The sequence below is a fragment of the Coregonus clupeaformis genome, chromosome 13 (assembly GCF_020615455.1).
Source record: "Coregonus clupeaformis isolate EN_2021a chromosome 13, ASM2061545v1, whole genome shotgun sequence".
NCBI lineage: Eukaryota > Metazoa > Chordata > Actinopteri > Salmoniformes > Salmonidae > Coregonus > Coregonus clupeaformis.
Genome location: NC_059204.1, coordinates 10,951,750 through 11,095,928, shown reverse-complemented (window position 1 = coordinate 11,095,928; position 144,179 = coordinate 10,951,750). Strand labels below are relative to the sequence as shown.

Below are 144,179 nucleotides of genomic sequence, written 5' to 3'. Positions count from 1 at the left end.
CTGTACCCAACCCTCCCATAGCTGTGGTTAACATACACCTCTACTGGGGCCTACTCTGTCCTCTGAGAGAGCAGACAGTTTAGTACTGTACTGACGTTGGGTAGGTGTATGTGAATAAATACCCCGAAACCTGTACAACACAGTAGTGCATTTAACCATTTGCCTCCTGATGCACTGCTGTGTGAGGTGTTATTGCCCTCATAGATCAGAGCACAACACCAGTTAGTCTGATCAGAACACAACACTACGTAGAGTTAGGCTGATCAGAACACAACACTACGTACACAACTGTAGAATTAGGCTGATCAGAACACAACACTACGTAGAGTTAGGCTGACCAGAACACATCACTACGTAACCAACTGTAGAGTTAGGCTGATCAGAACACAACACCACGTAACCAACTGTAGAGTTAGGCTGATCAGAACACAACACTACGTAACCAACTGGAGAGTTAGTCTGATCAGAACACAACACTACGTAACCAACTGTAGAGTTAGGCTGATCAGAAAACAACACTACATAGAGTAAGGCTGATCAGAACACAACACCACGTAACTAACTGTAGAGTTAGTCTTGACAGAACACAACACTACATAGAGTAAGGCTGATCAGAACACAACACTACGTAACCAACTGTAGAGTTAGGCTGATCAGAACACAACACTACGTAGAGTTAGGCTGATCCGAACACAACACTACGTAACCAACTGTAGAGTTAGTCTGATCAGAACACAACACTACGTAGAGTTAGGCAGATCAGAACACAACACTACGTAGAGTTAGGCTGATCAGAACACAACACTATGTAACCAACTTTATAGTTAGGCTGATCAGAACACAACACTACGTAGAGTTAGGCTGATCAGAACACAACACTACGTAGAGTTAGGCTGATCAGAACACAACACCACGTAACCAACTGTAGAGTTAGGTTGATCAGAACACAACACTACGTAACCAACTGTAGAATTAGGTTGATCAGAACACAACACTACGTAACCAACTGTAGAATTAGGTTGATCAGAACACAACACTACGTAACCAACTGTAGAGTTAGGCTGATTAGAACACAACACTACGTAGAGTTAGGCTGATCAGAACACAACACTACATAACCAACTGTAGAGTTAGGCTGATCAGAACACAACACTACGTAACCAACTGTAGAGTTAGGCTGATCAGAACACAACACTATGTAGAGTTAGGCTGATCAGAACACAACACTATGTAACCAACTGTAGAGTTAGGCTGATTAGAACACAACACTACGTAGAGTTAGGCTGATCAGAACACAACACTACATAACCAACTGTAGAGTTAGGCTGATCAGAACACAACACTACGTAACCAACTGTAGAGTTAGTCTGATCAGAAGACAACATTATGTAGAGTTAGGCTGATCAGAACACAACACTACATAACCAAATGTAGAGTTAGGCTGATCAGAACACAACACTACGTAACCAACTGTAGAGTTAGTCTGATCAGAACCCAACACTTTGTAGAGTTAGGCTGATCAGAACACAACACTACGTAACCAACTGTAGAGCTAGGCTGATCAGAACACAACACTACGTATAGTTAGGCTGATCAGAACACAACACTACATAACCAACTGTAGAGTTAGGCTGATCAGAACACAACACTACGTAACCAACTGTAGAGTTAGGCTGATCAGAACACAACACTATGTAGAGTTAGGCTGATCAGAACACAACACTATGTAACCAACTGTAGAGTTAGTCTGATCAGAAGACAACATTATGTAGAGTTAGGCTGATCAGAACACAACACTACATAACCAACTGTAGAGTTAGGCTGATCAGAACACAACACTACGTAACCAACTGTAGAGTTAGTCTGATCAGAACCCAACACTTTGTAGAGTTAGGCTGATCAGAACACAACACTACGTAACCAACTGTAGAGCTAGGCTGATCAGAACACAACACTACGTATAGTTAGGCTGATCAGAACACAACACTACGTAACCAACTGCAGAGTTAGGCTGATCAGAAGACAACACTACGTAACCAACTGTAGAGTTAGTCTGATCAGAACACAACACTTTGTAGAGTTAGGCTGATCAGAACACAACACTACGTAAAAAACTGTAGAGCTAGGCTGATCAGAACACAACACCACGTAACCAACTGTAGAGTTAGGTTGATCAGAACACAACACTACGTAACCAACTGTAGAGTTAGGCTGATCAGAACACAACACCATGTCACCAACTGTAGAACTAGGTTGATCAGAACACAACACTACGTAACCAACTGTAGAGTTAGGCTGATCAGAACCCAACATTATGTAGAGTTAGGCTGATCAGAACACAACACTACATAACCAACTGTAGAGTTAGGCTGATCAGAACACAACACTACGTAACCAACTGTAGAGTTAGTCTGATCAGAACCCAACACTTTGTAGAGTTAGGCTGATCAGAACACAACACTACGTATAGTTAGGCTGATCAGAACACAACACTACGTAACCAACTGCAGAGTTAGGCTGATCAGAAGACAACACTACGTAACCAACTGTAGAGTTAGTCTGATCAGAACATAACACTTTGTAGAGTTAGGCTGATCAGAACACAACACTACGTAAAAAACTGTAGAGCTAGGCTGATCAGAACACAACACCACGTAACCAACTGTAGAGTTAGGTTGATCAGAACACAACACTACGTAACCAACTGTAGAGTTAGGCTGATCAGAACACAACACCACGTAACCAACTGTAGAACTAGGTTGATCAGAACACAACACTACGTAACCAACTGTAGAGTTAGGCTGATCAGAACACAACACCACGTAACCAACTGTAGAGTTAGTATTGACAGAACACAACACTACATAGAGTTAGGCTGATCAGAACACAACACTACGTAACCAACTGTAGAGTTAGTCTGATCAGAACACAACACTTTGTAGAGTTAGGCTGATCAGAACACAACACTACGTAACCAACTGTAGAGCTAGGCTGATCAGAACACAACACTACGTAGAGTTAGGCTGATCAGAACACAACACTACGTAGAGTTAGGCTGATCAGAACACAACACTACTTAACCAACTGTAGAGTTAGTATGATCAGAACACAACACTACGTAACCAACTGTAGAGTTAGTCTGATCAGAACATAACACTACATAACCAACTGTAGAGTTAGGCTGATTAGAACACAACACTACATAACCAACTGTAGAGTTAGTCTGATCAGAACACAACACCCCGTAACCAACTGTAGAATTAGGTTGATCAGAACACAACACTACGTAACCAACTGTAGAATTAGGCTGATCAGAACACAACACCACGCAACCAACTGTAGAAATAGGTTGATCATAACACAACACTACGTAACCAACTGTAGAGTTAGGCTGATCAGAACACAACACCACGTAACCAACTGTAGAATTAGGCTGATCAGAACACAACACCACGTAACCAACTGTAGAAATAGGTTGATCAGAACACAACACTACGTAACCAACTGTAGAATTAGGCTGATCAGAACACAACACTACGTAGAGTTAGTCTGATCAGAACACAACACTACGTAGAGTTAGGCTGATCAGAACACAACACTACATAACCAACTGTAGAGTTAGGCTGATCAGAACACAACACCACGTAACCAACTGTAGAATTAGGCTGATCAGAACACAACACCACGTAACCAACTGTAGAAATAGGTTGATCAGAACACAACACTACGTAACCAACTGTAGAATTAGGCTGATCAGAACACAACACCACGCAACCAACTGTAGAAATAGGTTGATCAGAACACAACACTACGTAACCAACTGTAGAGTTAGGCTGATCAGAACACACAACACTACGTAGAGTTAGGTTGATCGGAACACAACACTACATAACCAACTGTAGAGTTAGTCTGATCAGAACACAACACTACATAGAGTTAGTCTGATCAGAACACAGCACTACGTAGAGTTAGGCTGATCAGAACACAACACTACATAACCAACTGTAGAGTTAGGCTGATCAGAACACAACACCACGTAACCAACTGTAGAATTAGGCTGATCAGAACACAACACCACGTAACCAACTGTAGAAATAGGTTGATCAGAACAAAACACTACGTAAACAACTGTAGAGTTAGGTTGTGTCACGGTTTCAGCCGAGGCTGCTCCTCCTCCTTGCTCGGGCAAGCTTCGGCGTTCGTCGTCCCCGGAGTACTAGCTGCTACCGATCTATGTTTCGGTGGTTGTCTTGTCTGGTCTTTATTGTTTACACCTGTTTCCAATTATGTTGTATTGTGTTCCCTTTATAACCCTCTGTCTCACATTGTGTTTAGTGTGTGATTGTTTTTCGTCATTTTCGGCTGTTGCTATTTTGTGTGCGGGTTAGTTGTTCCTCTCTGTTTGGAGGTTTGTTTTGTTACTTTGTATTTACTGTGTACAGTATAGTACGTGCCAGTAGCTCGGTGTCCTGCTCTTGACTTCACCCACCGCATACACGTCGTATTGACAGAATCACACACCAAGACATGGAGTCAGCAGGAGCGGCGGTGCCAGCTGGATCAATGGAAGAGCGCGTAGCACAACAAGCGGCCATGATCCAGGCTCTCGGCACCGCCATGGAACGGGTGGTGAACACCATGGAGCGATGGGAAAGAGGAGGTTTGCCTTCACCTCCTCCGACGATACAACCACCATCAGCGATGCCCCTCGCTTCACCTCCGGGGTCCAGTGGGATTCGGCTCTCGCTCCCGAGGGCTTATGATGGCACAGCGGCCGGGTGTCAGGGTTTCCTGCTCCAGGTCGAACTCTACCTGGCAACCATCCACCCGGTGCCTTCGGGATACGAGAGCGTGTCCGCCCTCATCTCCTGTCTGTCCGGCAAGGCGCTGGAGTGGGCCAAGGCCGAGTGGGGGGGAATAGACGCCGCTACTGTCAACTATGCAGAGTTCACCCGCCGCTTCAGGGCAGTATTCGATCATCCACCAGAGGGTAAAGCGGCGGGTGAGCGTCTATTCCACCTCAGACAGGGGAGGAGGAGCGCGCAGGAGTTCGCACTGGACTTCCGGACGCTGGCTGCCAACGCGGGATGGAATGAGAGGGCCCTCATCGACCACTACAGATGTAGCCTGAGGGAGGACGTGCATCGGGAATTGGCCTGCAGGGACACCAACCTAAGCTTCGACCAACTGGTGGATATGTCGATTCGCCTGGATACCCTGTTGGCTACCCGCGGACGTCCGGACTCGGGGCCGTCCATTCCATCCCCCAGCACCTCCGAGCCGACCCCTATGGAGCTCGGAGGTGCTGGTACTAGGAGAGAGACCAGGAGAGAGGCCGTCCCCTGCACCAACTGTGGTCGCAGAGGACACACTGCTGGTCGGTGCTGGGGAGGGTCTCCTAGGAATCGAGGCAGTGGGCAGCGCACTGATGAGGGGGACAGACAGGTCACCATCCGACTGGGGAGACAGACAGGTCACCACCCGACTGGGGAGACAGACAGGTCATCATCCGACTGGGGAGGCAGACAGGTCACCACCCGACTGGGGAGACAGACAGGTCACCACCGGACTGGGGAGGCAGACAGGTCACCACCCGACTGGGGAGACAGACAGGTCACCATCCGACTGGGGAGGCAGACAGGTCACCACCCGACTGGGGAGACAGACAGGTCATCACCCGACTGGGGAGACTGACAGGTCATCATCCGACTGGGGAGGCAGACAGGTCACCATCCGACTGGGGAGACAGACAGGTCACCATCCGACTGGGGAGGCAGACAGGTCACCACCGGACTGGGGAGACAGACAGGTCACTACTGGACTACTGGAGAGAGGGGGAATCCATCAGGGTGTGTGAGCACACACACATACACACACACACACACACACACACACATGCATGTACGGACATGCACACACACACACAGCGACATCTCTTCGTATTTGGGAAAATGTACATAAATTAATAAAGTGGAAAGTACCATTATCGGCAGGCACCCCTATTTGGAATAACCCCATCTTACCTCTGGTGTTTAATGACAACACCTTTAAGTCCTGGATCCAAAGTGACATCATGAATTTTGAACATGTGTACTATGATGGACCTCTACTGTCATTCAGGGAATTACAAGAAAAATTTAGATTATTCAAGGCCAATTACTTTAAGTTCTTACGACTCAAAAATTGTATTCAATTGCTTCAACAGAATCTTGATTAACCTAAGGCATCTAGCATAAAACAAATACTGAAAGAAGCTGCTACGCCAAAGAAGTTGATTGCCAGGTTATATCAAGGGTTGATTGAAACTCTACTTGATGGTTCAGAACCTAAGGAAAAGACGGGGAACAGATGTAAAGGATAAATTGAGGAGAACCATTGGTCACAGATATGTGACAATGTTCATACCTGCTCCTACAACCTACAAGTCATAGGACTTACCACCCTACTGCCATAATACATGCAATGCACACAGAAACGTCACATCTCTGTTGGAGATGCAAAAGCAGAAAGGAACCCTATTAAATATGCTGTAGTCCTGTGATAAACGGACACCATTTTGGGATAATGTACGTGCTGTCATTTTATTGTGCCTAGTCACTTTTTTTTTTTTTTTTTTAAACAAGATCAGCTTTAAAAACCATATCTCTCTCTCTCTCTCTGTCTCTGTCTGTCTCTGTATCTGTCTCTGTCTCTGTCTCTCTCTCTCTCTCTCTCTCTCTCTCTCTCTATGTTTCTTTTCTCTTTGACCCCTACCTACATCTACATATTACCTCAATTACCTCGTACCACTGCACATTGACTCGGTACCGGTACTCTTTGTATATAGCCTCGTTATTGTTATTTCATTGTGTTACTATTTCCTTTTTTTATTTTGAAATATTTTCTTACTTTTTGATTCTGCATTGTTGGTTAAGGGCTTGTAAGTAAGCATTTCACCTTAAGGTCTACCTACACCTGTTGTATTTGGCGCCTGTGACAAATAAAATTAGATTAGATTTTGATTTGATTTGAAATGTCATTGGCCTCTTCCCTTGCTTGAGGAGCAATAGAGGAGCAATAGAGGAGCAATAGAGTACAATGGAGACAAGGCCCACCCCCCCCACTTGTACCATGTCATGTCATACCTGGACCACCTATTGAGATGTACCTTTTGTTAAGTAAATCAGGTGTTAAATGAGGTGAAAAGGAGACTGGAGGAGACACCAGAAGGTCCCCCCCAACATCACCAGACAACCTCTATCCTGGAACCAGCCAGGGGGAAAAGAGGGCACCCCATGGAGCACATAGAGGAGCAGACACCAGAAGGTCCGGAATGGGATAGAATGACAGCCCATTGTGATGGAGAGGAGTCGTCCATGGCCTACGGTCCCTGGGGGAGAGACGGGTCCTCCCTGAAGGAGTCAACTCGATTACAGAGTTCACTCATTTGTGAGACGACATGCACCCTAACATAGGTCACTGTGTTAAATCAAGGGTGTACTACTTATCCCTATGTGAAATAACGTGTCCCCTTGATAGGGCACCTAGTTAGACAAGGGTGTAGGATACTTATACACACACCTATTGTGAGATGACGTGGCCCCTTCATAGGGCACTATGATTCCCTCCTATATGAGCCGTGCACTCTTTATAGGGTGTAGTATTCACTCCTAAGTGAGACGTGTCCCCTCTCTAGTTCACTTCATTAGAAGCAGGCTAAGGTTTAATCACCACCTCTGTAAGGCCGCTCCGGTGCAACCTTCTCTAGTCACCAGGGAGCCAATCAAATGCCAAGCTCTGTCGAGTCCTTCTGAGACCGCAGCTATTGGCTGACAGGTCACCTGCTAGGGCGAGAAGCCGAGAACTCAGCCTGCTTTTCTCTGAGCATAAGAGAGGAGGGACACTTCACTTAATTCAGTGAAAGGGGAAAATGGCACACGCTATTCGACTGGTCAAAGGTAAATGGTGCTGTGTGCTGGGAGAGGAGGACGGTGGAGTGGACTTCTTCAGGAGTTCGCTAACCTGTTAAACAGACAGAGTACAATGTAATATGATGGGACATCGCCATTCGATCCCCATGGGGGGGAAAGAAAACATTTTAGGAAGTATTTTAGTTCTGGAAATCATGTCAGTAATTATCGGTATCTGTGAGGAGGTAATGACAAACATAATCTTGCCTAATATGGGCTTGTCACAATATCCTTTCAACATTGGATAAAAATACCTCTCACGATTATATTCTTGGGCACATAATCAGTGATGTAATCAAAAGGTTATTGATCCAATTTTGTTTTTCTAATAAAGCAATTTGCTAAAAAGGTTTGAGGCACATTGTCAATAACAACCCGCCTCCTCAGGTCACTGATTGGACGACAGCTCCAATTACCAATCAGTGACAGCCAGGTTCTGTTATTGTTACACTCTGTGTTTATGTGTGTGTGTGTGTGTGTGTGTTGTTGTTGATGTCAACCAGCATGTTTATTGGATAATTACCACAAAGTCTCCTGGGAAATGAGCGAGTCAACACTTGATCATCTTTAATGGCTGTGTCTGTCATTCACCCCCTCGGCTTGTGTGTGTGTGTGTGTGTTTGTGCGTGTGTGTGTGTGTGTGTGACTCCTCAGGCTTGGAACATGAGAGTGGATTAGTTACAATGGTCCACTGCTAGCCCCTACAGCCTTACAGTATCAACTCCTTATTTGTTTTAATATAACAGGAAGCTATTTCGTTCCATCCCTTTCACCTCTACGCAATCATCTGTACATTTCACTTACCCTTCCACATCCAAGATGCTAGATTACATTACGTTGTAACACATTAATTTCCATGTGAGCTAAGCTCATATATGCGTATCGGCAATCTCTATTAGAATACAAATGAAATCAAGTTTTCTCTGAGAAGCATCGATTTCTGACTGATATCCCTCTAAAATTGATCTTCCACAGAGACAGCGGATGTTGAATATGGATGTTGAATATGGATGTTGAACCAACCCAGTCAAATGATGTAGCAGCAAAGCTGTAATTCCACACCTGCAGTCAGTCAGTCAGTAGGTACACTCTGAGAAAAAAAGGTGCTATCTAGAACCTAAAAGGGTTCTTCGGCTGGAGCCTCTCTCCTGTTTCTGTAGTGTGAGGCAGCTTGATGTACATGTACACCCAATGGAAAGGAAGCTAGTCTATCACAGTCAATAGTGTTATGTTTTATCCCAGAGAAGGCCGCCCATCACGTTGGCAGCTTGTCATCCTCACAGTAACTGGTCTGGAAGAGAAGAGCTGCGGGCTGCCGTGCTCTAGGACTAGGGCTGCCGTGCTCTAGGACTAGTCTGGTCTGGTCCTCTTCAGAGAGGACAGTAATACCCCAATCTGGTCTGGTCCTGCTCAGAGAGGACTGTAATTCCCCTGTCTGGTCTGGTCCTCCTCAGAGAGGACAGTAATATCCCAGTCTAGTCTAGTCCTCCTCAGAGAGGACTGTAATTCCCCTGTCTGGTCTGATCCTCCTCAGAGAGGACTGTAATTCCCCTGTCTGGTCTGGTCCTCCTCATAGAGGACAGTAATACCCCTGGTCTGGTCCTCATCAGAGAGGTCAGTAATATCCCAGTCTGGTCTGGTCCTCCTCATAGAGGACAGTAATACCCCAGTCTAGTCTGGTCCTCCTCAGAGAGGACAGTAATACCCCTGGTCTGGTCCTCATCAGAGAGGACAGTAATATCCCAGTCTGTTCTGGTCCTCCTCATAGAGGACAGTAATACCCCAGTCTGGTCTGGTCCTCATCAGAGAGGACAGTAATATCCCAGTCTGGTCTGGTCCTCCTCATAGAGGACAGTAATACCCCAGTCTAGTCTGGTCCTCCTCAGAGAGGACAGTGATACCCCAGTCTGGTCTGGTCCTCCTCATAGAGGACAGTAATACCCCAGTCTAGTCTGGTCCTCCTCAGAGAGGACAGTAATACCCCTGGTCTGGTCCTCATCAGAGAGGACAGTAATATCCCAGTCTGTTCTGGTCCTCCTCATAGAGGACAGTAATACCCCAGTCTGGTCTGGTCCTCATCAGAGAGGACAGTAATATCCCAGTCTGGTCTGGTCCTCCTCATAGAGGACAGTAATACCCCAGTCTAGTCTGGTCCTCCTCAGAGAGGACAGTGATACCCCAGTCTGGTCTGGTCCTCATCAGAGAGGACAGTAATATCCCAGTCTGGTCTGGTCCTCCTCATAGAGGACAGTAATACCCCAGTCTAGTCTGGTCCTCATCAGAGAGGACAGTGATACCCCAGTCTGGTCTGGTCTGCTGCTCCAGCCCTGTTTTAACACAGCAGAGCACCTGGGTATTTCTGTCAATGACATCACTTTGAAGTGTGTGTCTCTCTCTGACTCTCTCTCTATGTCTCTCTCTAACGCAGCATCATCTGGATATGTGTGCAACAAAAGTTCAACATTCTGCTACCATTTCTGTCAAGCCGTCTACGCATACAGTTTGACGTATACGTTCAATAAATCCAACGTATGCACCACACTGCAACTTTTTCTGCAATGCAATAATGCAAGGCAAACGCAGTGTTCCATTGGAAATGAATGTACTTTTGGTGTAACCAAAACGCAACAATGCTGTCGGTGTGATCAAGACATTAGGCCCTAATCTATGGATTTCACATGACTGGGCAGGGGCTCAGCCATGGGTGGGCCTGGGAGGGCACCGACTTGGGAGCCAGGCCCACCCACTGGGGAGCAAGGCCCAGCCAATCGGAATTTGTTTTTCCCCACCAAAGGGCTTTATTACAGACAGAAATTCTCCTCAGTTTCATCAGTTGTCCGGGTGGCTGGTCTCAGATGATCCCGCAGGTGAAGAAGCATGTGGAGGTCCTGGGCTGGCGTGGTTACACGTGGTCTGCGGTTGTGAGGCCGGTTGAATGTGTTGCCAAATTCTCTTTAAAACGATGTTGGAGGCGACTTATGGTCAAGAAATTAACATTCAATTCTCTGGCAACAGCTCTGATGGACATTCCTGCAGTTAGCATGCCAATTGCACGCTCCCTCAAAACTTGAGACATCTGTGGCATTGTGTTGGTGACAAAACTGCACATTTTAGAGTAGCCTTTTGTTGTCCCCAGCACAAGGTGCACCTGTGTAATGATCATGCTTTTTAATCAGCTTCTTGATATGCCACACCTGTCAGGTGGATGGATTATCTTGGCAAAGGAGAAATGCTCACTAACAGGGATGTAAACACATTTCTGCACAAAATCTGAGAGAAATACAAGTTTTGAGCGTTTGGAAAAATTTCTGGGATCTTTTATTTCAGGACCGACACGTCACATGATGAGTTTGTATTTATGTTCAGTATATATGTGAACTCTATTGAATAGGGAACAGTATGTGAGGTGCATTAGAATGGTGCAGGATGCTGTGTAGGTGCCCACTGATTTGCCTGTGGGGAGATAATAGGACAGATAGTTCTCATCGGGCACTAAGGGACAAACACAGGGGTTTGGTGCAGTGTTTGTGTGTGTGTATGTGTGTGTTTGTGTGTGTGTGTGTGTGTGTGTGTGTGTGTATGTGTGTGTGTATGTGTGTGTTTGTGTGTGTGTGTGTGTGTGTGTGTGTGTGTATGTGTATGTGTGTGTGTATGTGTGTGTGTGTGTGTGTGTGTGTGTGTGTGTGTGTGTGTATGTGTGTGTGTGTGTGTATGTGTGTGTGTATGTGTGTGTATGTGTGTGTGTGTGTGTGTATGTGTGTGTGTATGTGTGTGTATGTGTGTGTATGTGTGTGTGTCTGTTTCTGTCCAAATTTGATTAATGTGTGCTGTTGCAATGGCTTAATAAGGGCAATAAACAATGAACTTTTCTTTATAACGTCTCAAAGACTTTGACGATGAAAACCTACATCAGAATTCTAAACAGATGCAGGGCAGATGGCAACAGTAGGCACATAATGTATGAGCAGGATTCCTCAACTGTTTTTTTTTCAAGATAGCAAAATGTGTAGCCAAAGAGGTCTTTAGTCTCTGACGACTGAGAAGGCCGACATAAGTCCTTCATAATGCCTTCATAAGCACTACATAAATGTGTTACAAAGCATCTATAACCATATGTCATGCTTTATAAAGGGTTAATAAATGTGGCATAACATTGTGGCATAATCACCAATGTCAAATGTGACATACCCACTATGTCGAAATATGATATAAACATGTGTTTTATAAAGGGTGACATGTTGTGCTGAAGGATGGAAGTGAAGTAATTTTAGTCACATTAAACTTAATCTCGTTCGGTTAGTGCTATACGGTATCCTTGGGACATCCATCCCCTAAACGCTAACCCTAACCCCTACCCTAACCATAACCCTTACCTAATCCTAACCTTAACCATTTTAAATGTCAACTTCAATAGGGTTGGGACATCCCAAAAATCCCGAAATAGCATTCTCGTTCCCAGACACTTCCACCTAAATGCTCAGAAGGTCTGGTGGACCAACGCATCAAACTTGGCCTTCGTTAGCCAATAGAATGTCGAGAGATTCATTATTCAATTGGCTTAATCTACCAACCAATCATCTCCCACAACACCTTCCCCGACGTGTCTTGTGCACCTCTGTTGTATCGGTCCGACATCTTGGCAAGAAATAGATTGTGTTTGTAACTCTTACTGGGATATTGTTTTCAGCCTGACACACATCGACCACAGATTTTAAGGTTGTAGTCTTTCTTCTTCTTGGCGGAGCCATTAGCTAGCTAGCTAAGTCCTTTGCTAATTAGCTAGCTGGAAGGTAGAACCTGTTTTTCTTTCTCCCTTGAGGCCAGGGGGTATGGTTTCCACTAGATAGCACAGCCACAAAGTTAATGCTGGCTATATCATAATAATTAAATCATTTTTTTGGGGTGCTTTTTTGTCTTAATTTAAGGTTAGGGTTAGGCAGTTAAGGTTAGGGTTAGGGTTAAAATAACATTTTAAGAAGAAATTGTGGAAATGGGCAGGGTTTAGCCATAATTACTCTGCACACTGCCCTATCCCATCTGGACAAGAGGAATACCTATGTAAGAATGCTGTTCATTGACTATAGCTCAGCATTCAACACCATAGTACCCTCCAAGCTCATCATTAAGCTCGAGGCCCTGGGTCTGAACCCCACCCGGTGCAACTGGGTCCTGGACTTCCTGACTTTGCTGATCCTCAACACTGGGGCCCCACAAGGGTGCGTGCTCAGCCCACTCCTGTACTCCCTGTTCACCCTTGACTGCGTGGCCAAGCACGCCTCCAACTCAATCATCAAGTTTGCAGACGACACAATAGTAGTAGGCTTGATTACCAACAATGACGAGACAGCATACAGGGAGGAGGTGAGGGCTCTGGGAGTGTGGTGCCAGGAAAATAACCTCTCACTCAACATCAACAAAACAAAGGAGATGATCGTGGACTTCAGGAAACAGCAGAGGGTGCACCCCCCTATCCACATCGACGGGACCGCAGTGGAGAAGGTTGAAAGCTTCAAGTTCCTAGGCGTACACATCACTGACAAACTGAAATGGACCACCCACACAGACAGTGTGGTGAAGAAGGCGCAACAGAGCCTCTTCAACCTCAGGAGGCTAAAGAAATTTGGCTTGGCACCTAAAACCCTCGCAAACTTTTACAGATGCACAATGGAGAGCATCCTGTCGGGCTGTATCACCGCATGGTACGGCAACTGCACCGCCCGCAACCGCAAGGCTCTCCAGAGGGTGGTACGGTCTGCACAACGCATTACCGGGGGCAAGCTACCCGCCCTCCAGGACACCTACAGCACCCGATGTCACAGGAAGTCCAAAAAGATCATTAAGGACATCAACCACCCGAGCCACTGCCTGTTCACTCCGCTATCATCCAGAAGGCGAGGTCAGTACAGGTGCATCAAAGCTGGGACCGAGACACTGAAAAACAGCTTCTATCTCAAAGCCATCAGACTGTTAAACAGCCATCACTAGCACATCAGAGGCTGCTGCCTATAGACATAAACTAGAAATCAATGGCCACTTTAATAATGGAACACTAGCCACTTTAATAATGTTTACATATCTGCATTATTCATCTCATATGTATATACTGTATTCTATACTATTCTACTGTATCTTAGTCCATGCCGCTCTGACATCGCTCGTCCATATATGTATATATTCTTAATTAATTCCTTACTTAGATTTGTGTGTATTGGGTATATGTTTTGAAATTGTTAGATATTACCTGTTAGATATTACTGCACTGTCAGAGCTAGAAGCACAAGCATTTCGCTACACCCGCAATAACATCTGCTAAACACGTGTATGTGACCAATAAAATGTGATTTGATTTGATTATGACTTTGTGGCTGTGTTAACAAGTGACGACCAGGTATACTTTTTTTTCTAGCAAAGGACGTAGCCTGATGATAAATACACTATACATACAAAAGTACGTAGACACCCCTTCAAATTAGTGGATTCGGCTATTTCAGTCACACCCGTTGCTACAGGTGTATAAAACCGAGCACACAGTCATGAAATCTCCATAGACAAACATTGGCAGTAAAATGGCCTTACTGAAGAGCTCAGTGACTTTCAACATGGCACCGTCAAATGATGCCACCTTTCCAACAAGTTAGTTTGTCTATTTTTTACCCTGCTAGAGCTGCCTCGGTCAACTGTAAGTGCTGTTATTGTGAAGTGGAAACGTCTAGGAGCAACAACAGCTCAGCCACGAAGTGGTAGGCCACACAAGCTCACAGAACGGGACCTCCGAGTGCTGAAGCGCGTAAAAATCGTCTGTCCTCAGTTGCAACACTCACTACAGAGTTCCAAACTGCCTCTGGAAGCAACGTCAGCACAAGAACTGTTCGTCAGGAGCTTCATGAAATGGGTTTCCATGGCCGAGCAGCCGCACACAAGCCTAAGATCACCATGGGCAATGCCATGCATCGGCTGGAGTGGTGTAAAGCTTCCCACCATTGGACTCTGGAGCAGTGGAAACGCGTTCTCTTGAGTGATGAATCACGCTTTACCATCTGGCAGTCCGACAGACGAATCTGGGTTTGGAGGATGCCAGGAGAACGCTACCTGCCCGAATGCATAGTGCCAACTGTAAAGTTTGGTGGAGGAGGAATAATGGTCTAGGGCTGTTTTACATGGTTCGGGCTAGGCCCCTTAGTTCCAGTGAAGGGAAATCTTAACGCTACAGCATACAATGACATTCAGGACAATTCTGTGCTTTCAACTTTGTGGCAACAGTTTGGGGAAGGCCCTTTCCTGTTTCATCATGACAATGCCCCCGTGCACAAAGCGAGGTCCATTCAGAAATGGTTTGTCGAGATTGGTGAGGAAGAACTTGACTGGCCTGCACAGAGCCCTGACCTCAACCCCATCGAACACCTTTGGCATGAATTGGAACGCCGACTGCGAGCCAGGCCTAATCGCCCAACATCAGTGCCTGATCTCACTAATGCTCTTGTGGCTGAATGGAAGCAAGTCCCCGCAACAATGTTCCAACATCTAGTGGAAAGCCTTCCCAGAAGAGCAGAGTTGTTTCTGGTTTCCCCCCAGTTTTTTCACACTTTTTTGTTGTTGTTGAAAAACAACAGAATTTCATTTTCTGTGTTCACAACAATGCACAATCCACATCAGGGGACCACTTGGAAAAAAACTGAATTTGGGAAAGAAAACTGAATTAAGCAAAAAATAAAAACAGATTTTAACAGGCACTACCAACGTTTTTTTGCTGTGCATGACTGCACTTCAGAGTGTGTCATCCTGCAGCACAGCATTCTGGGGGAAGTTGAGGTCAGGTCCAATATCGACTATGCACCCAAGAGGGAAAGAGATTGGGCCATCCTAGAAATGTTTTAATGTAATATAATATAAAATAATATATGTAATTTAGCAGAATCTTTTATCCAATGTGACTTAAAGTTATGCGCTCATAAATTTTTACGTATGCGTGGTCCCGGTAATCAAACCCACTATCCTGATGTTTCCATGCTCTACCAAGGTTATAAATGCTTTGTGAAGCCTCAATTTAATATGATTTATTAAGCCTTTAATAAGCAGTGCTTATGCCACCCTTTATAAAGCACAGGTTTTTGTCATATTTGACATAGTGAATATTGACCTGTTTAAAGGTCTTACTCACATCGGCTACGGAGAGCGTGGTCAAACAGTCATCCGGAACATCTGATGCTCTTATGCATGTTTCAGTGTTACTTGCCTTGAAGCGAGCATAGAAGTAATTTAGCTCGTCTGGTACGCTCGTGTCACTGGGCAGCTCGCGGCTGTAATCTGTAATAGTTTGCAAGCCCTGCCACATCCAACGAGCATCGGAGTCGGTGTAGTACGATTCGATCTTAGTCCTGTATTGACGCTTTGCCTGTTTGATGGTTCGTCGGAGGGCATAGCGGGATTTCTTATAAGTTTCCGGGTTAGAGTCCCGCTCCTTGAAAGCGGCAGCTCTACCCTTTAGCTCAGTGCGGATGTTGCCTGTAATCCATGGCTTCTGGTTGGGGTATGTACGTACAGTCACTGTGGGGTCTATGTACGACGTCATCGATGCACTTATTGATGAAGCCAGTGACTGACTGATGTGGTACTCCTCAATGCCATCGGAAGAATCCCGGAACATATTCCAGTCTGTGCTAGCAAAACAGTCCTGTAGCTTAGTATCTGCTTCATCTGACCACTTTTTTATTGACAGAGTCACTGGTGCTTCCTGCTTTAGTTTTTGCTTGTAAGCAGGAATCAGGAGGATAGCATTATGGTCAGATTTGCCAAATGGAGGGTGAGGGAGAGCTTTGTACGCGTCTCTGTGTGTGGAGTAAAGGTGGTCTAGTGTTTTTTTCCCTCTGGTTGCACATTTAACATGCTGGTAGAAATGAGGTAAAACAGATTTAAGTTTCCCTGCATTAAAGTTCCCGGCCACTAGGAGCGCCGCATCTGGATGAGCGTTTTCCTGTTCGCTTATGGCCTTATACAGTTTATTAAGTGCGGTCTTAGTGCCAGCATCGGTTTGTGGTGGTAAATAGACAGCTACGAAGAATATAGATGAAAACTCTCTTGGTAGATAGTGTGGTCTACAGCTTATCATGAGATACTCTACCTCAGGCGAGCAAAACCTCGAGACTTGCTTAGATATCGTGCACCAGCTTTTGTTTACAAATATACATAGACCGCCACCACTTGTCTTACCAGAGGCTGCTGTTCTATCCTGCCGATACAGTGTATAACCCGCCAGCTGTATGTTATTCATGTCTTCGTTCAGCCACAACTCGGTGAAACATAAGATATTACAGTTTTGAATGTCCCGTTGGTAGGATATTCGTGCCTGTAGTTCGTCCACTTTATTATCAAGCAATTGTAAATTGGCCAATAGTATCGATGGCAAAGGCAGATTAGCCACTCGTCGCTGGCTCCTTACCAAGATCTCCTTCCGCGATATCTCCTTTTCTTTCTACTGCGAATGACGGGGATGAGGCCCCTGTTGGGTGTCTGGAGCAAATCCCTCTCGTCCGACTCATTAAAGAAAGATTATTCATCCAGTTCAAGGTGAGTAATCGCTGTTCTGATGCCCAGAAGCTCTTTTCGGTCATAAGAGACGGTAGCAGCAACATTATGTACATAATAAGTTACAAACAATGCGAGAAAACACACAAAATAGCACGGTTGGTTAAGAGTCCACAAAACAGCAGCCATACCGTCCGGCGCCATCTTCAATAGACTATATTCCCATGTTAATTTGTCCAGGCTCACCCTTGGAGTTTTACGGTTCCATACAAATTGTCTTATGGTCTTGTTAAGGGACTTAAAGAAACTCTCGGGTAAGGATATGGGTAAATATTGAAATAGGAACATCATCTTAGGCAGAACGTTCATCTTAATACAGCAAATTCTCCCAAATAATGTAAGAGGCAGATCTATCCATCTATTCAAATCCGCCAACACCTTCTGAACCAAGACAGAGTAGTTAAGCTTGTACACATTTCTTAAGTCATTATCAACTGTGATTCTTAGATATTTGAACCACTGCGGCGACCATCTGAAGGGACCTGTTCGTTCACAGATGCTATAGTCAAAGCGAGTCAGTGTGAAGTGAAGTATTTCACTTCTGTCCATTTTGACTTTGTAACCTGATATAGAGCTGTATGTATTTTATGGTATAAAGTCTTAATCCAGTTGACAACTGAAGGACCAAAGTTAAATTTAGCAAGGACCTTGAATAGGTATGGACACTCCAGCCTATCAAAGGCCTTTTCAGCGTCTAGAGATACTGCTATACTAGGATGGCTCCTCACACTGGCCATGTGAATTACGTTTAATAACCTGCACAAATTATTGGTGGAGGATCTTTTCTGTATAAAGCCTGTTTGATCGGTGTTATTCAGGTTTGACAAATATTGTCCTAATCTATTAGCCATTGCCTTGGAAATCAATTTATAGTTGTCACGATCGTTTACAGACGGGACGGACCAAGGCGCAGCGTAATATGCATACATGTTTATTATATTACTGAATAAACACCACGACAAAACAACAAATGAAACGAAACGTGAAGTCCAAGGTAGAACAACAACATACCTCACACGGAACAAGATCCCACAACCCACTAGTGCCAATAGGCTGCCTAAGTATGGTCCCCAATCAGAGACAACGAGCGACAGCTGCCTCTGATTGGGAACCACACAGGCCAACATAGATCTAGACATAATAGAAACTACAACATAGATATACACAACATAGAAACTACACACCCTGACTCAACATATACGAGTCCCCTGAGTCAGGGCGTGACAGTACCCCCCCCCAAAGGTGCGGACTCCGACCGCGCCACATAAACATAACAGGGTAGGGGCCGGGTGGGCATTCCGCCTCGGAGGTGGATCCGGCTCCGGGCGTAACCACCACTTACTCTCCACCTCCCTGTTGTGCCCCTGGTCTGGTCTGGACCTCGGCGCGCTGCTTCCCCTCTCCTTCCTCCCACGATGTACCAAGCCCTGTCTGGACCCTAGTGTGGGAGACCCCGAACCTGGAGAGGGGCTGACGTCTGGGTCTGGACTGGAACCGCTGACTGGAGGTGGACCCGACGACGGTGGATCGAACTGCTCTGGCTCCGGAGTGGAGCCGCTGACCGGAGCTGGATCAGGCACCGGTGGAGCGGACTGCTCTGGCTCCGGAGTGGAGCGGCTGACCGGAGCTGGACTGGACCCCGGTGGAGCGGATTGCTCTGGCTCCGGAGTGGATCCGCTGACCGGAGTTGGACCGGAACCCGGTGGAGCGGATTGCTCTGGCTCCGGAGTGGAGCAGGCACCGGTGGAACAGGCACGAGCCGTGCCGGACTGGACACACGCACCACTGGCTTGGTGCGGGGAGCAGGAACGGGCCGGACCGGGCTGACGACGCGCACCACTGGCTTGGTGCGGGGAGCAGGAACGGGCCGTACCGGACTTGCGACGCGCACCACTGGCCTGGTGCGGGGAAAAGGAACAGGCCAGGCCGGGCTGGTGACGCGCACCACTGGCTTGGTGCGAGGGGCAGGAACAGGCCGGGCCGGGCTGGCGACGCGCATCACTGGCTTGGTGCGAGGGAGAGGAACAGGCCGGACCGGGCTGGCGACGCGCACCACTGGCTTGGTGCGAGGGGCAGGAACAGGCCGGACCGGGCTGGCGACGCGCACCACTGGCTTGGTGCGAGGGACAGGAACAGGCCGGACCGGGCTGGCGACGCGCACCACTGGCTTGGTGCGAGGGACAGGAACAGGCCGGGCTGGCGATGCGCACCACTGGCTTGGTGCGAGGGACAGGAACAGGCCGGGCTGGCGATGCGCACCACTGGTTTGGTGCGAGGGACAGGAACAGGCCGGGCCGGGCTGGCGACGTGCACCACTGGTTTGGTGCGAGGGGCAGGAACAGGCCGGGCCGGGCTGGCGACGTGCACCACTGGTTTGGTGCGAGGAGCAGGAACAGGCCGGGCCGGGCTGGCGACGCGCACCACTGGTTTGGTGCGAGGGACAGGAACAGGCCGGGCCGGGCTGGGCTGGCGACGCACACCACTGGTTTGGTGCGAGGGGCAGGAACAGGCCGGGCCGGGCTGGCGACGCGCACCACTGGCTTGATGCAAGGAGCAGGAAAGGGCCGGACCGTACTGGGAACACACACCACTGGCTTAGTGCGGGGAGCAGGAACGGGTCGGGCCGTACTGGGAACACGCACCACTGGCTTAGTGCGGGGAGCAGGAACGGGCCGGACCGGACTGGCGACACGCACCACTTGCTTGGTGCGAGGAGCGGGAACAGGCCGGGCCGGGCTGGCGACGCGCACCACTGGTTTGGTGCGAGGGACAGGAACAGGCCGGGCTGGGCTGGCGACGCGCACCACTGGTTTGGTGCGAGGGGCAGGAACAGGCCGGGCCGGGCTGGCGACGCGCACCACTGGCTTGATGCGAGGAGCAGGAAAGGGCCGGACCGTACTGGGAACACACAACACTGGCTTAGTGCGTGGAGCAGGAACGGGTCGGGCCGTACTGGGAACACTCACCACTGGCTTAGTGCGGGGAGCAGGAACGGGCCGGACCGGACTGGCGACACGCACCACTTGCTTGGTGCGAGGAGCGGGACTGGGTTCCTTTATAAACCCCCGCTCCTTCTGCTGCTTAACCAGCTCCTCTCGCCGTGCCTCTACACCTTCCTTCCCCCTTTTAGCCTCCTGTAGCTCCTCCCTCTGACCGTATAACTCCTGCTCCCTCTGAACCAATAGCCCCCGTAACCTGGTGGCCTCCTCTGCTAACCTGCAGATCCGCCCTGTCGCTGCCTCCTGCTGCCTCGTCGTCCACACCGTGTGCCCCCCCCAAAAAAATTATTGGGGTTGCCTCCCGGGTGTCCGTCGTCGGCACGGTTGCCGCCGTTTCTCCTCTCCTGCCTGGGCATTAACCTTCGCCCATGGCCCTTTCCCCGCGAATATCTCCTCCCATGACCACAGTTTGCCCACCCGTGACATCGCTACTCGCTCTTCCTGGGCACGCTGCTTGGCCCTCGTTTGGTGGGATCTTCTGTCACGATCGTTTACAGACGGGACGGACCAAGGCGCAGCGTAATATGCATACATGTTTATTATATTACTGAATAAACACCACGACAAAACAACAAATGAAACGAAACGTGAAGTCCAAGGTAGAACAACAACAACATACCTCACACGGAACAAGATCCCACAACCCACTAGTGCCAATAGGCTGCCTAAGTATGGTCCCCAATCAGAGACAACGAGCGACAGCTGCCTCTGATTGGGAACCACACAGGCCAACATAGATCTAGACATAATAGAAACTACAACATAGATATACACAACATAGAAACTACACACCCTGACTCAACACATACGAGTCCCCTGAGTCAGGGCGTGACAATAGTCGTCATTGAGGAGCGAGATCGGCCTATAGGAAGAGCATTGTAGAGGATATTTTACGTATAACTGTTATATTAGCCGTGGAAAAGGAGCACGGTAGGCTCTGCGTCTCAGCAGCTAAATTTAGAACATCCATTAAGAGAGGAATAAGCAAATTCTTAAACTCCTTATAAAACTCTGGGGGAAAGCCATCGTCTCCTGGTGATTTGCCTGATTGTAGAGAGGAAATTGCCTTTTCGATTTCAGTTTTTGTAAAGGGGGGATCTAGTTAGTTTTGGTCTTCCTGTGTGAGGTGCGGTAGTTCAATAGTAGACAGAAATGTGTCTATCATTGCTGGTTCCGTTCCATCAGAAGTGTATAACTTAGAATAGTATTGTTTAAATGAATCATTAAGTGTAACCTGGTAGAGAGGATGCACCCGGTCTCACACTAAGAGAGGAAGAGTGAACGGTGTGTGAAAGCCCGTTAAAGTACTAGGGGTAGAAACACACATACAGTTCAGTGGTTTGAAGTTAAGACAAATGCGAGCAAAGGAAAGATTCATGAGGTGTTCCACACGAAAGAAAAGTGGACATCAGGAAAGATAAGAGAAAAACCGAACATATATTTATGATAACTAGATATTCAGTGGTTGGGAAATAGGAGAAATACGCAAGGGGAAGATTCATGAGGTGTTCCACACGAGAGAAAAGTGGACATCAGGAGATATAAGAAATAACCAAACACACATTTCTGATAAATAAGTTCTGGATAAAATAATCAAAGGCACGAACAGATCAATAATAAGAGAAAAGCTAGTACCAATATAAAAAGGTATCAGGGAACAAAAATAGGACGAATGTTACAATAAATCAAAACTAAATAAATAAATAAATATAATATTAAAAATTATAATACAAATAAAAAAAAGGGGTTGAACTTGGGACATTGGGGAGTTCAAAAATACAGGCCATAAACATGAGTAAAACGGCGGTAGAAATCCTGAGTGCTAGGTATCCCCTAGACAAGGGAGAAATAACAGAAACGTCTACAAAATGGGAACAACGCACCAGGAAGATGGGCACCAAATAGCCAGAAGGAGGAACGTTTGACGTCACAGTGTGTGAGGAAATGAAAACACTAATAAAAAAACTATAAAACAGAAGACACAGGGAAGAAGAGGAAGGCCAAAAGAGAAAGAGAAAAATATTTACTCAACATGTTTAAAATAGAGGGAGAAGGACTGCTAAAGAACATACAAGGATGATGAGAAAACAAACAGAAAGAAAGTGGACTGGTCCACGGGACCTCTGACCTCCGCCATACGCCGGTGGACAACATCCCCTGGTGTCCGGAGTAGTATCAATAAAAGGAGAAATAGAAATGGAAGAAGAAAGAACTCCTTTTACATCTTCCCGAAGGAGAGAAAAGGGCCCGAAAGAAGCAGGAAGAATCAAACAAAGGGCAGAAACAAAGCCAAACAGACTGGACTGCTATGGAGAGCTGAGGGAGGCCTTGGGAAGAATGAAGATGAGAAAATAAGACGATTGTGATGAGTGTGATTAGAAGGAGTCAGGCGCAGGAGGGTAAATCACAGAATACAGAGTTTATTCCGTTGTACACAGTTGCACTGGATAGGGACTAGAAAATACAGGCACAGGGGAATAATCTACCCCGGCAATACAAGGTACGAGTAGCTCCACCGAGCTTCACTCGACTCACATAAAACAATCACCCACAAGGACAAGGGGGGCAGAGGGAACACTTATACACAGACTAATGAGGGGATATGAACCAGGTGTGTGTAATTGACAAGACAAGATAAATGGAATGATGATATATGGAGCGGCAGTGGCTAGTAAGCCGGTGACGACGAACACCGAAGCCTGCCCAAACAAGGAGAGGAGGCAGCCTCGGAGGCAGTCGTGACAACGATGGGGAATCTCTGGATGAAGATATGACAAATATCAAAGCAACAAACTAACTAATAGGAAGAGAAAAAGACAAAATGACGAGAACATTTAGGAAAAAGGAAGAAAGGGAGAGAGAACAGAGCTGGGTTAGACAACAGACTGACAGGGAACTAGGGGAGGAGGAAGAAGGAGCAGCGGCTGAAATATGGGGGGGAGCCTGCGACCAAGAAGTAAGGGAGGAAAGAGTGCAGACTAGGAGAACACTTAAAAAAACTGAAAATTATGAGGGGCAATATCCAATTTTAATAAAAGGTACATTATGTTCCATGGGGATCGCAGGACCTGGAAGGATTGGTTGCCCGTCTGCCAGATTTGCATGATGGGGCAGGAAAATGGATAAGGACCTTTGAGGAACAAACCATGGGGAAACTGCTGGCTGTGGGGGATCTGAAGGCCCTGTTGGCAAGGGTGGTAGGAAAGGCAAAAATGGAGGATATACTGGGGAACAGTGACCTGAGGAAAGAAGTGACAGACCCGCAAGGAGACGGGATGAACTTTGACTCACACCGCCCTGAAGTCTGGCGAGCACCGAGACTGGAATATCCGGTGAGAATTGACCCCAAGGAACTAAAAGGGGGGACACTGGGGGAAACTGAGAATCCAGCTGCCTATCTACACGAACAGATGAAACGATGGAGACTGGAAACATAACGAGACCCAGAAGGGGACCCACTAATGACAACTCTGTTCCGAAACTCAGTGATAGAGTCCATGCCCCAGCCAGTGAAAAGCAGGCTGGAGGAGGTGGTAGGACTAACCTCAAAGTCACACAAAGAATTCTGTGACCATGTGATACATGCAGTAGAAAAACACAGAAAGGATGAACAGAGACTCACAGAACAGGGGAGAGACATTCAGAGAAAGCTGACTCAACTCCAACTGGAAGAACTGACAAACAGAGGGAAGAAGAAAATCCAGGCTCCGGTAACAGCACCTATGACTGAGACAGGAATGGTGGCTGCAGTCTCCTCCGGAGGGCCACATCTGCTTCCCGCGCCACAGGCTCAAATGCAACCCACACCACCAGAAGTGAATGTGTATGCACAACAACCCCAGCAATGGAACAATAGACAACAAAAACCTCTGCAAAACAATCAAAAAGGAGGAAACCGGGGCCCACAAGGGCCACCTGGAACCTGCTGGGGATGCCAACAGCCAGGGCATATCAGACGAAACTGCCCCACAAACCCCTGGCAACAACAGGGGAACAGAAACCAAAGTAATTGGAAACAAACTGGCGGCTGGCAACAAAATCAGAAACAATTCCAAGGTCCTGTGAACCCATGGGCAGGGCCTTATCAGGGGTACTAGGGGTGCCCAGAGAATCCTACAGGGGAGGGTCAGTTTCCAGTGTTAACTACGCGAGCTGATCAAGAACCTATGCTGCAGGTTCAAATAGAAAATCAGCTTAATATTGCAGATACATTGTAACTTCCATCAATGTAATTGTCTGCATCACTTCCAATCCCCCATGTTTTTTATATATGCACTGCCGATTTTGCAGGTTTTCCTACTTACAAAGCATGTAGAGGTCTGTAATTTTTATCATAGGTACACTTCAACTGTGAGAGACGGAATCTAAAACAAAAATCCAGAAAATCACATTGTATGATTTTTAAGTAATTAATTTGCATTTTATTGCATGACATAAGTATTTGATACATCAGAAAAGCAGAACTTTATATTTGGTACAGAAACCTTTGTTTGCAATTACAGAGATCATACGTTTCCTGTAGGTCTTGACCGGGTTTGCACACACTGCAGCAGAGATTTTGGCCCACTCCTCCATACAGACCTTCTCCAGATCCTTCAGGTTTCGGGGCTGTCGCTGGGCAATACGGACTTTCAGCTCCCTCCAAAGATTTTCTATTGGGTTCAGGTCAAGGAGACTGGCTAGGCCACTCCAGGACCTTGAGATGCTTCTTACGGAGCCACTCCTTAGTTGCCCTGGCTGTGTGTTTCGGTTCGTTGTCATGCTGGAAGACCCAGCCACGACCCATCTTCAATGCTCTTACTGAGGGAAGGAGGTTGTTGGCCAAGATCTCGCGATACATGGCCCCATCCATCCTCCCCTCAATATGGTGCAGTCGTCCTGTCCCCTTTGCAGAAAAGCATCCCCAAAGAATGATGTTTCCACCTCCATGCTTCACGGTTGGGATGGTGTTCTTGGGGTTGTACTCATCCTTCTTCTTCCTCCATACACGGCGAGTGGAGTTTAGACCAAAAAGCTCTATTTTTGTCTCATCAGACCACATGACCTTCTCCCATTCCTCCTCTGGATCATCCAGATGGTCATTGGCAAACTTCAGACGGGCCTGGACATGCGCTGGCTTGAGCAGGGGGACCTTGCGTGCGCTGCAGGATTTTAATCCATGACGGCGTAGTGTGTTACTAATGGTTTTCTTTGAGACTGTGGTCCCAGCTCTCTTCAGGTCATTGACCAGGTCCTGCCGTGTAGTTCTGGGGTGATCCCTCACCTTCCTCATGATCATTGATGCCCCACGAGGTGAGATCTTGCATGGAGCCCCAGACCGAGGGTGATTGACCGTCATCTTGAACTTCTTCAATTTTCTAATAATTGCGCCAACAGTTGTTGCCTTCTCACCAAGCTGCTTGCCTATTGTCCTGTAGCCCATCCCAGCCTTGTGCAGGTCTACAATTTTATCCCTGATGTCCTTACACAGCTCTCTGGTCTTGGCCATTGTGGAGAGGTTGGAGTCTGTTTGATTGAGTGTGTGGACAGGTGTCTTTTATACAGGTAACAAGTTCAAACAGGTGCACTTAATACAGGTAATGAGTGGAGAACAGGAGGGCTTCTTAAAGAAAAACTAACAGGTCTGTGAGAGCCGGAATTCTTACTGGTTGGTAGGTGATCAAATACTTATGTCATGCAATAAAATGCAAATTAATTACTTAAAAATCATACAATGTGATTTTCTGGATTTTTGTTTTAGATTCCGTCTCTCACAGTTGAAGTGTACCTATGATCAAAATTACAGACCTCTACATGCTTTGTAAGTAGGAAAACCTGCAAAATCGGCAGTGTATCAAATACTTGTTCTCCCCACTGTACGTCCCTCCACTTCACCCGCCTCCTCAAGTTTCTTCTTTGTGAAGAAGAAAGACGGCGGTCTGCACCCGTGCATTGATTATCGATCACTGAACAAGGAGACGATTAGATTTAGTTATCCTCTCCCCCTCATTCCTTCAGTGATCGAGTCAATGCATGGGGCGCGCTTCTTCACAAAGCTAGATCTCAGGAATGCGTACAACCTGGTGCGTGTTCGGGAGGGGGATGAGTGGAAGACGGCATTCAGCACAACCACGGGGCATTATGAATACCTGTTGATACCCTACGGTTTGATGAATGCTCCATCCGTCTTCCAGTCCTTTGTGAACGAGGTGTTTCGGGACATGCTTGGTCACGGTGTAGTGGTCTACATCGATGACATTCTGGTGTATTCCGCTACTCGCGCCGAGCATGTGTCCTTGGTTCGCAAAGTGCTGGCCAGACTGTTGGAAAATTACCTTTATGCCAAGGCAGAGAAGTGTATGTTTTTCCAGCAGTCCGTCTCCTTCCTCGGATACCGCATTACCACCTCAGGTGTGGAGATGGAGGGAGATCGCATTTCAGCCGTGCGTAATTGGCTGACTCCAACCACGGTTAAGGAGGTGCAGCGATTCCTTGGCTTTGCCAACTACTACCGAATGTTTATCCGGGGCTTTGGCAAGGTCGCAGCTCCCATCACATCCCTGTTGAAGGGTGGGCCGTCCCGGCTCCGCTGGTCTGCTGAGGCGGCTCTGGCCTTTAGGAGACTGCGGGGTCTGTTCACCTCAGCTCCGGTACTGGCCCACCCCGATCCATCGCTACCGTTCATAGTGGAGGTGGATGCGTCCGAGGTAGGGATAGGCGCTGTCCTGTCCCAACGCTCGGGCACACCACCCAAGCTCCGTCCCTGTGCCTTCTTCTCGAAGAAGCTCAGCCCGGCGGAGCAGAACTACGATGTTGGTGATCGGGAGCTGTTGGCTGTTGTCCGAGCTTTGAACGTGTGGAGGCATTGGCTCGAAGGGGTGAAACACCCTTTCCTCGTCTGGACGGACCACCGTAACCTGGAGTACATCCGGGCAGCGAGGAGGCTGAATCCCCGCCAGGCCAGGTGGGCCCTATTCTTCACCTGGTTTGATTTTACACTGTCATACATTCCGGGTATGAAGAACGTGAAGGCAGACGCACTGTCCCGGCTGCATGATACAGAGGAGAGGCCCAGAGACAACACTCCCATACTTCCGGCCTCCTGCATTGTGGCGCCGGTAGTATGGGCGATGGATGCGGATATAGAGCAGGTATTACGCGCAGATCCATCTCCACCGCAGTGTCCAGCTGGGCTGCGGTATGTGCCTGCTCTTATCCGTGATCGTCTGATCTTCTGGGCACACACGTCACCCTCCTCTGGTCACCCAGGTATCGGTCGTACAGTGCACTGCTTGAGCGGAATGTACTGGTGGCCTACCTTGGCTAAGGACGTGAGGGTGTATGTCTCCTCCTGCTCGGTGTGCGCCCAGAGTAAGGCACCTAGGCACCTCCCAGCGGGTAAGCTACAACCGTTACCAGTTCCACAACAACCATGGTCTTACCTTAGCATTGATTTTCTGACTGATCTTCCCCTCTCCCAAGGTAACACCACCATCCTGGTCGTTGTGGACCGCTTCTCCAAGTCCTGCCGCCTCCTTCCTCTGCCCGGTCTCCCCACGGCCCTGCAGACTGCGGAGGCCCTGCTCACTCACGTCTTCCGGCACTACGGGGTGCCAGAGGATATAGTGTCCGACCGAGGTCCCCAGTTCACGTCCAAGGTTTGGAAGGCGTTCATGGAACGTCTGGGGGTCTCGGTCAGCCTGACCTCTGGGTTCCACCCCGAGTCAAATGGGCAGGTGGAATGAGTAAATCAGGATGTGGGTAGGTTCCTGCGGTCCTACTGCCAGGACCGGCCGGGGGAGTGGTCGGTGTTCTTGCCCAGAACTCTCTCCGCCACTCCACTACTAACCTAACACCATTTCAATGTGTTTTAGGTTACCAACCGGTTCTGGCACCGTGGCACCAGAGCCAGACTGAGGCGCCTGCGGTGGATGACTGGTTTCGGCGCGCGGAGGAGATGTGGGACGCTGCCCACGTTCACTTCCAGCGAACCGTGCATCGTCAGAAGGCCAACACTGACCGTCACTGCAGTGAGGCCCCGGTACCGGGGGATCGGGTCTGGCTCTCGACCCGGAATCTGCCCCTCCGCCTGCCCTGCCGGAAGCTGAGCCCGCGGTTTGTGGGGCCATTCAAAGTCCTGAGGAGAATCAACGAGGTTACGTATAGCTTGTTACTCCCCCCTGATTACCGTATTAACCCCTCGTTTCATGTGTCTCTCCTCAGGCCGGTGGTGGTTGGTCCGCTCCAGGAGTCTGAGGTGCGGGAGGTTCCTCCACCTCCTCTGGACATCGAGGGGGCCCCGGCGTACTCTGTCCGCTCCATCCTGGATTCGAGGCGTCGGGTGGGGGGCCTTCAGTACCTCGTGGAGTGGGAGGGGTACGGTCGGGAGGAACGGTGCTGGGTCCCGGTGAGGGATATCCTCGATCCCTCCCTGTTGCGGGATTTCCACCGTCGCCATCCGGCTCGCCCTGCTCCGCGTCCTCCTGGCCGTCCCCGGGTCCGGGGTCGGCGCTTCTGGAGCTGCGCGTCAAGGGGGCTGCCTCCCCTCCTTGTCTGAGGGGAGGGAGAGAGCTGCGCGTCGGCCGAGGCTGCCTCCCCTCCTTGTTCGGGCAGGCTTCGGCGTTCGTCGTCACCGGCTTACTAACCACTGCCGCCCCAATCATCATCACAATTGTCTCGTCTTGTCAATCACACACACCTGGTTCCTATCCCCTATTTAGTCTGTGTATAAGTGTTCCCTCTGCCCCCTTGTCCTTGTGGGTGATTGTTAATTGTGAGAGTATGTAGCTCGGTGGAGCTACTCATAACATTGTGTTGCCAGGGTAGATTTTCCCCCTGTGCCTATGTATTATTGGATTCCGTTACAGTGTAATTGCCAGGGATGTTTGTTTCCCCTGTGCCTGTTTCGTTGATCGCTATTGGAGCGCATTTGTGTGTCAACGAAGGAATAAACTCTGTATTCAGTGATTACCCTCCTGCGCCTGACATCCTTTCACCACACTCACCACACACTTTGTGGGTGGGCTATAATCATCAAACAATGGGAGAAGCAATCTGGGATGAATATGGCTGTAAAATAGAAATTGACAAGGGAAACACTACTTGGGAAATTACCTTAGGAGTTAGGAGGACACAAGAAAATGATGCAAAATATGTTTTGGAAATTGTCAGCACTAAATGGTCAGAAGGGAACAATATAACAACGATTGATATTACTCCTAATTCCACAACTAGAAACAAAAGAATCAACTGGGTTCTTTCAAAATGTATGGGAGTCTTTGACTAATTGGGGAAACCAGGAAAATAAACAATCTAGCTCAGCCCCAGCAGTAATACCGGAAATAATGAAAGCACCAACAAAACTAAGTAGACTAATGGGAGGGAGCATTACAAAATGATTGGTATACATGGGCACAGTATTCAGCTAAAGTAATTAATAAGAAAACGGATTGTCTAGTATGCTCCCCATTTAAGGAACTGATGGTAATACCGAGTCCGCATAGCCACAGGGACTGTGCTGACTTTAAATGAAAATTCTGTCATCTCAAAAGATCAGAGAGACCCTATTGCCCTGCAGAACGCTTTTCCTTCTTAGGAAGTCCTGAGTCCTCCGTAGCTCAGCTGGTAGAGCACGGCGCTTGTAACGCCAAGGTAGTGGGTTCAATCCCTGGGACCACCCATACACAAAAAAAAAATTTATGCACGTGTGACTGTAAGTCAATTTGGATAAAAGCGTCTGCTAAATGGCATGTTATTATTATTATTATCAAACATGATGGGGGGTGTGGTGGTAAAAAAATTTGATGTCAGAATAGAACCAAGAAAAATGGACCAGAACACCAGAGAAATATTGAATAGATTATGAGCAGAAGTATGAATGCTACAACAAAACAAACAGGGAACATGATTTGGGAAAATGTATGGGAAAGTGTGAGACCACATGGCATTTAAATAACGATATGTCTTGGAATGCAGACACTCCTCGAAGAGCAATTATATCAGGCGGCCCTGGGATGATAGTTACTAATGGAGGGCCTGGTGACCCCTGGGGAATGCGAGAAGCAGACACTATCACTGCCACTGATCTCTCCTTATGAGGAGCAATCGGTGGCAGTGGCAGATTTCTTTCGGGTATGTGGAGAACAAAGAATTAGAGCCACTTTGACTAGAGGATGGATGGGAATATGTGCTAGAGTACAAATGCTTCAGGAAGTAGTTATTTCAGAATGGGAGTTAGTAAAAACAACAAATCAGGACGCACAGAATAATGATCAAAGGGTAAAAAGAGCGTATGAACATGACCCCAATGTATATTTGGATTCAATAGGTCAGCCCAGAGGAATTCCAAATCAATATAAGGCAAGAGATGAAATTAAAGCAGGATTTGAATCAATATTTGTCTGGATATCGCCTAACAAAAACCTAGAATGGATCAATTATATTTACTATAATCAACAAAGGTTTATTAATTACACAGACTCTGCGTTAACAGCTCCGGGAGAGCAAGTGCAGGCTACAAGTAGAATGACATGGCAGAATAGGCAGGCTTTAAACTGGCTGTTGGCAGAAAAAGGTGGAGTTTGTGTTATGTTTGGGGATGAATGTTGTACCTTCATCCCCAATAATACTGCTCCGGATGGATCATTCACTGAAGCAACGACTAAGCTCAAAGGACTACGAAAAGACGTTAAGGACAATGCTGGGCATGACGCTCACACTTGGGATTGGATGGACTTAACTTTGGGAAAGTGGGGAGCAATGTTTACAAAAATGGCAATCATGATAGGCATAGCACTTGTAGTAATGGGAACGGTATTTTGTTGTGTACTGCCTTTGTTGAAATCACTCTTGATCCAAACCACAGGAAAGCAAATGACTGTACAGACAATTGTTAATAATTCACCCAAAGAAATACACCCTGTTCAGGGAGCTCCAGGACAGTATGTTCATGAATATGGAAAGCCCTGTAGTATTAAAGGTGGACCAATGGACTGCCCATTTGGGAATCCTGAATGTCTGTATGGTGTTGTCCCTGGGGGTGGATGGGCCTGTCATGGTTACAAAGCTCAACAGCAACAATCGGAGGTTAGCTTAGAGGGAAACCTTCCAGACTTGTACCCAGTACCCGACTGGGCTCCTCGTCCTCATCGTGATGGGTCAGACAATGAGGAAGATACATTGGTCTGAATATATATTCTTATAAACATGTAACCACAGATGGCAAGGCTAAGAATAAGTATATGCACATGCTTACACTAATTTTATGTTAACTTTTGTTTTATTGGTTGGGACTTATTTAAGTCCCAAAGGCGGGATATGTGGGGAATTTTTGGTTAACTACTATATCTCACTTAGGGGCGGACAACATAAAAACCAATTATATTAATTATGCATGTTGTAGAATGAAACGCCTATACGCCTTAAATGCTTATGGATTGAGAAGCAATTGAAGGGTTAAAACAGAGCAGAGACATTTCTTTAGTGCAAACGATGTGCTTCTGATAATGGATGGTTCCCTCTAACTCCCTGCAGCTGGTCTGGGTATGTCAATGACATGTGATGGAGATAAAACTTCTCGTTGTAGCTGTGTGGAGATTGGAGTAACAATGGAACTAGTGTTATCACTTGTTTTTGCTTATGACCTGACACACACATAGTCACATGCACATAGACACAAGGAAAAACCATAGTGGCTCGAGGTCCAGGGAGGATGGCTGTTGGGAAAGGCTTAAAAGTATTAATTGATATGTTTTATAATGTGTTATGAAACGGTAAAACAGAATGAACATGTCCCTCTTGAACTTCTTAATGTTCTGCCCAACAACATCACTCGTTTAGCTTTTTCAAGTACATAAGGACTCATTTTTGTTTAAACAGGTCTTTGTTCAGTCCGTTAACGTTTAATGATGTATGATTTACTATCTTAGCCACATTGTTCACTCAGTACATGAATGCAAAATGTCAGGAGTATGTCCAATAAGGGTGTTGGATGTTCTATTGCCTATTTTCGTTGAGCCTGTAGTCAAACACACATTATAAAGTGAAGATCTCTCACAAAACAGTACTGTAATATAAAGTAAACAAACAATTCCCCTCCTCCCCACCCCACAGTGCTGTTCTTGAACGCGCCCAGCACAAATCCCACCTGTGGTGGAGCTACGCTCCCAGTGTCACTTATTCCTAAATTCAATTTCTAACGTGAAGACAAACGTCAACCTGGAGCTCGAGCCCAGTCAATTAACAAAATAAGAGAATTCTTCAACCCCATCGTTGTATGATGCAAGTCAAAAACAAAACCAATAACGGGTGCCCTGATCCAAAGACACCTACCATAACAGGGAGCAAAATAAAAATATAAGTTGTCATGGTTTAGCCATATAATTTTTTTGTATTTTTTATTGATTTTTATTTATTATTATTTTTTATTTTTTTTGACTTTGTTTTGTTTTACCCCATATGTAACTCTGTGTTGTTGTTTTTATCGCACTGCTTTGCTTTATCTTGGCCAGGTCGCAGTTGTAAATGAGAACTTGTTCTCAACTGGTTTACCTGGTTAAATAAAGGTGAAATAAAAAAATAAATAAAAAAATAAAAAGGTCTAGCAAATCATATTGAAGCCTCTGAGGACCATGCCTGTCCCAAATAACAGCTTAAAAACAATGTTACACTGGTAAAACCAAATAGTTTGTTTACATGGATATTGGGATCTTACCTCATTGATCTGTCAGTAAACTATAGTATAACCCAGCAAAGCAGTCCTACCGGTTATGTAAGTAATATGGCAGCCTAGTGGGACACAGCCCAGCTAGCAGTGAAATTAACTCGGTCCGCTAGCCAATCAATCATGTCCTGGGCCGGTCGCCTGCAGTCCGCAGAGAAAAGTTGCGACTTCTTTGGACGTTTTTGAAGAATGTTCTCTGTCCACCATGGGATGATCGTCATTGCAGGTTGAAGCAGCGCAAAGGGAATGTTCTTGGAGGTAAGTTCTTCTTTTTTCACTTGGTCGAATTCCTTCCTGCGTTTGACCATCCCGGGAAATAATTTAATCGCCTCTCCATTGTGTAGGATCATTCCTTTCTCCTTGAAATGTTTGGCCACGGTTCTGATAACTTTCCCTCTGTCCTGGTACCTCAGGAACCGAATGAGGAAGGGGTTGTGGGTTCTGATCAGGGGATGGGCGAGGGGCAAGTGACCTGTGTTCGATAACCAGGGGTTCAGCAAAATTGTATTTGCCCAGTAGGGAGGGGATAATGGCAGCAGAGAAATCAATGGGGTCCGTCCCCTCGCAGCCCTCGCGGAGGCCGATAATTCTAATGTTGCTTCACCTACTGTAGTTTTCCAAATGGTCGACCTTACTCATCACGTATTCTTTGTTTTGGCGCAGTTTCTGTAGTTCCATCCCCATTCCCTCTAGCTTGTCCTCAGCAGTGCTGATGCGCTCTTCAGCTTCTTCCATTCGCGATCCTAGCGTGTTGATAGTCGTTATCAAACCTGAAATTGAGTTTTTGATTTCAGCCAACTGTGCTGAGATGGAACGGCTGAACTTAACTGAATTTAACTGCTTTTTTCGAGTTAAATTGTGTTGTGAGGGAGTCATTGCCTTCTTTGATCACTTTGAGGATGCAAGCTAGCCTAGCTTCTTCCTGAGGTGTCATGGTGCCATCTTGGGATTCCCAAGGAGGCCATGGTCAGAGGTTCTTTCTTTGTCGTTTCTTGGTCTGTTTCGGTGCTTCCTTATACTTTTGTTTTGTCTCGTAGGCATATCCCCACTCTTGGCTACAGTGTAGCAATAATTATGGGTGAAGTTTTAGGATAAGTTGTTAAAGATTTTTCGGGAGCTCTCGGTCACGCTTCTTCCTAGCTTCGCTGCATCACGTGACCCCGCCTTCGTACAGAGAGATCCTTGATGAAAACCTGCTCCAGAGCGCTCACGACCTCAGACTGAGGCGAAGGTTCACTATCCAACAGGACAATGACCCTAAGCACACAGCCAAGACAACGCAGGAGTGGCTTCGGGACAAGTCTCTGAATGTCCTTGAGTGGCCCAGCCAGAGCCCAGACTTGAACCCGATCGAACATCTCTGGAGAGACCTTAAAATAGCTGTGCAGCAACGCTCCCCATCCAACCTGACAGAGCTTGAGGGGATCTGCAGAGAAGAATGGGAAAAACTCCCCAAATACAGGTGCGCCAAGCTTGTAGCGTCATACCCAAGAAGACTTGATGCTGTAATCACTGCCAAAGGTGCTTCAACAAAGTACTCAGTAAAGGGTCTGAATACTTATGTAAATGTAATTTTTTTATAAATTAGCAAAAAAATCTACAAACCTGTTTTTGCTTTGTCATTATGGGTTATTGTGTGTTTATGTATTTTTAAATGTTTTATTTAACCTTTAGTTAACTAGGCAAGTCAGTTAAGAACAAATTCTTATTTTACAATGACGGCCTACTCCGGCCAAACCTGGACGACGCTGGGCCAATTGTGTGCCGCCCTATGGGACTCCCAATCACGACCGGTTGTGATACAGCCTGGAATCAAACCAGGGTCTGTAGTGATGCCTCTAGCACTGAGATGCAGTGCCCTAGAATGCTACGCCACCCGTAGATTGATAAGGGAAAAAAACGATGTAATCAATTTTAGAACAAAATGTGAAAAAAGTCAAGGGGTCTGAATACTTTCTGAAGGCACTGTATGTAACTTTTTGGGCGACCCTACCAAATTCACATAGAAATGTGATATATAGATCTGTCATTCGCATTGAAAACAAGTCTAAGAAGTGGTATATATGTTCTATGTCCTTTATTTCTATGCTTTTTGTTCTTAAATTTCGTGCATCTTTTACTTTCAGTTTTGTACTGTACACCAGCTTCAAACAGCTGAAAATACAATATTTTTGGTTATGGAAAATACATTTCACATTCCAACACCATCATCAAGTTTGCTGACGACACGACGGTGGTAGGCCTGATCACAGATGGCGATTAGACAGCCTACTGGGAGGAGGTCAGAGACTTGGCGGTGTGGTACCAGGTCAACAACCTCTCCCTCTCAATGTCAGTAAGACCAAGGAGCTGATCGTGGACTACAGGAGAAAGAGGGGTGAGCACGCGCCCATCCACATCGACGGGGCTGTAGTGGAGCAGATTGAGAGCTTCAAGTTCCTTGGCGTCCACATCACTAAGGACTTAACATGGTCCACACACACCCACACAGTCATGAAGAGGGCACGACAGCGCCTCTTCCCCCTCAAGACGCTGACAAGATTTGGCACGGGCCCTCGGATCCTCAAAACGTTATACAGCTGCACCATCGAGAGCATCTTGACTGGCTGTATCACCGCTTGGTATGGCAAATGCACCGCCCTCAACCGCAAGGCGCTACAGAAGGTGGTGCAGACAGCACAGTACGTCACTGGGGCCAAGCTCCCTGCCATCCAGGACCTCTATACCAAGCGGTGTCAGAGGAAGGCCTGAAACATTTCCAAAGATCAGTCACCCAAGCCATAGTTCACTCTGCTACCGTCCGGCAAACGGTACCAGAGCGTCGGCTCTCAGACGAACAGGCTCAGAGACAGCTTTACCGCCAAGCCATAAGACTGCTAAGTAGCCATAAGACTGCTAAATAGTTAAATGGTTACACATACTATCTGCATTGACACAATCTTGCACTGACTCTATGCACACTCACAATACTATATATACACACACTATATACACACACTATATACACACACTACACTGAAACACACACAAAACCCACACACATTCACATACACTACATATGCACACACACACACAACACACACACACTACACTGAAACACACACAAAACCCACACACATTCACATACACTACATATGCACACACACACAACACACACACACACTACACTGAAACACACACAAAACCCACACACATTCACATACAATACATATGCACACACACACACAACACACACACACACTACACTGAAACACACACAAAACCCACACACATTCACATACACTACATATGCACACACACACAACACACACACACACACACACACACACACACACACACACACACACACTTTCCCACTCCTCATATGCTGCTGCTACTCAGTTCTGTACTCTAACTCTTAATATTATCTATCCTGATGCCTAGTCACTTAGAAAAAAGGGTTCCAAAAGGGTTCTAAAGCTGTCCCCATAGGAGAACCCTTTTTGGTTCCAGGTAGAACCCTTCTTGGTTCCAGGTAGAACCCTTTTTGGTTCCAGGTAGAACCCTTTTTGGTTCCAGGTAGAACCCTTTTTGGTTTCAGGTATAACCCTTTTTGGTTTCCTGGTAGAACCCTCTGTGGAAATGGTTCTACATGGAACCAAGAAGTTTTTTTTTAACCTGGAACCAAAACTAGTTTTTCAAACGGTTCTCCTATGGGGAAAGCTAAATAACCATTTTAGGTTCAAGATAGCATCTTTTTTTCTAAGAGTGTATTCACTTTACCATACCTTCATGTACATATCTACGTCAAATACCTCGTACCTCTGCACATTGATCTGGTACTGGTACCATTCTTGTGTATTTTATTTCTCTTGTGTTACTATGTTATTTAATTGTGTATTTTTTATAATTGTTTTACTCTGCATCGTTGGGAAGGGCTCGTAAGTAAGCATTTCATGGTCAAGTCTACACCTGTTGTATTTGGCGAATGTGACAAATACAATTTGATTTGTCTGGGTAGACCAACATTCCATACTTAAAAAAATAATAAAAATAATTAGAGGCCCGGGTGAACGATGTGATCCAGAAATGTGGGGATATTTATTCAACGTTAGCCTGTGTGAATGGCTGTCCATCCGAAGAGATACAACTCTGTCTGTCCATCGCTGTGGTTCATCCATCCTGAGATGATTTATATGGTTTGTTTGCTCCGTCAGGTCCCCCTATCTCCCCTGTTGTCAATTTGTCTGGTACATCACCTCATCACTCACACACACCCCGAGTGCCATTTAACAGACAACATCATCTGAGTGGTGTAAATGTTTTGCCAGCTGTTTTTTCCCCAGCTAGATTGATGGCTAATCTCTCTCTCTCTCTCTGTCTCTCTCTTGCTCTCTCTCTCTCTCTCTCTCTCTGTCTCTCTCTCTCTCTCTCTCTCTCTCTCTCTCTCTCTCTCTCTCTCTCTCTCTCTCTCTCTCTCTCTCTCTCTCTCTCTCTCTCTCTCTCTCTCTCTCTCTCTCTCTCTCTCTCTCTCTCTCTCTCTCTCTCTCTCTCTCTCTCTCTCTCTCTCTCTCCCTCTCTCCATCTTTTCATCTCTGTGTTTCCCCTCAGTGAATAAAGATGATGTAATCTTTGTTCAATCGGAGCACACCGCTATCAATGAGATGCTATTGGACCACACCATTATTGGCATTAGTGAAGGGGGGGGGATATGGGGTTAGTTGTTAATGATCGATAACCTGGTATTAAGATGCAGCAGAAATGAGCCCCCCCTGCTTCTAGATGAAACATTTATCTTCATAGGTCTGTGAGGCAGGGATTCCTCTGTGAATTGACGACTGCGTCACAGACAGTTCCCCAGAGCTTCGTGCAGGGAGGTGGGAGAGTTGGGGGGGTGTCTATTAAGAGGAAAGAGGTCGGTGTTGACTCACTGCTCAGTGTGCTTGTCAGGTTCAGCTGCTGTAGAGGGAAGAGTGTGGTTGAGTCTCACTTCAAGTCTCCCTGATTCAAAGTCAATGGCAGCAGCAGCCGTTAGTCCTCAACGTGGATCTGTCAGGGGAAACACTGTCACGCGGAGCACTGTGGATCTGTCAGGGAAAACACTCACGATCAAAACATTACGGAGGGACTAAGGTTTTAAGAAACTGTAATAGGGGTATCTACTTTATTTGATGTTACCATGAAGTGACTATTCAAGCCATCAAGATCCTATTAAATTACCGTAAATTATTATTCTAGTTATGGTTATAGGACCTGTTATTCTAGTTATGGTAGCCATATTGTATCTAGGAAAACCAACGTTCCAAAGGCAGGACCTTATATAGTGTATAACAGGTCCTACATGAGGTTTTGTAGTGATTCCTATGTTGATGATGTAAATAATATTTGCTGGTCTGTGGTGTGTAATGAGGACTAACCAGACGCTGCACTTGACACATTTATGAAATTGCTTACACCAGTTACTTATAAAAACTATTAAATCTCTGTGGATTGATGAGGAATTGAAAAATGTTATATGGTTGAGAGGAATGAGGCAAAAGGAATGGCAAATAAGTCTGGCTGCACAGCCGATTGGCAAACCTACTGCAAATTGAGAAATCATGTGACAAAACAGAACAAAAAGAAGAAGAAACTATACTATGAAACAAAGATAAATGATATAAAGAATGATAGTAAAAAGATTTGGAGCACCTTAAATGAAATTTAAGGCCCTAGTTTTGTCACACCTGGACTACTGCCCAGTCGTGTGGTCAGGTGCCACAAAGAGGGACTTGGGAAAAATACAACTGGCCCAGAACAGGGCAGCACGGCTGGCCCTTAAATGTACATGGAGAGCTAACATTAATAATATCCATGTCAATCTCTCATGGCTCAAAGTAAAGGAGAGACTGACTTCATCACTACTCGTTTTTATAAGAAGTATTGACATGTTGAATGCACCGAGCTGTCTGTTTAAACTATAGCACACAGCTCGGATATCCATGCATACCCCACAAGACATGCCACCAGAGGTCTCTTCACAGTCCCCAAGTCCAGAACAGACTATGGGAGGCGTACAGTACTACATAGAGCCATGACTACATGGAACTCTATTCCACATCAAGTAACTCACGCAATATTTTTTTTTTAAACAGATAAAAATACACCTTATGGAACAGCGAGGACTGTGAAGAGACACAGGTACAAACACACACATACAAACACAAATAACATACACACTATACACACACGTACACTTGGATTGTGTGTTGTAGTAGAGCAGTGGCCGGTGGGTACACACTTCATGTATTGTGAAATCTGTTGTAAAATGTATTTTAATGTTTAAAAATTGTATTATAATGTATATTACTGCCTTAATTTTTGCTGGACCCCAGGAAGAGTAGCTAACGGGGATCCATAATAAATACAAATACAAAAATTAAAAGCACACAAACATACACTACCTGACCAAAAGTATGTGGACACCTGCTCATCGAACATTTCATTCCAAAGTCAAGGGCATTAATATGGAGTTGGGCCCCCCCTTTGCTGCTATAACAGCCTCCACTCTTCTGGGAAGGCTTTCCACTAGATGTTGGAACATTGCTGCGGGGACTTGCTTCCATTCAGCCACAAGAGCATTAGTGAGGTTGGGCACTGATGTTGGGCGATTAGGCCTGGCTCGCAGTCGGCGTTCAAATTCATCCCAAAGGTGTTCGATGGGGTTGAGATCAGGGCTCTGTGCAGGTCAGTCAAGTTCTTCCACACTGATCTCGACAAATCATTTCTGTATGGACCTCGCTTTGTGCACGGGGGCATTGTCATGCTGAAACAGGAATGGCCTTCCCCAAACTGTTGCCACAAAGTTGGAAGCGCAGAATCGTCTAGAATGTCATTGTATGCTGTAGCGTTAAGATTTCCCTTCACTGGAACTAAGGGGCCTAGCCTGAACCATGAAAAACAGCCCCAGACCATTATTCCTCCTCCACCAAACTTTACAGTTGGCACTATGCATTCGGGCAGGTACCGTTCTCCTGGCATCCGCCAAACCCAGATTTGTCTGTCGGACTGCCAGATGGTGAAGCGTGATTCATCACACCAGAGAACGCGTTTCCACTGCTCCAGAATCCAATGGCGGCGAGCTTTACACCACTCCAGCCGATGCTTGGCATTGCGCATGGGGATCTTAGGCTTGTGTGCGGCTGCTCGGCCATGGAAACCCATTTCATGAAGCTACCGATGAACAGTTATTGTGCTGACGTTGCTTTCAGAGGCAGTTTGGAACTCGGTAGTGAGTGTTGCAACCGAGGACGTTTCCTCGGTTGCAACACTCACTAGACGTTTCCACTTCACAATAATAGCACTTACAGTTGACCGGGGCAGCTCTAGAAGGGCAGAGATTTGACGAACTGACTTATTGGAAAGGTGGCATCCTATGACGGTGCCACGTTGAAAGTCACTGAGCTCTTCAGTACGGGCCATTCTACTGACAATATTTGTCTATGGAGATTGCATGGCTGTGTGCTCGATTTTATACACCTGTCAGCAACTGGTGTGGCTGAAATAGCCAAATCCACTAACTTGAAGGGGTGTCAACATACTTTTGTATAAATAGTATAAATTCCAAAATGAACTGTGGATATTTAAGGCATCTAAATAAATCAGAAAGTATAAGTACAAAGACAACCTGACCTTTACAGACATCCAGACAGCGCAGGAGACTCTCTCTGAACATGGTAATTGTGTGGCATATCACTCAGGCATGTGAGAGGGAGGTAAATATCTCTTCACACATGGAACGCCACGGCTTATTTCCATAATGCAAATGCAGGCTCTGACCAAAAGAGAAGAAGGCAGATGCTGCTGGAGGGCTTATAGACAGACAGACAGACAGACAGACAGACAGACAGACAGACAGACAGACAGACAGACAGACAGACAGACATGCAGACAGACATGCAGACAGACATGCAGACAGACAGACAGACAGACAGACAGACAGACAGGAGTACTGAACAAACCGGCTACAATGTTATAGTATGGTATTGCATATTATAGTTTAAAGGCCCAGTGCAGTCAAAAATGTGATTTTCCTGTATTTTATATCTATTTCCACACTATGAGGTTGGATTAGTACTGTTAAATTGTGAAAATGATGATAATGCCCCTTTTTTCCCCTCCTTTTTTAAAATCCCTTTATTACTTTCCAACCCCACCACCCCTTCCCTAATTTGAGTAAACTAGTGAACGACAACGCTTAATATAATCACTATACTGTCCTAGACACACAATATAATCACAGAGTAGGTCTACTATTACTGTTGATTTGGATGGACTATTACTGTTGATTTGGATGGACTATTACTGTTGATTTGGATGGACTATTACTGTTGATTTGGATGGACTATTACTGTTGATTTGGATGGACTATTACTGTTGATTTGGATGGACTATTACTGTTGATTTGGATGGATTATTACTGTTGATTTGGATGGATTATCATCAGCTTTAATATTGCAGATAGATTGTAACTTCCATCAATGTAATTATCTGCATCACTTCCAATCCCCCATGTTTTTTTTTCTTTCAAATATATATATACACATATACATACATACACATACATATACACATACATACATATAAATACATATATAGACAGACAGACACGGGCCAGTGAAATAGGGTGCAGGCCAGGCAGCAGGCTGTTAGCCAACCTGCCAGCTTAGTGGAGTCTGCCAATAGCATAGTCAGTGTAGTCAGCTCAGCCATACCCATTGAGACTGTGTCTGTGCCTCGACCTAGGTTGGGCAAAACTAAACATGGCGGTGTTCACCCTAGCAATCTTATTAGGATAAAGACCTCCTCCATTCCTGCCATTATTGAAAGAGATCGTGATACCTCACATCTCAAAATAGGGTTACTTAATGTTAGATCCCTCACTTCAAAGGCAGTCATAGTCAATGAACTAATCACTGATCATAATCTTGATGTGATTGGCCTGACTGAAACATGGCTTAAGCCTGATGAATTTGCTGTGTTAAATGAGGCCTCACCTCCTGGTTACACTAGTGACCATATTCCCCGTGCATCCCGCAAAGGCGGAGGTGTTGCTAACATTTACGATAGCAAATATCAATTTACAAAAAAAATAATGGCGTTTTCATCTTTTGAGCTTCTAGTCATGAAATCTATGCAGCCTACTCAATCACTTTTTATAGCTACTGTTTACAGGCCTCCTGGGCCATATACAGCGTTCCTCTCTGAGTTTCCTGAATTCCTATCAGACCTTGTAGTCATAGCAGATCATATTCTAATTTTTGGTGATTTTAATATTCACATGGAGAAGTCCACAGACCCACTCCAAAAGTCTTTCGGAGCCATCATCGACTCAGTGGGTTTTGTCCAACATGTCTCTGGACCTACTCACTGCCACAGTCATACTCTGGACCTAGTTTTGTCCCATGGAATAAATGTTGTAGATCTTAATGTTTTTCCACAAAATCCTGGACTATCGGACCACCATTTTATTACGTTTGCAATCGCAACAAATAATCTGCTCAGACCCCAACCAAGGAGCATCAAAAGTCGTGCTATAAATTCTCAGACAACACAAAAATTCCTTGATGCCCTTCCAGACTCCTTCTGCCTACCCAAGGACGTCAGAGGACAAAAATCAGTTAACCACTTAACTGAGGAACTCAATTTAACCTTGCGCAATACCCTAGATGCAGTTGCACCCCTAAAAACGAAAAACATTTGTCATAAGAAACTAGCTCCCTGGTATACAGAAAATACCCGAGCTTTGAAGCAAGCTTCCAGGAAATTGGAACGGAAATGGCGCCACACCAAACTGGAAGTCTTCCGACTAGCTTGGAAAGACAGTACCGTGCAGTACCGAAGAGCCCTCACTGCTGCTTTCGATCATCCTACTTTTTCCAACTTAATCGAGGAAAATAAGAATAATCCAAAATTTATTTTTGATACTGTTGCAAAGCTAACTAAAAAGCAGCATTCCCCAAGAGAGGATGGCTTTCACTTCAGCAGTAATAAATTCATGAACTTCTTTGAGGAAAAGATCATGACCATTAGAAAGCAAATTACGGACTCCTCTTTGAATCTGCGTATTCCTCCAGGGCTTAGCTGTCCTGGATCTGCACAGATCTGCGAGGGCCTGGGATCGGGAGAGACACTTAAGTGTTTTAGTACTATATCTCTTGACACAATGATGAAAATAATCATGGCCTCTAAACCTTCAAGCTGCATACTGGATCCTATTCCTACTAAACTGCTGAAGGAGCTGCTTCCTGTGCTTGGCCCTCCTATGTTGAACATAATAAACAGCTCTCTATCCACCGGATGTGTACCAAACTCACTAAAAGTGGCAGTGATAAAGCCTCTCTTGAAAAAGCCAAACCTTGACCCGGAAAATATAAAAAACTATCGGCCTATATCGAATCTTCCATTCCTCTCAAAAATTTTAGAAAAAGCTGTTGCGCAGCAACTCACTGCCTTTCTGAAGACAAACAATGTGTACGAAATGCTTCAGTCTGGTTTTAGACCCCATCATAGCACTGAGACTGCACTTGTGAAGGTGGTAAATGACCTTTTAATGGCGTCAGACCGAGGCTCTGCATCTGTCCTCGTGCTACTAGACCTTAGTGCTGCCTTTGACACCATCGATCACCACATTCTTTTGGAGAGACTGGAAACCCAAATTGGTCTACACGGACAAGTTCTGGCCTGGTTTAGATCTTACCTGTCGGAAAGATATCAGTTTGTCTCTGTGAATGGTCTGTCCTCCGACAAATCAACTGTACATTTCGGTGTTCCTCAAGGTTCCGTTTTAGGACCACTATTGTTTTCACTATATATTTTACCTCTTGGGGATGTTATTCGAAAACATAATGTTAACTTTCACTGCTATGCGGATGACACACAGCTGTACATTTCAATGAAACATGGTGAAGCCCCCAAAATTGCCCTCGCTAGAAGCCTGTGTTTCAGACATAAGGAAGTGGATGGCTGAAAACGTTTTACTTTTAAACTCGGACAAAACAGAGATGCTTGTTCTAGGTCCCAAGAAACAAAGAGATCTTCTGTTAAATCTGACAATTCATCTTGATGGTTGTAAAGTCGTCTCAAATAAAACTGTGAAGGACCTCAGCGTTACTCTTGACCCTGATCTCTCTTTGAGAACATATCAAGACTGTTTCAAGGACAGCTTTTTTCCATCTACGTAACATTGCAAAAATCAGAAATTTTCTGTCCAAAAATGATGCAGAAAAATTAATCCATGCATTTGTTACTTCTAGGTTAGACTACTGCAATGCTCTATTTTCCGGCTACCCGGATAAAGCACTAAATAAACTTCAGTTAGTGCTAAATACGGCTGCTAGAATCCTGACTAGAACCAAGAAATTTGATCATATTACTCCAGTGCTAGCTTCCCTACACTGGCTTCCTGTTAAGGCAAGGGCTGATTTCAAGGTTTTACTGTTAACCTATAAAGCGTTACATGGGCTTGCTCCTACCTATCTTTCCGAGTTGGTCCTGCCGTACATACCAATACGTACGCTACGGTCACAAGACGCAGGCCTCCTAATTGTCCCTAGAATTTCTAAGCAAACAGCGGGAGGCAGGGCTTTCTCCTATAGATCTCCATTTTTATGGAACAGTCTGCCTACCCATGTGAGAGACGCAGACTCGGTCTCAACCTTTAAGTCTTTACTGAAGACTTATCTCTTCAGTAGGTCATATGATTGAGTGTAGTCTGGCCCAGGAGTGTGAAGGTGAACGGAAAGGCTCTGGAGCAACGAACAGCCCTTGCTGTCTCTGCCGGGCCGGTTCCCCTCTCCACTGGGGTTCTCTGCCTCTAACCCTGTTGCAGGGGCTGAGTCACTGGCTTGCTGGTGCTCTTTCATGCCGTCCCTGGGAGGGGTGCGTCACTTGAGTGGGTTGAGTTACTGACGTGATCTTCCTGTCTGGGTTGGCGCCCCCTTGGTTTGTGCTGTGGTGGAGACCTCTGTGGGCAATACTCGGCCTTGTCTCAGGATTGTAAGTTGGTGGTTGAGGATATCCCTCTAGTGGTGCGGGGGCTGTGCTTTGGCAGAGTGGGTGGGGTTATATCCTTCCTGTTTGGCCCTGTCCGGGGTTTCTTCGGATGGGGCCACAGTGTCTCCCGGACCGCTCCTGTCTCAGCCTCCAGTATTTATGCTGCAGTAGTTTATGTGTCGGGGGCTGGGGTTAGTTGGTTATACCTGGAGTACTTCTCCTGTCTTATCCAGTGTCCTGTGTGAATTTAAGTATGCTCTCTCTAATTCTCTCGTTCTCTCTTTCTCTCTGAGAACCTGAGCCCTAGGACCATACGTCAGGACTACCGGGCATGATGACACCTTGCTGTCCCCAGTCCGCCTGGCCTTGCTGCTATTCCAGTTTCAACTGTTCTGCCTGCGGTTACGAAACCCCTACCTGTCCCAGACCTGCTGTTTTCAACTCTTAATGATCGGCTATGAAAAGCCAACTGAGAGACCTGAGCACCTAGGACCATACGTCGGGACTACCGGCCGTGGTGACTCCTTGCTGTCCCCAGTCCGCCTGGCCTTGCTGCTATTCCAGTTTCAACTGTTCTGCCTGCGGTTATGGAACCCCTACCTGTCCCAGACCTGCTGTTTTCAACTCTTAATGATCGGCTATGAAAAGCCAACTGAGATTTATTCCCTGATTATTATTTGACCATGCTTGTCACTTATGAACATTTTTGAACATCTTGGCATGGTTCTGTTATAATCTTCACCCGGCACAGCCAGAAGAGGACTGGCCACCCCTCATAGCCTGGTTCCTCTCTAGGTTTCTTCCTAGGTTTTCGCCTTTCTAGGGAGTTTTTCCTAGCCACCGTGCTTCTACACCTGCATTACTAGCTGTTTGGGGTTTTAGGCTGGGTTTCTGTACAGCACTTCGAGATATTAGCTGATGTAAGAAGGGCTATATAAAATAAAATTGATTGATTGAAATTGATATATACACTGTATATCCTTTTTTTTTTTTTTATATTTCCCTTTATTACTTTCCAACCCCACCACCCCTTCCCTAATTGGAGTAAACTAGTGAACAACAGTGCTTAGGCCTCTACTTCCAGCTTATACATACTATATACATTTTATGGACACAGTCAATTTTACAATAATTATATTTTATTTGTTTTTACTCCTGAACTTCCTCTACCCTCAACCTCTCCGATCGTTTTCATGATGTCCATCCGGTTTGCTTCTATATGCCATATCTTTCTAACTGTGCTCCTTCACAAAAGCTCTCAACCTATAACCTATATACTTATTATGGACACAGTATGCTTTACATTAGTTATCTTGTTGTTATTAGTTGTTGTTAGTTGTTATTAGTCCCATCCTTCAGCTCCATTCAACACCTCCCATCTATCTCTTAACACCATCCATATTGGATTTCTATTTGCCATATATTTTTAAACTGTAATGTGATGTTTCACAAAAGTTCTGAACCCTTCTATTCTCATTGTTTCTACAGATTGTAAATTGAAAATAAACATTTTTGCTAAAAGTATTATTATTATATTATTGATCGATTGACTATGACTTTTCAGATCACCCAGTAGTGCTACAGTGGGGAGAACAAGTATTTGATACACTGCCGATTTTGCAGGTTTTCCTACTTACAAAGCATGTAGAGGTCTGTAATTTTTATCATAGGTACCCTTCAACTGTGAGAGACGGAATCTAAAACAAAAATCCAGAAAATCACATTGTATGATTTTTAAGTAATTAATTTGCATTTTATTGCATGACATAAGTATTTGATCACCTACCAACCAGTAAGAATTCCAGCTCTCACAGACCTGTTAGTTTTTCTTTAAGAAGCCCTCCTGTTCTCTACTCATTACCTGTATTAACTGCACCTGTTTGAACTCGTTACCTGTATAAAAGACACCTGTCCACACACTCAATCAAAAAGACTCCAACCTCTCCACAATGGCCAAGACCAGAGAGCTGTGTAAGGACATCAGGGATAAATGGTAGACCTGCACAAGGCTGGGATGGGCTACAGGACAATAGGCAAGCAGCTTGGTGAGAAGGCAACAACTGTTGGCGCAATTATTAGAAAATGGAAGAAGTACAAGATGACGGTCAATCACCCTTGGTCTGGGGCTCCATGCAAGATCTCACCTCGTGGGGCATCAATGATCATGAGGAAGGTGAGGGATCAGCCCAGAACTACACGGCAGGACCTGGTCAATGACCTGAAGAGAGCTGGGACCACAGTCTCAAAGAAAACCATTAGTAACACACTACGCCGTCATGGATTAAAATCCTGCAGCGCACGCAAGGTCCCCCTGCTCAAGCCAGCGCATGTCCAGGCCCGTCTGAAGTTTGCCAATGACCATCTGGATGATCCAGAGGAGGAATGGGAGAAGGTCATGTGGTCTGATGAGACAAAAATAGAGCTTTTTGGTCTAAACCACTCACCGTGTTTGGAGGAAGAAGAAGGATGAGTACAACCCCAAGAACACCATCCCAACCGTGAAGCATGTGATTAGGAGACTAACACTTATGTTGGAATTATTTTGAGTAGAAATAGTGATGTTTTTATTATGAGTATAACCTTGAATGCAAAGATTGTGATTGATAGCATAAACATGATATACTTTTGTAAATTTATGGGATTAGTAATCCCATTAGGAGGGATATGATGTATATTCTTTAATAAATTAGAAGATAGAACTGGGTTAATCACGAACATTGAGTTAGAATTGTTTGTTACTGGGCTAGGAATTTTATTGGGGCATTTCACTGTGTGTGTGGGGGAGTAGAGAGAAACTGCCCTAGGGTCAAGGTGCTTGCTCTTTCTTCAATCCATGGCTGCCTTTTGTCTCTCTCTTCAAACACAGTGAGGGGAGCGGCACCAGGGTTGAATAGAGTTTGGGCTAGACCTTTGTCTCCTTGGTATCTTCTTGATTGATTACAGCTTGAGGGGGTGAGGTACAGGGGAGCGGGTGATTGGTTGGAGTAATAGTTCAGCCGTCCTCAGGGACAAAGGAAGTGGGCGGAGCAATAAAAAGAGCGGGAAAACTGAAGAGGACTATATAAGTTGAAGGGGGACCTTAAGAAGGTGTGCCCCTCTACAGACGGTTATCGGCTTTGTTGAAAACTTTAATAAAGTAATTTCTTGATGCAACAAAAACTCTGTAAGACCTTTTTTTGTAATAAAGTATGGTGGTTATTTTCCACAACATAATTGGTGACCCCGACGTGATTGGTTATAGAGATCCTTGAGTGCTTTGCCATCGGAGGAGGTTTTAAGCGACTCACACAGACTCAGTGGCCGCTGTTTAAAAGGTAAGCTATGTTCTTACTTAAACTGTGTGTTTCGATCAAGCTGAATCTGAGGGTGGGGTACGGAAGGGTTCTCTCCAGAAATTAAAGGACCAGATTTAGAAGAAGAAGCAGAGTTTTTGTTGGAATGAGGAATAAACATACATGCAATGTGATTGTTGAAAAGTGTAAATAAGTTAAATCCTGTGGTACCGCTGTGGAGAGCTAAGTTAGCACTCCAGAGGGCTGGAAGAGCAGGTGGCTAGCCAAGACTGAGAGGGCCTACGGTACCGCTCTAACGTGGAGTTCATCGTTAGAGGACTGCTTGGGTAGGTGTGCATTATCCTGATTGAGGTCATGTACAAATTAGACAGCTAAAATTAAGTAGGTCATCCTGAGAAGGTGACGCCATAAATTGGAAGTAACGCCGGGCATCCTGAGTAGGTACACGGTTGTGAACAGCCACCAGGGCTTCAAAGAATAGAGCAGTAATAAGATAGAGTAGGTCTGCTCATCTTGTGCGGGGGAATAATTTGTTTGAGCGGCTGTGGTTCATTCAATTGTGATTGAGTTGTCATTTTGGTCAGCTTCGTTCAAACGTCTGACACTATTGTTCGTCCTGCTTGTCATTCTGTCTGACTCATTTAAGCACGAGTGGCGGCTTATTTTGTGTGGGTGATCGGAAAACAAAAAGAAATCCTGAAAATAATAGCCTTGACTTTGTGGAGAAAGTGTAAGGAAAGGGACTATATTTTAGGTCGTTTGAAGCTTCTAAGGCTGGTTGAGAAAGGGAAAGCCCAATCTTGCATTAGGGAGAGAGGAATTAATAGTGGGTGGATATTCATTTACTAACGTAAAGGAGAGAGAGAGAAATCCTGTTGGAGGAACAGGTCACGTGTACGGGGGTGATCATATGACGTCGACACATTGAATTTCGGTCAAGCTTTTAGGGGGTAATTAAAAGTTGGGAAATTTAGAAGGGGATATAGGATTATGGTAAAATTGACCCTAGTAAAGGAATATTCCGGTAGGTTGTGCAAATGGTGATGAAGCGTGTTTGAGAACAACGTTGTGTGAATATGATATGATGAAGAGAAAGAGGTGTGTATGATAATGTGATGTGATGCATGTGTCCAAAGGGGGTGGTTTTAATATTTATATAATATTTTTAATGTTTTTGTGGTAATATATGCAAATTGTATTAAGGATATGAGCAGTAGTAATAATGTGTTATGGGTTAGGTTAAATCTTTTTTGTTTTTGTGATAGGAGGCAGGGTGTAGAGGTCTGTCTATGAATTGAGGGGACTACAACGAGCTGGAAGGAGGTGCGCTTCATAATCTCAAGGCTTCTCCTGAAGGATGAGAGGACATAAGTAGCATACTGTGTCTCACCTAACCTAACAATGTTCTTAAGATTTTTTTCCCCATGGGTGAAGGGAACTCTGCCCAACGAAGTAGGAGAATCTGAGTGTTTTCTGCGCCCTGGAGACAATGTGATGGTAAAACACTATGGAAGAAAGAGTTGGAAAGACCCTATGGGGAGGGGCCTGTACCGGGTGTTGTTGGCTACCTCAATGATGGTAAAAGTGGCGGAGACAGATGCTTAGATCCATGTTTCCCACTATAGGAGTGTTCCAACCCCAGCCATTGGGTAGCATTGTTGTCTTTGTGTGTGTCTGTGCTTGTGTGTCCTTGCAGCAGTCCTTATGGGTAGGCTGATAGAAGGACACTCTTCGCAGACCGATGTCGATAGATTGAGAGGGACTCTGGCTGATCCGGAGACCCTAGTGACGGGAGAAGGTTAACAGCTAAAGTGACCATACATCATCGTCCCGGTTACACCAACGGCGGTACGGATAGAGGGGAGCGCGATCGGGTATCATCTAAACCATTGAACCAGAGTGAGGGAACTGATGACTAAGAGACCGCCGAGAGATTCCAGACCTCCAAGAGATTCCAGACCTCCAAGAGATTCCAGACCTCCAAGAGATTCCAGACCACCGAGAGATTTCAGACCTCCAAGACGCACCAGATATCCTCATCATTGATTTCTCTGCACTTGACTAGTTCCCTAAGAATAAGAACTTGCACAATTGGTGGCTGACTAAATAATTTTTTTCCCCACTGTATACCAATCATTGTTTAACGCTTCCTTCCATTCCCTTTCTTCTGCATTTGGTATGGGTCTAACATGTAAAGGGTTTAATGCATTTCCCCAAGGAATAATTACTTCAACAACCCTACCCCCTGGAAATGTAGCACTTACAGTGGGGAAAAAAAGTATTTAGTCAGCCACCAATTGTGCAACTTCTCCCACTTAAAAAGATGAGAGAGGCCTGTAATGTTCATCATAGGTACACGTCAACTATGACAGACAAATTGAGGGAAAAAAATCCAGAAAATCACACTGTAGGATTTTTTATGAATTTATTTGCAAATTATGGTGGAAAATAAGTATTTGGTCAATAACAAAAGTTTCTCAATACTTTGTTATATACCCTTTGTTGGCAATGACACAGGTCAAACGTTTTCTGTAAGTCTTCACAAGGTTTTCACACACTGTTGCTGGTATTTTGGCCCATTCCTCCATGCAGATCTCCTCTAGAGCAGTGATGTTTTGGGGCTGTCGCTGGGCAACACGGACTTTCAACTCCCTCCAAAGATTTTCTATGGGGTTGAGATCTGGAGACTGGCTAGGCCACTATCTACATTGCATTCGGATATTATTCAGACTCCTTCCCTTTTTCCACATTTTGTTAAGTTACAGCATTATTCTAGAATGGATTAAATAAATACAAATCCTCATCAATCTATACACAATACCCCATAATGACAAAGCGAAAACAGGTTTTTAGAAATGTTAGCAAATGTATTAAAAATAAAAAACAGAAATACCTTATTTGCCTAAGTATTCAGACCCTTTGCTATGAGACTCGAAATTGAGCTCAGGTGCATCCTGTTTCCATTGATCATCCTTCAGATGTTTCTGCAACTTGATTGGAGTCCACCTGTGGTAAATTCAATTGATTGGACATGATTTGGAAAGGCACACACCTGTCTATATAAAGGTCCCACAGTTGACAGTGCATGTCAGAGCAAAAACCAAGCCATGAGGTCGAAGGAATTGTCCATAAAGCTCAGAGACAGGATTGTGTCGAGGCACAGGCCTGGGGAAGGGTACCAAAAAATGTCTGCAGCATTGAAGGTCCCCAAGAACACAGTGGCCTCCATCATTCTTAAATGGAAGAAGTTTGGAACCACCAAGACTCTTCCTAGAGCTGGCCGCCCGGCCAAACTGAGCAATCTGGGGAGAAGGGCCTTGGTCCCGATGGTCACTCTGATAGAGCTCCAGAGTTCCTCTGTGGAGATGGGAGAACCTTCCAGAAGGACAACCATCTCTGCAGCACTCCACCAATCAGGCCTTTATGGTAGAGTGGTCAGACAGAAGCCACTCCTCAGTAAAATGTACATGACAGTCTGCTTGGAGTTTGCCAAAAAGCACCTAAAGGACTCTCAGACTATGAGAAACGAAATTCTCTGGTCTGATGAAACCATGATTGAACTCTTTGGCCTGAATACCAAGCGTCACGTCTGGAGGAAACCTGGCACCATCCCTATGGTGAAGCATGGTGGTGGCAGCATCATGCTGTGGGGATGATTTTTCAGCAGAAGGGACTGTTAGACTAGTCAGGATCGAGGGAAAGATGAATGGAGCAAAGTACCGAGAGATCCTTGATGGAAACCTGCTCCAGAGCGCTCAGGACCTCAGACTGGGGGCGAAGGTTCACCTTCCAACAGTCAACGACGCTCCCCATCCACCCTGACAGAGCTTGAGAGGATCTGCAGAGAAGAATGGGAGAAACTCCCCAAATACAGGTGTGCCAAGCTTGTAGCGTCATACCCAAGAAGACTCAAGGCTGTAATCGCTATCAAAGGTTCTTCAACAAGGCCACTGAGTAAAGGGTCTGAATACTTATGTAAATGTGATATTTCAGTTTTTAAAAACCTATTTTTGCTTTGTCATTATGGGGCATTGTGTGTAGATTGATGAGGAGAAACAACTATTTAATCCATTTTAAAACAAGGCTGTAACGTAACAAAATGTGGAAAAAAGTAAAGGGGTCTGAATACTTTCCGAATACTCTGTATAGTATAGTTCTGAAAGTTATGTAAGCGCTTTAAGTTATAAATAAGTTGAGCTGTGAAAGATAGAGGAGCCCAGCTGTGAGATAGGACAGAACTAGAACACCTTGTCTCCTTTCTTCTCAGTCCTTCCAGCCCACCTGCCTGCTGCCTGCACACTACACTACAGTACAGTACTGGGCCTTCTCATCTTCTGCATAGCCATGGAGAAGGATATCTTAATGCAGTAACGTCACATTGATGAGTCTCAGTCTCAGATAAAGATCAAACTTGGACCAACACCTATACCCTTCCTTTTTGTAGGCTACTCCTACTGCAGTTTCACCACAGTTGTGAGTGGTATAATTCAGGCAGGGCTGGCTCCAGGCAAAAGTGACGTAAGCAGTCGCTTAGGGCCCCCCAATGTATATCATTTCTGGGGGGGATTCAGTCGGGATCTCAACTTACTATTGAGAGTAAGAATGGTAGAATACACCACAAGCAATTTTGCAATTTGGTTGTGCATCATTCAGTCACTGAAAGTCACCCAATTAGCCATGTCAGCTAACAGTAATCATGGCTGAATACCGACCGGGCACGCAGGGCACGTGCTCAGGGCCCTGGCCTCAAGGGGGGCCCCCATTGATTTTGTTAGTCATTCTAACTCAGATATCGTATGAACATGGGATAAGTCATGGCAAAAATGGATAGAATTGCAGGAAAATAGCTGTAAAACTGCAAATTTCTTCTCTCTGCACCAAGGCAAAATTAGTAGAATTGCATGAAATTTGTTATAAATTTGCTACATTTTCTCTCCGCCCAATGGCAAAATTTGTAGAAATATTGCTTAGGGACTCCAAAAGGCTATAGCCGGCCCTGGATTCAAGGATGACTCAGGTGCACGCCTTTCAAGGACAGTAACTCACTTACCTAACTAGCTCACAGTGTGAAGTGAAGTGCTGTGTAGGAGTTGCGTGGGGGCATTAGATTAGTCAACATTTGATTACACTCAATTGGCAAACTATTTCCAGAGATGTAGACTACCGCTATTCCGATAAGTACAAAATCAAGAAAATCTCATTTTCTGCAAGTTTGTTTAGGAGTCTTTTAAAGAAGCTGTCCAGTGTTTCCAGAAATATGATATATAATGAATTACAATATGAGTTAAATAGTTTTCCTTCCAAAAAAATTGTAATTAAGTATGTTTCAAAACAGCTTTTCTGTGTTTGAATGGTGTGGGCATATCACAACAACAGAATGGTCTGGGCATATACTGGTCAATAAAAATATGAATAACAAGTAAACAGCTGATTGGCCAGCTCAACCAATGAGACATCTCAACCAAAAACATGACGTCATCCTCTATGAGGAAATAGCAAGCAAGTTTGAGGTTGTTTTTTTTTAAGTGTTATTTTTTCCTCCAATTTATACTTTGGCCACAAATACAAGTATAGGATGAGTCAACAACATTTTTGGGGTATGAGTTAACAGATGATGAGCTTTTAAAAGTGAGATTTTCTCTGTGCACAAGATGATGTGCCAATGGGGAAGAGATCCATAACCCCAAGCATGAACTGATGACATATGAAACATCTGTAACTTGAGAATTACATAGTATTACCTCCTGTGACTTTTCATGTGAGGTGCATAAGAACTATAGGCCTAAACCGAGAAGACACGGGCGTCCGTATTTGGTTTACCAAAAGGATGGGAGTTGAGCAGAGCGTTCCACTCAGGTAATGACAACCAATAGGAACGCAAGGGAGTGCTCGAACACGCTCACTCACGAGACAGGCGATCCCTTCCCAAGTACCAACGTAGAACACCTTCTGATTTTGATGAAGTGCTGACTGCAATATTATCTATTGGGCAATAGAAGCGTCGTGAAACGGAATACGGCGGTACAGCTCAAATCGTCGGCTCGCAGAAGAGGAGGCAGGTGACCGTCTACGCAGGCAGATCCACCTCCGCTTGGCAGTTCGAACGCAAGGCACGTCGGTGGAAAACAACTGTTTATTAGTCCTTTATTGTCGTAATAGATGTTACATATTTAACTACATGACTTTTAATTTAATTGTTTAGTTAGTCAGTTCTCCCTCCGAGATGGATAGCGCGCACACTAAATCCGCATCTGAAGTTTTAGAGAACTTCAGTGTGAACGAAAACACTGGACTCACACTTGAACAAGTGAAATCGAATTTTGAAAAATATGGACCGAACGGTGAGTAACATCGTTGCTGATGTTCTATTTTTACTGTTATTCAGTTTACCTGGTTGAGTGTTAAATGCAATTTTACCACGGTCACGGATATCATTGAGCAGTTTAGGGAAATTGGTTAAATTATTTCCCGCGCCTTATTGAAAAACACGAATATCTGTCGCGTACAGCCTGCAAATGTTCCTTCCATCCTACATCTTTCGACTGATCTTATGCTTGACGCTACTGACCGTTGTTTTGAAGTAATTTCTCACACTTCACCGAGCTACATTGAGTTTCTCGCTTTAAACAAAGTTGTGTGTACGTGGGGAAACGACGCACTGAACCCGAACGCTCCTCATCATGGATAACTATTAAAACCTTAAACCTGATTAATAACAGAATATGCTATTATTGTAACACCTGTATTGAGGCTGGACGTCTATCACATCGGTTTTTTGCAATGCATTTATGCAGTTGTTTTGGGGGGTAGAATAGCCTTATGGCAAGTTCATCAACGACAATATGAATTAAGAATAACTATTGCATAGTGCAATACTGTAACAATTTTAATTTGGGGCTATAGTCAACACTTGGAATAGCGTTACACATTATGGTACCTTCTAGCCCTTAATCATGACTCTGTTCCATTACATTACACATAATAGTAATTGGACTAAGGCATCTTCTGTATGGGGTATTTGTTCGATGCTCGGTCTGAACATTAGCATGTATTGCTTGCAATACGGTTTTGGAAGCATAAGGACCTTATCTTTCATATCAGCGATAAATAATTATCAAAAAAAATAAATGTTAAAGTGATACACACCATTTGTACAGGATCAGGGTCCCACATTGCCATGTTCCCATCTTATAGCGTTTATCTACGGAAGAGAGACAGAAGACAGTGGACTACCTGTGCTAATTAGCTATCGGTGTGTAAACGAAAGATGGACGCCACAAACGTGTTGTCACTGAAAAATACTGTCGGCTGCAACTGTGTTAAAACCGTGTACAGCAAGTGTGTATTTTGCATTTTTTAAATTATTTTCATGTGATATTAAAGTACAGGGATTTATGTGTCTAGAACCGTACCGCATTTGAGAATCGATTCACATTTAGATGGAGTATTTGGCTGTTTTGGCTTCCAGAGCCAATTCGCCCATTAAATAGAACATGTACGGTCCTTGGACTAAGGAGTAACGTTAAGCTTGAGCTAATTGGGGAACAACTATTCCACCTTTCATTAAAGATAAATAAATAACCTATTATTACATGTCATTCCTGCTATAGACAGTCTACCATTCATGGCATCTGTTAAACGTGTGAACGGATATTTCGCCAGAGGCAGTCATGCCGTTGATAAGGAGAAAGTGTTTCTATGGGATATTGTCTAAGATGCACAACTGATAGAGATCACTTGATTGACCCGTTTCCATTTCAACCTCATTAGAGTTGGATTACGCATTGTTAATACTCTAGGTTTGAAGTTACACGCTCATGCCGTGGTAGGCTACTGTATCAAGTGGAAGAGACTGGCATTTAGTGATAATTCTGTATTCCACTATGGCACCACCATTTAATTCTGTATTCCACTATGGCACCACCATTCATTCTGTATTCCACTATGGCACCACCATTCATTCTGTATTCCACTATGGCACCACCATTCATTCTGTATTCCACTATGGCACCACCATTCATTCTGTATTCCACTATGGCACCACCATTCATTCTGTATTCCACTATGGCACCACCATTCATTCTGTATTCCACTATGGCACCACCATTCATTCTGTATTCCACTATGGCACCACCATTCATTCTGTATTCCACTATGGCACCACCATTCATTCTTTATTCCACTATGGCACCACCATTCATTCTGTATTCCACTATGGCACCACCATTCATTCTGTATTCCACTATGGCACCACCATTCATTCTTTATTCCACTATGGCACCACCATTCATTCTGTATTCCACTATGGCACCACCATTCATTCTGTATTCCACTATGGCACCACCATTCATTCTGTATTCCACTATGGCACCACCATTCATTCTGTATTCCACTATGGCACCACCATTCATTCTGTATTCCACTATGGCACCACCATTCATTCTGTATTCCACTATGGCACCACCATTCATTCTGTATTCCACTATGGCACCACCATTCATTCTGTATTCCACTATGGCACCACCATTCATTCTGTATTCCACTATGGCACCACCATTCATTCTGTATTCCACTATGGCACCACCATTCATTCTTTATTCCACTTTGGCACCACCATTCATTCTGTATTCCACTATGGCACGCCCATTCGAGGAACAGAGGGGGCCAAGGCAACATGCTTAACACAGCACACCCACATATTTGGTCTTGGACGTAGTTCCATAATGAAAACATTCATGAGGAAACTCTCTTATTCTACTTCTGGGAGAAAGCGGAACAACAGTGCGGAACAACAGTGCTGACTTGTGTGAAATCTGCACCAAACAAACATCCAGGACCATCCCTCAATGTGCACAAGGGGTTTTTATAGGCTACAACCTGTTGATTCTGCAGTATAATGGTCAACGTCTTTTCTACCGTGGGTTTATTGGATCAAAGCCTTCCGGTAAAGCCTTCATCTCAGATGTAGATATATACTCTGACAGTCCCCTTTAGCTTAGTTGGTAGAGCATGGCGCTTGCAACGCCGGGGTTGTGGGTTCGTTTCCCACGGGGGGCCAGTATGAAAATGTATGCACTCACTAACTGTAAGTCGCTCTGGATAAGAGCGTCTGCTAAATGACTAAAATGTAAATGTAGATGTGGTGCTGTTTAATTGATGTTTTTTTTAACTTGGCACCTTTACAATGGTCCTGAGTCTATGGCCTGTCATTCTTTTGCATGGTGGCTGGTGCCGTTTAGCCATAGAGGAGAGCCACTGCGCTGTATCATTAGAGAGAACCAGCAGCCCTTTGTTGCACAGAGCAAGACCTACCCAGAGATCTGTGTGTGGCTGTGATGACTTCATGGAAGAAGAAAAAAGAAACGTCTTACAGATAGCGTCTCTTTCGTTGCTAGCTGTGAACTGACTTCCTGTGTGTGTGTGTGCAGATATATTTGCTTAAGGGAATAGCTGTGTCTGTGTGTGTGTGTGTGTGTGTGTGTGTGTGTGTGTGGCACATTAAACGGCTCATTCCCTCCGCTGACAAACCCACCACAGCCTGCCTTTGTAGTCGACAGCAACGACTCACGGTACTCGGATTACCAAATTGATTACAACGACTCACGACTATGAGTTTTGTCATTGTTGCAGGGAGGGCGCCACTGTTCAAAGTATGTGTGGGCGAAATGCTTTTCTCTTACAAACCCTCCATGATTACGCCTCGCTCTCTGATACTGAGGTGGGTTGTTTCATAGGGAGAATACAGGAGCTGTGCTGTAGTCTTATTATTATTATTATTACACCTATAGACAACATGACCACAAACAAACATGTCCTGTAATCTAACCTCTTACTGGTATAGGTTATTGCTATATGGTAGTTACCTTGGGGCTTCCTCGTAAGGGCATAGGCCTAATTATCAAAGAGAATATGTTCTCAGTCAGCTTAAATAAAATCAAATCAAATGTTATTTGTCACATACACGTGTTTAGCAGATGTTGTAGCGGGTGTAGCGAAATGCTTGTGCTTCTAGCTCCGACAGTGCAGTAATATCTAACAATTTCACAACATATACCCAGTTACACACACACAACTAGTAAGGAATGGAATTTAAGAAAATATACATACAGTGAGGGAAAAAAGTATTTGATCCCCTGCTGATTTTGTACGTTTTCCCACTGACAAAGAAATGATCAGTCTATAATTTTAATTATAGGTTTATTTGAACAGTGAGAGACAGAATAACAACAAAAAAATCCAGAAAAACGCATGTCAAAAAGGTTATAAATTGATTTGCATTTTAATGAGGGAAATAAGTATTTGACCCCCTCTCAATCAGAAAGATTTCTGGCTCCCAGGTGTCTTTTATACAGGTAACGAGCTGAGATTAGGAGCACACTCTTAAAGGGAGTGCTCCTAATCTCAGTTTGTTACCTGTATAAAAGACACCTGTCCACAGAAGCAATCAATCAGATTCCAAACTCTCCACCATGGCCAAGACCAAAGAGCTCTCCAAGGATGTCAGGGACAAGATTGTAGACCTACACAAGGCTGGAATGGGCTACAAGACCATCGCCAAGCAGCTTGTTGAGAAGGTGACAACAGTTGGTGCGATTATTCGCAAATGGAAGAAACACAAAAGAACTGTCAATCTCCCTCGGCCTGGGGCTCCATGCAAGATCTCACCTCGTGGAGTTGCAATGATCATGAGAACGGTGAGGATTCAGCCCAGAACTACACGGGAGGATCTTGTCAATGATCTCAAGGCAGTTGGGACCATAGTCACCAAGAAAACAATTGGTAACACACTACGCCATGAAGGACCTGCATCACCCGCAAGAAAAAGCTAAAGAAAGCACATATACAGGCGCGTCTGAAGTTTGCCAATGAACATCTGAATGATTCAGAGGAGAACTGGGGGAAAGTGTTGTGGTCAGATAAGACCAAAATCGAGCTCTTTGGCATCAACTCAACTCGCCGTGTTTGGAGGAGGAGGAATGCTGCCTATGACCCCAAGAACACCATCCCCACCGTCAAACATGGAGGTGGAAACATTATGCTTTGGGGGTGTTTTTCTGCTAAGGGGGCAGGACAACTTCACCGCATCAAAGGGACGATGGATGGGGCCATGTACCGTCAAATCTTGGGTGAGAACCTCCTTCCCTCAGCCAGGGCATTGAAAATGGGTCGTGGATGGGTATTCCAGCATGACAATGACCCAAAACACACAGCCAAGACAACAAAGGAGTGGCTCAAGAAAAAGCACATTAAGGTCCTGGAGTGGCCTAGCCAGTCTCCAGAACTTAATCCCATAGAAAATCTGTGGAGGGAGCTGAAGGTTCGAGTTGCCAAACGTCAGCCTCGAAACCTTAATGACTTGGAGAAGATCTGCAAAGAGGAGTGGGACAAAATCCCTCCTGAGATGTGTGCAAACCTGGTGGCCAACTACAAGAAACGTCTGACCTCTGATTGCCAACAAGGGTTTTGCCACCAAGTACTAAGTCATGTTTTGCAGAGGGGTCAAATACTTATTTCCCTCATTAAAATGCAAATCAATTTATAAAAAATTTTACATGCGTTTTTCTGGATTTTTTTGTTGTTATTCTGTCTCTGACTGTTCAAATATCCTACCATTAAAATTATAGACTGATCATGTCTTTGTCAGTGGGCAAACTTACAAAATCAGCAGGGGATCAAATACTTTTTTCCCTCACTGTATATGGACAAGCAATGACATATACTAAGATACAGTAGAATATTATAGAATAGAGTGCAGTATATACATATGAGATGAGTAGTGCAAGATATGTAAACATTATTAAAGTGACTAGTGTTCTATTTCTTAAAGTGGCCAGTTGATTACCTGGTAAAATAAGAGCAAATAAATAATCAGCTGCGCATGAGGGCATATTTCTGAATATTTATAATAATGTATTTAGTGGTAACTAAAAAAAAAAAGGTTATGAACTAGGGAAGCCCCCTCTTGTTCCTTCAAGCGATCTGCTCGGCTGTAGGAGGTACTAGCCAGTTTCTTAGACACAGATATACAGTGGCTGACTAAATACTTTTTTCCCCCACTGTAACATTCCGACGTCAGTACAGGACACCCTGGAACCCTCCTGGATGGAGTGTTCATTAGGCACCAAATGGAAACTAAAATGGACTCTCTGGACTTATACCATAAGAAATGCTCTTTTATTTTATTTTATTGGAAAACATTTTTCTACGGTATTCCCAGATGATCACGACCATGGGCAATGGAGGGGAGACCCCCTTTTTTTTTTTTTTAGATGATGCATTGTCACCGTTGGTACTGTCAGAGGTGGGTTGTGCCTTGTGGTTACTGTTATCCTAGCATAGCACACATACTTAATTAGGATTGTCTCACACCTAGTCAAACCTGTGGTATCATTATGGAAGCCAAATCCCCTTTTTTTATTCTGAAACTGATAGGGGGAAAAAAAACATTTGTTTTATGGCGTCCTGTTCTGAGGTCAGACAACAGAAAAGTTTTAACCCTCGTTTGGTGGGTTGATGACATTAATATGGTCAAAAACGTTGGTTGTCAGTTAATGAGTTGGTTTTAATTGTTACAAACGGTGACACAGAGTATTTCAGTTATTTTCTTCATGTTAAGAGGACTTGAACCTTCTGTCCACACAGACCATTGGGACTCGCTCTTAGTGTCCTCGCTACTTCAGGTCACACTCCCCCCTTGAGCACACGCACACACACACACACGCACACACACACACACACAAACACACACACACACACACAGATACATTCCCTTTCTGGGAATATGGACTGTGTGTGTCATTCACAAGAATATTTACTCGCCGTGTTTGGAGGAGGAGGAATGCTGCCTATGACCCCAAGAACACCATCCCCACCGTCAAACATGGAGGTGGAAACATTATGCTTTGGGGCTGTTTTTCTGCTAAGGGGACAGGACAACTTCACCGCATCAAAGGGACGATGGACGGGGCCATGTACCGTCAAATCTTGGGTGAGAACCTCCTTCCCTCAGCCAGGGCATTGAAAATGGGTCGTGGATGGCTATTCCAGCATGACAATGACCCAAAACACACGGCCAAGGCAACAAAGGAGTGGCTCAAGAAGAAGCACATTAAGGTCCTGGAGTGGCCTAGCCAGTCTCCAGACCTTAATCCCATAGAAAATCTGTGGAGGGAGCTGAAGGTTCGAGTTGCCAAACGTCAGCCTCGAAACCTTAATGACTTGGAGAAGATCTGCAAAGAGGAGTGGGACAAAATCCCTCCTGAGATGTGTGCAAACCTGGTGGCCAACTACAAGAAACGTCTGACCTCTGTGATGGCCAACAAGGGTTTTTTAAGTCATGTTTTGCAGAGGGGTCAAATACTTATTTCCCTCATTAAAATGCAAATCAATTTATAACATTTTTGACATGTGTTTTTCTGGATTTTTTTGTTGTTATTCTGTCTCTCACTGTTCAAATAAACCTACCATTAAAATTATAGACTGATCATTTCTTTGTCAGTGGGCAAACGTGCAAAATCAGCAGGGGATCAAATAATTTTTTCCCTCACTGTATACACCAGTTCTGAAAGGCCCCAGAGTCTGCAACACCACTAAGCAAGGGGCACCAACAAGCAAGCGGCACCATGAAGACCAAGGAGCTCTCCAAACAGGTCAGGGACAAAGTTGTGGAGAAGTACAGGTCAGGGTTGGTTGGTTGGTTATAAAAAAATCTCTGAAACTTTGAACATCCCACGGAGCACCATTTTTAAATCCATTATTAAAAACCACAACAAACCTGCCAAGAGAGGGCCGCCCACCAAAACTCACGGACCAGGCAAGGAGGGTATTAATCAGAGAGGCAACAAAGAGACCAAAGATAACCCTGAAGGAGCTGCAAAAATTTTTTTGCGTTTTTGTCTGGCGCAAACCCAACACCTCTCATCCCCCCGAGAACACCATCCCCACAATGAAGCATGGTGGTGGCAGCATCATGCTGTGGGGATGTTTTTCATCAGCAGGGACTGGGAAACTGGTCAGAATTGAAGGATTGATGGATGGCGCTAAATACAGTGAAATTCTTGAGGGAAACCAGTTTCGGTCTTCCAGAAATTTGAGACTGGGACGGCGGTTCACCTTCCAGCAGGACAATGACCCTAAGCATACTGCTAAAGCAACACTTGAGTGGTTTAAGGGGAAACATTTAAATATATTGGAATGGCCTAGTCAAAGCCCAGACCTCAATCCAATTGAGAATCTGTGGTATGACATAAAGATTGCTGTACACCAGCGGAACCCATCCAACTTGAAGGAGCTGGAGCAGTTTTGCCTTGAAGAATGGGCAAAAATCTCAGTGGCTAGATATGCCAAGCTCATAGAGACATACCCCAAGAGACTTGCAGCTGTAATTGCTGCAAAAGGTGGCTCTACAAAGTATTGACTTTGGGGGGGTGAATAGTTATGCATGCTCAAGTTTTCTGTTCTTCTGTCTTATTTCTCATTAAATGTCTTTTTAATATAGGGCTGAATTTATTTATTTATTTATTTATTTGTAAAATACCAGGAAAATATTCAACCCTGACACAGACCCTAACCCCACCCTGTGTAGAACACACCCTGGTGCACCAGAGAAAATACACTACATTCATCACCAATGTCTTCCTGTCAATTGGAAATGTTTTATCTACTTCCTTTTTGGGAAAGGAGCACAACTCTTCAGCTTGGTAATGTTTCTAACTCTGACTTCCACTATATTATGTGTATTGTGAGAGTTACGCGTTGTCTTACTATTTCCTGTCAAATACTACACTGAACAACATTTTTAACGCAACATGTAAAGTGTTGGTCCCATGTTTCATGAGCTGAAAATAAAAGATCCCAGAAATTTTCCGTACTCACATAAAGCTTATTTCTCTCAGATTTGGTGCACAAATTTGTGTACATCCCTGTTTAGTGAGCATTTCTCATTTTCTAAGATAATCCATCCACTTGACAGGTGTGGCATATCAAGAAGCTGATTTAAACAGCATGATCATTACACAGGTGCACCTTGTGCTGGGGACAATAAAAGGCCACTCTAAAATGTGCAGTTTTGTCACACAACACAATGCCACAGATGGCTCATGTTTTGAGGGAGCGTGCAATTGGCACACTGACTGCAGGAATGTCCACCAGAGCTGTTGCCAGTGAATTTAATGTTAATTTCTCTACTATAAGTCGCCTCCAACATAGTTTTTAGAGAATTTGGCAGTACGTCCAACCGGCCTCAACACCGCAGACCACGTGTAACCACGCCAGCGCAGGATCTCAACATCCAGCTTCTTCACCTGCGGGATCGTCTGAGACCAGCCACCCGGACAGCTGATGAAACTGTGGGTTTGCACAACTGAAGAAGTTCTGCACAAATTGTCAGAAACAGTCTCAGGGAAGCTCATCTGCGTGCTCGTCATCCTCAACAGGGTCTTGACCTGACTGCAGTTTGCCGTCGTAACCGACTTCAGTGGGCAAATGCTCACCTATGGCCACTGGCACACTGGAGAAGTGTGCTCTTCATGTATGAATCCCGGTTTCAACTGTACCGGGCAGATGGGCAGACCGCGTGTATGGCGTCGTGTGGGGGTGAGTGGTTTGCTGATGTCAACATTGTGAACAGAGTGCCCCATGGTGGCGGTGGGGTTATGTTATGGGCAGGCATAGGCTACGGACAACGAACACAATTACATTTTATCGACAGCAATTTTAATGCACAGAGATACCGTGACAAGATCCTGAGGCCCATTGTCGTGCCATTCATCCGCCACCATCACCTCATGTTTCAGCATGATAATGCACGGCCCTATGTCTCAAAGATCTGTACACAATTCCCGGAAGCTGAAAATGTCCCAGTTCTTCCATGGCTTGCATACTCACCAGACATGTCACCCATTGAGCGTGTTTGGGATGCTCTGGATTGACGTGTATGACAGCATATTCCAGTTCCCGCCCAATATCCAGCAACTTCGCACAGCTATTGAAGAGGAGTGGGACAACATTCTTCAGGCCACAATCAACAGCCTGATCAACTCTATGCGAAGGAGAGGTGTCACACTGCTTGAGGCAAATGGTCGCACCAGATACTGACTGGTTTTCTGATCCATGCCCCTACCTTTTTTTAAAGATATCTGTGACCGACATATGCATATCTGTATTCCCAGTCATGTGAAATCCATAGATGAGGGCCAGTGTACTTTCATCCTCTCCAACTGTCTTCTGTCTTCATATCACTGTTTACTTGTTTCATTTCATCGCAGCCAGCATTGCAACTGCAACAGCAAATTAAAATTAAATTATTCCTTCCAGTTCCCTGCAAAAAGTATTCAGACCCCTTGGATTTCTAAACATTTTTTGTTAAAAAGTGGGATTAAAAATTGATTTAATTGTTCAACAAAAATTACAATATTCACAAAATACTCTAATGTCAAAGTAGAAGAGAAAATATATTTTTTAAGATAAATAAATACAAAAATGTAAATTGGCGTAGCAGTGCGGTCGTGTTCTCTTGTGTGTCTATGTAAATAGCCTGTTTTTTAAATTTAATTTTAATTTTACGTATATATTTCCCTATCACACTTTTCATCCTTCTACTAAATATACTTTCCTGCAACCCGCCTGACTCAATGTGGAACGGATTATATTATTTACTCACCTTTATCTAGAATCTCCGGTTGAAACTAGCCAGCCAGCTAACTAGCTACTTGCTATTAGCCACTGTTAGCGGTTTTCACCCAGAACATCGGATTTTCTGCCGGAATAACTGAATCACTGGACCTTAACAATGGATCTAGCTAGCCGCAACCGAATGGATGTTGCTGTAGGCTAATCACCACTGCCCCCGAAGCACCAGTGAGCCTTGAGCTAGCCTCGAGCAGGCCCATATCCCGGCTATCTACCTCTCTGTCTACCGGACGGGAGTAACCAGCTAACTAGTTACTTGCTATTAGCCACCGTTAGCGTTTTTTCACCATTGTCCGTGGCCTGCACTACCTACCAGCCAGCTCTAGCCTGGACTATTATCGGCCAGTCTGCACTGTCTGCACAGTGCGTTATCGACCCAGAACCTATCGGATTTTCTGCCGGAATCACTGGACCTTTAACACTGGATAATCGCAACTAGCTAGCTGCAACCAAATTAACGTTGTTGTTGGCTAATCAGCCTTGAGCTAGCCTTGAGTCAAGCACATCTCCTGGCTATCTACCTCTCTGTCAACCGGACAGGACCTCCTAGAGTCGACACAGAGCCCTTCCGATCCATCACGACTGGTCTGCCGACGTAATCGTCTGTGGTTTCAACAGGCTTCCCGTTGCGACGACCACGAAGATCCACCTGCTAGCCCCGGCCCGCTAGCACACGCAAACAACAACCGTGCTTCCTGCTCGCTGTGCTGTAGCACCAATTCGAACTGCTCTCGGATTCACGTATTGCTGTTCACTGGACCTTATGATTACTCAGCTGCACAGCTGATGCCTGCTGGACTGTTCCTTTACACGGTACCCTGTCCTGTTTATTCTGTTTAGCCTCAGCCCAAACTTTATCGCCATTACCAGTTGTTGTCTTAGCTCTCTCTAATAACAGCTGTGATTGCTTTATGCCTCTCTCCCATGTCAATATACCTTGCCAAGTCCCTCTCAAACTGCCTCAAATAGTTCCTTTGTTCCACCCCCCATACACGCTGAGACCGGCTCAATCGGTGCCTCCAGTGATACTATCTCTTTCATTGTTACCCAACGCTTAGGTTTACCTCCACTGTACTCATATCCTTCCATATCCTTGTCTGTACATAATGCCCTGAATCTTTTCTACAACGCCCGGAAATCTGCCCCCTTTATTCTCTGTACCCAACGCACTAGAAGACCAGTTCTTAAAGCCTTTAGCCGTATCCTTATTCTAGTCCTCCTCTGTTCCTCTGGTGATGTAGAGGCTAACCCAGGCCCTGCAGCCCCCAGTATCACTCCTACTCCCCAGGAGCTATCATTTGTTGACTTCTGTAACCGTAAAAGCCTTGGTTTTCTGCACGTTAACATCAGAAGCCTCCTTCCTAAGTTTGAGTTATTCACTGCGTTAGCACACTCCGCCAACCCTGATGTTCTAGCAGTGTCTGAATCGTGGCTTAGGAAGGCCATAAAAAATTCTGAAAATGTCCATCCCCAACTACAACATTTTCCGTCTAGATAGAACTGCCAAAGGGGGTGGAGTTGCAATCTACTATAGAGATAGAGCAGTCTCTATGGGGGTGCCACAGGGTTCAATTCTTGGGCCGACTCTTTTCTCCGTGTATATCAATGATGTCGCTCTTGCTGCTGGTGACTCTCAGATCCACCTCTACGCAGACGACACCATTTTGTATACATCTGGCCCTTCATTGGACACTGTGTTAACAAACCTCCAAACGAGCTTCAATGCCATACAACAATCCTTCAGTAGCCTCCAACTGCTCTTAAACACTAGTAAAACTAAATGCATGCTCTTCAATCGAACGCTGCTGGCACCCGCCCACCCGACTAGAATCACTACTCTCGACGTGTCTGACCTAGAGTATGTTGACAACTACAAATACCTAGGTGTCTGGTTAGACCGTAAACTCTCCTTCCAGACTCACATTAAGCATCTCCAATCCAAAGTTAAATCTAGAATCGGCTTCCTATTTCGCAACAAAGCCTCCTTCACTCATGCTGCCAAACATGCCCTCGTAAAACTGACTATCCTACCGATCCTTGACTTCGGCGATGTCATTTACAAAATAGCCTCCAACACTCTACTCAGCAAATTGGATGTAGTCTATCACAGTGCCATCCGTTTTGTCACCAAAGCCCCATATACTATCCACCATTGTGACCTGTACGCTCTTGTTGGCTGGTCCTCACTACATATTCGTCGCCAAACCCACTGGCTCCAGGCCATCTATAAATCACTGCTAGGCAAATCCCCGCCTTATCTTAGCTCATTGGTCACCATAGCAACACCCACCCGTAGTATGCGCTCCAGCAGGTATATCACACTGGTCATCCCCAAAGCCAACACCTCCTTTGGCCGCCATTCCTTCCAGTTCTCTGCTGCCAATGACTGGAACGAATTGCAAAAATCTCTGAAGCTGGAGACTCTTATCGCCCTCACTAACTTTAAGCATCAGTTGTCAGAGCACCTTACCGATCACTGCACCTGTACACAGCCCATCTGAAATTAGCCCACCCAACTACCTCATCCCCATATTGTTATTTATTTTGCTAATTTGCACCCCAGTATCTCTATTTGCACATCATCTCTTGCACATCTATCGTTCCAGTTTTAATTGTAATTATTTTGTACTATGACCTATTTATTGCCTTACCTCCATAACTTACTACATTCGCACACCCTGTATATATATTTTCTGTTGTATTTTTGACTTTATGTTTTGTTTTACCCCATATGTAACTCTGTGTTGTTGTTTTTATCGCACTGCTTTGCTTTATCTTGGCCAGGTCGCAGTTGTAAATGAGAACTTGTTCTCAACTGGCTTACCTGGTTAAATAAAGGTGAAATAAAAATAAAATATGAAATATGGTATACCGCCCAGCCCTAGATGAGCCCCACATGCCTGAAGCACTGATGCTTTGTGTTTTGATGGTTCTTAATTTGTTCGGCAGATGTGGGTGGGTATCACTGAAGATGCTATTATATTAGTAGAGAAATACATCTCCATCTTCTAGAGTTTGACAACCCAAACTTGTCAACATCCAAAATGGCCACTTCTCATGCCAAGTGTAGTAGTGAGTAGTGCGAGCCACAGTTGGACCAGGGATATGTGGGCTCTCCCAGTCCCTCTCCACAGGTTAAAGCCACAGTTGGACCAGGGATATGTGGGCTCTCCCAGTATACTCTCCACAACTCTAGTAACGTTACATCGCTCCAGGCCATGGGCGACCTCTCTGCCAAACCCTCTGCTCTGCCTATATCTCTCTCTCTCACTCACACACACAGAGAGAGAGACCCCAAAAGAGAGAGGGAGAGAGAGACCCCGAGAGAGAGAGAGAGACCCCGAGAGAGAGAGAGAGAGACCCCGAGAGAGAGAGAGAGACCCCGAAAGAGAGAGAGAGACCCCGAAAGAGACAGAGAGACGGACCCACCGAGAGAGAGAGAGACGGACGCACAGAGAGAGAGAGACGGACGCACAGAGAGAGAGAGAGACGGACCCAAAGAAAGAGAGAGAGAGAGACGGACCCAAAGAGAGAGAGAGAGAGACGGACCCAAAGAAAGAGAGAGAGAGAGACGGACCCAAAGAGAGAGAGAGAGAGACGGACCCAAAGAGAGAGAGAGAGAGACGGACCCAAAGAGAGAGAGAGAGAGAGACGGACCCAAAGAGAGAGAGAGAGAGACGGACCCAAAGAGAGAGGGAGAGAGACGGACCCAAAGAGAGAGAGAGAGAGACGGACCCAAAGAGAGAGAGAGAGACGGACCCACAGAGAGGGAGATGGACGGACGGAGAGAGGGAGACTGACAGACAGATATTGACTGACAGACAGACAGACCGACCGAGACCCAGACCCAGACAGACAGACCGACCGACCGACCGAGACAGACCGACCGACCGTGACCGAGACAGACCAACCGACCCAGACCGAGACAGACAGACCGAGACAGACCAACCGACCCAGACCGAGACAGACCAACCGAACCAGACCGAGACAGACCGACAGACAGACCGAGACAGACCGACCGACCCAGACCGTGACAGACAGACCGAGACAGACAGACCGACCCAGACCGAGACAGACAGACAGACAGACCGAGACAGACACAAATACCCTTAAACACTTCCAGTCACACTCTAGCCTCTCCTCGGAAGGAAGGTGCACCCTCCATTTATATTAATATTTAATGAGTGACATCCACTGAGTAGACACACCATCATATGCTGAGAGAGCTCTCTAAGGCCTTTTGCCACAGCTACTGACTGGCTGCTATTTATTTTTACTAACGCTGGCTATTTTCCTGAACGCAACAGTAGACCAACGCAGCGCTACGAGCCGACCGACGGCATCTCCTGGCCACCTGCTTATTATCCCACTATAAAGGCCAGGACCAGGTCCCTCTGTTTTAGAGATGAGCTTTAACTATTTAGTCCATGGGGTTAGTATGCTGTGCTTGCTGTTAGAGATGCCCAGAGAGCCAGTGCGCATCCCAAATGGCTTCCCTATTTAGTGCACTACTTTTGATCTATTCCATAAATGGTGCTCTGGTCAAAAGTAGTGCACTATATAGGGAATAGGGTGCGTTTGTAGTGTAGGGATCTATCAAGGTCCTATATGCGTTGCATAACAGTTATTCTGTGTTCTTTTCAACAGGTGTTTTGGCGAGTTTATCCAATGAAACACTGTTTTCCAGTAGTGTCCACAAGCTAAGTAGCCATGGCAACTGTTTTGAAAACTTTCACATATTTACAGTTGAGACTGACAGGGCCTTGATAATCTAGCCCTATTGCTGTGCTTTCCATATTATTATCATGTGTAGTTTATTAGTCTGCCTAATGATTAGAGCTGTGAGGTTTTTAAAGGAGACATTTTAAGAAGTGTGTGTGTGTGTGTGTGTGGTAGGAAACTGTAGTGAAAGCTACTGACTCAGCAGATCCCGTGTCCTAGTGATGATGGATATTACGTTTCCTGCTGCTTCTCCTGGCTGTCTGTTACTGTCCGTCAGACCTGGGTTTAAATACTATTTGAAGTCTTTCAAATACTTTAAGCATTTGCAGGGTTTGCACTTTTGCAACTATTCCATTTGTTCCATTGTGCCAGCCCAGCTAAAGTATTTGAAATGATTTCAAATACTACTTAAACCCAGGTTTGCTGGCCATGGACTTGGACATGGAACACCTCTGTTCTGTTGTTGGCTACTGTAACCAGGAAGCGGTTCCCCTCTGGTTGGACTGCTAGTGTATAAACAGGCTGGCTTTTGTTTTCATTGTCTCGCAGCCAGAGGGAGGGAGGGAGGGAGGGAGAGAGAGGGACAGAGCATGATTGGTTTGTTGGTGGTACAGAAAGAGACAGCAAGAGAGAAACTGAGAGCCAGGGAGAGAGAGAGAGAAATAATAAAGAGGCGTGGTGAAGTCCGTTTTTTTGGAATAGGCTGGGCTGAGGCTGACAACCCAGATGACTATAGTGAGGAGGGAATCCTTGGCAGAGATAGGGCTGGGGAACCCCATTCAACCCCTCCAGCCCTCTCTCCCTCCCTCGCTCCCTCTTTCCCTCCCTCGCTCCCTCTTTCCCTCCCTCGCTCCCTCTCTCCCTCCCTCGCTCCCTTCCAGCAAGCAAGACCCTTCTTTGTGTGTCTTCCCAGCACAGACCAGCAGAACTAGGAGCTGCAGCCAAGCCTGTCTGCCATAAAAAACATTAGATAAGTGGGGAGGCACTCTAATAGGGAAAAGGGCTTATGTCAGACTGGCAGAGCAGGGAAAACAGAGGGACACTTTAGGGCTGATGGCAGAGCAGGGAAAACAGAGGGACACTTTAGGGCTGATGGCAGAGCAGGGAAAACAGAGGGACACTTTAGGGCTGATGGCAGAGCAGGGAAAACAGAGGGACACTTTAGGGCTGATGGCAGAGCAGGGAAAACAGAGGGACACTTTAGGGCTGATGGCAGAGCAGGGAAAACAGAGGGACACTTTAGGGCTGATGGCAGAGCAGGGAAAACAGAGGGACACTTACCTCTAGTTCTCATAGACATTATATAGTACACACAGAGGTTCTCCAAAAGGGTTTCCTATGTTCAGCTCAGAGCTCCTACAGGACCCAGAGTCTCTATATGCATGGAGCTGAAATACTTTAAATACCTTCTCATTTACAATGAGTCATCGTTGCTATACAGATTACTGCGAGTGAGGATGAGGCAAGAATGATGATGATGATGAAAAGATGAACTACAGATGAGATGATTAGTGAAGGACTAAGAAGAAATCCAAGGCTGTAGGACTGTGACTGAAATGCATTAAGGACTAAGAAGAAATCCAAGGCTGTAGGACTGTGACTGAAGCATTAACTAGTTGATATTTACAGGGCAGTTTTATCTCCCTGCTTTATTTTGCCCGCTCCGATGACCTGATCAGTGGAAACAGACCGAAGACTGTTCTTCAAAGCACAATAACCCCTCTTTGTACTGCTACAAGTCATTACATTATTCAGGTACTGGACCGACCCAGTCAATAAAAAGCAATTTCATAAAGGTATATTTTAACCTGAAAGACTTGTCTTTTTTCTTTTTATACTGGTTAATCAGAAAGTTGGAAGAATTCAAAAGCTCCTGATTTAACTCTGGTGTAATTCCAGTGGTCCTGAAATTAAATTACTTTTCTTTCCGTGGTGTGTGTGTGTGTGTGTGTGTGTGTGTGTGTGTGTGTGTGTGTGTGTGTGTGTGTGTGTGTGTGTGTGTGTGTGTGTGTGTCTTGCTTGGGTATGTTTTTGGAAGGGCTCTCCTCTCCTCTCCTCTCCGTCCTGGCTCCTCTATTTTCCATCCCTCTGAGTGGGGTGACGTTTGATGGCCATGTAAAAACCTCCAATGCTAGTTGTACTGTAGTCAAGTCAAAATACGGTTTCAAAACATTTCCATCATGCTTTTAGACTGGCAGGATTTCCATTATTGCTTTAGAGTAAGACTGGAAATTGTAGCTATTGAGAGGTTTCCGTGTTATCAAAAATGAATATGGAGTTTTTCCCTCACATGATCTCCGTAGGGTTAGACAGACCAGTCTTACAGGAGATCCTAGCTTGACGGGAGTGTTTTGCTATGTTCAGCACTTGATAATCTACAATTTAGCAGACGCTTTTATCCAAAGTGACTTAGTCGTGCGTTCATACATTTTACATACGGTTGGTCCTAAGAATCGAACCCACTATCTTGGCGTTGCAAGCGCCATGCTCTACCAACTGAGCTACAGAGGACATCACATGACCTGAGCTGTGAGTTAGTGTTATGCTGACTACAGTATTGATGGACGCATGGTGCTGTAAAGAGGTTGCTCATCACTGTGGTGGGCGTTGTACTATAGCCATAGCTGTGTTCTGTTGCCTGTCCCTCACTCCTCTTCACCCCGCCTCCCACACGCCTCCCACACGCCTCCCACACGCCTCCCCCCTCCCACACGCCTCCCCCCTCCCACACGCCTCCCCCCTCCCACACGCCTCCCCCCTCCCACACGCCTCCCCCCTCCCACACGCCTCCCACACACCCCCTCCCACACGCCTCCCCTCCCACACGCCTCCCACACACCCCCTCCCACCGCCTCCCACACACCCCCTCCCACACGCCTCCCACACACCTCCTCCCCCACACACCTCCTCCCACACGCCTCCCCCCACACGCCTCCCCCTCCCACACGCCTCCCACACGCCTCACCCCTCCCACACGCCTCACCCTCCCACACGCCTCCCCCTCCCACACGCCTCCCCCTCCTCCCACACGCCTCACCCCTCCCACACGCCTCACCCCTCCCACACGCCTCCTCCCCCTCCCCCACACGCCTCACCCCTCCCACACGCCTCACCCCTCCCACACGCCTCCCCCCTCCCACACGAATCTGATAATGCGAGAGCTGAAGAATAACAACATTGTTTTAAATCATCAGAGTTGTGACAACAGACAGTAATCCTCTACCATGAGAATCCTTCCTTTATTTCATATGTAATCATACATTTAAACTCAACTGCTCCAGGATTAAGTGGAATTGTTTACACATGTCAAAAGCATCTCAAAGCCTGTTCTAAATGAATCTGTTAATGATAAACATGTCTTTGTTTGTGATGTTCCCCCTCCCTCCTCTCTCCTCCCTCTCTCTCTGTTCTCTCTCTCTCTCTGTTCCCTCTCTCTCTCTCTCTCGCTGTTCCCTCTCTCTCTCTCTCGCTGTTCCCTCTCTCTCTTGCTCTCTCTGTTCCCGCTCTCTCCCTCTGTTCTCTCTCTGTCTCCCTCTCTCTCTCCTCCCTCTCTCTCTGTTCTCTCTCTCTCTGTTCCCTCTCTCTCTCTCTCGCTGTTCCCTCTCTCTCTTGCTCTCTCTGTTCCTGCTCTCTCCCTCTGTTCTCTCTCTCGCTCTCTTCTCTCTCTCTCTCTCTCTCTGTTCTCTCTCTCGCTCTCTCTGTTACCTCTCTCGTTCCCTCTGTTCTCTCTCTCTCTCTGTTCCCTCTCTCTCGCTCGCTCTCTGTTCCCTCTCTCGCTCTCTCTGTTCCCGCTCTCTGTTCCCGCGCTCTCGCTCTCTGTTCCCGCTCTCGCTCTCTGTTCCCGCTCTCTGTTCCCACTCTCTGTTCCCGCTCTCTCTGTTCCCTCTCTCTCTCTGTTCCCTTGCTCTCTCTTTCTCTGTTCCTTCTCGCTCTCTCTCTCTCCATCTTCTCTCTCCTTCCTTCATCGATCTCCCCCTTCCATTCCTCCACGGATGGCGTGATGGTGATGTGACACTGACAGAGCTTCCAGCTGAAGAAGGTAATATTGATCTTTCCAGTGTGATTCTGGTGCCTCCTCTTTTACAAGCTGATGATTAGCCCTTTTAGCCTAGGATCATCTGTACGAGAGAGCGAGAGAGAGTGTTAGGGTTAATCCTCAGAGTACACACTGACTTGTAGCACAACCCATATAGATACACGGACACTGTCAACAGAAAAGGGATTCATGACCGGCAGAACTGAAGTATAGACCTGTAGAAGTTCCATATCATCAAAGGATGGGTAGTTGTGTTTATTGTGGTTCAGATTGGCATGATGTACTTTATCAGGCCTTGACTAAGAGTCTATAGGTACAGTATGTGTGACAAAGATGATGTGTAGCCGGACAGCCATATGACTGACTATATATACAGTGCCTTTAGAAAGTATTCACACGCCTTGACTTTTTCCACATTTTGTTGTGTTACAGTCTGAATTTTAAATGTATTACAATTAGATTTGTGTCACTGGCCTACACACAATACCCCATAATGTCAAAGTGGAATAATGTTTATTTTTTTATTTTATTTATTTTTTACAAATGAATGAAATGTCTTGAGTCAGTAAGTATTCAACTCCTTTGATATGGCAAGCCTAAATAACATCAGGAGTAAACATTTGCTTAACAAGTCACATAAGTTGCATGTTTTAACATTATTTTTTTTATGACTATCTCATCTCGGTACCCCACACATTCAATGATCTGTAAGGTTACCCAGTCGAGCAGTGAATTTCAAACACAGATTCAACCACAACGACCAGGGAGGTTTTACATTGCCTCCCAAAGAAGGGCGCACCTATTGGTAGATGGTAAAAATAAATAAAAAATCAGACATTAAATATCTGTTTGAGCATGGTGAAGTCATTAATTACTCTTTGGATGGTGTATCAATACACCCAGTCACTACAAAGATACAGGCGTCCTTCCTAACTCAGTTACCGGAAAGGAAGGAAACCGCTCAGGGATTTCACCATGAGGCCAATGATGACTTTAAAACGGTTACAGAGTTGAATGGCTGTGATAGGAGAAAACTGAGGATGGATCAACAACATTGACGTTCCTCCACAATACTAACCTAAATGACAAAGTGAAAAGAAGGAAGCCTGTACAGAATAAAAATATTCCAAAACATGCATCCTGTTTGCAACAAGGCACTAAAGTAATACTGCAAAAAAGGTGGCTAAGCAGTTCACTTTTTGTCCTGGTACAAAGTGTTGTGTTTGGGGAAAATCCAATACAACACATCACTGAGCACCACTCTTCATATTTTTAAGCATGGTGGTGGCTGCATCATGTTATGGGTATGGATGTCATCGGCAAGGACTAGGGAGTTTTTTTAGGATAGAAAGAAACAGAATAGAGCTAAGCACAGTCATAATCCTAGAGGAAAACATTGTTCAGTTTGCTATCCAACAGACACTGAGAGACGAATTCACCTAAAACACAAGGCCAAATTATACACTGGAGTTGCTTACCAAGACTACATTGTATGTTCCTGAGTGGCCTAGTTTTTACTTAAATCTTCTTGAAAATCTATGGCAAGACTTAAAAATGGCTGTCTAGCAATGATCAACAACCAACTTGACACAGCTTGAAGAATAATCAAATAAAAGATACTGTACAACCCTTTGCCTTAATTACAGCTTTGCACACTCTTGGCATTCTCTCAACCAGCTTCCTGTGGTAGTCAACTGGAATGCATTTCAATTAACAGGTGTGCCTTGTTAAAAGTTAATTTGTGGAATTATTATTTCCTTCTTCATGCGTTTGAGCCTATCAGTTGTGTTGTGACCAGGTAGGGGGGTATACAGAAGATAGCCCTATTTGATAAAAGACCAAGACCATATTATGGCAAGAACAGCTCAAATAAGCAAAGAGAAACGACAGTCTGTAATTACTTTAAGACATGAAGGTTAGTCAATACGGAACATTTCAAGAACTTTGAAAGTTTCTTCAAGTGCAGTCGCAAAAACCATCAAGCGCTATGATGAAACTGGCTCTCATGAGGACCGCCACAGCAAAGGAAGACCCAGAGTTACCTCTGCTGCAGAGGATAAGTTCATTAGAGTTACCAGCCTCAGAAATTGCAGCCCAAAGAAATGCTTCAGAGTTCAAGTAACAGACACATCTCAACATCACCTTTTCAGAGGGGACTGTGTGAATCAGGCCTTCATGGTCAAATTGCTGCAAAGAAACCACTACTAAAGGACACCAATAAGAAGAATAGACTTGCTTGGGCCAAGAAACACGAGCAATGGACATTAGACCGGTGGAAATTCGTCCTTTGGTCTGGAGTCCAAGTTGGAGATTTTTGGTTCCAACCGCCGTGTCTTTGTGAGATGCAGTGTGGGTGAACGGATGATCTCCGCATGCGTAGTTCCCACCGTAAAGCATGGAGGAGCAGGTGGTATGGTGTGGGGGTGCTTTGCTGGTGACACTGTCTGTGATTTATTTTGGAATTCAAGGCACACTTAACCAGCATGGCTACCACAGCATTCTGCAGCGATACGCCATCGCATCTGGTTGGGTTTAGTGGGACTATCATTTGATTTCAACAGGACAATGACCCAACACACCTCCAGGCTGTGTAAGGGCTATTTTACCAAGAAGGAGAGTGATGGAGTGCTGCCTCAGATGACCTGGCCTCCACAATCCCCTGACCTCAACCCAATTGAGATGGTTTGGGATGAGTTGGACCGCAGAGTGAAGGAAAAGCAGCCAAGTGCTCAGCATATGTGGGAACTCCTTCAAGACAGTTGGAAAAGCATTCCAGGTGAAGCTGGTTTAGAGAATGCCAAGAGTGTGCAAAGCTGTCGTCAAGGCAAAGGGTGGCTATTTGAAGAATCTCAAATATTAAATATATTTTTTGGGTTACTACATGATTCTATTATTTCATAGTTGTGATGTCTTCACTATTATTCTACAATGTAGAAAATAGTAAAAATAAAGAAAAACCCTTGAATGAGTAGGTGTGTCCAAACTTTTGACTGGTACTGTATGTAAATTAGATATTTATGCATTTCATTTTCAATAAATGTGCCAACATTTCTAAAAACATGTTTTCACTTTGTCATTATGGGGTATTGTGTGTAGGTGGGTAAGGGGGAAAAAACAGAAATGTAATCCATTTTATATTCAGGCTGTAACAAAATGTGGAAGAAATCAAGGGGTATGAAGTCTTTCTGAAGGCACTGTATGTGTGTATTCTAGGCAAGTCCCTATGGGAGCTGGTGGCGGAGCAGTTTGAAGACCTCCTGGTCAGGATCCTGTTGCTAGCTGCCTGCGTCTCCTTTGTAAGTAACCACTGTACCCAATATCCTGCTGCTCATCACAATCTCCCTGTTAACCTCCCTCCACTCATTCAGAGTCCTATGTTTTGGTATTTTTACAGTGGCTTGAAAGTTACGTCTGGCTTTGCAGCTTAGCCCAATAGTGACAACCAGGCTACTCTGCCCTGACAGTGGACATAATGTGTTCATAATACTCTGTCTGCAGCCATTGCTTTGCATACCACCTCCGTATTTCCAATAATACCGGCCTGCCGATGGTGGAAGGTTCAGACCCTTGACTCCCTAGATTTTCCCCTCCAAAGCATTTCTCTTTACTTCAGTATTTCCAATACTCTTGACGCATACAATTCCTTAAATAGTGACCCTGTTTTTGGGCCAGGTGGTGGTAGGGTGGAGCATGTGGCACTGCCAGGGGAAACCCTGCCTGGATAATGATTTTATTTCCATATGTTACTCTTACAGCCCCCAGAGCCATGGGATGGAATTACTGGGCTATTCTGGGCGGCAGTAGGAAAATATGGATTAAAATGTATATGATACAAATAAATCTACACTAACTGCCTTTGTGTTGATCCTGGTGTTTTTAAGTGGGAGGCTGTGTGTCCAGGCAGAGCTGGAGTGGGCTGGCTGGGTGTCCAGGCAGAGCTGGAGTGGGCTGGCTGGGTGTCCAGGCAGAGCTGGAGTGGGCTGGCTGTTTGTCCAGGCAGAGCTGGAGTGGGCTGGCTGTTTGTCCAGGCAGAGCTGGAGTGGGCTGGCTGTGTGTAAAGGCAGAGCTGGCTGTGTGTCCAGGCAGAGCTGGCTGTGTGTCCAGGCAGAGCTGGCTGTGTGTCCAGGCAGAGCTGGCTGTGTGTCCAGGCAGAGCTGGAGTGGGCTGGCTGTGTGTCCAGGCAGAGCTGGCTGTGTGTCCAGGCAGAGCTGGAGTGGGCTGGCTGTGTGTCCAGGCAGATCTGGAGTGGGCTGGCTGTGTGTCCAGGCAGAGCTGGAGTGGGCTGGCTGTGTGTCTGCAGAGTTAGTTTTTCCTAATGTAAATTGGGCTGCCCTTGTAATTTTAAATGTGTTAACACTGTAACAAGACCCTGTTTTGTTCCACTGATTTCCCACAGTTTACCAAGCAGACTGAGTTACCTAGGCTGGTTTAACCTCCCGTACATCCTGGTTTAACCTCCCGTACATCCTGGTTTAACCTCCCGTACATCCTGGTTTAACCTCCCGTACATCCTGGTTTAACCTCCCGTACATACTGGTTTAAACCTCCCGTACATCCTGGTTTAACCTCCCGTGCTACTGTGCTTTCCAACAATGCAGTTTTAATGACCAACGTTGCTGCTTTAATGAATCACAGCAACATGTGCGCTCCCTGCTCAACCTACTGGTGCTGGCGAAAGTGACCTACAGAAGTATCTGATGGAAAGGCTATCCTAACCTGTAAGGGCCAAACCTCAATGTGGAACTAATTTGTGTGCCTATTTTGAATAATATGTAAATGAAGACATTGAGCTGCTCTGACTCTGCATGACATGAGAATAAAGCCTTGTAACCAGGCAACAAGAGGAACACAGGACAAAGCTGTTGTTATAAAGCTGGCTCCGATATGATATAATCATCACACATGACTATGTATGGAGAGAAGTCATAGAGGAGAAGGAATGCTCAAGTCTTCCATCACAGCCTCAATAACTGTTACACTGGACACGATGATTACTGTAATTTGTCAACTTTTTTACTCTTTAATTCAAGTTTTTACTAAGATTTGTTGTTTAGTTGAGACAATTTGATCACTCCCAACCATGTATGAGAATAGGGGTTATAGAGAGGGCCATACCAAGTCAGGCTGACCCCATTACACCAACCAACAACTGGAAACATCCATCACCTGAAACAATTAATACACTTCCTCCATTTGATTCTGAGGAAGGAGGAAAGGTTGGCTTTATTTTATTTATTTTTCCACTGCATTATGTGAGTGGGGGAGTATAGGTAAAGCGTTTTGGGTTGTGCAGGAAGGGAGTGAAAAAGTCAAGTGGCCATTGATTTGGGTTGAATTGGGCCCTCATGCTTCGTTTATTCTCGTCACGGTCTTGGTAAACAGTATTTTAATAACATTGGCACCTGTTTTTTCCTTCCATTTGTTAAAGCGGTGTTTGGTTTGAAACGTGATGTTGGAACTGAGTGGCCATTCAGTCCCAATAAGCCATCTGTCTGGAAGTGAAGAGTGTTGGAGTGTGAAGGATTCTTATTTTTACTGTAACAAGCTTAGGGGGAGATTCAAGTGTAATTGTGTGACATTTGTTATACTTTTATGTTTGTGGAAAAAGCCCCAGTGATAAGTTGAAATAGACTCCTTAAATCTCAGTCTTCTCTTCTTCCTTCTCTCTCTAACAGGGGCCTCTAACCTCTAACCTTTTCAAGCATGAGAGCTACTTTTAACAAATGTAGCATGTCGTGACCTACTCATTTTTTTTCTAGCTTTCAAAAAGGAAGCTTTCTTCTCTTCTCCTCTCCCACTGCAACTCTTCCCCGGGTCCTTAGTGTACGAGAGAAAGTAGTGCACTATGTATTCTGTCAATCTACCTGGTAAAATAATGTTTAATAAAAAAAAACATTCTTAATCCCTATAAAATCAGATTTTGTTTCCCAAATTCTGTTTTGATATTTTCCTGGTTTTCGATTTTTTGTTTGTTTGGGGTATTCATAGAGAAACAACGAAATTGGATGTTCTGAGTCGATGTTTAAATTACATCAGAAGACCATATTTCTGGGGGTCTGGATGAAAACATTTTTTTTATATATATGTTTGTGTAAATCAAATCAAATCAAATCAAATTTTATTGGTCACATGCGCCGAATACAACAGGTGCAGACATTACAGTGAAATGCTTACTTACAGCCCTTAACCAACAGTGCATTTATTTTAAACAAAAAAAGTAAGAATAAAACAACAACAAAAAAAGTGTTGAGAGAAAAAGAGCAGAAGTAAAATAAAGTGACAGTAGGGAGGCTATATATACAGTAAAATAAAGTGACAGTAGGGAGGCTATATATACAGTAAAATAAAGTGACAGTAGGGAGGCTATATATACAGGGGGGTACCGTTGCAGAGTCAATGTGCGGGGGCACCGGCTAGTTGAGGTAGTTGAGGTAATATGTACATGTGGGTAGAGTTAAAGTGACTATGCATAAATACTTAACAGAGTAGCAGCAGTGTAAAAAGGATGGGGTGGGGGGGCAGTGCAAATAGTCCGGGTAGCCATGATTAGCTGTTCAGGAGTCTTATGGCTTGGGGGTAGAAGCTGTTGAGAAGTCTTTTGGACCTAGACTTGGCACTCCGGTACCGCTTGCCGTGCGGTAGCAGAGAGAACAGTCTATGACTAGGGTGGCTGGAGTCTTTGACAATTTTGAGGGCCTTCCTCTGACACCGCCTGGTATAGAGGTCCTGAATGGCAGGGAGCTTTGCCCCAGTGATGTACTGGGCCGTACGCACTACCCTCTGTAGTGCCTTGCGGTCAGAGGCCAAGCAGTTGCCATACCAGGCGGTGATGCAACCAGTCAGGATGCTCTCGATGGTGCAGCTGTAGAATTTTTTGAGGATCTGAGGACCCATGCCAAATCTTTTTAGTCTCCTGAGGGGGAATAGGCTTTAAAATTAAATCCCCTTTAATTGCGCATCCAGTGTGCCATCTAATGTGCAGGTCTAGCGATGGTTTGGTGCTGCTCATTTCATGGTAAAGTTAGCAAATAACAGATATACTTACTCATGATGTACTTCTGCCAGGTAAGCCTACTTTGCAGTTAACATTTTAATTTTGAAGAATTTTGAAGAAAGGATTTCTGTCAACCCACAAGATGGTTATCACGTCAACTGATTGGCATTATTTTCTGTGAGCCGGACCATTTGGCGTCGTTCACCTAAAAGAGACGTTCATTTGACTCCCGACTGGCTCTTCGTTTAGTAATGCCCAGAAATTGACCTAAAACCATGAAAAAAAAATATACCATTATGTCAGATCGTGAAATGTGAGTTGAAATACATTTTTACCTGACCAAATTATTAGATGACCTGCAAAAGAAAAGTACGCGGCAAAAGTTGAGCTTTCCCCCATCTTTGTTCCCGCCCTGGTTCACGCTCCCTCGGGCATGCTTCGCTTTCCTCGGTTGAAAATGAATGGGACCTCGTTGTTTAATCCAGACCCGTCGCCAGACCTCAGTCATATGAAATGCATGGGAGGGCAGGGCACAATTATTATTAGCCTACAGTACGTATATTTAATAATAAATTCCCTCAAGTGGGGGGGGGGGCACAAGCATTTTTGGGGGCGGGCCCGGCCCCCTATGGCCCGCCCATAGCGACGGGTGTGGTTTCATCACCCCCAACATGCTAGATGGATTTCTGCTGAAAGTGGTGGACGTACCGTGCACACACACAGACATCGCAAGTTTTTGTGACAAAACTATCGGTAGAGTTGAAAATGCGATGGAAACACATTGAACTCGATTTTTATTCGGTCCATGAAAAGCAAAAAAAGTAAATTGTGTGCACTGTATCATCACGCACTGATTTTTATCAGCAGTCAGTTTGGTGGACAAATTTGCATATTTTTGTATATTCACTTTTAAAATCTGTCACCAATTGGATGGAAATCTAGCTACTGATGCATTCTGTTCATGTCTTTATGATACACTTGAGCAAATTAATACATTTTCAATACATTTACTTGATTCAATAAATGTTTTAATATTGTTGAATTTCATTTCAATGCCTGGATTCTGTGAGGGCCCTAATTATCATATTTTGACCAGAATGAGGCTCTCCACTTCCTGTTGTTCCTGCAGTAATGATTCTTCATCTAATGTTTTCATAATCTATCTGCAGATAATCGGCAAAAAGCCTAGGTCTACTAGTAGTCTATGCAAATGACGGAGCCAAATGAAGGGCACTCACCGATGCGATTCGGTAAGCTACACTGACTGAGGAGGTGAGAGTCACTCACTGTAGTGTCACCGTCTGGCAAGCCCCGACATTCTAGGAAAGGAAACCTAGGAAATCCTTTTGGTTTATTTGTCCCGATGTGATACCATGGTCATATAACCACGTTGCATGATTTATGAACAGCAAAGTGATATAGGAGACTTTATTCAGTCAGTTTGACACCTTTTTATATACTAGTCAATCAAAGCACAGTAAATAGCCTACTATGAAATTTGACTGCAACCAACCACCGCACATACAAATTGTACCGGGAGGCAGGACAGATGGCAGACTGTGGTTCCCTGTCATCGCTCGCTTTGTGACTGACAGGCGCCTGTCCTATCAATGGATCGCTAGAAGATGCATATCATTCATTCTAGATGGAGAGAGCTCGACGGACTAGCGAATTGATACTTTTAAATGAAAAGTAGCCAAGTTAATATGAAGCGGGAAAAAGTAACCTGAATGAAAGGACAGATCCGAAGGAGTTGCCCTCATCAATATTCTCTACACAGAGCAGAGTGGAGCGAAGGGTAGATTTGCGGGACCCAAGCGGCCGTGAATGATGAGTTATTGACCGTGGCTTGAGCCGCTGATCTGCCGTGCCCCGCTCTGCTCCGATCCTCCTCACTGCTCAATACTCACTGTGGAGGAGAAAATACTTTTACTAGGATCTGTTTTATCTCTCTCTCTCTCTCTCTCTGTCTCTCTGTCTCTGTCTCCTCTCTTCTCTTCCTCTCCCTCTCCTCTCTTTCTCTCCCTCTCCCTCTCACCCTCTCCCTCTCTGTCTCTCTCTCTCTGTCTCTCTCTCTCTCTCTCTCCCTCTGTCTGTCTGTCTGTCTGTCTGTCTGTCTCTCTCTCTCTCTCTCTCTCTCTCTCTCTCTCTCTCTCTCTCTCTCTCTCTCTCTCTCCCTCTCTAGGTGCTAGCTCTGTTTGAGGAGGGGGAGGAGACTATCACAGCCTTCGTGGAACCCATCGTCATCCTGCTCATCCTCATCGCTAACGCTGTGATCGGAGTCTGGCAGGTGAGACTCTCTTCTCCTAGTGTGTGTTCACCTGATCATGTGTAAGGAGATGGTGTTGACATACAGGATATTATATGGTGTGTCACTTAGGGTGAGGAAGTCATTATGTAACGAGTCATCTATACAGATACGGCTTTCGATCATTATACGTGTCAGCAGGGCTTTTTTGATGGGTAGGATAGTAAAGCCGTATCAACTGAAACGTGGAAACCATGGAACCACAGCCAAGGCCAAGCTTTTAAATAGCCCTCTATATACAATATACATATCTGCTTCTAGAGGCGCCAGTAAAACAAGCCACTTATGATGTGAATGCTAATTATGTAGGCCTTTCAGTCAGAGTGATGACGTACTGTCTTTGTTCATTTCACTCTGTAGATCTGCAGACATAAACGGGTCCGTGTTAATTGAAGACAATGAACAGCAGCCTAATCACAATTGGTCTCTGAATATAGGACTTTGGCCTTGGAGGAATGGGTAGAATAAGAAGGGCTGGGTAGAGAAGATGTGAGGGGTTTGGAGGACAAATTGACAGCTGGGTGAGGGGAACTATAGCGAGAGAGCACTGAGTAAGGTCAGCCTATGGGTTGGATGTTCAGTTTATAGGCATTGCCTTTCTAGTAGGTGTTCATTCCAATGTAGGACGTAATTCTAAAGCGACAGAAATACACAAACACTTCACCATGGTATGAAATGGGGGGCTGCAATAAAGCTTGGACCTCTCTGTTGGTACTGAACCTGCCTCTGTCTCACTGTGTGGTCCAGGAGAGGAATGCGGAGAACGCCATCGAGGCGCTGAAGGAGTACGAACCAGAGATAGCCAAGGTGTACCGCATGAACCGCAAGGCTGTCCAGAGGATCAAAGCCCGGGAAATAGTTCCTGGGGATGTTGTGGAGATTGCCGGTGAGTAGAGGCTGTCACAGGGTGTCACAGGCTGTCACAGGCTGTCACAGGGTGTCACAGGGTGTCACAGGGTGTCACAGGGTGTCACAGGGTGTCACAGGGTGAGGGAAAGATGGGTTTTAACAGTGTGAAAGTATTTTTCTGTGTTCACCTTGTATGCCTGCCCATACCAAACACACACACACACACACGTATATGGACATATGCCCCATTTCCAGTGCTGGAAACATCACTGAAAACGAAGTTACATACAGTGCCTTCAGAAAGTATTCACACCCCTTGACTTTTTCCACATTTTGTTGTTACAGCCTGCATTTTAAATGGGTTAAATTTAGATTTTTTTGTGACTGACCTACACACAATACCCTGGCCAGTGGGTGGGCCTATGCCCTCCCAGGCCCACCTATGGCTGCGTCCCTGCCCAGTCATGTGAAATCCATAGATTAGGGCCTAATTTATTTATTTCAATTGACTGATTTCCTTATATGAACTGTAACTCAGTAAAATCTTAGAAATTGTTGCATGTTGTGTTTATGATATCGTACGTAAACTAAAACATAGAGAGGCATTCTGGCAGTACTCTTAGTCACTGTGGATCCAAAGGGGCTGATAATGATTTTTTCAATGTCCTCGTTTCTATAATGTTGTTGCCTTGATTTTTTTGGGGGGTCTCCAGATTCCAGTGGTGTTAAGTTCTTAAGTAAAAATTCTTTAAAGTACTACTTAAGTAGTTTTTTGGGGTATCTGTACTATACTTTACTTTACTATTTTTACTTTTACTTAACTACATTCCTAAAGAAAATAATGTACTTTTTACTTCATACATTTTCCCTGCAACCCAAAAGTACTCGTTACATTTTTAATGCTTAGCAGGACAGGGAACTGGTCCAAGTCACGCACTTATCAAAAGGAAATCCCTGGTCATCCCTACTGCATCTGATCTGGAGGACTCACTAAACACAAATGCTTCGTTTGTAAATTATGTCTGAGTGTTGGAGTGTGCCCCTGACTATCTGTACATTTAAAAAACAAGAAAATCGTGCCTTCTGGTTTGCTTAATATATGGAATTTGAAATGGTTTATACTTTTACTTTTGATACTTAAGTATATTTTAGCAATTAAATGTACTTTTGATACTTAAGTATATTTAAAAACAAACACTTTTAGACTTTTACTCAAGTAGTATTTTACTGGGTGACTTTCACTTTTACTTGAGTCATTTTCTATTAACATAACTTTTTACTTTCACGTGATTTTTGTCATTGTTGTTGAGCACCCCTTCTTTCCTTTGTTTGCTGAAGCCCGTAGGCCCACCTGAACTCATCCCTTTGAGCTTGGTGAAGTTATCAATTACGCTTTGGGTGGTTTATCAATACACCCAGTCACTACAAAGGTGTAGGCGTCCTTCCAACTCAGTTGCCGGAGAGGAAGGAAACCACTCAGGGATTTCACAATGAGGCCAATGGTGACTTTAAAACAGTTACAGAGTTTAATGGCTGTGATCGGAGAAAACTGAGGATGGATCAACAACATTGTAGTTACTACACAATACTAACCTAATTGACAGAGGGGAAAAAAGGAAGCATGTACAGAATAAAAATATTCCAAAACATGCATCCTGTTGGCAAAAAGGCACTAAAGTAATACTGCAAAAAAAATTCTGCAGGACATTAACTTAAAATACAAGGCACAAAATCTACAATGGAGGGTTGCTTACCAAGAAGACAGGAAATGTTCCTGAGTGGCCGAGGTACAGTTTTGATTTAAATCTACATGAAAATCTATGGCAAGACCTGAAAATGGTTGTCTAGCAATAATCATCAACCAATTTGACAACATTTTGAAAATAATAATGGGCAAATGTTGCACAATCCAGGTGTGGAAAGCTCTTAGATACTTACCCAGAAAGACTCCCAGCTGTAATCGCTGCCAAAGGTGCTTCTACAAACTATTGACTCAGGGGTGTTAATACTTATGTAAATTAGATATTTCTGTATGTGTGTGTGTATATGGGTGAGAATTAAAAAAATCTTTAATCAATTTTGAATTCAGGCTGTAACACAACAAAATGTGGAATAAATCGAGGGGTATGAATACTTTGTGAAGGCACTGTAAAAGGCCTTTCCTCTGGGCCCACAGGTGCCAGCCAGGCCCACAGGTGGGTGTGTGTGTACGCACGATGTACTGTAGAGTGGCTGCGGTCGTCCCTGTATTTAGGGGACTATTTAAATTTCCACAGCATTCCCCTTTGCTCTCAGTCTCACCACCTGGTTACTGCTGCCGGGTGTTTGGCAGACACACAGACTGCCACACACAGACTGCCACACACAGACAGGGCTGGCTCATCTAAAAATAGTCTTGTTGTCACTGGTTCCAGAACATATGTGTATGACACACACACACACACACACACAGTGCAGAGAAGTTCTCATCAACGTGATTAGTGTTTGTTTGTGTAAACCTTGGCTTTGCCGTGCTAATGATCTCTCTCAGTATCAGTAGCAGAGTGCTGTCTTGGGAATGAGGGGGGGGGGGACGGAAACGGGAGGGAGAGAGAGAGAGAGCAAGAGAGGGACCACAGCTGTCATTCATAATCACTGCACTGCATGCCTCTAAGGCAGTCACAAGACAAGACAAGGGAAAGGGATTGTGTGCTCTGAATGGGTAATGCACTAGCTAGCTAGAATGAAGCCACAGTGTTATTGTTAGCTAGCATGGACACACACCCAGCCAAGCCCCGATCCCCGACCAGACATGACTGGAAGATGGAACAACAGCACACTGCCAGTCAGGGGGGGGCCTACCCAAACAGCCTGTCTCCAAGGCAACCATCCTCAGACTAGCTCCGCCTGTACTGCAGCTTAGAGATGTTGAGGTTCTACAGTACCTCTTAGAACACACGGTAATGACCAATTCACAACTTAGAAGAAGCAGCACAATTGGCGTGACCAAAATGGCACCCTATACCCTATATAGTGCACTACTTTTGATCAGAGCTCAATGGGAATAGGGAACAGGGAGCCATTTGGGACATATATTACAACCCCGGTCTGACACTATTGTGTATGAGGAACCAATGAGATCTAGTCACTCCATTCCTCTTTATTGTTACCATGGCGATCTGGCGTCTTTGAGCTGAGGTGGAGAGGCAACTGTTTTCTGTTGAAATGGAGTGTGACCCTCATCTGTCCCTGTAATCAGGGTCTCCTCTGTAGACGGTGAGTCAGAGTATCACTCCTCTGGCAGCAGGAGTTTAGTTGGTCTAGCCCACCCAGTACATGCTAAATGAAGGAGTTTAGTTGGTCTAGCCCACCCAGTACATGCTAAATGAAGGAGTTTAGTTGGTCTAGCCCACCCAGTACATGCTAAATGAAGGAGTTTAGTTGGTCTAGCCCACCCAGTACATGCTAAATGAAGGAGTTTAGTTGGTCTAGCCCACCCAGTACATGCTGAATGAAGGAGTTTAGTTGGTCTAGCCCACCCAGTACATGCTAAATGAAGGAGTTTAGTTGGTCTAGCCCACCCAGTACATGCTAAATGAAGGAGTTTAGTTGGTCTAGCCCACCCAGTACATGCTGAATGAAGGAGTTTAGTTGGTCTAGCCCACCCAGTACATGCTAAATGAAGGAGTTTAGTTGGTCTAGCCCACCCAGTACATGCTAAATGAAGGAGTTTAGTTGGTCTAGCCCACCCAGTACATGCTAAATGAAGGAGTTTAGTTGGTCTAGCCCACCCAGTACATGCTAAATGAAGGAGTTTAGTTGGTCTAGCCCACCCAGTACATGCTGAATGAAGGAGTTTAGTTGGTCTAGCCCACCCAGTACATGCTAAATGAAGGAGTTTAGTTGGTCTAGCCCACCCAGTACCTGCTAAATGGCTGCTGAGTGGAGGGCAGGGCACTTACACAGTCACTGTCACACACGGGCACACCATACACACACACACACACACACACACACACACACACACACACTGTTGGCACGCACACACACACACAGGAAAGATGTTAGTCTGTCAGTGGGATGTGAGCGGCCATTTGGTGGGGGGGGGACTGTTTAATGCCATTTTCCTACCATAGCAGATACTGGATAGAGAGGCTGGAAAAAGTGTCAGTATGTTGAGATCAACTGTCTGAAAGCATGTTCAGAATGGGTGACAAAGCAAACAAACACCTTTTTTATTTATTTTTTACTTACATTTCTTCCTATTTTTATGTTTGTGTCGGAGTCTTTCCTCTCCTGTATGTTGGATTAGCGAGTGTCAGTTCCAGTTGTGGTTCCATGGAGCTCAAGGCGTGGGGTAGAACAAGCCATCTGAAAGGGATGGAAGTGGACATTCTCAACCACAGTGCCTTTTGAGGAGAGCGAGAAAAAAAAACATCAATACTGTATGTTTACACACAAGTTTCCACCCTCCTCTCCGCTGCCTCCCATGCCTGCCTGGCTGGGTTCACCACCACAGTTATGGTTCTGGAACGTTCCCTGTTCAGACCATCACATCAACCAGGGTTTGGTCTGATGGATACTAAGTTCCAGCCAGGAGGGAAAGTTAAGTTAAGCACACACTACTGGATGAATCTCCAAAAGTTCCCTCCAGACAGTTGACAGTTTGCGCTCAGTAATTGCGTAGGCTGCATTATGTTAAGGTAAGTATTCACAAGCTCCTAGTAGTAGCATTTATATTGGAGTGGGGGGGGGGAGCGAGCGAGAGAGACTCAGTCTGTGGGAGTTGATTGGAGAAGAGTGAGGGGTGAGTTGGAGGCGATAGGACCACAGTAGGTGAGGAGGATGCTGGGAGTGGGAGTTTCAAAAGCCTCTTTCTGCTGCCCCCAGCTCCCACACATACACATCTCTCTCTCCATCTCTCTTTTTATTTCTCTCTCCACCTCTCTTTCTGGTTGTTGTTGAGGAAGAGAGGAGAAGTGGAGTGTCAGATACAATGTGAAAGATTGAGAAGTCGTGATACTTTAGGAAAATGAGAACTTCAAGGGTAATGCCAGAAAATGCCATGATGGGGGGAAAAAAACACAGGATGTTTTCTGAAATCATCCAACTAGAGGTTTGCCATTGTCCTACTGATGAATGTGATTTATGAAGTGATGAAAGGTTTTTAATCAATACCTTGGGTTTGGTCAGTGGTTCACTTCCCGATAGAGGTGGAAGCGAGGCCAAATAACGCTCCCACAGCCAGTAGGTCATGTAACGTAGCTAATCACAGTCAGGTTGCCTTGCATAATAATGATCATCCTGCAATACCAGACAAGGCAAAAAACAAGGCAAACTTTTCAAAAGGAATCCGCTTGAAAAGCCTAATCGGTGCATTCTGTTACTACTCATGTTTTAGTGAATAACAGTGAGTTAGGCTGATGTCTCAGGACAGGGTTGGACCCATCTGAATAGCAGTGAGTTAGGCTGATGTCCTAGGACAGGGTTGGACCCATCTGAATAGCAGTGAGTTAGGCTGATGTCTTAGGACAGGGTTGGACCCATCTGAATAGCAGTGAGTTAGGCTGATGTCTTAGGACAGGGTTGGACCCATCTGAATAGCAGTGAGTTAGGCTGATGTCCTAGGACAGGGTTGGACCCATCTGAATAGCAGTGAGTTAGGCTGATGTCCTAGGACAGGGTTGGACCCATCTGAATAGCAGTGAGTTAGGCTGATGTCTTAGGACAGGGTTGGACCCATCTGGAGAACATATGGTACAAAACTGTGTTGATGGATGCGTTTACCTCTGCAAACCAAGCTACTTCAAACCATTTGCAGAATGGCATATTGGTTGTGTGGTCGTCAACATCAGTTGCTACATAGGTTTCAGTTCTGAGGATATCTGGTTCCTTTCTTCTGACTTGTAAACCTCTTACTTTGATATCTTTGTATTATAGAACTCTCTGGGGCTTGGATGAAGCAATTCCAGCATCACTGTCCTGGTGTGATCCACCAACGAGCCCCAACACTGTTGAATGTAAAGCTGTGACAAAAGTGCGCAGCGGACGCAATGAGCGTGGCTCAAAGGACATTAGGTGCCACATGCCCACGACACCTAAACCCTGTCCTGAAATATGACTTTAATATACAGCCAGAGAGGAGACAATAGAGTACAGGTATTAATCCAAGCTGCTTGTATCTGGGTTTATCCCTCTGTGATAAGGGAGCTGAGCGCTTTCTCAGATGCTGAGCGTTGTTGACTTGCTGCATGTTGTTGACTTGCAAGGCTAAGCCAGGCCAGGGCTCTCTGGCTAAACAGTTTCTTTGCTCAAGGCTTTGTTTTAACGCTGCGATTCGATAGGTTGCAATTGAGTGGTCACCTGGGGAACAGGGGGGGTTGCCGGCAGTTTCACAGCTAGGCTTCCATCTTCTCATTTCCTTTGTGATTACACCTCCTGGCTCGCCGGACTCACATCTTCACAGGTCACTACAGAGGGCAAAGATCCTCATTTAAAATCACACACACCTTTCTCTTATGTCTCTCTTCCTCCCCCTCTCTTCTCTCTCTTCCTCCCCCTCTCTTCTTCTTTCTTACTCCCCCTCTCTTCTCTCTCTTCCTCCCCCTCTCTTCTCTCTCTTCCTCCCCCTCTCTTCTCTCTCTTCCTCCCCCTCTCTTCTTCTTTCTTCCTCCCCCTCTCTCTTCTCTCTCTTCCTCCCCCTCTCTTCTCTCTCTTCCTCCCCCTCTCTTCTTCTTTCTTACTCTGTAGAATGTTAACCCAATACTTTCATCAAATGACCGTTATAAACAAACAATCTGTTGTCTTCTCTTCTAACCCCAGCCTATTTTGTTTGGTTATCTAGTTGGTGACAAGGTCCCTGCTGACATCCGGATCACCTCCATCAAGTCTACCACCCTGAGAGTGGACCAGTCTATTCTCACAGGTAGGCTACAACACTACATACTGACTGGTTAGCTGACTGACTTGACGGGCTGGATGGTTGGGCGACTGGTTGGCTGACTGGCTGGGTGGTTGGCCGACTGGTTGGCTGACTGGCTGGGTGGTTGGCCGACTGGTTGGCTGACTGGCTGGGTGGTTGGCCGACTGGTTGGCTGACTGGCTGGGTGGTTGGCCGACTGGTTGGCTGACTGGCTGACTGGTTGGCCGACTGGTTGGCTGACTGGCTGGGTGGTTGGCCGACTGGTTGGCTGACTGGCTGGGTGGTTGGCCGACTGGTTGGCTGACTGGCTGGGTGGTTGGTTGACTGGCTGGGTGGTTGGCCGACTGGTTGGCTGACTGGCTGGGTGGTTGGCCGACTGGTTGGCTGACTGGCTGGGTGGTTGGCCGACTGGTTGGCTGACTGGCTGGGTGGTTGGCCGACTGGTTGGCTGGGTGGTTGGCCGGGTGGTTGGCCGACTGGTTGGCTGGGTGGTTGGCCGACTGGTTGGCTGACTGGCTGGGTGGTTGGCCGACTGGTTGGCCTACTGGCTGGGTGGTTGGCCGACTGGTTGGCTGACTGGCTGAGTGGTTGGCCGACTGGTTGGCTGACTGGCTGGGTGGTTGGCCGACTGGTTGGCTGACTGGCTGGGTGGTTGGCCGACTGGTTGGCTGACTGGCTGGGTGGTTGGCCGACTGGTTGGCTGACTGGCTAGCTGACTAAGATTAAACCTCTGTTGCTCTTTTATTTTTTATTTATTTTTTATTTCACCTTTATTTAACCAGGTAAGCCAGTTGAGAACAAGTTCTCATTTACAACTGCGACCTGGCCAAGATAAAGCAAAGCAGTGCGATTAAAATCAACAACACAGAGTTACATATGGGGTAAAACAAAACATAAAGTCAAAAATACAACAGAAAATATATATACAGTGTGTTCAAATGTAGCAAGTTATGGAGGTAAGGCAATAAATAGGCCATAGTGCAAAATAATTACAATTAGTATTAACACTGGAATGATAGATGTGCAAGAGATGATGTGCAAATGGAGATACTGGGGTGCAAATGAGCAAAATAAATAACAATATGGGGATGAGGTAGTTGGGTGGGCTAAATTCTTAGTGTTACATACAACATCGTCGTACTGTTATAAACAACACCCTCTTACTGTTAATGGCTTGTAGGGTCTTTATGAAACAGTGTGTACTCATCCGTCTCTACAGGCGAGTCTGTGTCTGTGATCAAACACACCGACCCCGTCCCTGACCCCAGAGCTGTCAATCAAGACAAGAAGAACATGCTGTTTTCTGTAAGAACTATACTTTCTTCCTGTTTGGAGCCAACTCTACTCGCTCGCTTGCACTTCTCTCTCACACACTCGCACAGACACACACTCGCACAGACACACACACACACACACACACACACACACACACACACACACACACACACACGGCTCTGTTCTGGTCTCAGCCTGCTGCATTCCTCAGCCATATCAGGAAATCTTACTTTTATCCCCCTCTGAACATGGTGTGTGTGTGTGTGTGTGTGTCTCTTTTCAAACAGCTCTTACACTAAAAGGGCATTATCATAATTTACACAATTTAACAATATTATTCCAACCTCATAGTGTGGAAATATATATAAAACACAGGAAAATCACATTTTTGACTGCACTGGGCCTTTAAGATGTGGTCAGCAGATATAATCTTGGTGATGTCTGTAGGCCTACTCTTTAAATGTCAAACCTGATCCAAGATTTAGTTGAAAGTAGCAATTGGATATCCTATATTTTTGCAGTATGCATGGTTTGATTTCAATATTAACCCTGCGCTGACCTCTCCCTCCTACTCTTCCTCATCCACCTCCTCCTCTCCCTCCTACTCCTCCTCTTCCTCCTGCTCCTCTTCCTCAGGGCACCAACATCGCTGCGGGACGAGCCATCGGCATCGTGGTCTCCACCGGCATATCCACGGAGATCGGTAAGATCAGGAACCAGATGGCAGCCACGGAGCAGGAGAAGACCCCCCTGCAGCAGAAACTGGACGAGTTCGGAGAGCAGCTCTCCAAGGTGGGTTTTAGGATGATGATGATGATGATGATGATGATGATGATGATTTTTAATATTTGTATTTATTTATGCTTTGTGCTATCATATCTATACTGTTTTCTGTGTGATTTTTATTCTCTGTGTTTTCTGTTTTCTGTTTGTGTTGTCTGTGCTTTGAATGAGCCATATGACTGCAAGCCCGAGACAAAAGTAAATTTTCACCCCCCAAAAAAAAAAACGTTTTCAACTTTGAACTCTCCAAGGTCATCTCCCTGATCTGCGTGGCCGTCTGGATCATTAACATCGGCCATTTTGGGGACCCGGTCCATGGGGGGTCCTGGATGCGGGGGGCCATCTACTACTTTAAGATCGCTGTGGCCCTGGCTGTGGCCGCCATCCCTGAGGGTATGTGGGAACCGTTTGATTGGTTTCCGCTCGCTCGCTCTCACACACTCCAAATTCCATATATATATATATATATATATAATGAATTATCCTATGCTGTTCATGTCTCCTCCACCCTATCCAATCCTGCCTCTCTTTACTACAACCGTCCTCCTCAGGTCTACCCGCTGTGATCACCACCTGCCTGGCGCTGGGGACCCGCCGCATGGCCAAGAAGAACGCCATCGTCCGCAGCCTGCCCTCTGTGGAGACCTTGGGCTGCACCTCTGTCATCTGTTCCGATAAGACTGGCACCCTTACCACCAACCAGATGTCTGTCTGCAGGGTGAGTCTGGGTTTCATGTGGGACTGTAATATTAGTGTGACTGTCAGCTGTGTATATACAGTACCGGTCAAAAGTTTGGACACACCTACTCATTCAAGGGTTTTTCTTTATTTTTACTATTTTCTACATTGTAGAATAATAGTGAAGACATCAAAACTATGAAATAACACATATGGAATCATGTAGTAACCAAAAAAGTGTTAAGCAATTCAAAATATATTTTATATTTGAGATTCTTCAAAGTAGCCACCCTTTGCCTTGATGACAGCTTTGCACACTCTTGGCATTCTCTCAACCAGCTTCACCTGGAATGCTTTTCCAACAGTCTTGGAGTTCCCACATATGCTGAGCACTTGTTGGCTGCTTTCATCCCAAACCATCTCAATTGGGTTGAGGTTGGGTGATTGTGAAGGCCAGATCATCTGATGCAGCACTTAATCACTCTCCTTCATGGTCAAATAGACCTTACACAGCCTGGAGGTGTGTTGGGTCATTGTCCTGTTGAAAAACAAATGATAGTCCCACTAAGCACAAACCAGATGGGATGGCGTATCCCTGCAGAATGCTGTGGTAGACATGCTGGTTAAGTGTGCCTTGAATTCTAAATAAATCACTGACAGTGTCACCAGCAAAGCACCATCACACCTCCTCCTCCATGCTTCACAGTGGGAACCACACATGCGGAGATCATCCGTTCACCTACTCTGCGTCTCACAAAGACATGGCGGTTGGAACCAAAAATCTCAAATTTGGACTCATCAGACCAAAGGACAGATTTCCACCGGTCTAATGTCCATTGCTTGTGTTTCTTGGCCCAAGCAAGTCTCTTCTTCTTATTGGTGTCCTTTAGTAGTGGTTTCTTTGCAGCAATTCGACCATGAAGGCCTGATTCACGCAGTCTCCTCTGAACAGTTGATGTTGAGATGTGTCTGTTACTTGAACTCTGTGAAGCATTTATTTGGGCTGCAATTTCTGAGGCTGGTAACTCGAACTTATCCTCTGCAGCATAGTTAACTCTGGGTCTTCCTTTCCTGTTGCGGTCCTCATGAGAGCCAGTTTCATCATACCGCTTGATGTTTTTTGCGACTGCACTTGAAGAAACTTTCAAAGTTCTTGAAATGTTCCGTATTGACTGACCTTCATGTCTTAAAGTATTGATGGACTGTCATTTCTCTTTGCTTATTTGAGCTGTTCTTGCCATAATATGGACTTGGTCTTTTACCAAATAGGGCTATCTTCTGTATACCACCCCTACCTTGTCACAACACAACTGATTGGCTCAAATGCATTAAGAAGGAAATAGATTCCACAAATTAACTTTTAACAAGGCACACCTGTTAATTGAAATGCATTCCAGGTGACTACCTCATGAAGCTGGTTGAGAGAATGTCAAAGAGTGTGCAAAGCTGTCATCAAGGCAAAGGGTGGCTACTTTGAAGAATCACAAATATAAAATATATTTTGAATTGTTTAACACTTTTTTTGGTTACTACATGATTCCATATGTGTTATTTCATAGTTTTGATGTCTTCACTATTATTCTACAATGTAGAAAATAGTAAAAAAATTAAGAAAAACCCTTGAATGAGTAGGTGTGTCCAAACGTTTGACCGGTACTGTACATCAATTAGAAGGTGAAGTGTTTTTTCTCAAGGGTACAAAAGCAGAAGATGGCACCTAGGATACCCACACTTTTTTTCCCATCGGTCTTTGGATTCGAACCAACAACCCTTTGGTTGTAGGCCCACGTGTCTAACCTCTAGGTTACATGCCGTTGTAGTGGATGTTGTTTTTTGTTGTTGTACCGGCCCAGTATATTTAGTTCCAGTCCAGAGAGAACCCAAAGCATTGTACTGTACCTTCATATCGTCATACAGGATTGACACTTCCTTCATACTGGGAGTTTCCTTGGAAAGCCTGCAGTCTCACACACACACACACAGACAGACAGAGGTTTTGGACGGGGGACAGGTGGGGTTAGTCGTGATGGAAAATCCCTGCGGTGTTATAATGTTTCCAGTCCTCAGCCAGCCTTTTGATAGCTAGCCAGGGCAGGCTGGCAGCACCATACTGAGCTGTCGGCAACAACAGTTGGACATGGGCCTCTCACTCACCCTGAGAGAGGCAGGCACAGACCGACAGCCGGCGAGAAGCTGCTGCTGAATAACCATTAGAGACCTTTACGTACAGAAACTAAGGCCACTCACACTCTAACACCCATATTCCCACTCTTGTGGAATCCTCCAGCCCATCCCTTTCCCCTCCACACCGTGTGTGTGTTGGTTGTGTGGTGTGTGTGGGTGTTGTTTGTGTTTGTGTGTGTGTGTGTGTGTGTATGGTGTGTGTGTTGGTTGTGTGTGTGTGTTGGTTGTGTATGGTGTTGTGTGTGTGTTGGTTTTGTGTGTGTTGGTTGTGTGTGTGTGTGTGTGGTGGTTTTGTGGTTGTGTGTGTGTGTGTGTGTGTTGGTTGTGTGTGTGTGTGTGTGTGTGTGTGTGCCAGTTCTGCTCCACCATAGAGGAAATGCCAGGGCCACTGTTTGTCTTGACTTCCATTTAGCCTCTGGCTGAAACCCCACCTAACACACACACACACACACTTCTCCTAATCACAGTTAACTCCTCTTACCCTCACACCTGACCTTTCACCTCTGAGAAGGGCCAAACTGTATTTCTCATTTGACCTTTTGAACATCTAAACTGAACATGCTGGCCAGAGGTCATTGGCAAGATTAGCAAACTTAGGCATGACATGCCAGCAGCAAATGCTGACACTACACATCCAAATATAACAGATCAAATTATGAAAGACAAGCGTTGTAATTTTGAATTCCATAAAGTGAGTGTGGAAGAGGTGAAAAAAGTATTATTGTCTGTCAACAATGACAAGCCATCAGGGTCTGACAACTTGGATGGAAAATTACTGAGGATAATAGCGGACGATATTGCCACTCCTATTTGCCACATCTTCAATCTAAGCCTACTAGAAAGTGTGTGCCCTCAGGCCTGGAGGGAAGCTAAAGTAATTCCGCTACCCAAGAATAGTAAAGCCCCCTTTACTGGCTCAAATAGCCGACCAATCAGCCTTAGTAAACTTTTGGGAGAACTTGTGTTTGACAAGATACAATGTTATTTTACTGTAAACAAATTGACAACAGACATTCAGCACGCTTATAAGGAAGGACATTCAACAAGCACAGCACTTACACAAATGACTGATGATTGGCTGAGAGAAATTGATGATAAAAAGATTGTGGGGGCTGTTTTGTTAGACTTCAGTGTGGCTTTTGACATTATCAATCATAGTCTGCTGATGGAAAAACGTGTGTGTGTGTGTGTTATGGCTTTACACTCCCTGCTATATTGTGGATAAATAGTTACCTGTCTAACAGAACACCTATCCAACATAACCCAGGTAGAATCAGGAATTCCCCAGGGCAGCTGTCTTGGCCCCATTTTTCTATATTTACTAATGACTTGCCACTGGCCTTGAGTAAAGCCAGTGTGTCTATGTATGCGGATGACTCAACACTATACACGACAGCTACTACAGCGTGTGAAATCACTGCAACACTTAACAAAGAGCTGCAGTTAGTTTCAGAATGGGTGGCAAGGAATAAGTTAGTCCTAAATAGTTCAAAAACTAAAAGCATTGTATTTGTGACAAATTATTCACTAAACCCTAAACCTCAACTACTTGTAATGAATAATGTGGAAATTGAGCAAGTTGAGGAGACTAAATTGCTTGGAGTAACCCTGGATTGTAAACTGTCATGGTCAACATATTGATACAACAGTAGCTCGGATGGGGAGAAGTCTGTCCATAATAAAGAGCTGTTCTGCCTTTTTAACAACACTATCAACAAGGCAGGTCCTACAGGCTCTAGTTTTGTCGCACCTGGACTACTGTTCAGTCGTGTGGTCAGGTGCCACAAAGAGGGACCTCGGAAAATTACAATTGGCTCTGAACAGGGCAGCACGGCTGGCCCTTAAATGTACATGGAGAGCTAACATTAATAATATGCATGTACCTCGACTAACCTGTACCCCCGCACATTGACTCGGTACCGGTACCCCCTGTATATAGCCTCGTTAATGTTATTTTATTGTTACTTAGTAAATATTTTCTTAACTGCATTGTTGGTTAAGGGCTTGCAAGTAAGCATTTCACGGTAAGGTCTACACCTGTTGTATTCGGCGCATGTGACGAATAAAATTAGATTAGTAAATCTCTCATAGCTCAAAGTAGAGGAGAAATTGACTTCATCACTACTTGTTTTTTGTAAGAAGTGTTGACATGCTGTTGACATAGTGTACCAAATGTTGAACATCATTGGCAGCAAGAGAGAGGGAGTTCCCTCCAGTCCTGTGAGAATAGATCAGAACAGGGCTAACCGCTATCCCTGGTCCCTCCCTGCCTGCCTGGGAACATGGCTGCCAGGAGGCTGGAGCGACCTGGGCGTGCGTCCCAAATGACCCCCTATTCCCTATATAGTGCACTACTTTTGTTTTGACCGGGGCCCCCTATTGGCTCTGATCAAAAGTAGTGCACTATATAGGGAGCCATTTGGGACTCAACCCTACTCTGCTCTCTCAGGTAAATATTTACTCTCAGTGCTCAGGCTATATTTGCTTAGTGCAGCTGGGAGATACAGGGAAACACAGAGTAGAGATCCTCACGGGTACAAAAATGACCAGTTTCGAAATGGACCTGGGGCTTTCCCACCCGGGCCCGATATGCATCGTAAAAAAAAAAAAATATTAGAGACCTGTTCCGAACGGACACGGGGACAACTAGACCCGTTCCGATCAGAGTGAGGGAAGCAGCAGAAAAGTAATTTAAGTTACTGTATTTTATTATAAAGCGTGAGAGGAGGGGGAGGTGCCACTCTAGCAGGTGGGGGAGGGGCCGTACTGTGAGTGAGTGACACGGTGAGGCGGGAGGGAGAGACTGCAACCAACCAAGCCGACTAGCGGTATAGTAGACCAATAGCTGCCATAGATGGGTTATTTATCATCCAATATGATTATGTAGCTGTCTTGACTGCATCAAACCAGGAGAAGTTAGTTAAGATAGCTAACGTTAGCTAGCTAGGCTAATTGAGGCTGCAGTGAATGCGCTTTCTCATCCTACAGTTACAAATAACAACTCCATTCAGAATTGTATTAAGTAACAGACTACCTGTTGGCTCTTGGTCGCTGTTGCCTATCCTTCTCCTTTAACTTTTAATTCTGTCGCTTTAATTCCATCTTCCATTGATTTAGATATGCCAGCAGCATACGACCCTGCATCTCGATGCTGGCTTGCCTCTGAAGCTAAGCACGGTTGGTCCTGGTCGGTCCCTTTTTTAGGAGACCAGATGCTGCTGGAAGTGGTGTTGGATGACCAGTATTAGACACTCTTTCCTCTGGTCTAAAAATAATAATAATATCCCAATGCCCCAGGGCAGTGATTGGGGACATTGCCCTGTGTAGGGTGCCGCCTTTCGGATGGGACGTTAAACGGGTGTCCTGACTCTGTGTTTGTTGTCAGTACTGACCTCATTGTAGTCCGAAGGCTTTTTACCACTGAGGAAAACTGGATGAAAGGATAAGGGGACCGAGAGGGTGACAGAACAGTCCCTTAATGTCTCACAAGACCATAGTGTGTGTGTGTGTGTGTGTTGTCAGAACTGACCTCATTGTAGTCCAGTGAGGAGTCGTTGCACATGGAACACACGGTAGCCAGCTCCAGAAGTCCATCATAATCTCCACACTGCACCACCTTGTCCCCTTTCAACCTGGGAGAGAGAACACACACACACACACGCACCATAATTCACTCTCATAACAAATAATGGAGTACTTGCACTGTTCTTCCTGTACACACAAGCTACGTCTATCTGTGTGTTACAACTAGTCTCTTAAGATGTCTCGTAAATGTCTCAAGGCATAGTGACAGCTGGGTATGTTCACAACATTCAATATAGCTGGTAGGTTGGAGAGGTTGACACACACACACACGATGTGTTGTAAATCACTATGTATAAACAGCACACACGCATCATCTAGATGCAGCAGATGTACTGAAGGGAAAAGTAGTATTTTTATTGGATGACTGCATTCTTTAAAGGGGCAATCTGCAGTTGCTACATCCATTTTTGACTTTTAAATTAATCATATGAACCCATTTGGTTCTTGAAGAATATAACATGTAAATGCTTCATGAGCTTAGTTCAACTGTCGTACCCCATCAGAACCCAAAATAAAAGCTTGTTTTACTCCAATGTTTGTTAACCAAGTAAATGTAAAAAAAAAAAAAAAACACTATATAGCCTTAAAACATGGCTAAAACTATAGTTTTGATATCATGGATGGTCAGTCCTTGCATCCGTATCTCTGTCTATGAATTTGAGTGGTTACATTAATTCTCCAGCCTAATCCCTCAGCCGGGGAAAGGGATTGGGCTTTGTTTACAGAAACAACAAGGGGGCAGGGAGCTTTAATTTGCAATATGTTGGACCTTTTTCGACATACGTTTTAATCATACTCACATTTTTCCTTTTGCTTGTTAGTTGTGTGTCTGTGCGTGCACGGGCATGCATGTGTGTACGCTTGTGTGTGTCCGTGACAGCGCCCCTCTTAACCTTGAGCTGGGTCTAGCTGCTCCATATGGTTCTGATAAGAACGTTCATGTCCACTAGCCTGCTTTCCCAGCCCAGAGGATGTCCCAGGGCACGGTCACACACAGAGGAGGGAATCCCCTCTGACATCATACCGTTTGCACTTCCATTACACACAGTGCGGAGGCACACCCTCACAATGTTACTGCTGCCATCACAGCATAATAACCACAATAGGGACCGAGTCAGATTTGAGTTGAGGAGAGGTTCAACGACCACAGCCATGGGTTCATATGGCTTGTTTCCATGGAGACCACATCTCAGATAGTGAGAGGAATATGTAGTGATAAACAGAACACTAAAATGGCAGTTGAAAGGGAGAAATGAGCTAGTAGCTGTACTAATAGGCCAGGTAGTAAGCCACTATCTTGGTAGGTCAGTGAAGAATATAGTATTTTATGTTATTCGCTTATTTGTTACGGACCACGCTACAGAAACGTCAGTGAGGCTCCTGCTCCTATGAGCCGTTTCGGCTCGCACAAGCCAAGGCTACTTACTTACTTACTTACTTACTTACTTACTTACTTACTTACTTACATATGCACAATAAATATAGCACCATGTTGGCTACTTATCTAATTTTACTGCTTGCGTGAGTTACTTGATGTGGAATAGAGTTCCATGTAGTCATGGCTCTATGTAGTACTGTGCGCCTCCCATAGTCTGTTCTGGACTTGGGGACTGTGAAGTGACCTCTGGTGGCATGTCTTGTGGGGTATGCATGGGTGTCTGAGCTGTGTGCTAGTAGTTTAAACAGACACCTCGGTGCATTCAACATGTCAATACTTCTTACAAAAACAAGTAGTGATGGAAGTCGATCTTTCCTCTACTTTGAGCCATGAGATATTGACATGCTCTGGGCCAGTTGTTGTAATTTTCCCAAGCCCCTCTTTGTGGCACCTGACCACACGACTGGGCAGTAGTCCAGGTGTGACTAGGGCCTGTAGGACCTGCCTTGTTGATAGTGTTGTTAAAAAGGCAGAGTAGCGCTTTATGATGGACAGACCTCTCCCCATCTTAGCTACTGTTGCATCAATATGTTTTGACTATAACAGTTTACAATCCAGGGTTACTTCAAGCAGTTTAGTCTTCTCAACTTGCTCAATTTCCACATTATTCATTACAAGATTTAGTTGAGTTTTAGTGAACGATTTTGTCCCAAATACAATGCTTTTAGTTTTTGAAATATTTAGGACTAACTTATTTTTTGCCACCCATTCTGAAACTGACTGCAGCTCTTTAAGTGTTGCAGTGATTTCACTCGCTGTAGTAGCTGATGTGTATAGTGTTGAGTCATCCACATACATAGACACACTGGCTTTACTCAGAGCCAGTGGCAGGTCATTAAATCAAATCAAATCACATTTTATTTGTCACATGCACCAAATACAACAGGTGTAGACCTTACAGTAAAAGGGGTAGAAGCTGTTAAGAAGCCTTTTGGACCTAGACTTGGCACTCAGGTACCGCTTGCCATGCGGTAGCAGAGAGAACCGTCTGACTAGGGTGGCTGGAGTCTTTGACAATTTTGAGGACCTTCCTCTGACACTGCCTGGTATAGAGGTCCTGGACGGCAGGAAGCTTGGCCCCAGTGATGTACTGGGCCGTACGCACTACCCTCTGTAGTGCCTTGCGGTCGGAGGCTGAGCAGTTGCCATACCAGGCAGTGATGCAACCAGTCAGGATGCTCTCGATGGTGCAGCTGTAGAACTTTTTGAGGATCTGAGGACCCATGCCAAATCTTTTCAGTCTCCTGAGGGGGAATAGGCTTTGTCGTGCCCTCTTCACGACTGTCTTGGTGTGTTTGGACCATGACAGTTTGTTGGTGATGTGGACACCAAGGAACTTGAAGCTCTCAACCTGCTCCACTACAGCCCCGTCGATGAGAATGGGGACGTGCTCGGTCCTCTTTTTCCTGTAGTCCACAATCATCTCCTTTGTCTTGATCACGTTTAGGGAGAGGTTGTTATTCTGGCACCACATGGCCAGGTCTCTGATTTCCCTATAGGCTGTCTCATCGTTGTCGGTGATCAGGCCTACCACTGTTGTGTCGTCGGCAAACTTAATGATTGTGTTGGAGTCGTGCCTGGCTATGCAGTTATGGGTGAACAGGGAGTACAGGAGGGGACTGAGCACGCACCCCTGAGGGACCCCTGTGTTGAGGATCAGCGTGGCAGATGTGTTGTTACCTACCCTTACCACCTGGGGGCAGCCTGTCAGGAAGTCTAGGATCAAGTTGCAGAGGGAGGTTTTTAGTCCCAGGGTCCTTAGCTTAGTGATGAGCTTTGAGGGCACTATGGTGTTGAACACTGAGCTGTAGTCAATGAATAGCATTATCACGAAGGTGTTCCTTTTGTCCAGGTGGGAAAGGGCAGTGTGGAGTGCAATAGAGATTGCATCATCTGTGGATCTGTTGGGACGGTATGCAAATTTGATGGGTCTAGGGTTTCTGGGATAATGGTGTTGATGTGAGCCATGACAAGCCTTTCAAAGCACTTCATGGCTACAGACGTGAGTGCTACGGGTCTGTAGTCATTTAGGCAGGTTACCTTAGTGTTCTTGGGCACAGGGACTATGGTCGTCTGCTTGAAACATGTTGGTATTACAGACTCAGTCAGGGACATGTTGAAAATGTCATTGAAGACACTTGCCAGTTGATCAGCGCATGCTCGGAGTACACGTCCTGGTAATCCATCTGGCCCTGCGGCCTTGTGAATGTTGACCAGTTTAAAGGTCTTACTCACATCGGCTACGGAGAGCGTGATCACACAGTCGTCCGGAACAGCTGATGCTCTCATGCATGCTTCAGTGTTGCTTGCCTCGAAGCGAGCATAGAGGTACTTTAGCTCGTCTGGTAGGCTCGTGTCACTGGGCAGCTTGCGGCTGTGCTTCCCTTTTATAGTCTGTAATAGTTTGCAAGCCCTGCCATATCCGACGAGCATCAGAGCCGGTGTAGTACGATTAGTAAAGATTGAAAAAAAAGTAAGGGGCCTAGACAGCTGCCCTGGGGATTGCCTGATTCTACCTGGATTATGTTGGCGAGGCTACTATTAAATAACACCATCTGTGTTCTGTTAGACAGGTAACTCTCAATCCACAATATAACAGGGGGTGTAAAGCTATAACATATACCTTTTTCCAGCAGCAAACTATGATTGATCATGTCAAAAGCCACATTGAAGTCTAACAAAACAGCTCCCACAATCTTTTTATTATCAATTTCTCTCAGTCATTTATGTAAGTGCCGTGCATGTGAAAGCCCTTCCCTATAAGCGTGCTGCAAGTCTGTTGATAATTTATTTACTTTATTGTACAACTGCCTTAATTTTGCTGGACCCCAGAAAGAGTATAAATACAATTTTCATTTAAGGTGCTCCAAAGCTTTTTACTATCATTCTTTATATAATTTATCTTTGTTTCATAGTATAGTTTCATCTCCTTTTTGTTTAGTCACACGATTTCTCAATTTGCAGTAGGTTTGCCAATCGGTTATGCAGCCGGACTTATGTGTCCTCCTTTAAATCCTCTCACAGCAGTGAGTGTCTTTGCACGTGCTGTTGGTAGCAGCACCGGCTAACGTTGGTATCTATATAGCACAGTTCCAGCCAGGTCAGGTTGATTTACGAAGAATTTACAAGAACTACGGTTGGGCGACATTTGGGGAGACGTCTTCTACCGATATCGCGATATCCGATATAATCGTTTTGCACCATTTCATTACTAAATAATTTGACTGTGCAATTTCTGTGCTTGTTTACGATATTATAGTCGCATTCTCATTCAATAATCTTAGTATGGTGAAAAAATAAGTCATAGTTATTAATTCATTTAGACTTCATTTTCAACATATTGATACAGCCTAAAAGAGAAAACCGTTCAAATAGAGTATGGTCTTTCGCAACCCTATATATATATACTGCCAGGTCGCAGTTGTAAATGAGAACTTGTTCTCAACTGGCTTACCTGGTTAAATAAAGGTGAAATAAAACATTTAGAATTTTTTTTTTGGGAATATCATGATATTGGATTTAATCATATATCGGCCCAACCCTACCCAGAACCTAACCCCCGTCTCACCTCCTAGAGAACAGTGTTAGATCTGGCCGTGAGCCACACAGACAGCAACCTCCGACACAGCAATGTTATTTATCGGTCTAATGGGGCGGCAGGTAGCTTAGTGGTTAAGAGCTTTGTGCCAGAAAACCGAAAGGTCGCTGGTTCTAATCCCCAATGTTATTTATCGGTCTAATAATTGTTCTAGTTCACATTATTTAACTTTTTCCACTGCTTGATAAGGACTGCGGGTGAAGGCAGATGGATAGTTTGTCAGTGAATAAAGCCTCTGTGGCAGAGGGGTGTTGTTTTTAGTGCTGGATCTACCCTAGAGAACCTGTGTGCCCCCTGAGCATCCATCCTGGCAAAGAGAGAGCCATCATAGTCCGGGAAGATCCTGGACTGGCTGGCTGGCTGACTGGCTGCATCATTTGGATTGTCTTTTTAAAGAGTGAATTGAAAAACCCAAGGTCTCTTGTTGAAAATGGTCTATGTTGCATTGATACGAGTCAAACATTTTATTCTAGTGTCAAAATTGACTACAAAGTGTAAATAGGATTTTGGTCATGAAGTCAGTCTCGTCCAAAATGGAGATTTGCGAGATGATTAGGAGAAAATTGTATTTCACGGATATAAGGGTACGCCACAGTTTTCCTTCAACCCTGTCCACAGCTGGCTGCACCCAAGTCATCATCAATTCGGAGCGCAGCTGCATGGAACCCGATCATAATGCCCGTGGTAGATTTGGTTTGACTTTGGATATCCCTATGGGACTAGTTAGGGACCATCAGTAAACTACACAATGTAACAATGTACATGTGACAATATTTTAAACATTTCAATAGCTCCTAATTTCAATGACTTAAACCTCAAACCAACTAAATTGTAGTTCATATATAAATATTGAAAGCATTTAATGAGAACTGAAAGGTGTTCAACATCAAAATATTGTCCCATTTACTGTGTTTTTTACATTGGATAAAAGTAGAGACTCAGAGCTAGAAAATGGTATATCACACACTACAGTTGAGGAACAATGGGAAAGTAATTCTGCTTTGAAAGTTGATCAACTTGTAACCTCACTTTTGAGAAAATGGCCCTTGAATGTTTTGGTACACCTACTGGAGAGATCTTTGTCTACACCCATTCGACATCGTTCACACCCTCTTAAGCTTTAGCCCCACCCATCTCTTTAAGCTAATTAGTATTGAGCATCTATTAATGTTGTATTTATTGTCATTCTGCAGTTTGGTTATGTAAAGACTAAACGCTGACGTTCTGTACATTACCTTGGAAAATAATGGACGACGCAGCAGAGTTCATTTTTCCAAGGTAATGTACAGAACTGAGGCGTTTATCCTGCATATTCCACAGTTGCCAAAGAAAACAATACTAAAGCACACATTTACCGATCGTTGATATTTACATTTTTATAAGAGAATTCATAATTTCTCATCTTTTGGTTGCTAGAGACGTGAGCCGTTGGTTTGATTAGTTGTATATTTATGGTGCGACCCGTTTGTTAGTTCTATATGTTCTGTTGCCATGCTGGCTGCCAACGTTCTTGTCCCTTGCTTGCTAGCTAGCCAACTAGTTACAGCTAACACAGTCACGACCTCCGCAGCCAGAATAACAGCAAAGTAGCTGCATTTGCGTTTGTTTAAGCTGTTTTCTATTGACATTCATTTACATAGATCCATAACAATGAGCTGACGATGCCCGATTTTTGCCTGGCATAGCTAGAAAAGTTTGCCTCCTCGTCAGGACACAACACCTTTCATTACGAGGAGATTGCATTGCATATCAAACACTAGGCTAGAAGCTAGCTAAATAGTTTGCTGCTAGCAAACCTGCCATTATGAAAACCAAATTAAAAAATAACAGTTGCTGAAAACAGCTGGTTAAACTAGAAACATGTGGGTGGATTTGACAGCATAGCACCACTTGCGTCGTGACTGCAACATATGGACCGGAGAAATTCATGTTCATCACTCACCACCATGTTTGGTCATCAGATGCTCCAGAATAATGTCTCTGCAAAATCAAATAATAATGATAATATACCATTTAGCAGACGCGTTTATCCAAAGCGACTTAAAGTCATGCGTGCATACATTTTTTGTGTATGGGTGGTCCCGGGGATCGAACCCACTACCCTGGCGTTACAAGCGCCGTGCTCTACCAGCTGAGCTACAGAGGACCACCAAATCAATGCTAGCTACGTTCTTTCTCATTGGACCTGTGTTTACAATGCATCCAATTTTGGTTTGTGTGGTATTTGGTTTAGCTTTCTGTAACTTTGTAGCAAGTACGGTAGGCGCATATTGTGTCATGATTGCAAGGTGTCCCGATATCTTTTCCAACTGTCCCTTCTAGAATGCCCTTCTAACCAATCAGAAACAAGTATTCAACAATGCTGTGGTATAAATATATATATTTAAATGTATGTAGTTCTGTTCTTGTTTATTAATGTTCTGTATTGTGTCTTGTTTTGTGTGGACCCCAGGAAGAGTAGCTGCTGCTTTCACAACCGCCAATGGGGATCCTAATAAAATGTCAAAATACACTGAAGGGAGATGTCCTCTGACTGCATTAATTCTTTAAAGGGGCAATCTGCAGTTGCTACATCCATTTTTTGCTTTTAAATGAATGATATGAACCCATTGATTCTTGAAGAATATAACTTATAAATGCCTCATGAGCTTAGTTCAACTGTCGTACCTGATCAGAACCCAAAATATAAGATTGTTTTAATCCAATGTTTGTTAACAAAGTAAATGTAAACAAACACTTTATAGCCTTAAACCATGGTTAAAACGATAGTTTTGATATCATGGATGGTCAGTCTCGGTCTATGAATTTGAGAGTAATTACATTTCTCCAGCCCAATTCCTCAGCTTTTTACCGAAACGGGCAGGGAGTCCGCTTTGTTATTGTTTCAACTGATGATTGCCCCTTTAATCGGCCCTGTTTGTGTTTGTAACCTCTTGTTGTTCTCAGTTCAGAAGAATCTTGCACCGAAGTAGGGCTTTGACTACTCAATACCCTAAATGGTGAACAGGTCAATTCCAGAAACCCTTGGTCCTTAGTTGACTCACCATATTATCCTAGTGTTCTGAACACCCTGTTCTCCAGACTCCATCTATCCTCTCCTTAGTGTTCCTCTTCAGTGTGAGCCTCTTCAGTGTGACTTGAACAACAAGACCCCCCCGTACAGACTCCATCCTGTGACAAACAAATCAATGTACCCTCACAAATTAACTAGAGCAGAGCCATTCCACCTGAGCACAGGGAAGGACAGACAGACAGACGTCAACACAACTTTGACCTGGGCAACAACTTGGCCCATATACTCATCCACTACAGGATATATACAGGCTCTGTCCATCTGTCTGGCTGTCTTTGTCTGGCTGTCTCCTGTTGGTCTGTCTCTGTTTGTCAGCAAGAGTATGGTTTATAGTCTTTCTGTCTCTCTCTCTGTCTGTCTGTCTGTCTGTCTGTCTGTCTGTGTCTCTGTCGGCAAGATAAACATTATTTACATTGCCAAAGCAAGTGAAATAGATAAACAATCAACAATCTCTCAGAAAAAACATCTGTGTGACATGTAGCCAGTGATTGGCTGTATATGGTGGAAAATCCCTGTGTTTTGTGGGGCTACGATTGAATGAGTGTGTGTGTGTGTGTGTGTGTGTGTGTGTGTGTCTTTCCCTCTGCATCAGTGGCCGATGGGCCACATTCACCTCTCCCATGGCCCTGTACAGAACCCTGGGAAACCCTGGGCCTCCCACTGAAAGCACAGGGGTTTTGACTGTAAACTCTTTGCTGATAGCCTAGCCGACTCTACCCTGCTTTAACCAGCCCAACTCTTTCTCTTCCTTCTCCAGATGTTTGTGGTGGACAAGGTGGAGGATTTCAGCTGTGCTGTCCATGAGTTCTCTATAACTGGCTCAACCTATGCCCCTGAAGGACAAGTGTGAGTGTCCCATATTTTTATTAGCTCGAAGCCAGTGCCCCTGCCTACATCTAATTAGCATAATGCATAAAACCCCCATCAAAATCCCTCAGTTTAAACTATCTGGTGGGGCTGCGTCTCAATCCACCACATGGGCTGCGTCTCAATCCACCGCTGTTGATGTTGATGAAAAACCCCATCATTCTATCCAATGTGATGCCAAATGATGATAGTGTTTTAGGCCCTCGTCACTGTTCAGGGCTCGTTTCCACAAAGCATCTCAGAGTAGGAGGCTGATCTAGGATCCACACACACAACGACTGCTCCCGGAGCACTGAGCTCCCACAACCATCACACAACGACTGCTCCCGGAGCACTGAGCTCCCACAACCATCACACAACGACTGCTCCCTGAGCACTGAGCTCCCACAACCATCACACACACTCACTGTCAACCTCTCCAACCTACCAGCTATATTGAATGCTGTGAACATACCCAGCCGTCACTATGCCTTGAGACGTTTACGAGACATCTTAAGACACTAGTTGTAACACACAGATACATAGACGTAGCTTGTGTGTAAAGGAAGAACAGTGCAAGTACTCCATTATTTGTTATGAGAGTGAATTATGGTGTGTGTGTGTGTTCTCTCTCCCAGGTTGAAAGGGGACAAGGTGGTGCAGTGTGGAGATTATGATGGACTTCTGGAGCTGGCTACCGTGTGTTCCATGTGCAACGACTCCTCACTGGACTACAATGAGGTCAGTTCTGACAACACACACACACACACACACTATGGTCTTGTGAGACATTAAGGGACTGTTCTGTCACCCTCTCGGTCCCCTTATCCTTTCATCCAGTTTTCCTCAGTGGTAAAAAGCCTTTGCTTTAAGCAGCTGTGGCACGCACACCCACACATACAAATACACACGGTTAGAGCGTTGGGCCAGTAACCAAAAGCTAGTTAGAATCCTGAGCTGACTAGGTGAAAAATCTGCCGATCTGCCCTTGAACAAGGCACTTAACCCTAATTACTACAGGGTCGGCGTCAATAATGGCTGATCCCTGGCCGTGACCCCACTCTCCGAGGGGGGGTTTGGGGGGATATGCAAAAATACACATTTCCAATTCACACCACACACTATATAATCATCCCCTATTTGCACACACACACACACACACTGAACTGAGCCGTAAGTGTGGTTGAGACATGACTACACATCTGTTGCTGCTTTCTCCTAGGTTTGACTGATGTCATCGTTAATGTGGAGTTGGACTAACAAATGAGTGTGGTTGCTAAGCAAAGCAGACTCCTCTCTTAGAGACCGGGCTTTGTGCCGGTAAGGCAAGCTGGGAAACGTCTTCATGGACTTAGCGATGTATACAAATGACCTACTACATTGCCCTGAATGCATGAATCATGACCAAGGCACATGCACACACGCAAACAAACAAACAAACAAACAAACAAACAAACAAGAGTCTTCTACAAAAGCCAATCTGATTTTACTGTGATGTGTGATTCTGTTCCTCTAGTCTCAGATTGTTTTCTCACCTCTCAGTCATCACCATGGTGCCATGGTAACCATGCTGCGTGTAAAGGGAAGCTGAAGACATGGCAGTCTAATTGCAAGATATTCAAACACTGACAAGATTCCCAGTATAACTGAATTAGTATGTAATGCCATTTTTTGTGAAAGTTAACCAGCAGAATGTAAATGGCTTATCCCAACTAGACATCATGGAGGGATGGAGAAAGTCATTTAGGGGGATGGAGGTGGAGGTAGGAGGAGAGAGGGCAGCTGTGTGGAGAGGGAGAGGGGTGGAGGAGCCTGGAGGGTTGTTGACCATGGTGTGGTTCAGCTGGTCAGACAGACGGACAGTGTGGGCAGAGCTGTACCCTATGAAAACCTAGGTGGTTACCGTTCTCACATCATAATAATTATATCACTGTCCTGGCTCTCTCTCGCTCCCTGAATGACGGTGTGTTTCAATGCTTTTGACTCTTACCCCTCCTGTCTCCCGTCCCAGGCCAAAGGAGTGTATGAGAAGGTGGGCGAGGCGACAGAAACGGCCCTCACTACACTGGTGGAGAAGATGAACGTGTTCAAGACTGACACGTCAGGCCTCAGCAAGGTGGAGCGCGCCGGAGCCTGCAACTCAGTAAGCAGCTAGGGGAAACACTGGGGGGAGGTAGGGAGGGAGTTGTGGATGGAATGTATACAGCACTACTATTCATACATGTTGTGTGTTATTAGGCATAATACATACTGCTCGCATATTCAGATACGGTATTTAATTATGCATCTAATATGTTGTCTTGAATAAAGTGATTAAACAACTGAATTTGGACAACAAGTTTGAAGAAGGTATGGTAATGGTAGCTGGTACAACCTCCACCTAGATTACCTCAGCCTCTGTGGTATGATATACTCCTATTGTCCCTGAGGGGAAATTTGACTTGGAAAATCGAGTGCTGCTGCTTCCACATAGATACATCAATACATAGAATCGATTTGAAGTTTCTCACACAGAACGGATTATGTAATGAAACCATTGATTGCTCCATCAGTTGCCCAAATTGGATTGGTAAATGGCCGGCCTGCACCTTATTGGTTAGAGGGATCCCTCACAGAGAGTAGAGACGTGTTCTAGAAGCTTCGCATGGAAAAACTGACCTCACTGCTTTGTGGTCAATGCCCAGTGATGGACTCTCAGAGCTTCCGTCTGTGTGAATAATGGCTTTCCTGCTCTGAGTCTGTCAATGAGAAGTGGTACGTCTTCCCTTCTCTCGGTCTTTGTGCATAACCAATGACACTGTGACAGGAAGCCGCGAGAGAGAGACTAACTCCCTGTGCTCTTTTCAATGACCAGCGGTTCCAAGTTTTTCCACGGAACAGTCCCACGATGAGAAAAAAATACTATCACTGTCACAAGTCTTGTCCTTGGAGGCTAGAGATGATAATATTTAGACAAGCCGGTGGGTTTATGAAGAGGTTAGCTAAACTTTCCAGCCCTCTGTTAGGGCTTTCAACAGAAAAAAAGGAAGATGTTGTTTCCTACTAATGCATTAGACCGACTTGAACTCACGTTCCTCGACTTTTGTTTTATGATGGGAGGAAGAGGAATTTTGGTTCAGTGGCTGTCTTTCTGTGAGGACATCTGTCAAGTGTCTGAGGCCCCTGGCATCGTGTCTCCACGTCATAGCTGTCTGAGCTGGGAGGGGAGGAGAGGAGAAGGGAGGGAGGCTGGGGGGGAGGGAGGGAGGCTGGGGGGAAGGGATGATGGGAGGGAGGGGAGAGAAGGTAGTGATGAAGAGGGAGGGAGGCTGGTAGTGGGAGAGGAGAAGGTAGTGGGAGAGGAAAAGGTTGGGGGAGGGAAGGAGGGAGGGAGGGGAGAAGGTAGTGGGTGGGAGGGAGTGGGGGGGTGGGAGGGAGGGAGAGGAGAAGGTTGGGAGGGAGGGGGGTTGGGAGAGGAGAGGAGAGGAGAGGAGAGGAGAGGAGAGGAGAGGAGAAGTTGGGTGGGAGAGGAGATGGTTGGGAGGGAGGGGGGTTGGGAGAGGAGAGGAGAAGTTGGGTGGGAGAGGAGAAGGTTGGGAGTGGGTGGTTGTGGTTGTGGTTGTGGGGGGTGGGAGGGAGGGAGGGAGGGAGGGAGGGTTGGGTGGGAGGGGAGGGAGGGAGAGAGGGGAGGGTTGGGAGGGAGGGAGGGAGGGAGGGGAGGGAGGGAGGGAGGGGAGGGAGTGGGAGGGTTGGGAGGGAGGGAGTGGGAGGGAGGGAGTGGGAGGGTTGGGAGGGGAGGGAGGGTTGGGTGGGAGGGAAGGAGTGGGGGAGTGGGGGGGAGAAAGGTGGTAGAGCGATAGAGATGCTGGGAGGGAAGCAGTGGGTGATAGTGTTCCGACCTGACTACCAGCCTGAGAACTCCCTGAGCTGTGAAACTGGAGCTAGAGTGACCCCTACTGATACAAATGCTCCATCAGAATCCACTATACTATACCCAGCCATTAACCATCCTTTAGATGGTTGGTATATTCTTATGTATTTATAGCAGTGTTTTTATTTGGCAGATTTTGAAGGGTGTGAAAGCAGGGCTGTATACATCCCCTGGTAACCATACACGTCACTACAAGCTTAAAGTTGAGTTGCTAAGGGTGTGTTTACACAGGGAGCCCAATTCTGATATGTTTTTTTAAAAACTAATTGGTCTTTTGACCAATCAGATCCGCTCTTTTGCCTATAATTGGGCAACCTTTGAAAACTCGAAAACTCTAAAATTGGTCTACCTTTGTAAAGCCTGTCAGTGCCTTTACCTCTGTACCACCTGTTGTCACTGGAGCTTCACAGACAGAGGGTCCTTTCTAGCCCACATTGATTCTGGAAGTTCATATATACACACTTGCCCAATTGTGTCTGTCTGTTGCCTTTGGCTGACTGTCCAGACAGGATGTTAGAGCACCATCAGTGTTTTCACTACGAACCAACCGGAAGCAGACAGAACGAAACAGGGAAGGACCTACCTTAAATTGTCCAATAGAAACTCCTGTTTTCGTTGCAAATGGTTTTCCGTTGCGAGGCGGTTAGCTACAGTGTAGAATAATGATTACACCCCAGGTGTCAACAACACAGCCAAACCTCCCAGTCCTAGTCACCCACCTGGTCTGATAGAGAGAGAACCCTCCCTCCATCACAACAACACAGCTAAACCTCCTTGTCCAGAGGAGACAGGGTGTTGGTGTCTCATCCATCACGGTTGAGTTCAGTTGGCGTCATTGTTTGCTACGTTGCGTGATGCTCTGTACTGAACGACACGTTTCCCCAAAACGGTGCACACCGTTCTTCAACAGCCTTTGCGGTACATTTGCTCCTGGTTGGTAGGTGTGGCGAGGTGTAGTCTGATCAATATGGGACCAGTAACTGCGCTCTGGGCCACCATAATCAAGCTTTTCAACTGGTCGTTCAGTACAGTACCGTTTCCGTTAAATTCAACGTTGCACACCGTTCTGCCATACTGAACGCAACTCGTGTCTGCAGCCCAGCCAAGACTCCCGCCCCCGGCCATCACCCACCTGCTCTTATTGAGCCCAGCCATTAGGTGTCAGCAACCCAGCCAGAGAAGCATCCCACTCTGTCTCCCACCTGGCCCATAAGAGCCCCCTCGATCACAACAGCAGCACAGCCAAGCCAGAGTCAAGCCCCCCAGTCCTCCACAGCTGCCCACTAACATGCCTGTCTGGAATAAACATCTTGGGCACCGGCATCTGCCTCTCTCTCTCCATCTGCCTCCCTCTTTCTCCATCTGCCTTCCTCTCTCGCTCCATCTGCCTCCCTCTCTCTCCATCTGCCTCCCTCTCTCTCCATCTGCCTCCCTCTCTCTCTCTCTCTCTCCATCTCCCTCCCTCTCTCCCTCCCTCTCTCCATCTCTCTCTCATCTGCATTTCTCTCTCTCCATCTGCCTCTCTTTCCCTCTCTCTCCATCTGCCTCTCTCTCTCTCACTCCATCTGCCTCTCTCTCTCTGCCTCTCTCACCCCATCTGCCTCTCTCTCTCTCTCTCTCCATCTGCCTCTCTCTCTCTCTCTCTCCATCTGCCTCTCTCTCTGCCTCTCACCCCATCTGCCTCTCTCTCTCTCTCTCTCTCTTTCTCTCTTTCCATCTGCCTCTCTCTCCCTCCATCTGCCTCTCTCTCTCCATCTGCCTCTCTCTCTCTCCATCTGCCTCTCTCTCTCGCCATCTGCCTCTCTCGCTCTCCCCATCTGTCTCTCGCTCTCTCTCTCCCTATCTGTCTGTCTCTCTCTCACTCTCTCCATCTGCCTCTCTCTCTCCATCTGCCTCTATCTCTTGTGCCATCTGCCTCTCACTCTCTCCATCTGCCTCTCTCTCTCCATCTGCCTCTATCTCTTGTGCCATCTGCCTCTCTCTCTCTCTCTCTTGCCATCTGCCTCTTTCTCTCTGCCTCTTACTCCATCTGCCTCTTTCTCTCTCCATCTGCCTCTCTCTTTCTCTCTCCAACAGGTGATCAGACAGCTGATGAAGAAAGAGTTCACTCTGGAGTTCTCTCGCGACCGCAAGTCCATGTCGGTGTACTGTACCCCCACCAGCAAACCAGGCTCTGGGAGCAAGATGTTCATCAAGGTACACGCAGACAGACAGACAGACAGACAGACAGACACCTCAATCAACAGATCTTTCACATGCTGTAATACTATAGAGGCAGACTCTATGCATTTTCCCTACAAACCAGAGTGAGAGAGGAGCTTGGATGTCCATTATGTGACCTTGTGACCCCTCTACTAACCCCCCCCCTCCCCCTCCCCCACCATATATATATATATATATATATATATATATATATATATATATATATATATATATATATATATATATATATATATATATATATATATATATATTATCCCGCCCAACCCCTCCACTCCCACAGGGTGCCCCAGAGAGTGTGATGGAGCGTTGCCAGTACCTGCGTGTTGGCACAGGGAAGGTGCCACTGACCATGCCGCTGAAAGAGCAGCTGACCTCACTGATCAGGGACTGGGGCACGGGCAGGGACACGCTGAGATGCCTGGGCATGGCCACACGGGACTCGCCACCTAAACAACAGGACATGGATCTGGAGAACTCCACCAAGTTCGCTGAGTACGAGGTCAGTCCGAGACGAACAAGAAGCTGAGTGAATGTCAGACTCATGGGCAGACTAGGAGATTACCTAGTTCCTGTTGGGAAAGACCATCCACATTGAAAGAAATGATAACGATCATCATATTTTAAATGGTTTAATATCTAGTTCTACGGTGACGCTCATCATCATCCATCCTTCGCTACATCCAGGTTGTATTTGAATGACTGACTGGGTGCTGGACGTTCATCCATCGTGTGCTTACTGGTTCATTCTAATGTCTTCCTCTCTGCTTTCCCTTCTCCTCTCTCTCCTCCTCCTCTCTCTCTCCTCCTCTCTCTCTCTCTCCTCCTCTCTCTCCTCCTCTCTCCTCCTCTCTCCTCCTCTCCCTCTCCTCCTCCTCTCTCTCTCTCCTCCTCTCTCTCTCCTCCTCTCTCTCTCTCCTCCTCTCTCTCCTCCTCTCTCTCTCCTCCTCTCTCTCTCCTCCTCTCTCTCTCCTCTCTCTCTCTCATCCTCTCTCTCTCCTCCTCCTCTCTCTCTCCTCCTCCTCTTCTCTCCTCCTCTCTCCTCCTCTCTCTCTCCTCTCTCTCTCTCCTCTCTCATCCTCTCTCTCCTCCTCTCTCATCCTCTCTCTCTCTCCTCCTCTCTCATCCTCTCTCTCTCTCCTCCTCTCTCTATCTCCTCCTCTCTCTCTCTACTCCTCTCTCTCTCCTCGTCTCTCTCCTCCCCTCCCTATCCTCCTCTCTCTCTCCTCGTCTCTCTCCTCCCCTCCCTCTCTCCTCGTCCTCCCCTCCCTCTCTCCAGACGGGCCTAACGTTTGTTGGCTGTGTGGGCATGCTGGACCCGCCCAGGAAGGAGGTGATTGGTTCCATCCAGCTGTGCGCCGAGGCGGGCATCCGTGTCATCATGATCACCGGGGACAACAAGGGCACGGCCGTGGCCATCTGCCGACGCATCGGTATCTTCGGCGAGGATGAGGATGTGATGGGCAAGGCCTACACAGGCCGGGAGTTTGACGACCTGCCCATAGTGTCCCAGAGAGACGCTGTGAAGCGGGCACGGTGCTTTGCCCGCGTGGAGCCTGCCCACAAGTCCAAGATCGTGGGCTACCTGCAGTCGTTTGATGAGATCACTGCCATGGTGAAGAGAGGGTTCACACAGCTCCTCCCCCTTTTTTGAGTCCTTTAACTGCATGGCTGTGGGAGCTCAGTGCCTCTTTTCATTAGAACCAGTATAATCCTGACTTGATCTAGATTAATATTGACCTTATTTGAAATTAATAAATGAATCCATAGATACGCTGTATGTTAGATCAAATTCTTTGGATAAGTCACTTATGGGCCAATCTATTCTGACTTGAGTTCTGTGAAGGGTCAAGTTTTCCCATCTTATGTCTGTATAACACCCTATTAACCTATAAGAGTCTAACCCTATTAACCTATAAGAGTCTAACCCTATTAACCTATAAGAGTCTAACCCTATTAACCTATAAGAGTCTAACCCTATTAACCTATAAGAGTCTAACCCTATTAAATAAATAAAGAATGAAATATTCCTCCTTCTCTCCACAGACTGGTGATGGAGTGAACGACGCACCAGCCCTGAAGAAGGCAGAGATTGGCATTGCCATGGGCTCGGGCACAGCTGTGGCTAAGTCAGCATCTGAGATGGTTCTGTCTGATGACAACTTCTCTACCATCGTGGCGGCTGTGGAGGAGGGCAGAGCCATCTACAACAACATGAAACAGTTCATACGATACCTCATCTCCTCCAACGTGGGAGAGGTCGTCTGGTAACCACAAATGCACACACACACACACACACACACAGCATATGTTTTACTATCCTTGTGGGGACCTAAAATTGATTTCCATTCAAAATCATATTTTTTCCTAACCCCTAACATTAACCTCTAACCCTAATTGTAACCCTAAACTTAACCCCTAAAATAGCCTTTGTCCTTGTGGGGACCTGGGAAATGTCCCCGTGAGGCAGAAATATCCTTGTGGGGACTGGGGGATTTCCACGACGATAGTAAATCGAGCACACCACATCAGATAGACACCCACACATGTTTTCCTATGGCCAGTCTCCTAACCAGAGTTTTCAGGAATGCTGACTCTTGTCTTTATGTATTTCTGATATTTTTTCCCTCGCTGTCTGAAGCATCTTCTTGACCGCCATCTTGGGTCTACCTGAGGCTCTGATCCCGGTCCAGTTGCTGTGGGTCAACCTGGTGACAGATGGTCTCCCTGCGACTGCCCTGGGCTTCAACCCCCCAGACCTGGACATCATGGACAAGCCCCCCCGCAACCCCAAGGAGCCCCTCATCTCTGGGTGGCTGTTCTTCAGATACCTGGCCATCGGAGGTGAGACACCGTCTGGTCCACTGGACACTGGTTAGAAAACAACAGGAGTTACCCATCGGCAGCTCCTTCAGACTCATCTTTGTATCCGTAATGTATTTCATGCTAGCTACTTAAAGATGATCCTTTACATTGGGGATTAAATCATGATTGACTTGGATCTCACTGTTGCTGGGTCTCTGACTGACTGTCTGTCTGACTGTCTAACTCTGTCTGTGTGTTCCTGCAGGGTATGTTGGTCTGGGCACAGTGGGTGCTGCCACCTGGTGGTACCTGTTTGATGATGAAGGCCCACAGGTGTCCTTCTATCAGCTGGTAAGTGGAGACAAACACACCTTTACAAAGACTTCATTAGGGCCTTATTCATAAGACACCAAGTGGAAGAAAACACACTGAAACGGGAGAGGGACTGTCCAATAAGAAACGCTTGTTTGTTTTTTTTCCCCCCTGTTGCAAAATGTTTTGCTACAGTGTGTCCTAATGAGTAAGACCTAGTATTGAATATGTCTTAGGATCCCCATTACCTGCTGCCAAGGCAGCAGCTACTCTTCCTAGGCTCCAAACAGGGTTAAAACAATTACATCACAACAAAACAACAGCCTACATTTAACAAATATAATAAACAAAAACATGATTAAAAAGTCATTATTACATTATAACTTGATTACAAATTAACAATCTAAAATGTACAATGCTACATTATTACAATGTGTTTGTGTGTAGAGTGAGTGTGTTTGTGTGTACGTCTCTTCACGGTCCGCGTTGTGCCGTGAGGTGTTTTTATCAATTCGTTTTTAATCTGATTTTACTGCTAGCTTGAGTTACTTGATGTGGAAGAGTTCCATGTAGTCATGGCTCTATACTATAATATAATAATAATAATATGCCATTTAGCAGACGCTTTTATCCAAAGCGACTTACAGTCATGTGCGCATACCTTTTTACGTATGGGTGGTCCCGGGGATCGAACCCACTACCCTGGCATTACAAGCGCCGTGCTCTACCAGCTGAGCTACAGAGGACCACTCTATGTAGTACTGTGCAGTCAACCCTTTATCTCTGCTGCTCCTAGAAATGTTGTTCTGGTGAAAACAGTCACTTTCCAATCACCTCGTGTTTGTCTGTGTTTTCAGACCATAGTGCTTTATCACGTAGGACTGATCTTGACTGGATTTGGCTGTTCTTATGTTCAGCCCCCCGGTTACCCCATCAGCTGTTTGCCATGACGACGATCTCTCTGGGGTCATACAAACAGAGAAATAGAATTGGAGGAGAACAAGACCCGTGGTCTGAGGGAAGGAAGAGAAAGGTCAGAGAAACAGGAGGAACAGGGGAGGAGAAGTTAGAGTCCAAGGGTCCCCAGAAAGAGAAATGTCAGAGAAGGAAAGGGGGAACAGAGGAGGAGGAGAGGAACTGAGTCAAGCTGCTGTGGGGTCAGATCTGATCTGGGACCCATCATAGCATGTCTCAGGGGGTTAGGCCAATTCCTGTGGACACAACACACACACACACACACATTGTGCTCCGATTGTTCTGGTCATTGACTTGTGGGAAGTCAGTCAAGCTTTGGAATAATACTCCAATATACAATTAATGTATCTACAGTGCATTCGGAAGGTTTTCAGACCCCTTGACATTTTCCACATTTTGTTAACTTAAAGCCTTATTCTAAAATTGATTAAATTGTTGTTTTTCCTCATCAATCTACACACAATACCCCAAAAACAGGTTTTTAGAAATTTTATCAAATTTATATTTAAAAAAAAACTGATATCACAAGTATTCAGACCCTTTACTCAGTACTTAAATAATAATTGTTGTTGTATTTTTACACCTTTTTCTCCCCAATTTCGTGATATCCAATTGGTAGTTAGTCTTGTCCCATCGCTGCAACTCCCCTACGGACTCGGGAGAGGCGAAGGTCGAGAGCCATGCGTCCCCCGAAACACGACCCTGCCAAGCCACACTGCTTCTTGACACACTGCTCGCTTAACCCGGAAGCCAGCCGCATCAATGTGTCAGAGGAAACACGGTCCAGCTGGCGACGAGTCAGCTTGCAGGCGCCCGGCCCGCCACAAGGAGTCGCTAGAGCGCGATGGGACAAGGAAATCCCCACCGGCCAAATCCTCTCCTAACACGGACGACGCTGGGCCAAATGTGCGCCGCCTCATGGGTCTCCCGGTCACGGCCGGCTGTGACACAGCCTGGGATCGAACCCGGGACTGTAGGGACGCCTCAAGCACTGCGATGCAGTGCATTAGACCGCTGCAACACTCGGAAGGCCCTACTCAGTACTTTGTTGAAGCACCTTTAGCAGCGATTACAGCCTCCAGTCTTCTTGGGTATGATGCTACAAGCTTGGCACACCTGTATGTGGGGAGTTTATCCCATTCTTCTCTGCAGATCCTCTCAAGCTCTGTCAGGTTGGATGGGGAGCGTCTCTGCACAGCTATATTCAGGTCTCTCCAGGGATGTTTGATCGGGTTCACGTCCGGGTCTGACTGGGTCACTCAAGGACATTCAGAGACTTGTCCCGAAGCCACTCCTGTGTTATCTTGGCTGTGTGCTTAGGGTCTTTGTCCTGTTGGAAGGTGAACCTTCGCCCCAGTCTGAGGTCCTGAGCGCTCTGGAGCAGGTTTTCATCAAGGATCTCTCTGTACTTTGCTCCGTTCATCTTCCTCTTGAGCCTGACTAGTCTCCCAGTCCCAGTCCCAGTCCCTGCCACTGAAAACCATCCCCACAGCATGATGCTGCCACCACCATGATTCACTGTAGAGATGGTGCCAGGTTTCCTCCAGGCGTGACGCTTGGCATTCAAGCCAAAGAGTTCAATCTTGGTTTCATCAGACCAGAGAATCTTGTTTCTCATGGTCTGAGAGTCCTTTAGGTGCCTTTTGGCAAACGCCAAGCGGCTGTCATGTGCCTTTTACTGAGGAGTGGCTTCCATCTGGCCACTCTATCATAAAGGCCTGATTGGTGGAGTGCTGCATAGATGGTTGTCCTTTTGGAAGGTTCTCCCATCTCCACTAAGGAACTCTGGAGCTCATTCAGAGTGACCATCGGGTTCTCGGTCACCTCCCTGACCAAGGCCCTTCTCCCCCGATTGCTCAGTTTGGCCAGGCGGCCAGCTCTAGGAAGAGTCTTGGTGGTTCCAAACTTCTTCCGTTTAAGAATGATGGAGGCCACTGTGTTCTTGGGGACCTTCAATGCTGCAGATATGTTTTGGTACCCTTCCCCAGACCTGTGCCTCGACACAATCCTGTCTCGCAGCTCTACGGACAATTCCTTCGACCTCATGGCTTGGTTTTTGCTCTGACATGCACTGTCAACTGTGGGACCTTATATAGACAGATGTATGCCGTTCCAAATCATGTCCAATCAATTGCATTTACCATAGGTGGACTCCAATCCAGTTGTAGAAACATCTCAAGGATGATCAATGGAAACAGGATGCACCTGTGCTACATTTTGAGTGTCATAGCAAAGGGTCTGAATACTTATGTAAATAAGGTATTTAAAAAAAAATTAATATATTTGCAAAAATTTCTAAAAACCTGTTTTCGCTTTGTCATTATGGGGTATTGTGTGTATTTTGATGAGGGGAAAAAATTATTTAATACATTTTAGAATAAGGCTGTAACGTAACAAAATGTGGAAAAATCAAGGGGTCTGAATACTTTCCGAATGCACTGTAAATACAGTGGGGAGAACAAGTATTTGATACACTGCCGATTTTGCAGGTTTTCCTACTTACAAAGCATGTAGAGGTCTGTAATTTTTATCATAGGAACACTTCAACTGTGAGAGATGGAATCTCAAACAAAAATCCAGAAAATCACATTGTATGATTTTTAAGTAATTAATTTGCATTTTATGGCATGACATAAGTATTTGATACATCAGAAAAGCAGAACTTAATATGTTCTTAGGGTTGTACTTATCGTTCTTCTTCCTCCAAACACGGCGAGTGGAGTTTAGACCAAAAAGCTATATTTTTGTCTCATCAGACCACATTACCTTCTCCCATTCCTCCTCTGGATCATCCAGATGGTCATTGGCAAACTTCAGACGGGCCTGGACATGCGCTGGCTTGGGCAGGGGGACCTTGCGTGCGCTGCAGGATTTTAATCCATGACGGCGTAGTGTGTTACTAATGGTTTTCTTTGAGACTGTGGTCCCAGCTCTCTTCAGGTCATTGACCAGGTCCTGCCGTGTAGTTCTGGGCTGATCCCTCACCTTCCTCATGATCATTGATGCCCCACGAGGTGGGATCTTGCATGGAGCCCCAGACCGAGGGTGATTGACCTTCATCTTGAACTTCTTCCATTTTCTAATAATTGCGCCAACAGTTGTTGCCTTCTCACCAAGCTGCTTGCCTATTGTCCTGTAGCCCATCCCAGCCTTGTGCAGGTCTACAATTTTATCCCTGATGTCCTTACATAGCTCTCTGATCTTGGCCATTGTGGAGAGGTTGGAGTCTGTTTGATTGAGTGTGTGGACAGGTGTCTTTTATACAGGTAAAGAGTTCAAACAGGTGCAGTTAATATAGGTAATGAGTGGAGAACAGGAGGGCTTCTTATAGAAAAACTAACAGGTCTGTGAGAGCTGGAATTCTTACTGGTTGGTAGGTGATCAAATACTTATGTCATGCCATAAAATGCAAATGAATTACTTAAAAATCGTACAATGTGATTTTCTAGATTTTTGTTTTAGAGTCCGTCTCTCGCAGTTGAAGTGTGCCTATGATAAAAATTACAGACCTCTACATGCTTTGTAAGTAGGAAAACCTGCAAAATCGGCAGTGTATCAAATACTTGTTCTCCCCACTGTAGAATTTAAGAGAATGAAGTTCAATGGTGCAGCACGAAGCCCGTTCCACTTCCTGTATGTTTCTGTTGTCTATATGCTCACCCCTGTCCTCTCTGCTCACAGAGACACTTCATGCAGTGCTCGGAGGACAACCCCATGTTCCAGGGCATCGACTGTGAGGTGTTTGAGTCCCGCTACCCCACCACCATGGCCCTCTCCGTGCTGGTGACCATAGAGATGTTCAACTCCCTCAACAGGTCAGTCAGCAGCCTCTCCTACTTAGAACGGGAACATAGAATATATGATTAAATATGTACATATCTGGTGGTCCTCTCTAGCTCATGGCGCTTGCAACCGCAGGATAGTGGGTTCGATTCCCGTGACCATCCCGTACGTAAAATGTATGCACGCATGACTAAGTAACTTTGAATAAAAGCTAAATGGCAAATATTATTTCTTATATTAACTGTACAACAAGCATACAACCATCTCCCACTGGCACTGATGCACCGTCGTAAAGGTTACCTGGCCATATATGGCTTTTTATAAGTACAGCTTATTATATTTGCTTAAAGATAGCGTAGCCTACAGTCACATCCGTGTTACTGTGGATACGACTGTTTTCCCACCATTTCCCAAGTGTCAGCATGTTATTTCTGGGTAGTTGGAAGGCATCAGGCCTAGTTCCACGTCTCGTACATGGAGAGATGTCATCATGTTGTTTTGTGATGGAGGGAGAGAGGGAAAAGTCTGACTCTCTCTGCCAGGGTTTCCCATGGAGTAACCCTGTCATAAGCTCCCCACAAAACCATAGGCCTAACATCTTTCTCTCTCTCATAAATAGGAAACATTTCTTTGGGACGGGAATATTATTAGTAATAGTACTAGGGTTGGTTTGGCAAGTAATAAAGTCAATTGTGGTTCATTTCCCCAAGCCAAACGAGACACTGTAAAATTGACAGATGGACCACATTAAGTTTACGTTAGCTCGGGAAGCCTGTTGTTTTCATTTAGTCAGAACTCCATCCATATGACGTAAGAATATGACCACATTAACAGGTGAGGAAATAACATGGAAGACGTTTGGGTATGTTACAGAATAACTATTTATCTTCGTGTTAAAAGATGATTCAAGTGGAATATATTAAGCAGTCAGTCGATTCATGTTTTGCTCCTCCACTAACTACAGTAATATATCATCACTATTTGCCATTTAGCAGATACTTTTATCCAAAAGTGACTTACAGTCATGCGTGCATAAATGTTTACGTCTTGGTGGTCCCGGGAATCGAACCTACAATCCTGGCGTTGCAACCTCCCGAGTGGCGCAATGGTCTAAGGCACTGCATCGCAGTGCTAGCTGTGCCACTAGAGATCCTGCTTCGAATCCAGGCTCTGTCGTAGCCGGCCGCGACCGGGAGACCCATGGGGGCGGCGCACAATTGGCCCAGCGTCGTCCAGGCTAGGGGAGGGGAATGGCCGGCAGGGATGTAGCTCAATTGGTAGAGCATGGCGTTTGCAACGCCAGGGTTGTGGGTTCGATTCCCACGGGGGGCCAGTAGGAAAAAAAATAAAATAATACAAAAATAATACAAAAAATAATACAATAATGTATGCACTCACTTAACTGTAAGTCGCTCTGGATAAGAGCGTCTGCTAAATGACGTAAATGTCAATGTAAGTGCCATGCTCTACCAACTGACACATACAGGACCACTACATCAGACCTGGTACATCTGTAATCTCTGTCCTGTAGACCATGTTTTGCTGCCCAGGTCTGGGGCCAGTAGTTGTTTTGGATATTAAGACAGTGTTCTGATGTGGCCGCTCCTCCTCTGGCCCCTAGTCTGTCAGAGAACCAGTCCTTGATCAGGATGCCTCCGTGGGTCAACTTCTGGCTGCTGGGAGCCATCGTCCTCTCCATGTCCCTCCACTTCCTCATCCTGTATGTTGAGCCCCTGCCTGTGAGTACATATACAGTCTCTGTCCATTTGGCTGGCTGTCTCTGTCTGTCAGCAAGAGTATGGTTTATAGTCTCTCTCTCTCTCTCTCTCTCTCTCTCTCTCTCTCTCTCTCTCTCTCTCTCTCTCTCTCTCTCTCTCTCTCTCTCTCTCTCTCTCTCTCTCTCTCTCTCTCTCTCTCTCTCTCTCTCTCTCTCTCTCTCTCTCTCTCTCTCTCTCTCTCTCTCTCTCTCTCTCTCTCTCTCTCTCTCTCTCTCTCTCTCTCTCTCTCTCTCTCTCTCTCTCTCTCTCTCTCTCTCTCTCTCTCTCTCTCTCTCTCTCTCTCTCTCTCTCTCTCTCTCTCTCTCTCTCTCTCTCTCTCTCTCTCTCTCTCTCTCTCTCTCTCTCTCTCTCTCTCTCTCTCTCTCTCTCTCTCTCTCTCTCTCTCTCTCTCTCTCTCTCTCTCTCTCTCTCTCTCTCTCTCTCTCTCTCTCTCTCTAGCTGATCTTCCAAGTGACCCCTCTGACCTGGTGCCAGTGGATCGTGGTCCTAAAGATCTCCATCCCTGTCATCCTATTGGACGAGCTCCTCAAGTACATCTCCCGCAACCACTTAGACGGTACGACTCACTGTTTCTAAAATTAGCTTCCTGTAGAAAAAAGGGCATGTGATTGTGTTTGTTTTCCATAGAGATATGTAACTGGCTTTGGTGAGACAACAGAGTTAAGGATAGCTTGTCTTCTTACTGGATAAAAGTTACAGTTTCTCCTTTTTCTGCTTTCCTTATTCAGCCTAAACTCTCTCCTCTCTCCTTCTAGAAAAGGTACTATTTTTATTGTATTAATTACTTTGTTTCGTTCTCCTCCCCTCTCCCCTCTCTCCTCTCTCCTCTCCCCTCTCTCATCTGCTTCCTCCTTGCACCTCTCTGAACCTGCATATTTAGCTAAAACCTGCTAGGTTTTGGACTTAGCTATTTTTTTAGTTTACTTACATTTAGTTTTTATGGCTCAGGGTTAAGCCCTATGCATGGACACATCCATGTAGACGTTCATGTGGTTTTTATTACTGATAAAAATTTGTTTTTTTCCTCCCCAACAGACAACGACGACAAGAAGTACAGGAACAGGCAGCTAAAATATTAAGACCCCCCCCCACACCACACACACACACACACAAAATAATGCATGCCCAATTTCACGTAGGCCCAGGAAAGTGAGACGAAAACGACAAAACACATCCAGGACTTTAAAACTTTCCGCTCATCGCTTTTGACTCTGTACATTAACATAGTGGTGCAATCAGTGGACCGTGGGGAGAGAGATAGGTAGGAGGAGGAGAGGGGTCAGTCAGCTGGGGGATTGTGGTGTGTCTACGGGGATAGAGAGAAGGAACAGGGGGGGGCATAACCTGGAGGCTACAGACAGACTTGATGGTACCAACAACAGACGGAGAGACTGGCATGCTAACTGGAGGAGAAGATACCACCAACGGGCAGCTAGAGGAACCACACTGCTTGGCCTGAGGTGTCTGCCCACCACCCAGGCCAGATGTCTGTGGCAGACTGTTCTAGGCGTACCCAGTACTCATGTGTCCATCCCACCCCATAGGAACCCTTTTGTCTGCCAAGGCTTCTTGTCATTCAGATCCACACTATTGGCAAAGTGATCTGGGCTGCTCTGTCAGGATCATGGAAGTGGCCGTCAGACTACTCTCCTCTAACTGAATCACCACATTCCTCCCCACCTCCTTTTCCTCCCCTCTCTCTTTCTCTCCACCTCTGTTTTCTGTATATTGAGCTGATTTCTGCAGTTTGGCTTTGATTTGTCCTTATATCTCTCTCTCTGTTGAAGAGATAGGCAGCATTGGGCCTGAGTTGTGATTCATCCAGCCTTGTGTGGTGTGGTGTAGTGTAGTGTAGTGTAGGCTTCTATCTCCTGAATGTGTGAATAGCTTTCTGCTGCTTGGCTGCTACTGGGGGAGGCGGGGTCAGCCCACAGACATACCAACCGAGATGAAATGTGAAATGTTGACTCCACCCACTTTGAGTTTAAACCCACTCTGCTCAGACTATTCTGACAAGCCTCACAGCCAACCTTCAGTGTTGAAACTGGAGCTGGTCAATAATTACACACCCCTCTCCCTCCTCCCATGTCCATTCCAGAATAACTCTGTTCCTTAATCACAGCTGTAGATACAGAGTACTCCTCATACAGAGGAAATGCACAAAATATACTTCTGCTTTGGAAAGGATGCTTGGGCAGGAGCGTGAGGAGGAGAATGAACAAGCAAGGCAGCTGAATTGGCCAGCCTTCAGTAGAGATATATCAGAGACCTTTGTCTCCCACTCATAAGAACATGCACACGTCATATCAAGACTCTAACACTCACAACATGCTGTACTTCCCACTTGGACCTAGTAAGGTCAGATAATGAATGTATTTTTCCCCCCCTACCCCTCTACTTCCAGGTCATACCACCCCCGTTAACCCTCTCTAGCCGTTTAGTTGTGATATTATTGAATAATAATAATAACACGGCATCGCTATCCTTAAAGCATGTTCAGTAAGGCCAGTTTACTCCCCCCGCTGCTCTCCACGCTACCGCCAGTGCTTTTTTTTTGCGTTACAGGTTAACTATTGGGTATTGTTTTTAAAACTAGTAATAATAATGTATTTGACTGAATGAACCCGGGAGGTTTTGGATTGTGTCTTTTTAGCTCTTGTTTTGGGGGTTCGCTGTGGAGCCGTGCTGTGTGGGCTGGGGCCAGTGGGATAGCTAGTGGGAAGCGGACTCTCTAATCAGTGTCTCGTCCATACTGAGCCTTCTGACACTATGGCAGAGCACCAGCCAGTAAGACCACTGGACCGGTCTTGGGTCAGTCCCCATCACTCCAGATCAGACGAGTTCTGACCAAGTCGGTTTTTGATTTCATCAAGGAACCGCGTAGCCTACAGTTGTAACATGCAAAGACTGGCTCTTTTTTAAAGGTTAGACAACCACTTAACTCTTTTTAACCAGTTACCCGTTACACATAACACAGCTTAGAGGAGAGAGGCTAGATGTAGAATACTGTAGCTTGGTTTCGTCAAGGAGATGTATACCAAAGCGATGCAGAAGCTCTCTCTAGTGTACCTATTGGCTAACAGTGGCAGAAGGCTTCAGGACCGCCCGTGTGCTTCCTAGCTGGTCCTCAGCCCCAGATCATGATGGACACACATAGCATGCTGGTACTCATTGTGATGTGGGTTTGTACAGTACATTGTTATTTACTACTGAATCCTTGAACTTTGTACAGAAAAATGAGAAAGAAGGATTGCATGGATAGTTTGTTACTGTAATTAATAACCTATACAGTATATTATATATTTAATTTTTTGATAACTTACATGACATCAATGAAACCTACCAACAGCAAGAGAACCAACTGCGAGAAACTATTACATTTTTTCTTTAAGCGCATCTTGGCATCTAAGGATCTCCATTTTCTTGTAGACTAGAAAAAGGTTGTTTATTAATCGTTACTGTTGGTTTTTACGGTTGCTAGGGGGTAAAAATGACTGTGTAAAATAAAGAACAATAATCAGGATAATGACCATGAGAATAATAACAGTGATAGTAATCTGGTTTGAGAATGTTTGATGAGCATTTCCAAATTAATTGTGTCTGGTTTACACAGAGCGATGAGCAGTGATGAATCTTGGGTAATGAAGTTTTATGTGTGTTGAAGGGCTTGGTGTGACTGCAGGCTCCAGAGACCCCCCTGTTAGACATTTGGGTCACTGTTAGGAAGGTGGTCCTCTTCTAACCATGGTAGCCTGGTCCCAGATCTGTTTGTGCGGTCGATTGACAACGGCTATAAGAGTAGACAAGACCGCAGAAACAGATCTGGGACCATTGGCATCTTGTACTCTGATAAAATAACCACCAATGTGTGTATGATCAGTCAGGTAGTCACCAATCTACAGTTGGCTCTGCTCCCATTGGACCATTCTCCCTGTCAACCAATAGGAAACATTCACAGGCCTCTGGAGCCTGAATCCCACCACTCAGAAATAAAGGATTCTCTTAATTGCCTTGTTAATATTAATTGTGGACACAATTTTATATATGACAAATACATGGAAATAAAGATTATTTATCTTATTTATTCAGAGGTTTGTGTTTCTTTTGATTATTTTGTAATACTACAGTTGAAGTCGGAAGTTTACATACACCTTAGCCAAATACATTTAAACTAAGTTTTTCACAATTCCTGACATTTAATCCTAGTAACAATTCCCGGTCTTAGGTCAGCTAGGATCACCACTTTATTTTAAGAATGTGAAATGTCAGAATAATAGTAGAGATAATTATTTATTTCAGCTTTTATTTATTTCATCACATTCCCAGTGGGTCAAAAGTTTACATACACTCAATTAGTATTTGGTAGCATTGCCTTTAAATTGTTTAACTTGGGTCAAACGTTTCAGGTAGCCTTCCACAAGCTTCCCACAATAAGTTGGGTGAATTTTGGCCCATTCCTCCTGACAAGGCTGGTGGAACTGAGTCAGGTTTGTAGGCCTCCTTGCTCGCACACGCTTTTTCAGTTCTGCCACAAATGTTCTATAGGATTGAGGTCAGGGCTTTGTAATGGCCACTCCAATACCTTGACTTTGTTGTCCTTAAGCCATTTTGCCACAACTTTGGAAATATGCTTGGGGTCATTGTCCATTTGGAAGACCCATTTGCGACCAAGCTTTAAGTTCCTGACTGATGTCTTGAGATGTTGCTTCAATATATCCACATAATTTTCCTTCCTCATGATGCCATCTATTTTGTGAAGTGCACCAGTCCCTCCTGCAGCAAAGCACCCCCACAGCATGATGCTGCCACTCCCGTGCTTCACGGTTGGGATGGTGTTCTTCGGCTTCACAGCGACCCCTTTTTCCTCCAAACATAACGATGGTCATTATGGCCAATCAGTTCTATTTTTGTTTCATCAGACCAGAGGACATTTCTCCAAAAAGTACGATCTTTGTCCCCATGTGCAGTTGCAAACCGTAGTCTGGCTTTTTTATGGCGGTTTTGGAGCAGTGGCTTCTTCCATGCTGACCGGCCTTTCAGGGTATGTCGATATAGGACTCGTTTTACTGTGGATATAGATACTTTTGTACCTGTTTCCTCCAGCATCTTCACAAGGTCATTTGCTGTTGTTCTGGGATTGATTTGCACTTTTCGCACCAAAGTACGTTCATCTCTAGGAGACAGAATGCGTCTCCTTCCTGAGCGGTATGACGACTGCGTGGTCCCATGGTGTTTATACTTGCGTACTATTGTTTGTACAGATGAACGTGGTACCATCAGGCGTTTTGAAATTGCTCCCAAGGATGAACCAGACTTGTGGAGGTCTACAATTTTTTTTACTGAGGTCTTGGCTGATTTCTTTTGATTTTCCCATGATGTCAAGCAAAGAGTTTGAAGGTAGGCCTTGAAATACATCCACAGGTACACCTCCAATTGACTCAAATGATGTCAATTAGCTTATCAGAAGCTTCTAAAGCCATGAAATCATTTTCTGGAATTTTCCAAGCTGTTTAAAGACAGTCAACTTTGTGCATGACATAAGTAATTTTTCCAACAATTGTTTACAGACAGATTATTTCACTTATAATTCACTGTATCACAATTCCAGTGGGTTAGAAGTTCACATACACTAAGTAGATGTCCTAACCGACTTTCCAAAACGATAATTTGTTAACAAGAAATGTGTTGAGTGGTTGAAAAACAAGTTTTAATGACTCTAACCTAAGTGTGTGTAAACTTCAGACTTCAACTGCATATGTTGGATCCGGTGGGTTGGGTTTGGTTGTTAAAGAACGTTTGATGGAGGGACAAACAAGATCTGTGCACTGTCTGCTGGACCGATTTTATTTTAATGTTCTTCATACAATATCTTAGAGGGTAGAATTTAAACTGTGATAGTGCCTGAATTAAATCTTACCAGCAGAGGGTGGATTGGATAATTTTCCCATCTCTGAAGATGTCTGTGACTCACATCACTTCACTAGAGAAGACAAATGTCTGTGACTCACATCACTTCACTAGAAAAGCCAATGGAACCATATACTAGGTAGAGATGTCAGGTCATATCAGGTGTTTTATAATGCTGTCTGGGAGGAGAACAGATTATTACATGGAGGATAAAGATTAATCACTACCTGAGCCCTCTCCTGAAGACCAGATTAGAAGGTAGCCACACACACACACACACACTGAGCATGAAGTGTGGTATTAAGCCTGAGTATTACTCAGGGGACACACGTGCACTTACTCACGTGCCCTCCAAAACATGCAATATATATTAGGAACACACCTATAAGTCCTATTGTGAATGATCTGTGATGTTTGACTGACAGGGATGATAAACGACATCCCAACACGTTTCTATTAGAGGTCAGGTCATTAATCAGAGATAATACAGTCCTGGAACAGTAGGTTTTATTAACCCTGTGGACCCTGGTCAAGTGAGCAGTACGTACAGTAGGGAATAGAGTACAATTTGGCACACAACCAAAATCAATTGCACTTAATTTGCTCAGGCTGGTCTGCGTGTGCAACTAAATATATATTCCCCCTCCTGAGTAGTTAGTGGAGGCACACATCTTTAGACAAAAAAAAGTGAAATAATTTATCTTCATTTTTTTTTCCCCCATCATATAACATTTCATATGCTAGGCTGCCTCAAGTCACAGAAGAGGATAATGGGACATTACTGAAAGGCTCAACTGAGACCTGTGTGATTATTCTGAGAAGCATTTAAATGTCTCTTCAGGTTTGATTAAATTAATCCCACGACACACCAACTATCACTTACCCTTTTTTTCATTTAGGATTTTAATCAAAGCTTAATATTCTGTTTTCACAAAAGACAAGTTACATGAGAACTGACTACACAGTCAATGATATCTGTCAATAATAAAACAATATTTTGTTTAGGCTATGCCATCTTTATTTAATTGAATTTCTTGTTAGAACACACATCTTTAATAAGTCAAGAACATTTACCATGGAAAAACTTCATTACAATGTGTACTAAATTCAGCTAAAAAAAATAAAGGGTAACTATGTGATATTACTTTTGGTAAAGGTTTTCCACCTGAACAGAAACCTGTCTTGGTAGGATCCGCAGTGGTTGAGGCTTGGACCAAGAGAAGAATGGATAGAACTTCTCTGTAAAACATGATGTGATTAAAGGTGTGGATAGGCCGGAAAGCACCTGGAGTACGATCAAAGAAGGACAGCACCCCTTTGTCAAAGTCCAGGCGCACCCTGACCTTCTTGGGTCTTGTCTTGACCGTCTGTGGTCCAACCAACCACAATTTATAATTTCTTGTTTCCTGGGCAAAGATTCTCTGGCCACCCCTACCCTCCAGTCACTGCTGTCCCCCACCTCCACGTCCCAGTAGTGAGTACCTGTGGAGAACCCCTCTGAACCCAGGACATCATGGTATTTATAACCTCTCTGGGTTGTCGGGGAGGCTCTGCTGTTGATCAGCTTGACACATTAGACTAGTCAGGTCTGTGGACAGATGGAGAGAGGGAGTAGCAGTGTTTTTTTGTTGTTTTCAGAATCACAGGAAAGTATTCCACCACCTCCCCCCACATCTTCTGCCAGATGTTCAATCGAAGGTTGCCCAGGTTGTTTGGCTTCATCGATCAGTGCTCCTGGTCCCAAGGCCAGCTCTGGATCCGGTGAGGGAGGTAAGTTCTGGGCTTTCTCCTTCGTAGTCCTGTAGCTCTGTAGGAACGCCACATCATCATCCCCAGCCAGCTTCTCCTCCAACTCTCTTATCCTGTCTGGCAGTGATGACGTCATCACTTCACTCTCCTTCTTTTCCTGTGACAGAGCAACCAGCCTGGCCTCCTCCTCCTCTCTGATCTGTCTCTCTGTTGTCTGAGCCTGAGCACTGATAGGATCCAGTGTTGTGTCACAGCTCAGTTTGGCCCTGTTGAAGGACGCCATCTGGTTTCGAAGCTCCTTCAGTGAGATTTTCTCTCCTCTGACCTGCAGCCTTCGACCACAGAGCAGAAGCTGTGGTCCGTATGCGCCGTCACACAACGTACACTGGTCCTCCAGGCAGAAGAACCCAAGTCTCTGACCCTGTGGCCGTGCAGCCATGGAACCAGCGTCGGTGCTTTGGCACTGAGGGCCCGGGCCCCTCTGTGGCCTGCTGCTCTCTGGTGCCCTCTGCTGGCCCCTGGATCTCCCTGTGTGATATAATGAAATGTGCCTTAGTACCATGAATAAATCAATTTTATGATGCTGTACAATATGGTAATCATTTATCTGAGTGTGATAACTCCCCTTCCAGGGGTACAACACCTGCGCTGCTGCTTCCCCTCCCTCTCTCTCAGCATGGTCTCACATGCCTTCCTCAGAGCCAGATTGGCAGGGAGGGGGGGGGCAGGGAGAGGGGGGGAGCATGAGAGAGTGTAAATACATCTCATTAGGGCTAAACATTTGAAATATTTCAACATTAGGCAAATATGACCACATTTATTTTCCGTTTATGAAACCCATAACATGAATGACAAGTGATGGTCATTAGGCTATTTTACATTTTATAACAATGGAAGTGCTCCTGTGTGGGTAAAAGTGTGGCATGCTAGCAACACCAAGGTTGTGGGTTCAAATCCAGCAGGGATCACAAATACAAGAACATCAACATAAAAACACTCACCTGGATGGAGCTTGCTTTCCCTCAGCTGCTTGGACCTTCCAACACCTGGACCAAACTGTCTCACAGAACGGGACCGCTGAGTGGTGAAGCGCATAGCGCGTAAAAAAGGTCTGTCCTCGGGTTGCAACACTCACTACCGAGATCCAAACTGCCTCTGGAAGCAACGTCAGCACAAGAACTGTTCATTGGGAGCTTCATGAAATTGGGTTCCATGGCGAGCACCCGCACACAACCCTAAGATCACCATGCGCAATGCCATGCGTCGGCCGCAGTGGTGGGGGGGGGTTATTTTGTCTGTGTGGTGATTTAGGGTTGGTTAGCACCAGTAGCCTACTGCACTCGGTATAGGTTGAGAGAAGCCGACGACTCTGAAGATGCCATCTAACCGTGACACTCCAATTATCAAACAAACACCAATGCTGATTTCCATACACTTGCCTCTGAGTAGACTTTCGGATCACGCCAAACATTTATCTTTAACCAGACTGCATAAAATGGTCGCCCTAAACACACATCAAACCAGCATTACAGCACGGTGATCAGACTAGAGAAGGACCTTTTCTTCAGTGGCCAAAGGCTTTCTACAGAGAGGAAGAAGAGAGGCCCAACTCAGAGGAAAATCTGTCTCCCTCCAGCAGGTGGCGTATTTTCATTGTTTCGCCCACCAAGCAAGGAGTTTTTGTATGGAGGTTAATGAGTCTCGAATTTGGTCAGGAAAGAAATGAATGGCTTATTTGACATCCCGGCAACTTTGAGAAAAAACACTTTGTATCGGAGTTGTCTCGTGATGGCTATGCATATTCATGAAATGAGGCTAGTAGCATCTCCATTGAATACAGGCAGTTGACGTCAACAACCCTAATTTAATATTCAAAATTGTTTTACAATAATGAGATGTATCTACCAATCCAAAGAAAGGATTGGCGTGAGCTAGACACAACACAGTGCCGCTTTGTGGATGACTCCCATTGTTAGGGCGGAGAGGCATGTATCTTGTAAGTATATCCATAATCTTTGCTTTCTATCAATGGGCCTTGTGGGTGTGTTTCATAGAGATGGATGGAGGACTCATCTGTTTATCTGGGCCATAATAGCATCTGTGACAGCATGGCTAGTGCCATTGAGGCAATCTCCATTTTGAAGTAGTCCATTTTCTTCATCACGATTGGCTGATCCCTCCTGATGACCCAGTTGGACATGACTCCAACAGGGTCATCAGGAGGGATCAGCCAACAGGGTCATCAGGAGGGATCAGCCAACAGGGTCATCAGGAGGGATCAGCCAACAGGGTCATCAGGAGGGATCAGCCAATGACGTTGGAAGTCCCACCCAGTTGACTACATTAAAATGGTGGAAGCCCTCAATGGCGCTGCCCATGTTAAAACCGCCTTTTGGCCACTAGAGGCCTCTATTATTCTCTATGGTGTGTTTATACGTTTCCCCCCCTGGTCACCACTAATAGAAGTCCCCTGGGGAACACGAATGCAAAACATAGTTCCTATCCTGTCAATTCTCAAGTTCAGGTGATTTTTATTTTTGTTGCCCCAGACTACAGACAGTATAACAACAACACATTTTAAAAATCTACAAAGACCTAGCTTTTCATCTAAAAACCACATTGCACACAATGTTGCACACTTGATTAATGCAACGATTCACTAATGTACGGAAATGTTAAAAAGCCTATACTTTTCCATTTGGCTAACGACAAAAATGCTGTCCAGTGGTATTAGGGTAGTTAAGGTCATTCTTGCAGGGTGCATGTGGTGTCAGAGATCCATTGTCTTTACACCAGGGGTGTCAAACTAATTCCATGGAGGGCCTAGAGTCCGCTGGTTTTTGTTTTTTTCCTTTCAATTAAGACCTGGACAACCAGGTGAGGGGCTTTCCTTACTAATCAGTGACCTTAATTCATCAATCAAGTACAAGGGAGGAGCCAAAACCTGCAGATGTTCGGCCCTCCGTGGATTGATTTTGACACATGCTTTCCACTAGACCACTCAGAGGGGTGTGCAGTGTGTGGTAGAAGTGTCCTACCGAGTACAGTATGTGAAGAGGCTTGGTATAGACAAGGACAGGGGCGTCTGTATGTTTAATCGCTCATCACAGATGAAAGTGCATCTGGCTTGATATTATATAGAAGATGAAGCCGTCTGCATCTGGCTTGATATTAAATAGAAGATGAAGCTGTCTGCATCTGGCTTGATATTATATAGAAGATGAAGCTGTCTGTTTCGTGGTGGCTTGGTGGTTTTATTAATGTAGTGTACATCCTCTCATCTCCATTTGTGTACTTTACTCTCTTCATCCAATTATTTGCATGTGATGTGTTTGAGACTCCGTCCCCATGGCAATGTGTCTTCAACCTCCCCATGGCAATGTGTCTTCCCCATGGCAATGTGTCTTCCCCCTCCCCATGGCAATGTGTCTTCCCCCTCCCCATGGCAATGTGTCTTCCCCCTCCCCATGGAAACGTGTCTCCCCCCTCCCCATGGCAATGTGTCTTCCCCCTCCCCATGGCAACTTTTTTACCTGTGTGTGCGTGCTCTTGTTTGTGTGTGCGTATGTGCTCTGTCATGCCGTGTCACACACAGCACCACCCCAAGGCATTACTATCAAATCCCAATGCCCAGCCGGCGTCACTGGTCCTGGGGAGAGCGAGGAGGGAGGAAGCGGGTCCCTTCTTCATCAGGATCAGTGTGAGGTAGTTAGTTTCACCCAGGGCTCCAGTGGCTCCCACAGTACTTTGATCAATGGAAAATCACTGTGTTTATCATGGACAGTTGTATTGGCTGGAATACAGTTCGACAATGGATGTTGTTTTCTGTCGAACTTGTAGACATTTCCTCGAGGCCACTATGGAAGGTTAATTTGTTAGAGACGGATAAAGAGTACATTTTTTACATTTTAGTCATTTAGCAGACGCTCTTATCCAGAGCGACTTACAGTTAGTGAGTGCATACATTATTATTTTTATTTTTTCATACTGGCCCCCCGTGGGAATCGAACCCACAACCCTGGCGTTGCAAACGCCATGCTCTACCAACTGAGCTACATCCCTGCCGGCCATTCCCTCCCATACCCTGGACCAATTGTGCGCCGCCCCATGGGTCTCCCGGTCACGGCCGGCTACGACAGAGCCTGGATTCGAACCAGGATCTCTAGTGGCACAGCTAGCACTGCGATGCAGTGCCTTAGACCACTGCGCCACTCGGGAGAGTAGAGTATTACTTTATTAATCCCCAACTTGGGAAATTATTTTATCACTGCATGCATCATTAATGACTTACAAAGGCACATGCACTAACCATAGTATCCCTAAAAGAATAGTCTGATTCAAGCGCTGTTTTCTATCCTACTCTGGGGAAAACAGGCAACAACATTTTCCAATAGAACGACCTCATAAAACAGTTAATCCATTAAACTCATTAAAAAGCCTCATGGCTGTGGGTAAACCGTCTAAACCTCTCTGCGGAATGTCTGGACAGGATGAACCTGCTACTGAAGCTGCGCTGAGCCCGGTGGAGTGGGTGTGGGTCATTGGAGCCCGGTGGAGTGGGTGTGGGTCATTGGAGCACTGTGGAGTGGGTGTTGGTCATTGGAGCCCTGTGGAGTGGGTGTGGGTCATTGGAGCACTGTGGAGTGGGTGTTGGTCATTGGAGCCCTGTGGAGTGGGTGTGGGTCATTGGAGCGCTGTGGAGTGGGTGTGGGTCATTGGAGCGCTGTGGAGTGGGTGTGGGTCATTGGAGCCTTGTGGAGTGGGTGTGGGTCATTGGAGCCCGGTGGAGTGGGTGTGGGTCATTGGAGCCCGGTGGAGTGGGTGTGGGTCATTGGAGCGCTGTGGAGTGGGTGTGGGTCATTGGAGCGCTGTGGAGTGGGTGTGGGTCATTGGAGCGCTGTGGAGTGGGTGTGGGTCATTGGAGCCCTGTGGAGTGGGTGTGGGTCATTGGAGCCCGGTGGAGTGGGTGTGGGTCATTGGAGCCCGGTGGAGTGGGTGTGGGTCATTGGAGCGCTGTGGAGTGGGTGTGGGTCATTGGAGCGCTGTGGAGTGGGTGTGGGTCATTGGAGCCCTGTGGAGTGGGTGTGGGTCATTGGAGCCCTGTGGAGTGGGTGTGGGTCATTGGAGCCCGGTGGAGTGGGTGTGGGTCATTGGAGCCCGGTGGAGTGGGTGTGGGTCATTGGAGCGCTGTGGAGTGGGTGTGGGTCATTGGAGCACTGTGGAGTGGGTGTGGGTCATTGGAGCGCTGTGGAGTGGGTGTGGGTCATTGGAGCGCTGTGGAGTGGGTGTGGGTCATTGGAGCCCTGTGGAGTGGGTGTGGGTCATTGGAGCCCTGTGGAGTGGGTGTGGGTCATTGGAGCCCTGTGGAGTGGGTGTGGGTCATTGGAGCCCTGTAGAGTGGGTGTGGGTCATTGGAGCGCTGTGGAGTGGGTGTGGGTCATTGGAGCACTGTGGAGTGGGTGTGGGTCATTGGAGCGCTGTGGAGTGGGTGTTGGTCATTGGAGCGCTGTGGAGTGGGTGTGGGTCATTGGAGCGCTGTGGAGTGGGTGTGGGTCATTGGAGCGCTGTGGAGTGGTTGTGGGTCATTGGAACGCTGTGGAGTGGGTGTGGGTCATTGGAGCGCTGTGGAGTGGGTGTGGGTCATTGGAGCGCTGTGGAGTGGGTGTGGGTCATTGGAGCCCTGTGGAGTGGGTGTGGGTCATTGGAGCCCGGTGGAGTGGGTGTGGGTCATTGGAGCGCTGTGGAGTGGGTGTTGGTCATTGGAGCCCGCTGGAGTGGGTGTGGGTCATTGGAGCCCGGTGGAGTGGGTGTGGGTCATTGGAGCCCTGTGGAGTGGGTGTGGGTCATTGGAGCCCTGTGGAGTGGGTGTGGGTCATTGGAGCCCGGTGGAGTGGGTGTGGGTCATTGGAGCGCTGTGGAGTGGGTGTTGGTCATTGGAGCCCGCTGGAGTGGGTGTGGGTCATTGGAGCCCGGTGGAGTGGGTGTGGGTCATTGGAGCCCTGTGGAGTGGGTGTGGGTCATTGGAGCGCTGTGGAGTGGGTGTGGGTCATTGGAGCGCTGTGGAGTGGGTGTGGGTCATTGGAGCCCTGTGGAGTGGGTGTGGGTCATTGGAGCCCTGTGGAGTGGGTGTGGGTCATTGGAGCCCTGTAGAGTGGGTGTGGGTCATTGGAGCGCTGTGGAGTGGGTGTGGGTCATTGGAGCGCTGTGGAGTGGGTGTGGGTCATTGGAGCCCTGTGGAGTGGGTGTGGGTCATTGGAGCCCGGTGGAGTGGGTGTGGGTCATTGGAGCGCTGTGGAGTGCGTGTTGGTCATTGGAGTGCTGTGGAGTGGGTGTTGGTCATTGGAGCGCTGTGGAGTGGGTGTTGGTCATTGGAGCGCTGTGGAGTGGGTGTTGGTCATTGGAGCGCTGTGGAGTGGGTGTGGGTCATTGGAGCGCTGTGGAGTGGGTGTGGGTCATTGGAGCCCTGTGGAGTGGGTGTGGGTCATTGGAGCCCTGTGGAGTGGGTGTGGGTCATTGGAGCGCTGTGGAGTGGGTGTGGGTCATTGGAGCGCTGTGGAGTGGGTGTTGGTCATTGGAGCCCTGTGGAGTGGGTGTGGGTCATTGGAGCCCTGTGGAGTGGGTGTGGGTCATTGGAGCCCTGTGGAGTGGGTGTGGGTCATTGTCCATGATCATGTGTATTTTTACTTGCAGTCTTTTTATGTCTTGCATTGATTCCAGGCTGCAGCCAGTTGTAGCACTTTGTTAGCTTGTTTAAGTCTTCCTCGGCTAAATTCCCTTTCTAGCACACAATGGCATAGGTCACTACATTCGCCACGACATTGCCATAGAACATACGAAGCATTTACATTTTAGTCATTTAGCAGACGCTCTTATCCAGAGCGACTTACAGGAGCAATTAGGGTTAAGTGCCTTGCTCAAGGGCACGTCGAGAGATTTTTCACCTATTACGGCTTGAGGATTAGAACCAGCGACCTTTCGGTTACTGGCACTACGCTCTTAACCACTAAGCTACCTGCCGCCCATACTGTACATTAAAAGATCTAAGCTTCCTTTAAAAAAGTACAGTCTGGATTGGGCTTTTTTGTCGACGCTGTGAGAATTCTCCTTCAAGTTCAGTTTCTTGTCCACTATTACTTTCTCTTCACAATTAATAGAAATGGGATTAAAAACAGTTTATTTTTCCTAAAATCTACCACTAGCTCCTTGGTCTTGAATACATGGAGGTCCAAGTAATTGGCCTCACACCATTTCACAAAGGACTCAGTTATATCCCTGTGATGAGCGTTGTCTCCTCTCATGACACAGCTTACTATAGCAGAGTCATCAGAGAAGTTCTGTAAGTGGCTCAGTTCATTGTTGTGTGTGAAGTCAAGTTGTGTAAAGGGTAAACGGGAAATGTGACAGGTCCCCTGCGACGCCCCATGCGTTTGTACACGTCCGATCTGATACGGCCTGGTTCAGTCTTACGAACCGTGGTCTATTGGTCAGGTAGTTCACAATCCATTTAATTGTGCGTAGGTTCACATGAATGTCCTTTAGCTTTTGGGCCAGCAGGTGGGGTTGTACGGTATTGAAAGCACTGGAGAAGTAGAAGAGCATTGTTCTCACTACACAGCCGGGCTTCTCCAGGTGCTCATGTACTCTGTGGAGGAGATGGAGCAGAGCGTCTTCGACACCAGGTATTTTTTTGGGAGGTAGGCAAATTGCAAAGGATCCAGTTAGGCTGCCACCTTGACTCTCAATAAGGGTATTAAAACCCGCTCTAAGGTTTTCATGACTTGTGATGTCAAAGCCACTGGTCTGAAGTGTTTCAGTGCAGTCCCTCTCCTGCTTTCTTTGAGATGGGCACTATGCAGGATGTCTTCCATTTAGTAGGAATATTAGAGTATTAGAGTATTAGGGACAGGTTGAAAATATGCCGCCGTATGAAAGCCAGTTGATTGGCACATACCTTGAGTACTCTGGCTTTAACCCCATCAGGCCCTGCTGACTTACTGGGATTGATCCTCTTCAGCGGTTTCACCACATGAAAAACAGGGTTAGGGTTGTAGAGAATCGAAGGACCGTGAACATAATAAGAAACCTTAGATGCTGGCTTAAGGCCGGTAGCAACCACTACCGAATGGCCGGTCAGAACAAGAATGAGGCGGATGTCCAGGTTAAGGGGAGTTTAACGGAAGATGTCCACACTCACATCTGACCACTCATGGTTCAGATAACTGAGAATCATGTCCGGTGATAACTGACATTAACTATGTGCTTCTGAAAGGAAAGATGAGAAGGAAAACTTAGGCTATAACACTGCTATAATATGAACGACATGGCTGTATAAGCTAGCACAGGTAAGTATATAACAGCAAGGGCTATACACTACAGCAGGCATTACAGTAATGTTGAAATGTATACATAATATAATTACAATGAACATGAGTGATATATAGAATAGAAAATATCCTAGCACCATAAATGAGCAATGCTAATAAATGGCTAATCGATAACGGTCATGCTAAAATGCTCATTCATTCCAATGCAAAATGCTAACGGTAGTGCTAACACTAGCGGGAGCGCGAGCTAGCTAACAAGCTCAACACACGGTAATTGTACACAATAAACCACAAAACTTAGCTCCACATAATATGACACAGATCTCAAAGCACTTACGTTTCGATACACGCATAATTAAACATAAGACATACAGGGATTCAGTCCACAGGAGGAAAAGTTCAGCAGGAGGGTAACTGTGGACCTGCTCTTCAGGATTGGGAAAGCACGTTTCTGAAAATACAGCCTGCTGGGATCATACACTAACTGAAACTGAATTCCCGGGAATCAAGGCCACTGAAGGCTGAAGGAGCTGGCTGAAGGAGATGTGGTGATAAGTATTTTGCGTGACCTTGACCAATAAGACACCAACAAAAGTGGGGGTCCTCTGAATGGGAGATGAAGCTGCCCAACTAGAACTAACCAGAAGGGATGGCTAGAATCAGCTGGCCGTTTTAACACCACATGTTCCTCCCAGATGCTCATGGGCTCAGTGCTTCCTAGATCAGAGTCCAGCACCTCCCCCATCAGCTGTTGCTCTGCTGAGAAATTGTATTATTGAATCTGGTAAACTGGTTAAACTCTGTGGCTCTGTCCCGTCCCTCACCACTCTGTAGCTGTCCCCTGGGGCTGTAGCCTGTTATCATCTTCATACCATCCCAGACATCCTTCATGTTATTCGCATGCAGCTTGCGTTCTAGCTTCAGTTTGTATTCATGTTTGCCTTTCCTTATCAGCCCTTTAATCCCTTTCTGTAATACTCTCACCTCATCCCTATTTCCTGTTTCAGAAGCCTTCTTCTTCCTGTTCAGTGCCTCCTTGATTTACTTTGTGACCCATGGCTTATTATTTGCATAGCATTTCACCGTTTTGCTTGGCACCACATTGTCAGTACAGAAGTTAACATAGTCCGTTATACATTCAGAAAGAACATTAAGATCCTCCTCCCAATTGCATTAAGATGCTCCTCCCAAGATTGGAATCAGCTTCGTGGGGGGAGGTCAGGAATTCCAATCCCTTATTGAAGTTTTGGACAGCTGCAGCCCTGACATTTTCCCTAACATCAATAAACTACTAAGGGACCTCATCACCATTTCCTATGACTTCATGTAGTGTTGAGAGACTCTTCTCCACTACCAGGCCGTATCAACACATCCATCATATCTTGCATGCTGACTGCACGTCTCAACAATATATCCCTGTTGTCCTTTGAGAGGGAACTCAGTGACTCTTTGGACTATGATTAAATCATCTCCATTTTCAACACCAAGCCTAGGTGTCTAAGTCTTGTGCTGTAAAATGAGAAATACACAAGAAAAGTAAGCCAGAATACTGTTTGTTTATGATTTAGCCTGATATTTTCATGCCTGCCTTGGTAGGCCAGGGGTATACAGTTGAAGTCGGAAGTTTACATACACCTTTAGCCAAACACATTTAAACTCAGTTTTTCACAATTCCTGACATTTAATCCTAGTAAACATTCCCTGTCTTAGGTCAGTTAGGATCACCACTATATTTTAAGAATGTGAAATGTCAGAATAATAGTAGAGAGAATTATTTATTTCAGCTTTTATTTATTTCATCACATTCCCAGTGGGTCAGAAGTTTACATACACTCAATTAATATTTGGTAGCATTGCCTTTAAATTGTTTAACTTGGGTCAAACGTTTCGGGTAGCCTTCCACAAGCTTCCCACAATAAGTTGGGTGAATTTTGGCCCATTCCTCCTGACAGAGCTGGTGGAACTGAGTCAGGTTTGTGGACCTCCTTGCTTGCACACGCTTTTTCAGTTCTGCCACAAATTTTCTATAGGATTGAGGTCAGGGCTTTGTGATGGCCACTCCAATACCTTGACTTTGTTGTCCTTAAGCCATTTTGCCACAACGTTGGAAGCAGTGGCGGCTCCTGAAAAAATTCTCAGGAGGGGCAATTTTTCTGATGATTTAGGTGACCTACACACATTTTAAAAAAGATATGTCCAGCAACAACATGAAGACAGGGGCAGCATATAAGTCAATACCAGAAGCATTTATTGACTGATCTGGGGAGATGGATTCCAGTTTCTGTGACAGATTATAAATAATCTCTGATGCCTTTGTTATATTAGCTTTTGGTTGAATGTACTGTCGTAGTAAATATATAATGTTATAGCTTGGTCTGACTAAAATCTTGTGCATATCCACCCTGTCCAAAGTCTCTACTTGGTCTCAGTTCTCCAGTAAACTTGTGATTATCAACAGTACACAACGGTAACAAACAATTGGGGGAACTCACGGGGCAGATAGTAAGGTCACAGTGACACAGAAAGCAGTTCAATGTCGGGGCTCGGGGGTACAGAGTCGCTCTCTTACCAGGATCGATTTTCCTGTGACTGTCAGATCGAGGTCCGCTCCGACCAGGGTGAAGCCGGCCGGCTCCACTTCTCTGTCCGGGACTCTGTCATCCAGCCAAGTCTCCCAGCTGTATTGGATTCCGCTGCCAGCAACGTTTTCATTATTTAGTCCGTTCGTAGCGGGTATGTACACGATCAACAAGATCAGTCCAAAACCCACCACTCGAAATCCATTGTTGGCAGAATGTTTGTAAACTAAGTGTACAAATTAAAAACATAAAATAACGCCACTAAGTGTACAAATTAAAAACATAAAATAACGCCACACTGCAGGTCGCAAAGAGACGCTGCTAGCCGCTATTTGCTTAGTTACGTTCATGGTTACGTCACGTATGACGAAAGCGTAAGTGCAAGCCCACAGACACCCATAGAGAATGTATTGAAAGCTTTGAAATTTGAAAAAATAGATTTTACATGACAGGCTATGAGAGACTTCTGGGCGATTTTCAACCTGACTGAAATCGCCCAAAAACGGGCGGGGCCATTTGAAGCACGACTTTAGCCTGATTTGACATTTAGTGGCTGGCAGATCAGACGTGAACACTGATAACTGCTGTTGCCGTGATATAATTGATTAGAAAAAAAATCCCTTCCTTTTCCCGTTTGGCAGTGCGTCGCCCATATCGCCCTATTGAACAGGCCGTCCCTGGTTGGAAGTATGCTTGGGGTCATTGTCCATTTGGAAGACCCATTTGCGACCAAGCTTTAACTTCCTGACTGATGTCTTGAGATGTTGCTTCAATATATCCACATAATTTTCCTTCCTCATGATGCCATCTATTTTGTGAAGTGCACCAGTCCCTCCTGCAGCAAAGCATCCCAACAGCATGATGCTGCCACCCCTGTGTTTCACAGTTGGGATGGTGTTCTTTGGCTTGCAAGCGACCCCCTTTTTCCTCCAAACATGACGATGGTCATTATGGCCAAACAGTTCTATTTTTGTTTCATCAGACCAGAGGACATTTCTCCAGTTGCAAACTGTAGTCTGGCTTTTTTATGGCGGTTTTGGAGACAGAACGCATCTCCTTCCTGAGCCGTATGACAGCTGCGTGGTCCCATGGTGTTTCTACTTGCGTACTATTGTTTGTACAGATGAACGTGGTACCTTCAGGCGTTTGGAAATTGCTCCCAAAGATGAACCATACTTGTGGAGGTCCACACTTTTTTTTCTGAGGTCTTGGCTGATTTCTTTTGATTTTCCCATGATGTTAAGCAAAGAGGCACTGAGTTTGAAGGTAGGCCTTGAAATACATCCACAGGTACACCTCCAATTGACTCAAATGATCAGAAGCTTCTAAAGCCATGACATCAT

At 45.5% G+C, this 144,179-nt stretch overlaps 1 protein-coding gene across 3 annotated transcripts; it reads left to right on the top strand.

The window, feature by feature from the left end:
* Positions 1-54,412: 54,412 nt before the first annotated feature.
* Positions 54,413-125,389, top strand: LOC121579147 (sarcoplasmic/endoplasmic reticulum calcium ATPase 1-like). 3 transcript variants are annotated; one of them, XM_041893473.2, is made up of 24 exons: positions 54,413-54,876; positions 73,968-73,985; positions 77,196-77,278; positions 83,162-83,266; positions 84,032-84,170; positions 90,957-91,037; positions 92,254-92,339; positions 92,946-93,101; positions 93,344-93,485; positions 93,644-93,810; positions 108,406-108,494; positions 109,133-109,235; positions 110,506-110,637; positions 114,481-114,600; positions 114,908-115,126; positions 115,904-116,239; positions 116,671-116,891; positions 117,266-117,468; positions 117,695-117,780; positions 122,398-122,531; positions 124,121-124,238; positions 124,716-124,833; positions 125,033-125,037; positions 125,313-125,389. In XM_041893473.2, the coding sequence occupies exons 1-24, from the start codon at positions 54,759-54,761 to the stop codon at positions 125,346-125,348; spliced, it is 3,015 nt and encodes a 1,004-aa protein (XP_041749407.1). In that variant the 5' UTR covers positions 54,413-54,758; the 3' UTR covers positions 125,349-125,389. The 3 variants fall into 3 exon arrangements, with proteins under 3 accessions (XP_041749407.1, XP_041749408.1, XP_041749406.1); XM_041893474.2 differs by having other exon boundaries at positions 125,006-125,037; XM_041893472.2 differs by lacking the exon at positions 125,033-125,037 and having other exon boundaries at positions 54,414-54,876.
* The last annotated feature ends 18,790 nt before the right edge of the window (positions 125,390-144,179 follow it).

Bases quoted from the DNA above. Each gene is read 5' to 3' on its own strand.
- LOC121579147 (XM_041893472.2), top strand. From the start codon at position 54,759: ATGGATAGCGCGCACACTAAATCCGCATCTGAAGTTTTAGAGAACTTC. The intron at 93,102-93,343 runs GTGGGTTTTAGG...GAACTCTCCAAG, and splicing joins TCGGAGAGCAGCTCTCCAAG to GTCATCTCCCTGATCTGCGT. The intron at 124,239-124,715 runs GTGAGTACATAT...CTCTCTCTCTAG, and splicing joins TGTATGTTGAGCCCCTGCCT to CTGATCTTCCAAGTGACCCC.